The 143,433-nt window shown below is 41.8% G+C and overlaps 6 protein-coding genes and 7 non-coding genes across 14 annotated transcripts; 5 read left to right on the top strand and 8 right to left on the bottom strand.

The window, feature by feature from the left end:
* Nucleotides 1-24,189: 24,189 nt before the first annotated feature.
* On the bottom strand, nucleotides 24,190-35,478 carry ahcy (adenosylhomocysteinase). Its single transcript, XM_061041333.1, has 11 exons — nucleotides 35,326-35,478; nucleotides 32,010-32,200; nucleotides 30,132-30,207; nucleotides 29,517-29,669; nucleotides 28,562-28,674; nucleotides 27,928-28,135; nucleotides 27,563-27,650; nucleotides 27,285-27,402; nucleotides 27,047-27,169; nucleotides 26,254-26,325; nucleotides 24,190-24,822 (listed from the first exon to the last, which is right to left on the bottom strand). The coding sequence occupies exons 1-11, from the start codon at nucleotides 35,351-35,353 to the stop codon at nucleotides 24,691-24,693; spliced, it is 1,302 nt and encodes a 433-aa protein (XP_060897316.1). The 5' UTR covers nucleotides 35,354-35,478; the 3' UTR covers nucleotides 24,190-24,690.
* Nucleotides 28,999-29,130, bottom strand: LOC132978276 (small nucleolar RNA SNORA17). The gene has a single exon (XR_009673890.1). It is a non-coding gene; the product is annotated as a small nucleolar RNA SNORA17 (small nucleolar RNA).
* On the bottom strand, nucleotides 29,766-29,900 carry LOC132978277 (small nucleolar RNA SNORA17). The gene has a single exon (XR_009673891.1). It is a non-coding gene; the product is annotated as a small nucleolar RNA SNORA17 (small nucleolar RNA).
* A 3,305-nt stretch (nucleotides 35,479-38,783) lies between the features above and the next one.
* chmp4ba (charged multivesicular body protein 4Ba) lies at nucleotides 38,784-52,328 on the bottom strand. The gene is made up of 5 exons (XM_061041335.1): nucleotides 51,964-52,328; nucleotides 43,452-43,629; nucleotides 43,226-43,340; nucleotides 42,613-42,739; nucleotides 38,784-41,690 (listed from the first exon to the last, which is right to left on the bottom strand). Exons 1-5 carry the CDS (start codon nucleotides 52,154-52,156, stop codon nucleotides 41,626-41,628), a joined length of 678 nt encoding a protein of 225 aa, XP_060897318.1. The 5' UTR covers nucleotides 52,157-52,328; the 3' UTR covers nucleotides 38,784-41,625.
* Nucleotides 52,329-53,710: 1,382 nt separating this feature from the next.
* On the bottom strand, nucleotides 53,711-56,517 carry LOC132977345 (ciliary microtubule inner protein 1-like). Its single transcript, XM_061041872.1, has 4 exons — nucleotides 56,184-56,517; nucleotides 54,937-55,018; nucleotides 54,643-54,738; nucleotides 53,711-54,322 (listed from the first exon to the last, which is right to left on the bottom strand). The coding sequence occupies exons 1-4, from the start codon at nucleotides 56,423-56,425 to the stop codon at nucleotides 54,167-54,169; spliced, it is 576 nt and encodes a 191-aa protein (XP_060897855.1). The 5' UTR covers nucleotides 56,426-56,517; the 3' UTR covers nucleotides 53,711-54,166.
* Nucleotides 56,518-58,083: 1,566 nt separating this feature from the next.
* trnav-aac (transfer RNA valine (anticodon AAC)) lies at nucleotides 58,084-58,156 on the top strand. Its single transcript has one exon. It is a non-coding gene; the product is annotated as a tRNA-Val (tRNA).
* Nucleotides 58,157-58,809: 653 nt separating this feature from the next.
* trnad-guc (transfer RNA aspartic acid (anticodon GUC)) lies at nucleotides 58,810-58,881 on the top strand. The gene has a single exon. It is a non-coding gene; the product is annotated as a tRNA-Asp (tRNA).
* A 450-nt stretch (nucleotides 58,882-59,331) lies between these two features.
* trnav-cac (transfer RNA valine (anticodon CAC)) lies at nucleotides 59,332-59,404 on the top strand. The gene has a single exon. It is a non-coding gene; the product is annotated as a tRNA-Val (tRNA).
* Nucleotides 59,405-63,763: 4,359 nt separating this feature from the next.
* trnav-cac (transfer RNA valine (anticodon CAC)) lies at nucleotides 63,764-63,836 on the bottom strand. Its single transcript has one exon. It is a non-coding gene; the product is annotated as a tRNA-Val (tRNA).
* A 441-nt stretch (nucleotides 63,837-64,277) lies between these two features.
* Nucleotides 64,278-64,349, bottom strand: trnad-guc (transfer RNA aspartic acid (anticodon GUC)). Its single transcript has one exon. It is a non-coding gene; the product is annotated as a tRNA-Asp (tRNA).
* Nucleotides 64,350-67,134: 2,785 nt separating this feature from the next.
* Nucleotides 67,135-89,396, top strand: ergic3 (ERGIC and golgi 3). Of its 2 annotated transcripts, XM_061041808.1 has the most exons (14): nucleotides 67,135-67,311; nucleotides 69,603-69,673; nucleotides 71,335-71,422; nucleotides 71,577-71,696; nucleotides 72,482-72,578; nucleotides 72,672-72,837; nucleotides 72,955-73,012; nucleotides 75,348-75,362; nucleotides 77,803-77,834; nucleotides 78,015-78,111; nucleotides 83,649-83,713; nucleotides 84,064-84,200; nucleotides 85,091-85,146; nucleotides 85,268-89,396. In XM_061041808.1, exons 1-14 carry the CDS (start codon nucleotides 67,224-67,226, stop codon nucleotides 85,345-85,347), a joined length of 1,170 nt encoding a protein of 389 aa, XP_060897791.1. In that variant the 5' UTR covers nucleotides 67,135-67,223; the 3' UTR covers nucleotides 85,348-89,396. The 2 variants fall into 2 exon arrangements, with proteins under 2 accessions (XP_060897791.1, XP_060897792.1); XM_061041809.1 differs by lacking the exon at nucleotides 75,348-75,362.
* romo1 (reactive oxygen species modulator 1) lies at nucleotides 79,311-82,582 on the bottom strand. Its single transcript, XM_061041840.1, has 3 exons — nucleotides 82,428-82,582; nucleotides 81,083-81,213; nucleotides 79,311-79,568 (listed from the first exon to the last, which is right to left on the bottom strand). Exons 2-3 carry the CDS (start codon nucleotides 81,211-81,213, stop codon nucleotides 79,460-79,462), a joined length of 240 nt encoding a protein of 79 aa, XP_060897823.1. The 5' UTR covers nucleotides 82,428-82,582; the 3' UTR covers nucleotides 79,311-79,459.
* Nucleotides 89,397-135,724: 46,328 nt separating the features above from the next.
* On the top strand, nucleotides 135,725-142,237 carry mych (myelocytomatosis oncogene homolog). Its single transcript, XM_061041332.1, has 3 exons — nucleotides 135,725-135,943; nucleotides 137,550-138,108; nucleotides 139,164-142,237. The coding sequence occupies exons 2-3, from the start codon at nucleotides 137,565-137,567 to the stop codon at nucleotides 139,760-139,762; spliced, it is 1,143 nt and encodes a 380-aa protein (XP_060897315.1). The 5' UTR covers nucleotides 135,725-135,943; nucleotides 137,550-137,564; the 3' UTR covers nucleotides 139,763-142,237.
* The last annotated feature ends 1,196 nt before the right edge of the window (nucleotides 142,238-143,433 follow it).

Raw genomic sequence — 143,433 nt, 5'->3', positions numbered from 1 at the left:
ATAAATTACTTTCAGCCCGCAGAGGTAAAACCCAAGACATCTTATTCAGAGAAGGATCAAAGAAACAGATGCAGGGCAACATGGAAAGCGAAATAGTTGTGAAAAGTTAGAAACACTCCAGTGTCGTAAGAATAAATGCAAACATTTTGTCTGAAGGTGCAGAAGAACATTCAGTTATTTCCACATCTCAAAATCAAGAACACCGTGTGAGTCAGGCTCTGTTTTAAGAGGTAAACTCTCCAGATGGGTCGATTTTTAAAAGCTTTCTTAGACTGCTTGACGACGTTGTAAGTAGCAGTTGACCCTTTGATTTAGGTTGCTGATCCTCGAAATTCTGCAGAAAAGCCTGTTCTGCCCCAGTTTTGTTTATCTTTTCTGCAGTTTTTAATGGGATCTAAAGTGATTTTATTCCATGATGCACCTCAAATGTATGCACTCATTTTATATACACGTTTATGTCACCTCAACTAATTGAATTGTTTTCCAACTTTGAAAAGTGATTCATATTAACTTAAAAATGGTGAGCTCTATTTTCAATTGAGAGGAGTATTTCTCTTACCTTGTTGCAGCAAGCGGGTTTCGGGGATGTGGATGTGGATGGAGATGTACCTGTGCTGGGCAGTGAGTCTGAACGTGCTCTTTTGTAATCTGGAGAGTGGCTGGATTTCCCGGTTTTCTTGGTGAGTGAAATTGCCGTGCTCATGATGCCGAGTCTTTTGGAACAGTGGTCGAAAAAGTCGTCGAGGTCGTCAAAACAATTCTCCAGGGGGTCCAGGTCGGTTGAAACTGTATTCTGATTTTAGAAAAAGGAAATGGAGTTTGTAGAGAGAATACAGATTAAAAAAACTGAAATAAAACATTTGGGTGTGTAACATTGTATTGAACTACAGTAGTATTTTTTGAAAGTCAGAGGGAAAGATGCCCCCATAGATTCTCGCTAAGTCATGTTAATGTTGACATGCATTACCTCAGTGGCAGTGAAATTTGGACACTAGTGTGTCCACCTGGTACAAGCCGCTCCCAGTCTCCTCCCTTGACACACCTCTGAGACCGCTGACCGCTCTGGTTGGTGAGAAGCTCGACGTCGCTCCACAGCGCCATTTCACGGAGCTAGATACATGGAAAGAAATGTCAATCTCAATGTTTTTAAAGTAGTTAGCACAAGTGTGTAGGAAGGTGGTAGAAAGGCAACTCAGCAGATTTTTTTCCAAGAGGTGAGTATTTATGTACAGTGATTAAACCAACATGTGTTAACTTAACAAAACAACAAAAGTTCAATGTACATAAGGCAACTTACTTCATGAATAAATCCAACTAGGCAGCACATTCTCACATCCCCTGATGCAAGAACAAATGTCTCCTGGCTTTATACGCGGCCCCATTAACAAAATGGCCGCAGCTGGGTGCAGCACAACTCAAACAGTGGGTTTACACTTTTCTCTCAAAGCAAAGAAATCTAAATAAACCCTTAAATTAACCTCAGATCATTTACTCAACTAAATGAACTTTAAATAATTAAATCACATTCTACCAGTGACTTAAACATGAAAGAAATTATTAGAAAGTGTAGCGTAATTAAATTATTAAGATGTTATATCTTTATTTAACCTCGTATTTAAGAAGGGGCACCACTTCCTGTTAAAGGAAGAAAATAGCTTTAATGGTATAAGTTAATTAATTAATCAGTCAGTTTCATATCTTGAAAGAAGTAAGTTCTGGAAATGTTAAACAAGAAAACACACAGACAAAGTCCTGAATTTTATGTGTAAAATTTAATATAAAAAGGGGGTAAACAATAATGTATAGATGAAACAGATAAAGAATATGATTAGGATAATGCAATTATAATGTATGGTGACATTATATATTTAGTAATGAGATAAGACACAGTATTGTTTGAATGACTTAATCAGAAAATGGTCAAAAAGATAAGGTTGATAAAGTAATTTTGGGATTCTATTTGGATTTAAAGGAGGGCTCTGAATAGACACGACTCAAGACTCAATCTTCCAACACCCCTTGCCACCAGCAGTCTTACTGTGAGATGTGTTCAATTGAACTCCGCCGGCTGGTCCCGCATTTCAGTCTCTGGCAAGCGGTTCTTTTCAGGCCCAGAGAGGTCCACGGGCCAGATTAGATGCCTTGACAACTTGGTCGGAGTGTGCAGCTGGGATGGAGATTGTACGTCAGAAGCTCCAAGAGGATCCAACAGGAAAAAATATTAAAGAGTCTTTTGATACGTCAATTTCCAATTCAGATTAACCTGATGGCCATCTCGATGAATCCAAATTAAGGAATTGGCGTTCAAAATTGAAGACTTTGGAGAAGAAAGTTCAAAAACCTTGCTTGAGCCAGAAAGAATTGATGTTCCAAAAATTGTGCGTGAAAAAGAAAGTTCGGCAGAGACTCGTCTCTACGGCACAAACTTAAAAGAACGGATTCGGACCGAAGTCCGAAGAGAAGCGAGCAAGAGCTGAAGCTCTAAACTTCAAGAAACCAAAACTAAGAAGAACCCAAAGATCTGAGCTCAGTGTGAACTCTTATCAGCTGGATGAGAAGAGAGGGGTCTGCAGGCAAAGAGGGGTGCCGCCCACGGGTGACTCCCATTCTGACTGGATTAAACCGAGTTTACTCAATAAGATTAAGAATAAGAATCTAAACATATATACGTCACCATACATTCATTTTGATATTATTTCTATCAGATCCACGTTGATGTAGGGTCATGTCATATATTTAGACAAACATTTCTATCAGATTCATGTTGAGAGGAAAATTGCACCACTTGGGAACATCCTCAGTTAATCCCAGCCTGTATGTGAACAAAAACATGTTATACAGTCAACATTCTTAATAAGACATATTAATAAAGTAGGAAAAGAAATTGGTGTCTTTAAATAACACCTTCTATAGCTAATATCGAAGAGTATGCTTTATAACACGTCTAAATGTATAATTATGAAGGTTACGTATTCATGGGTATCCTAACACTAGATGGCAATAGCGCTCCACGTCAAATTCCTATTAAACATAATATAACTCTTATTCCTATTCTGAAGATCAGATTTTGAGTTTAAAAAGATGATTATAATACATTCAATGTGACAATTACAAATATCTAGATGAAGAAAGACATAAATGTTCATTTGATGCAGAATTGAAAGCTGTGGTTTAATTCAGCTCTTCAGCAGTCCGTCAACAGATGGTCAATTTTACGACTTTGCAGAGACTGGTTTCGGTCACAGTTCATGTCTTTGGGGTCAATTCGTAGATAGCGTGTGTTCTGTTTCCGCTCGATTGTTTATTCCAGGTGTTGTAAAAGTTCATAACATCCTGTCTGAGAGGGAGACTTAAATCATTGATCAGTTCCTTTGTTTCTTGGTAAAATAAACCCAGATGTTAATCCACAGTCCTGAGTCCTGCAGGAAGAGAGGTTGTAAACGTGACTGCTGATAACGGCTACAAAAGAAAACATTTCTCAGAAATAAAACCCCTTCAGATGATCCGCCCCAGTGAGGTCAGCAATGACATCATCAATCTGATAAATACCCAGGAAGTGCCACATGGGAAACCGAGGTAAGTATAGATAAGAGACAAACAATGATATTTTGCAATTCCAGAAACTAAATAAAAATGACTAAATCAAGACTGTGTGTTTGCTTTAAGTTAATTTACCCAAACAAACCCGGGATAGTAAGTGCTGCAATGTTACACAAGCAAATAAATAACTGTAATTAATAATGTGATTTGATATCAAATGAAGATTTATGTGATGAATAAGAGAAGAGCTTCTCACCCACTTGTTATGTTAAGTTTACTACACGCTGATTCAGCTGACTGTAAACTCCCCTCAGTGTTACCAGAGGGCTGATAATGCACACCCTTTAGAGCAATGTTTCCCAAACTTTATTTCTGGTGACCCACTTCTTTCGGAGGTACAAGCCATGGCGACCCAATCCAAAATATGTGTAATCTATAAATCATTAGACATAATGGCCCCATTAGACAAATGTTCCTGCATCATCTTACATTTTTCTTACAAGCTAATATGTCTATGAGACATGTTTTTGCACACGTTTTTGATAGGCTTACACCTTGAATTTTATTTTAAATAATTGAATAAATGTATGTAACAGGTCACCTGATTTGATTTCATACCATCACCAAAACAATTTAAACATTTTAAAGTGTAGCCTACTTTAAAACTCAACAATCACAAAACAAAGTGCATATACGCAGGGGATTTAACAAATGAGCTTTCTTGCTTCATTTCATCAAGAGGAATACAAACATTCACTGATCTGAAAAACAATATTTTTGTCATAACTATGTATTAGCTTGTGAATAAATTCAGCTAAATTCAGGATTCAGCTTTTGATAAAGTTTTTTTTTTTATTTCAAGTCAAAAGAAATTGAAAGACCATTTTGCCTCAACTAGATAATTTCACAGGAAGTGAATTGTGATGTTTTGTTAACTTAAAGATTTAAGTACAACTGACTTGATGTCGAGTTTATTTGACTAGGAAATTGTATCTCTTTGGAATAATCACAAGTTTATGTCAACTTACCTTTATTAGTTCAGTTAACTTAAAATTTTAAGACAGCCCTGACACTAACTTTTTTAAGTTATAACAACTAGGTTTTTTTTTACAGTTTAGGGGGCCCCTGATGGCTGTGTGCAAACTGAAGGAGATCCCAGAGGGACCTGGTCCAGGACGAGTCTATCCAGTGTCTTTATAATGTGTGACATTAGTGCCTCCTGTCCCAAAGGATAACCTGCGACCACAACATCATGAGGTGTTGAGAGGTCAGACTGACGGTTAACAAACTGCCATGAGACTGTGTGAGCAGAGCGAAGGGAGAAAAAAGTGTTAAGGAGGCAATGAGCATGTCAAATCTGGGAATGGGCCGAAAGACAGAGACATTTCAAGGACTGTATTTTTACTGCTCATTGATGGGAATTCTTTTCAATGAACTGTTTGCTCTATAAAATACCATGAAATAATAGGTCACCCATAATAATTTACCAAGCTGATGACTGCACAAAACAGCCCCAAAACCCATTGATATACAACTGACTGTCATATGAAATATAAATACCAGCAGATTGTGACATTTAAGAGGCCAAAACTCAAACTTTTGATGATAACTCATAACTTCAGCCCCTAAAGCAGAAAGAGTTCCAATAACAAGTGGGGGGGGGGAATAAATTCAAAATAGTTGCATATGAGTCTGACTGATGGTCGCTGAAGTTGAATATGAAGTTTAGTGTCACACCACATTGCAGCCTCAAGGCTAAAAAGCGAATAAAGCGGATTTATTGATATCGAATCCAACATATGACAAAGATAACTGCTCAGATGAAGATCATTAATGTATATGGGCTTTCAGCAAAATGTTTGACACAGATACGTCTCTGTTTTTGGTTTCCACTGATGAATTATCTGGCCGAGGAGTTTCCCAACATGAGCATGTGTTAGCCACAGGAAGGGCCGATCTGACAGAGCTCCTACAGTATGTGTCATGTTGGAGTTCACTGACCTGTTTTGGAGTTTCAATTTGAGAATTTCATATCGTATAAAATCGAGCCGTATAAAATTCCTCATAAACAATATGGGAGTCATCCAGATGGTAGGCGCACCAATCAGCTCATGGAACAAATGACGATAAAAGTAAAGAAAATTCGATTTTCAGTGTCTTGCTTTTCAAACACAGCTCGTTGGATTTCTGCCCTTCTCGTAATTGCACCCATGAGCCAAGACGTGTTCCAAGGCCTGCCTTCAATCTTCATTTTGAGAGATTGTTTCTTTTGTTACCAGATATAAGAAAAAGGGCTCCGCGCTCTAACAGTTGTTCTTGGGCAGAGCGGGTCAAAAGGACGGCCAAGGCATGAGGATGGATGTCAGTATAGCTGCAGATGTAGATCTGGTGGGACTCCAGCCTCGGAGGGGGGGAATAATAAGGCTGTCTGAGGACACTGACCAGACCCGGGTGGCTCATTAAAGCCCCATCAAACCGTGCAGCTTGAATTCCGTGACACATTGCTCGTCCTCTAAGGATGAGCGATGAAGCGTCACAGAGGAACAAGTCAGATGGTATACTTTTGGGCTTTTCAGAAAGTCATAAAGCATCATTTCCAGTAGAACTGGCAAGCTGTTCTTTTTCACTTTCACACACGATTGTCAGTTTACAAAACATATTGTGGATTAAAGATAAAATCCATTAAAGGGTTGAATCCATCTGTCATAGATCAGAAACAGACAGAACAGACTCTCTCTCATTGTTTACTTCACAGGTAATGGTTTTTCCATTTGTTTTATTGGACACCTGGAAACAAACATCTGGTCAATAAGATGAGAGGTTGTGTTTCTTGAATTTGTGATTTGTCTAATGTCAAGGCTGTAGGTAGCAAAGTTCAAAATATCCTGTTATTGTACTTTAGAGTTTTTAGGTTTTTATTTGTACTTTATTTGAGCTTTATTTCCTAACCTATTTCAACTACTTTATAATCCCAGTTTTTAATCCAAGCATCTGTACTTTCTACTACCTCAATTGTCGTGTCAGACTTGATACTTCTAGGGAGTTTTTGTTGTGCATCATCGAGCCTGACCTTACCAACATTAAGACAATTTTCAACCCAAACAGATGTGGCAATAACACAAGGAAAATATTGATTTTGGTTGTATCCATGGACCAAGATGATGATGAAGCAAGACAAAACAGACACCTCTAGCAGAACCAGACTCATGTTGAACAGCCATCTGCTGGGACTGCTGGGCTGAGAAAGTCGGATGGAAGGAGATGCAGAAAGAAAGAGATGGACAAAGACGTGTGGCTACAGTGCCAATTATGGTAAAAGTATGTGTAATAGTAAAGGGAGGGTAAAGTAATGATAAATGACTGATCATGATATTTAAACTAGGGGTGTGCACGTGTACACATGTAACCGTTTAGTAAATCATAACCGTTCAGAAAAAAATCAGTAAACGAAAACCGTTTTGTTTTTTTTGTTTTTTTTTATTTAATTTAATTTTTCAAATGATTTAGAGACACTATTTATTTAGAGATGAATAAAGCTACAAATGTTCCACTTTGACAACGTTACTGCGCTCACAAATGCACCTGATAAATGTTGGATTGCGCAGTCCCGAGTGTTAACCTTCCTGCTTCGCGTTCCAACCGTGGTCAGGGCGCACAGGACTGTACATACACTTAACATCATGACTCTGATTTCTCCTGCTTATTCTGCTCCGGTCCCCGGCATCATAACGTGCCTCTCGCACACACCTGCCGAACACACACACTCGCCTTGTTCTCTCTCTCTCTCTCCTCACTCGCTCCCCCCACACACATTCACAGTCAGACATACCCTGCTCGTATAACTTCTATGGCAAGTTTTCTGTGTTACTTATATAGCCTACTTTATAAAGCACAGTTGTATCTGTCTGACAACTTTGAGTGGCGGCAGTGATGCGGAGGAATCTTTCTGAAAAGCGGCCGCACCCTCCATTGGTTGTATAGTGCGATTGCGGTCCACATTTTTTTTTTTTTTATTAATTAAAAAAAAAACGGTTAACCGTGTATACGAAAAAAGTGACGTCGTGTAACCGTTTACAATTTTTTGTAACCGTTCACACCCCTAATTTAAACAAGTCAAAGTCGCTGGTTTTAATAAACCATTTTGGTGTTTGTACAAAGTGATGACGTATTTTGTGGGCAGATCCCAATTGGTGGCAGAAAGTAAGCTGGCCGTTGAAGGCAGTCAATTCAAAACAGAGCGTTATGGACCATCAGGACACCTTCTCTAACAATTTTAATTAGCAGAAGACCTTTTTTCAGTAACAAGCTAACCCTTAGCAGTGGGGTCAGGTGAGGTGAGGGGAACAACTGAAATTAAAGGAGCAATATGTAACTCTGACACCCAGAGGTTAAAATGGGTACTGCAGTCCAAATTCAAAACATTGTAGATTTCTGTCTCCCCCCGCCCCCTCCTCTCTAGAGTCAATGCTCACACAGGTTGCCATGTGGTGGACACTGAAGCTTCAGTGTTTAGCCAGCTCTGCATCGGTCTGTAAACCTTTCTGCGTTCTAACCTCTCTCCATTTTTCAAAAGCATCTCCAATATTGATCCTAGTTTGAGCACGCTGTGATTATTAGAAACATGGATGCTTGTTGCTTCTATGGCTGTTACACCTGTTGGTTTGCTGTTTCCCTGGCAAACCAAGGGGCGTCCAAAACGGCCGTGTGGGGGGGGGGGCCTTAAAACCGCCAACCTTCTCTGGTCCAAACAAATCCAGACTTGTGTGGTTTGTTAATTTTTGCACCTAAAAGCTCTTAGTAATGTCTTTTGGAGGCAACTTTTACTGTTATACTGTGATTTCATTGTGAAGCCTGTACTTTTTCTCTTTTAGGTAAGTAAATCACTACTTCTAGTTTTACCAGAGGCCTTATCTACGCAAGTACCAAGAGTGAGTGTGTTGATAGTGTGTCATTTTGCCACCTTTGCCTGAATGCACCATTAAAAACATGACAAATAAATGTATCCTTCTAACCCTTTTCTCAACCCTTTCTTAGCCTCCTTCAAAGGACTCAGTTGACTTTGGAAGGACCTCTCCAGACCATTAATTATTCACTCGAGCTGGAATTCAGTCCAGCATCCAGCTCCTGAACTGGGACTCTGCTTGGGTCGTCACTGGAGGTTTTCCCGGAAAAAAAGGAAACGTTCACACCAGCTGCCCCTCAGCTCTATGACTGATGGTCCTTCGATTTCCTGGACAAATCCTGCTTTCATATTGGATCAAGCGCCTCATCATTCAGGCCTCATTTACTGACTCTCCATGGTGTTGACAGGAGGAAACTTGTTAAATCTCAACATCCACAGTCAGCTGGATGTGCCTTGAGTGTGGGAGATCTGTCACAATTCAAACGACTTTATATTTTCCAAGATAAATCGTGTCTTCACAGTTTAGCGGTTTGTCTCGGCACTCACACAGGTAGAGCTGGATTCTGACTCTCAGGAAATTTATGTCATTGTGAACCCTGTTTGGCAGTGTTGGCAGGAGTGCGGTTTCCAACAGACTGCTTGGATTGGCTGTTTGGGTTTGTTCGTTTATTATATTACACTGAATGGAACAAAGCTCTCCAAGCCATCATATTATTCAACTCACCAAATGTCTCGTAAAACATTAATAGAATTACAGAAACACTTTCAAATGGAACTCCAAAGGACTCTCATGGTGATATAAAGTAACACTTTGATGAAAACCTACAAAGTGAAGACAAATTTATTATCTAAATATTCATTACTCACTTCTGACATGTATTTCAAATAAACTCAAACTAATAAGACTCAATTAGTCATAAATACTCACGTCTCGAAAAAAATCACATTTCTTTTTGTTCTCCACTGGAGCTGCCGTGTCATTATAGTAGAGGCCTATAGGCATAATAAATGGAGGTGTACTCGGCCTATAAAAACATGCAGACCTGTTTGTGAGTCCACCTCCGACTGGTGTTTAAATTGTTGCGGCTCCACTTTCATTAAGAGAGACATGCGTCCCTTCTGGGAGCAGTATTAGTCTGAAAGGGTTAAGTGATTCGAGTAAACCTTTAGGGTTCATTATTACTTCAGCCAAGGAGCTTGTGCTCTCTGTGCCGTCTGACTGTCAACAGGATCCCAGAATAACTACTGGAAACTTGGTTGAGTTGTAGTAGCTTGGGCCAATGAAAAGTCCAACTGAGTTATGAGCAGATGCAGTTGGAATTCACAAACATGCATTTATCATTTATAACACAAAATGAATCGTATGAGACTGGAGTGTGGGCCTTGGCAGAGGTGTCTTCCATTCTCTTCCAATGCACAGGATGATATACGGGATTTAAGTCAGTGTAATACATTTATTGGGTTTTATGGGTAGTGTTGGCCGAACTGGATCTCATCTTGAGCACGGGCCTAACAGGGGAGTTCTATAACCTTTAAATCTGAGTTGTGTCTGAATTATCATGACCTGGATTACTGAGAAGGTAACTGGACTTGGTAAATGGTAAATTATAAATGGACTTGTATATTTATTTTCTAGTCTTCTGACTCCTCAAAGTGCTTTTACACCGCAGGTCGCAGGTAGAGGCTGCTGTGTAAAGTGTCCACCAGGAGTAACTATTCCTATTCATAAACATGCATGAAGCACTGACGATGCAGCGGGTGCAATTCGGGGTTAAGTGTCTTGCCCAAGGACACATCGGACATGTGGCTGCAGGGGCTGGGGATCGTACCCACAACCTTCCGGTTGAGAGGCGACCGACTACAAACTGAGCCACAGCCGCCCAGAAATGGTTATAAATGCTTCTTTAGTTCTAAATTTACGAGTGGACGGAGCTCCAAATAAAAAGTCAATGGAAAGCAAAATCAGAAGCATACTATACAAGTTGGAAAAATTTATTTGTAAACACAGTTAAAAGTTTTCCATTTGTAGGTTCAGGTTTTTCGGGTGGGGAAAAATTGGGGACTGGATGACGCACATGGGTTTCTTGGCATCATCCAGCCCAATATAAAAGCACTTACAGCTTTAGCATCTTGTGTTCTTCCAGTTGATTGCAAATTATAGTTTTTACATGACATCACACACTAATGGGAATGCCCATTTGGAGGACAGGAAAGGCTGCAACCATTAAGACGTTGCCATTAAGTTCACACCTAAAAGTTTTAACCAGTTTGATTTTCTATGTTTGAAACCAAAGACAGTTGTTGTTTAATTGGATGCACAGACCGATGAGGAGACAAATCTGGGTTGTACTTCCAGAGAATCTCATCTGAGAAATAAAAAACAGAGAGGAGGAGATTGTGAAGATTTTCAATTGGCCTATTGGTTAAAGAACTATCATAGTTATCAAAACATGTGGATCTAAACTAAGATTAAAAGCTGTGTCTTTGTGTTGCTTTTGTTGTATTTTCTCTGCACATGTTTTTTTTTTATCTTGATTTGGTTACAGACACCCTGATCTGAAATGAAGTCCTCTCTGATCATCTGATTAAGCTGCTGTGATTAGTCAGAATCCAAACAACAGCAAAAACTCTGGGCCTGTTCTTTCCTGCAGACATGGTGTGTCCTGTGTGCACCGTCACTACGTTGGTCTAATCAGAATAAGTGAAAACACCTGTATGTGACTGTAGGCAGGAGATCTGGTCCTGTGAAGCACGTACCATTATGTAACCATGAATCATGCACATGTTCTTAGATTCACTCTGAAACCCCAAAAAGACCAAAGAAGGGTCTGAATGTAAGCGTTTGATTGTGGAGGGGCTCTTTGTTGAACCTCTTAAAGGTCTAATATCTGACATTTTGAATATAAATAGAGCGAAATCAAATACATTGAATGTAAATATATTGTTATGAGAGGGTGAAGACAAACTCCCTCTGGGTTTGTTGTTCTCAGCACTGTGTTCAGATTTAAGGTAAGGTAAGGTTTTGCTGGTTTATGTTTCATTTAGAGGCTCAAACATTTTTCACACGTTTTTTTTTTTCTTCATGTGAACGACTCCCTCTCTAAACGTTAGTCCTGCCACCACATGGGGGAAGAGAGATGACCCCGCCCACTCAGGGATGCTGTTTCTAGGGGCATAATGACGGAGTGTCATCAAAGCTAAGGAAAAGGAGTGCCAACAGACTTTCCAAATCAAAGAGATAAGTTGACAATTAACATTAATCGCAGAATCTTGTTTTTGAGATGTCTTTGGTAATTAAAAGGGGTTCCTGGTTCTAACCTTGATAGATTGTTGTAGGTTTAAACCATTGTGTCACGTTCTAGGCAGGACCAGGATCAGAAATGGCCATGACAAAACTTCAGTTTTGGACGACTTAAGAATGAAAATGGACGGCTCATTCTTATGATAGCATCATAAAGCAGACTCTATTGCTGCATCTGCTACTGCAACGTACGTTGTTTTTTTACATCACGTCTTACCTCAGGAGACCCCCCCTCCTGTCTGACAGGGATCGTCTCCAGCTGTGAGGTTCATATGAGAACGGCCAAGTCGGGAAAATATCCAGAGCAGTCCTCATGAAATGATCTAGATATTTTCAGGAGTGCAACAGCTTTTGAAATCTTTCTGCAAGAAGAGAGCAATAACATGCTTCCACAGATTAAAACCTTGGTCTCCTTTTAGCATGCTAGGACCAGAACAAAATGTATTTTTATCCATACGACTGAGCTTCAAAGATTCACAGAATATCTTTTAGTGTGAGATTTCAAAACAGATCTGAAACACTGACTGGTTCAGCCGGACTCAGACCTAAACACAGAACTCTATACCTGTGAAACACTGCTGAAGCTTGATTGAAACCATGCTGCAGGGCTGTTGTTGTTTTTATTAAACCGAATAAGCCCTTTTCCACTAGGAGTTATTTCCATACACATGTTGTTAACCCTACAATATCTTAAATCAAAACAGAACACATCCGCCTTCACAGGGCTTCGGGTTATTTTTGTGACTTTTAATAGTTTACACAGAAACAGAACCCCTGAATTTAATATCTAAAACCCTTCAATCCGTTAGGATTAAGGCATATTTGAGGTTTAAGTCTTAAAGGCATGTGAGGTAAATCCAGATATTAAATGGGTCATGGGTTTTTATTGTATGGCGTCTGTGAAATTTACGAGGCAATTTAGTTTTAATTTAATTTGTTTGGAAGTTTTTTGAAAGCATGTTTGGTGGGTAGGTACATGTTTGATTTTTTATCCTAAAGGAAAGGTTGTATACAGTGCATTTCAATTATTATTTTTCCTCATCAATCAACACTCAATACTTCGTCAAATGTATTAAAAAGAAAAACTTTATCACACTTATAAATTACACTGACATAAGTATTCAGACCCTGTCCTCAGTATTTAGTTGAAGCACCTATGTCAGCAATTACAGCATAAAGTCTTCTTGGGTATGATGCAGCAAGTTTTGCACAACTGGATTTGGGGATTTTTTTTGCTTTTCTTCTCTGCAGATTCTTTAAACTATGTCAGGTTGGATGGGGACCGTCGGTGGACAGCCACTTTCAGATCTCTCCAGACATGTTCGATTGGGTTGAAGTCAGGGTTCTGGCTGGGCAACTCAAGGACATTCACAAAGTTGGCCCTAAGCCACTCCTGTGTTGTCTTGGCTGTGAGCTTAAGGTCATTGTCCTGTTGGAAGGTGAACCTTCGGCCCAGTCTGGACCAGGTTTCCATTAAGGATACCTCTGTATTTTGCTCCTTTCCCTGAAACCCTGACCAGTCACCCAGTCCCTGCTGCTGAAAAATACCCACAAAGAATTATTCTGCCACCACTGTGCCTCACTGTTGAAATGGTATTGGGCAGGTGATGAGCGGCACCTTGTTTCCTCCACACATGACGCCTAGAATGGCGGCCCAACATTTCAATTTTGGTTTAATCACAGGATCTCTGGAGTTCAGCTGATTGCAGACCTTGGACGGGCGACCAGCTCTAGTAGGAGTCCTCTTTTGGTGAGCCATGGCAGAAGCTATGCAAAGCACTCCCACATACTCATTACCCCCAAGACTGGTTCAACATTTTTTGCCTGGAAAACTCTGGGGCTTTGCACAACGACTTTGTCTTGGACCGGGAGTGGTGTCCAGCCTCCCTGCACTTCAGACTCCTAATGTCTGCCCATTGAAAGCCAACTATTAGTTAATAGTCAAACTGCCTATCTTCACTGGTCACTTGTTGTCTTGAATTAAAGTTTCTATTCAAACAAACTCCACAAAGTTAATATTCCAAACAGTAAATCCCCTTTTTAATTGCACATGAAATGAAAAATGATGATTTTGACAAAGCTCTTAAATAAGCAGACGATTGCAATACATACATACCATATTAAAACTTTTCAGGTTTCTAAGAAAGGGGCTGATTGCCTAAGACTCCCAAATTAAAGAGAGGACAGGTTGCAGTTTGAAGGATTTATTTTCCATCCAAAGCCATGATTTCTGTGTAACAAACATATTTCAAATTAGTAATATAATCTAATCACCAAACTATGAACAAACAATGATTATAATTATTAACTTAGTTAACTTAGTCAACTCAAAACAGATTTAGGAAACAGTAGATCAATTACATTACACATCACAACAACATGTCTTACATGTTCAGGAACGCAGAGGTAGTGGATGGAGATCTGAAGAGATCTAAAAGTTTGTGTTGGGGGCTTAAATAGTGGCTGCAGGCACACCTGACTGCAATGATATTTCCAGATGGACAGTGGTTATGACATCTCTTACCACCAGAGGTCGCCATTGAGACCTCCATGGAGAGAAGTCACATCACAATGAGTGGGTGTGAATTGTGTGACATATGTCAATCAAACATTAAGCTGCCATGCCCACACAGTCTTCAGACATTATCTTAACTAGTTGTTCTTGACGAGGATTTCTGATAATTATGGATGTTTATTTTCACTTAGATTTATGTGATGCTTAACCAAACATTAAATATCACATGTGGATTTTTAATACTTCATGTCAAGTTGCCAGAGGCTTTAAACCCCGTGTATTTCCTCTATCTGTTGATTGTTTATTACAGGAGCACATGACGTCACTGGTTGGCTTGGATGTTAGTGTTGTGTCATTCATAAACTGTGTTTGAAATCTTTGTCTTTAGAGCGTTCAGTGTCACTGATTCATTCTGATGTGAGTCAAACACAATTTTTCTTTTGGAATCTATTTTCTGTTTCTCATTTTGACTGTTGTCTGCTGTTTATTTGGCAGCGCGTTCAGTCTCCGATGGATGGCTTAATCTCTCACTGACTGTATTTCAATGTTTTGACTCCTCACTTCCTGTTTGAAGAAGATTTCCCACCAGAGCGATCATACGGCTGCTGGAAAATTACTCTGTTGGCCCTGGTCAAAGATCAGGACATCTGCTGGTTGCATAAGCAGAACCTGGGAGGTAAGAGAGGGCCTGGACTAAGATGAGTCTCCAGGGGGCTTTATACCCATCAAAAGTGTTGATATGATACTCTGACTCGACGATTATATGCTCATGACCATGCCAGCGCCCAATCAAGCCACCCATCACGACTTATGATAGGATTCATTGCTGTAGAACGACCGAGTGTTGTTCCTGGACCGTAGCGCAGCATGCTAAACAAGCCATCAGATGTTTTGTCTTTGTGTAACCTTGATGTGAAGTCAAACTAGATTGTGAAGTAAAACGTTAAAGGCTCTGGCTTTGTTCCCTCAGAGGTCAATCGTGAGGACAATTTGCTCAAGTTGCTCAACAACTGGCACGACTTGCATGTCAGAATTTAACAAAGTTCAACCTGTCATTGGTGCAGATGTACTTGGCTTCAAAGACTCCTTGGACTGCTGCAGTTTTGATGAAATTAACTGTTTTTTATTCAACAACTGGGCCTTTGGAAATGCTACTTTGATCAAGCCAAGAGCATTTTATCACTGTGACCAAAGAATTTTCTGGTTTTGCAGAAAAACGCGACATGATCAAAAACTTCTGAACCGTCATTACGAGGTCAAGGTACTGGCATCAAGAAAACAGTCCAACAGAGGTTGACATGACGTAGGAAAGAGAGCAATCCTGAAACCCACTAGATACCATCTTAGCACTCTTTAAACTCTGAGGATAAAGGCAAACTTTCAGCCTCTTCCAGTTACAGCAGCTTTTATTGAATTACAGATCTCCAGTCCAAGACTTTCTTTTCTGTGTAATAGTGATGCTAACTTTAGACACATGAATGGCATTGGAGTGGGCCAACAACATCTACAGTACATCAGAATGTACCCCATTTTCTGTTTGCATGTAGTGTTTCTTCTTTTTTTATTATGTGGCTATTTCAAATTTGATGCCAGCGTTTCAAAAAAAAACCTTGGGACAGGGTCATGGTTACCACTCTGTTGCATCACTTTTCCTTTAACAACACTTTGGGAAATGAGGAGATCGGTTTGCAGTGCAGCTGTTGAATAGTTCAGAGTCTCCTTTGTCATATTTAACCTTTCATGATGCACCAAATATTTTAAGTGGGTGACCAATCATGACTGCAAGAAGGCCAGTTTATCACCCCGGGCTCTTTCACTAACGGACCCATGCTGTTGTATTACATCCAGAATGTGGTTTGGTATCATCTTGGTGACAAGAGAGGCCGTCTCTGAAAAAACTTGGACTTGCTCCAACACCTGTATTTATGGTTCAGCATTAATGGAGCCTTTACAAATGTGTAGGTTTCCCAAGCCATGAGCACCAAAGCTCTGCCATACCATCACGGATGCTGACTTTATTTGTTGCCTTTATTGGATAGGACAGCTGAAGAGAGACAGGAAATGCTGAGAGAGCGGGGGATGACATGCAGCAAAGGGCCGAGGTCAGACTGATGCTGACTTTGAACTATGCACTAAAAACAAGCTGGTCTTGTCTTCTCATCGTTCAAATGTTTCACCAAAGTTTGACCTGTCACTGGTCCAGATGTTCTTGGTTTCAGCAAGCAAATCCATGGATGGCAACAGTTTCAATTAAATTATCTGATTTTGTTCCATTACTGTACTGTTAGAAATTTGAAAACGAGCCAACAGCCTATGTTATAGGGACCAAGGAATTCTCAGGTTTTGCAGGAAAAAAACCGCAATGATCAAAGCTTTAAACCATCATTACATGGTACTGGCACAGAATGAGCAGGTCCAATGGAAAGTCAAGGATCATTTATTCACGGTGGAAAACAAACCCTTAAGAAGGGGATGTAGTATAAAAAGCAATCTTGAAACCCTCCAAATATCTCGGGGTAATGGCAGATTTTCTGTGGCGTCCAGTATTAGCAGCTGTTCTTGAATTACACACCTCCAGGCCAAGACTTTGTTTTCAGTGTAACAGTCATTTATCTACCGAATACAAGCAACAACCACATTTTAAATCTGCAATTACACATTGAAGTTTGCAGAGTGTGTTGAGAGTTTGTGGAGTGTAATGAAATGTTTTCAGCTCAGGTCATCTTTGTTGGCTGATAGCCGATGGTTTTCAGGATTTTATGGTATTGTTCCTGGTGATATCCCTGTTCCTATACACAACAACGGCCTGCTGAAACATGATTAGAGAAAGCTGCTCTAACTGGAAATGGAAACCACAATGCTTCCAACACCAAAAATCTTTTCCCTTGCTTTTCTTACGCTCTATTCAGAAGTGATTGGGGAACTCTGGTAATAAGGAAATTACCCCCAACGTCATTGTTTGTCTGAACTGGATAAGCAAGTCTGTGATTTTCTCTAATTCAGAGACATTTCTGATTGAGAATGTCAAGGATCTGCAATGACTTCCTTTATTTTTACACTCTCAGTCGGATAAGTGAATTTCATTGACAAACTTGAGTTCCCACAGGAATGATGCATGAAACATTTAGCAGCCCAATGAGAGTGGGTGCTGTCAGATGGGACCCCTTAGGGAGGTCTCTTACTGTCATTGCAAACTTTTGCACATTTGCACAACTGTGGTTTTAAGTTTGTCAGCCCTCAGGGCCCCCAACACAGGTATTTGACTCTGCACACCAGAGTCCTATTTGAGACACAAACAATATATAATAATTAAATCAATACATATATGTGGTCAGTCATTGAGAGATAGGACGGTGGATAGAGTCAGAAATCGGGGAGAGAGAGAGAGTGGGAAAAGAGCCACAGGTTGGACCAAAGTCTCTGTACATGGGGCACGGGAACCGACCACTTCAGCTATTTCACTTCAAGTTATAAAGACGTTTTTCTCCTCCATTTAACCTTGCATTGGCGTTCTTCTCTGAAGTGCTGGCACATTATTTTTATACAATCACGCCTCCTCCACACTGTGTTCAACGGGACAGCTTCCAAAGCAGCAGTTCAGTCACCTGAGGATGTATGGTCAAGCTGCATTAATCACTAAGCGATCCGTTTGTGTATTCATGTTTAGGTTTTTACAGAAAATTACAAAGAATTAGACACGGATATCAGGCTGCATGCTGCCCACCTTGTTTGAGTTAAGTGGTGGTTATTTTTTGGAAGTTGGACAGCAGAGGTCTGTGCTGGTTTTAATGTTTCATGATGCAGCTCAGGACTGATTTTTGATTCATGAAAAATTTGCATTAGAGACAGTTCACACCGGGGTCCATGCAGGGTACTCAACAAAACGTGATATATAATCCAGCTTTTCCAGAATAAAGGACCTCATCATGACAGTTTCCCGTTGTGGAAAGCATTTCAGTCAAACAACTCACCGTTGTGTCGCTCCAGTTGGAGCCTACAGGTGGATGCTGAGGTGGAGGAGGTGGAGGTGGTGATGGAGCTGAGTGAGAGTGCAGTACTGCTGCAGGTCAGAGCTGGTGATGAAACAGCAGAGAGGGAGAGAGCGGACATCTTGCAGCTTAAATAGACCGCTAACTGGAAGGAGGTGTTGGCAGGTGATTGTTGAGCATGAGGCGTGTAAAGTGTGAAATCTGTGCAGCCTGAACGAGCTCGCAGGCGTCGCTCCTCACTTATTTCCTCCTCTGGTCGAAACATTGTGATTGTGATGAATTCAAACTTTTTGTGGCATTTGAGCGAGTGTGCGGACCCCTCTTCTTCCTCTTCCTTCTTCTGTTTTTGCACAGCCCTGCTCCTTTGAGTCCTCCTTCTAATAAGAGAGATGCACAGCTGCACACAAACTGCACCTTGTAGAATTTGCTGAACACAATGGAAATCATCACACAGGAAGACAGTTTAAACATTTTCCCCTCTGAGAAACCCCAAAAAACAGACTCTATTTTATAAACTGCTGGGACTCTCATTCAAGATTTATTGGTAGTCGAGAAACCGGTCGCTGTCGGACCAAACCAATAAAGAAAATACTTTGCATTTTGTAACCTCAAACCTTTCAGGAGCTAAGCTTCTCACACACAAAAACTCAGGGAAGCCCACTGAGTCAAGCAGTAATAATTTGCACGATTACATCATGTTTATTAAACATACTGATGTCAAGACTCCAGGAATAAAATGCTTCACTATGTTTTTTAGACTTCACTGATTTGGTATTTGAAAAACATTTAAATTACATTTGTTCCTTTTCATATTTCAGGACTTTATTTGACTCTTGAGCGAGATGTTTCTGTTTTCATACAGCGACTCTCTCACTGTGTCTGACAGAAATCTGCTGACTGCTGCTGGAAACACCCAAAGGCTATGTTTGAGCTGAAGGAGGCTAAAAGTCTCAGAAAGCGCTACACACTCTGTAATAGGCTTATTCACTTTGATTAAATACCATTGCTGACCTCTTTCACATGTGTGTGTTCTTCTGTGCTGCGGGTTTTAAGAGTTTCCTGACACATAAGTGGTTTCAACAAATGTGCTCTTGAAAATATCTTGATCATTTCAGGAGGAGGTTAAGATTAAGATTAACCTTTATTGATCCCCGCAAGGGGAAATTTCAGTTTTTACACTCTGTAGTCATGCAACACACACATAGGCTGAAGTATATACACACATGCACACAAACAGGATCCTATGGACATGCACCAAGGGAGAGATGTCAGAGTGACGGAGCGGCCCACAGTGGGCGCTCCTGGGCTGATGGTGGGGTGGGGGTTTGGTGCCTTGCTCAAGGGCACCTCGGCAGTGCTCAGGAGGTGATCTGGCACCTCTCCAGCTACCAGACCAACTTCCATATTTGGTCCGCACCGGGACTCGAGCCGGCGACTCTCCGGTTCCCAACCCAAGTCCCTACAGACTGAGCTACTGCCGCCCCCCACATGCAGCTCACTCTGAGCATTTCAGGAGTTTTGTGCATATGTGAAAACACTAAACTACGTCTGCTCACAGTTTGGTGTTGACCAGATAGTGTGCTGCTGTGCGCTGGAAATGGAAATCTCTGAAATGGGACAAGATATGACATTTTCTACCAATCACAGGAGCTGAAAGAGGCTGAGGATCGTCTCAGAAGCCTCAGCCTTCAGAAGCTGCAAAGATTTCCTTCAGATAATAAGACCATGGCTCACCATCGGTCCTAGTTGGATCGTCAGTGAGCGTCAGTGTCACTACCCGTCTGCCTTTTTTTTGGCTGATGTTGGCCGATGTTGAATCGGCATTCGGTGAGAGGAATCTCTCTGATTGGTTGTTGGGAGGTTTCATTTCTCTCCAGCTCTCGACTCAGGTTCAGTAAAGCCCCTTGAGCATGCCGCTGTAGTATCCATGCTTTCACCCATTATTGCGGTTTCTCCTTATTTGTCGCCTCCGCCTCTTCTTTTCTTTTTCCACTAAAAGACCAAGGGCCGACAACGCCAGCGCCTTTTTAAACTTTTTATCAGACATTATTCTCCATTAGTAGAGTGGTGAGCGACAGCCGTGTGAAAATGGTATTCTCTTATCATAACAACGGCCTACTGCCCCCTGCTGGCATGGAGAGTTATTTCCTCTCACACACGTGGTGGTTGGTCGTCGGCTGTAGTCTTTGCGGTGTGTTCAAGTGCACTTTTTGGCCAAGACGTGAGGCGACGCCACAGTCGGCCTTCTTCGCCACTAGTTCTTTACCGTCTGCTTGGTGAGTCAGGGTCTTAAGACATGCACTCTTTTCCATGATGTTGTACAGCCATTCTTTTTCTCCCTCTCTTTGTTGTGTTGTAGCGGTGTAGAGAGCTGCTTCACTCATTACAGGCTGTGAAAAGTCAAACATCTCAAGTTCGTTGGCTCTGGCACTGGAACCCCAAAAACAGGTCTGTGTTTTGAACATTTAGAGTAGGAAGGAAGGAAGGAAGGGAGCATTCAAAAAGCGGAGAAGAAACACGATAATGGGTGCAAGCCAAGAATGCCTTGGATGTTCTCCATCATCTGATCTGATATTTTTCACTTTATTTAAAGCTGTTCAAACGCTTTGTAAACTGTACTCTGTATAATTTCTCAAAGTGACAAGCTGAGGTGTCTTAAAAGACCCTGAAGGGTTCGAACACATCTCAAAGCTTCGATGGATTACGTTTCATATGAAGGTCAGCTGAAGAGAAAATGGAGCTTTAAAATAAAGTTCCTCCGCTGGTCACGTTTGGATAAAAAAATAAGTTTTTGGGAAGTCAAGGATGAATGTTCATTCCTCCGAGAACCGCAGTGTTCCTCTCTTGTTACATGACACATATTCAGTCTTATCAGTGCGTCCTGTCCATGTGTGTCCTGTCGCTATGACAACAGTCTGTTGATAATGGTCGCTGTATGACCGATACTGCTCCGTTAGGCCCCGTGTCCATCTAGCATTTTTTTCTGATCTCCAGCTTCTTTTTTCGATGAGACAGCGTTCTCAGCAGAAAGCGGCCGCCTGGAGAAAAAGCGCAGCGTCCAGCGTCTTTTCTTCCGAGCGCTCAAGTTGAAAATCTTGCAACTTTTCAGAAAGGCGCTGTTGAAGTCACCGGCGCTCTTTTCCAAATGTTTGATATTCCCTGTAGTTTTGCCGCCTTCAGATCGTGTCTCATACCCACATCCTCTTTGCTCCGTCTCTGATCGGGAAATTTAAACTTGTTACTGAATGTTTTATATTTGAGTATTCCCGATCAGCGAGGAGGATGTGGGTACGAGACACAATCCGTAGGCACCAAAAGCATCTCCAATATTGATCCTAGTTTGAGCACGTTTCTGCTCGTGGAGCTTATTAGAAACATGCAGAGGCTTTTTAGGTCGGGTACAATCACTTCTATCTGAACCAGTTCTCTTGCCCGCTTCCATCGCTGCAACACCTGTTGACCTGATAACTGCTCTCATATCTGACAAACTGAGGGGCGTCCAAAAAGGCCATGTGGGAGTGCCTTAAAACCGCCTACCTTCTCTGGTACCAAACAAATCCAGATCATTCAGGACCAGAATCTAAACGTCTTTACTGGACCCTCTTGAAAAAGAGATTTTTTTTTTTTTTTTTTATCAGTAAGAGACTCTTCTCTTAATAAAGGTGGAATTAAAATGTAAAAAATAAACATTTTTAAATGGGTAACAGAGACAGAAAGGAAGCGTAGAGGTCTAACCCCAGCTGCACACTGACATTAGGAATTATGCACCGCCATCTGCTGGTCAAAGAGAGTAATGAAACAGAAGGAAAAAGAGTGTTTGAGCTGCATTCACCTGAAGATGGGTTTAATGAAGATTTTAAAACTGGAAGTTAGGCTGAGAGAGGATTTCCAGCATGGAGACTGCCATCGATGGGACTCCAAAGCCCCCCGCAGGAACAGACGGCTGACATCACTCTGGCTTCATTTTTCAAAATTTTGAAATACTTTATTAATCCCTGAGGGGAAATTCTGGTTTACACTGTGTTATTGAACAACATACTACTCACACACATAGGCCTGAATCACAAACATGCACAAACAGGACGTGTGGACCTGCATCGGAGGAGAGATGTCAGAGTGAGTCTGCTACACAGGGAGCAAACAAGAGCTGTTGGGGGTTCAGTGCCTTGCTTAAGGGGCACGCAGTACTCCAGCTACCAGATCAACTTCCATATTTTGGTCCGCACCGGGACTTGAACCAGCGACCCCCAACCCAAGTCCCTACAGACTGAATGACTTAACACTTTCAGTCTATGGTGTGTGCACAAGAGATTTAATGTGTCTGTTTCTAGTCTTTACATTTGAGTTATGTTGGATCGTACTGGCTGAGCTTTATTCCTTTGTTCCTCTGAGAAGTGTCGCCTTATCTTAATCAGGTTTTAAGACGTCCTCTCGGAGTTTTGATGCAATCAGCGGACTTTTGAGTGCGGCTCTGCAAAAAAGGATTACATCTGTGTCAGATCGGCTGCTCTCACATCTGGTCTGTGTTTAGTCAACTAACTCGATTTTTATGATAAAGTAGAAGCTCTGACCGACGCCTGGAGGACTTGTGAAGGAGTCGATCTTATCTCAGTGTTCAGGTGGTGGGGATCCCCGGCCTGTTTGGATTCTAAATCCACACAGCAGCTTCCTCTACTAAAGTAGCCTACAGTCTCTCTACAGGCTTCACGCTCTGATCCAACAAGGGCTTTTTCTTACGTTTCTTTCAAAATATTTTTCAAACAGAACTGGATCTTTACCTTTGTTGCTTTAGCCATCAGGCCTCCTGCTTTTATTTCCATCAAGGCTTTTCTGAAACTCAATCAGTGTTTGAATAACCTGAAAAGTTTCTATAGTAGTGCCCGTAGTAAAGTGTCTGCACACATGTTCAAGGACGTTTCAGCAGCTTCACAGGAGATCACTCATCACTGGATGCTTTTAGACCTGAGAGAATTTGTTCTGCTGTGCTGCCCAGAATAAAATGTATCGTTAGAAACACACAAGAATCCTTTAAAAAAAACATTGCTTGATGATGCACCATAATAAATATATTTATGTCTTAAGGATGCACCGCTGCATCGGTTTAACATCAGGGTCGACTGATGTATCCGCACATGGGCAAATAATGTGGCATGAAGCAACGTCGGTGTGCGATTTTTATTTGTTTGTAAGATCAATTAACGCATAACCAGGCCCCTTCCAAGTTCTTTATGGACTGTGTGTGCAAATGCCTTTAGTCTCCAACTTGTGTGTCTCCATGTTTCCTGCTCACAGAGGTTGTGTTCATGAGTACAAAGATGTTACAGGCTACTTGATAAAAAGTGAGAGCCAGAGCTAACTTATTTTACCACAGGACAAAATGAGCAGAAACCACCCAGACTCAACTTGTTTTTCTTTATTTTATTTTTGTCAGTTTCAACATTTATCCATCTTTTCACAAACAGCTGAACTCTGAAACCGTTGAGAACCGTCTCCACCTCTCGTACTGCGCCCTGAATGGCTGCAGAGAGGTTAAAGGAACTTTCGGGGGGTAGATGGAGGGGGAAGGGAGAGAACGGGGCGTTGCACATATTTTGGCCCTTTTCAGTCAAATGAAATAATCACAGAAAAAAAAGAAAGAAAATGCTTCAACAGAAAGGATAAGACTTTTTGTAATTCAGGCAGAAACATGATGTGCTTTGGTTTCTTTTTGGCAGCATGTTGAGCGTTTTCTCGCACAGTTCAAGTACACTTTAGTTTAAGTGCTAACGGAGACACTGGAATAAGGCTGCTCAACACTTAACCGTTGGCCTCGATTCATCGACGTACTGATCCACTCGCGATAGAAGAGCTCAAAGAGATAGAAAAACATCATGAGGGTTTTATTTGATTCCATAAACTGGAGAGGGAATGACAGATGACAAGAGAAACTCTCTTTTTAAAAAAATACAGCCGCGGTAGCACTTGATGGTGTTCCAGAGGACGAGAAAGAAAGACAAGAGAAGGTGGAGAACTGAAGATATCGATGTTGGAGGGAGGCGACTCGACCTACGAGGAGCTTCAGGGTTGGATAATACACAGGAGTTTGTTTCTGAACCTTTAACAACTCTTTTGCAGCTTCCTGAAAATCCACAAACAAAAAGCTGCTATAAAACGGAAGCTATGGGTCAGAACTGGTTTTTATGGCCTGCTCCAGCTGTGTGGCAGATTTCTGTTTGATCTCAGGTTAGTTAAGCAGAACAAGGTGTCGGATTTTAACTCGTAAAACACATTTTCAGAGTCTTCTCCGCAGAAAGCTTGTAAAAAGTCCACAATCATTTCTCTGTATCCCTGAAATTACAGTATTTGGTAGCAAAGCAAGCTAAACTCCCCAAAACACAACACCCTCTGATCCACACCTTCTCTCTTCTTCTCCTCCTCCTCTTCCTCAGCTGGGCGGGGGCGCTCAGTAGCGATAGTGGTCCGGTTTGAAGGGCCCTTCGGTGGGCAGACCCAGATACTTGGCCTGCTTGTCTGACAGTTTGGTGAGCTTCACCCCGAGTTTGTCCAGGTGAGCGGCTGCTACCTGCTCATCCAACTGTTGAGACGAAGAATGGAAAGAGAGAAGGAAGAGTTTTGTGTTAGAGGTGAGAAAAAAAACAAACGGCTGTTTCACCTGCCAACCACTTTAACTTCTTTATGCACATCATCAGGACTGTGACAGCGATGAACACATTTCAATAACTGTTTCCCCTCCGTTACATCGTGTTCTTAAATCTCTTTGTGATGTTCAGTTACATGTTTTGATTGTTTTTTTCTGCTCTCCAATTAAAAGCACTAAATCCAAACACTCTTAATCTCCTCTCCTAAATAAAGAGAAGTGGTTCAACCTCACATTTTTAATCCACTTATCAATGGATCAAGCAAGAAGAACGTGAAGAAAAAACTAAATATTTTCTTACTCGTCGTGCGTTACAGTTCCACATGAGAATATAGAGTCACTTTTTGCAGCGAGTTTTATTTGCATAGAAACGGGGACACTTATTCCTCAAATGACTGACGCCATAACTGTTTATAAATGCACACGAACAGCACCGTGCACATCGACACCATCTGCTCTGGAATGCAGTTACACAAAATGTCCTCATAGTCACGTTCTGACCGGACGCTCTGTGCGTTTCCTTGTCTGTCTTCCTATTCTGTTCAGCTTGACGTGTGCTTGCTGAGCGCTTTGTCAAAAATGAACCCGTGTTAATGTGCACGGGTTTAGCGGGGGCAAAAGCTGCACAATCGGCCCGAGTTCTCTTCAAAACTTCCCAGTTTCAATACATGACAGTACGTTCAGGCCATAGAAGGAATGAGGGACTCAGAGGATATAAAAAAAATAAAAAAGACGCTCTGCTCCTCTGTGAGAGTAACCCCGCTCTTCAAAGCTTCACATAATCTCTCCGATTTGTAAGTCTGCTGTCTTTTTAAGCATTCTAAGTTCAAAACAAACGTTGGGTCCATCTCAGTCACCAGCAGCTCGCTCTCACTGTTTTTGTTTTGCATCTTAGCTCAGGTACGAGAAGTTTAAAATCCCTGCCCTCCTCGTGAACCCTTTCTCCTCTGATATTAGATTCTGTGGTTAAGCCGGTACATTCAGCCATCTGAGGTCAGGTCATCTGAGGTTTCCTTTCTCCCGTTTCTTCTCAGTGGCTTTCAAGGTTAAAAGGAAGGCATTTCAACATCTCAGAGAGGGAGCAAACAGAGTGTCGGCCTCATACTAAAGAAAAACCTCTTTAAAATATGTCATCTGGAGTGTTGGACTTCAAGTATTGAGTTAAGTACTTGTTATGTTTCTCTGTGCTGTTGTGTCTTTTCTCCGTTCGTCTGTCCACTCCAGCTCTGCCCAGGTGAAGCTACTGATCACCTGACAAAGTGCATATGCTGCATTCATGTGCTCATCGGAGTGTCCCAGTTTCCGAGTTGGGACGTCGTAACAGCCCCAGAACTGCAGTAAACACTTTATCATACTGAGGTTTCTCACCTTCTTGGGCAGGAAGTGGACTCCGAGGGGGTATTTTTCTGTGTTTTTCCACAACTCGATCTGAGCCAGAACCTGCAGAGAAGAAAAGACCATGAAGGTTTTACAGAAACTGTTGAATAAAGCAAACTGGAAGAAGCTCTGAAGTTATTCTGTTCATAAATGAAGACCTGTAAATCCTCCGTTTCTACCAAGTGGTCTGGTTTGGTTCAGTACAGTCTGGTACAGTAAACCCTGATCTTTTTTACATTTCCACAGCCAACCGTACCCTTAGTTTGTAGGAGAGGTGTTAGCCGGATGACGAAAGCAGCGTGACACAGTTCAGCTTGCCAATAAATCCAGGAAAGAAGATCGTGACACAGAAAACAAAGGGCAACAATGGAGGACATCCAGCAGAGGTCTTCACCTCATCCATGGGGCGTTGCTACGCACTGACATTAATCTCAAAAACAAAAAAAGTCTAGAAATTACTCGCATTTTGGGTTTGTCCTTCATTAGCGATGTTGCGGGGGAAGTGACTCTTTCGACCAATCAAGGGTCTGCAGTGTGTGCAGCTGAAGTCCTGAGGTACAGATCGGTACGCTTAGCACCCCGACAGAAGGGGAGCAAAAATGCACAACGGTACAGATCCGTTATTTTTGGCACCATTCCCAAACTTTTGTCGGTGAAAAAGCCAATACATATGTATCGTACTGAACTAAACGGGACCGTTTGGTGGAAACGGGGCTTTAGTTTACATCCTCTCTCTCCTGACTAGAATCATTTATTTTCTCTGGCTCACAGACATTCACGGTACCTGGTTGGTGAAGGAGTTGCTCATGACGAAGGAGGGATGTCCCATGGCACAGCCGAGGTTCACCAGTCTGCCTTCAGCCAGGACGATGATGTGACGACCATTTTTCAACAGAAAGCGATCGACCTGCCGAGAAGGAATAAAGAAAAGGAAAACTTCAGAGAACAAGATCCCAAACTGAAAACGACAAAATATCTCGGCTGTATAATTAAATTATTTCTATTTGGTTTTATTTTCCCACCTGAGGTTTGATGTTGATTTTTTCGGCGGCATTCTTGGTCAGCCAGTTCATGTCGATCTCACAGTCAAAGTGTCCAATGTTACAGACGATGGCGTCGTCCTTCATGTTCTCAAAGTGACTGAGAGTAAATAAATAACATGTCGTTGTTGTGCAGGCAAACACATTTTCAGAAAGTATTCACATAAAAAAATACTTTTATAATACGCAGACGAAACTTCAGTTTGAACCACCCTCTTAATTTACGTTCTAGTACAACTTTAAATATTTGTTAAACTCACTGTCCCAGGATGATGTCCTCGCAGCCGGTGGTGGTGACGAAGATGTTTCCTTCCTTGGAAGCCTCGTCCATGGTGGTGACCTCGTAACCTGCAGACACAGAAACAGACAGGGTTAAAAAATAAGAGTCAACAAATCATGTCTCAAAATCTTGGACAATTTAACCACAATTATGCAGATAACCCTTATAACTTCAATCACACGTTTGGTCAAATCTCATCGGCTCCCAGGCTTGATTTCGAGCGGACGCATCATGAGCCTCAAAGTTCTTCTCTCAATTTAATTTTTCCTTTAAATTGTTTCTGAGACAATGAGTCTTTTAATCCGTTTTTTTTAATAATCCCTTGTTTGGGTTAGGGTTACCTACCCTCCATGGCGGCCTGCAGGGCGTTGATGGGGTCGATCTCTGTGACGATGACGCGAGCTCCGAACCCACGCAGAGCCTGAACGCAGCCTTTGCCCACATCACCGTATCCAGCAACCACAGCGACTTTACCGGCGATCATCACATCGGTGGCACGCTTGATGCCGTCAATCAGACTCTCCCTGCAGCCGTACAGGTTGTCGAACTTGCTCTGCACCAAGCAGAGAGAAGAAGACAGATTAATACAAATTCTACGTTTATGCACAGAGTGAGACACAAGATTTCAGAACGATACCCGAGTGTCAAGATTCTTAAGATTTACCGGTACATCAATTTCCAGAAGTTAGTAGCGCGATAGAAGTGATAAGTGAATCTAGTTTCAGCTGTTCAATGTCAAAGAAGAATTATTGTAATTTGAGCACTCAATGACAAGGACGGAGATGATGTCATAAAGGCCAACAGGAAGTCTGCTTACAGTTAGTTAACTAGAACATACATTTCATATCATTAAAAACTGGAACAGTCTGTGTTCAAGAAAAAAAAAAATAGTATTCTGTCCACCTTCATCTACAGTCCCCCCCCTCAAAGGTGACTTTTAGAAAGGTAAAAGTGTTTTACTTTTAGGAAGGTGTTTTACCTTTGTGACAGAGTCGTTGACGTTGATAGCAGGCATTTTCAGCTCGCCTTTCTTAAACATCTTGTACAGGTTGTGGACGCCTGTGGTGGTCTCCTCTGACACTCCACGGATACCTGGAAGATACAAGAATTAAAATTTCAGGAGCACATTCTCACATAGACAAATATTAAACTCTACGTTATGACAGACATTATTCCGTTACCGTAGTTTTAACGTATAAATTCGACCCCTTGGAGACTTTTCCTCAGACCATTATAAGTAGAATAGAAGTTTAACTATCCCGTTCTAAGTTAATATTTCCCCAAAACACTTTTTAACAAGACAATAAAGTTAGACTCAGCAAATTCATATTCAAAATACTCAAAGGAAAAAGTTCAGGTGATCAAATCTTAGAAACTCTGGCTGTATGAATATTTATTAAAACATGTTTTTTTAGGAGTAGGTGGAAAGTATGACTCAGAGTTCTCCATGTGTGTTAGAGTCTAAGTGCAGACCTCCACAGCTCTCTCTGCCACCTTATGACACAGCTGCAACACTGACGCTGGGGTTGCAAGGCCTCAAGGGGCAAAAAATCCATCAAAATATTCCTAGAAAAAATGTAAAGTAATGATGTAATATTTGAATCCACTTCCTTTCATAAATGTCTGCAATACTAGAAGTTGACAACAGCCTAGCAGGTGCAGTATAGCTCAGTCTGTCAGACCTCCGCTGCCATCTAGTGGCCAAGCTAGTTTCCTGAAGCTGCCTCATCAAATTGTTGATGATTTAGAAACCAAGCTGAGCTGACTTTAAGGTTAAATTTACCAAACACTATTGTGTAAATCTATTAGCAGCTTCTTTTCAACAACAAACTGCTCCAGGCAAAGCATTGAAAAACCTCCAGCATCATGTCAGTGATTTAACAGTGAGCTCCACCAAATGTCGACCATCAGCACCTGGTGAAATTAAAACCCACCTGCCAGCAGTTTGGGGTACTTCTGGTGGACCAGGTTGGTGAGGTCTCCTCCGTCGTCCAGGATCATGTTGAGGGGCTGTTTGTCTTTGAAGTACAGAGTCTGCTCGATGCACCACACGTACTCCTCATCGGTCTCACCTTTCCATGCAAACACTACAGAGAGAAAGGAAATAAAAAGTATTACATTTCCCTTTGAGGGTCTCATGAAAATACTTACTGTACTACTACAATTAAAATAAGTGAATCTAGTTTGTCAGTGGAAAGTATGACTCCGAGTCCTCCATGTGTGTTAGAGTCTCAGTGCAGACCTCCACCATTCTCTCTCTGCCACCTTTTGACACAGCTGCAACACTGACGGTTGCGCTGCAACGCCTCAGGGGCAAAATAACATCTAATTTATATTTCTAAAAAAAAGGCAGAGCATGCACACGCTGCAACATGACAATGTATGCTTGAGGCAGTTTAACATGTGCCATTACCATCAGTACCATCTCAAGCCCTCGCAGACTCACTCACTGCAGACCTAATGCCAATAAAGTCCCTGAGGGTTCAGCGCTTAGGCTTTAGGGAGGAGGCTGAGATTGGGCCAGTGTACACAGAGTTATCGTGCGTTACCTGGAACACCAGACTTGGCGATGGCGGCAGCAGCGTGGTCCTGAGTGGAGAAGATGTTGCAGCTGGACCACTGAACCTGAGGAGAGACAGAACATCGAGACATGTTGAGCATCTAAATTTGCTTTCATCATTTCACTTTAACAAGAATATTTTTTATCAACATAGATAAACATAAATGGGTCTTAATGATGCCAAACTGGCGCCTGAAGAGAATCAGGTTGAAAGTCAACTTCTGTTGGTTTTTGTCTCGTCGCCTCGAACTTCAGCAGTGACCCTGTTGTCTCCAAGCGTCCTGCTAAAGACTAACCGTAAGCTAAGTTGTGTCATCGTTCAAGTCTCTTTTTGCTCTTTGGATGAGTGCTAATAGTTGTGTGATTAACTGTAGGTGGAACGCATGACTCTGAGTCCTCCATGTGTGCTCCTCTCTCCCCTCCTCTCTGCCACCTCATGACACTGCTGCAACACTGACAGCTTGGCTGCGACACCTCAAGGGGCATGAAGTCGATTATGAAGTAAGGCTGAACGATGTTGGAGGAAAAAAGCATTGCAATATCTTTTCTGATATAATAAAAATACAGGGAGTTACCCAAATGGATGAGTTTAATGTACTTTAATCATTATGTTTCACTTCATTCTAACAGGACCCAGCATCTGGTGACAGACTTATGGATCCTCTACAAGACACAAGTGAAGGAGCATTCATGCATTCAGTCTCCTACTAGAGTACTGAAAGTATCACAGTAAAACATTTCCCAGGCAGAGAAACCGAGTTATTTATTCTCCGGGTTCAGGTCTCTGCAGGAGTAAGCCGGTCCTGGTCAGACAGATAAAAACCTGCATGATAACACAACACACGGCCTTGAGGCAGACAGAGGGAGAGGGAAAATCCTGGGCACAGTTTGTTCTAATAAACAGAAACATAACCTTGTCTGTCTCAGAAAGAACTGCTGTAGGACGGTTAAGTAAAGCAGAAGATGAAGAAAACAGAAGTAAGACTGTGAAACACATGACAAGACAAAGGTTTCTGTCTAGAAACAATCAAGAATAACTACTTATCAGTTCAGAGGTAATGAATGCTAAATACTTTTCTTTCCATACAGACACTGATTCTGAATCGGATTCCAGTGTGTGCACATACTGGGACAGTATTTTCCAATAAAAAAGGCCTCATCGAGCTGTAACCGAAGCTCTACTTAACTGTTCATGATAACATACTGAGTGTATAGACTACAGTAGCAGGAACCTGATCACTTATTTTAGGCCCTAAAGAAAGCATTTGTAGTACAGATACCATCACCAGAGCAGCATGTCAAGAGTACTGTAGCATTTTTAGTAACGACACGTTTACTTTACTTACTGCTTAAACGCAGACTCTACATATGAAACCAAAGAAGATACAGACTAATTCAGACAAATAAGTCAGCTGTTGTTTTGTCTCTTAGAAAAGATTAACCAGACTTGAAAATGTATAACCCAAAGATGTTATTGGACTTGAGTCAACTCTCACGGCTGTGTGAGACGGAGTATGATGAGCAGTCTGTTGAAAAAATGAAGTTCAGTTTTTGTTTTGTGCGTTTGTAGAGTGTATTTTACGAAATGTGTTAAGTGCTTCTGGTGGCCCTTTGATATTTTACATGTAAATCATGCCATTAAACCAGCTTCTAGTACATCTCATAAAGTATGTCAGGTTCTGCGTCATTTTATCAAATTCAGCTTAAAATCTGCAGGTTAAAATCTTTAACTAACACTCCTCCGGTGGTTGCAGTTGGAAAATTAAATGACATTCTGGTGTTTTCTTTTTATTCTAAAAGCCATAAATGATCAGCAATAGCTCTCCTGTAAACTAAATTTTATTAACAAGCTGATGGTAAAGGTCACCTCAGCTCCGAGGGCGGTGAGGGTCTCGATGAGCACGGCGGTCTGCAGGGTCATGTGGAGGCAGCCGGCGATACGGGCGCCCTTCAGGGGCTTAGACTGACCGTACATCTCCCTCATCTTCATCAGACCGGGCATCTCGTTCTCAGCGATATCGATGGCCTTGCGTCCCCATTCAGCCAGGCTGATGTCAGCTATGAGACAAAGAAAGCAGCAGAGACAGCAGGATGTTAAAGAAAATATGAATGACAAACGTCTTCCTGCAGAGCTTCTCGATCCAGAACGGTCTCCTTTTCTGTGACGTAACAATCCGACCTGTCTTTACATGAACTCCCTGCAGCTAAATTAGTACATAATCCTTAACAATATGACGCAACTCCTGCTGCATACGTATCATCACCATGAATTAACCCAAAAGTAATCCAATGTTATGACGACATCAATTTACAGAAATCTTGATGTGAAAAATGAGGCCTCTGCTTTCGTTGCAAATAGAATTAAGCTATACATCAATTTAAGAAATGTAGATGAAACAAAAACAGCTCATTATGTTGTTTCTTTAAAAGAGAAAAGTCAATCACAGCTGTCTGCAGAGTAACTGTTTATTTCCAGACAGCTTCTGTTGAACATCTGTAGTATATTGTAAAGGACTTTATTCTGAATAGATATAATAGGAATTAGTTGTGCTTATAGAGCATGCAAGTGTAAAACAGGCTAGACTAGAAATTTCTATTGTTGTTGACTTGTGCAAAAGAAACAATTTTTATATCTCAAAACAAATGAATAATTGTTGTGTGAATTTCCAGCAGAGACAATATATTTGAAGAAAATGTCAAAATTGTTAGTGTTAATATCACTTTTCACGCTGATCTCTTCCTTACAGATATGAAACTACAGACAGCACCATTTTACAAGAGGTGAGGCGCTCTGTGATCTGGGTTGAATGCTCCCCAATGCAGCAGGTTAACCTCCATCATCCCCAAACATTAACACTGCAGAACCTGCAGCCTGTGCAAACACACGTCAGTCTGGATAAACTGCTCTGAACCAGCCCTGAGCTGAATGAACCTGCCACAGAGAGGATTAGGACATTCAAACAGAGGTCAGTAATAGTGACTCAATCAGTGAGTGAATCTCTTTGGGGATTCAAGTGAGAGCAGTGCTCCAATTCTGGCGGGTTTTTGGGTTAAAACCAATCAGTAACCACCTTTAATAAACAAATCAGTCTAAGCATGTGAAGTGCTATCATAGACCAACAAATTGAAGTTACTTTTTAGATAAGGCCAGAAGTCCAGGGTTTTTTGATTTTCAAATCTGCCAGAACAATCTGTGTATGCATGTGTGTACGCAATATATTTCCATTTTGGTCACTAATATCTGTAGTTTGTGATCTGAATCCAGAATGCCCAAAATAAAATGGTTTATTTCCTGGCTTAGCATCAAAGATTTACAAAAGGTTCATGAAATTCAAGCAAGACGTTACATAATCAGGCTGATGAACAAACCGAGACAGATTAAGATCAAACAAATCTATATAGTTCATTTTGTTTATTTATCGCATTACAGGTTGTTTTTTTTTAAACTTATAAATAGTGTAATGGATCATCGAGTATTTCCCTTATCAACGAGGCCTGAATGCATCCGAAGTGTTTTGGTCTCCTCTTGTAGAGTAGTGTTGATAAGTCATGTTTAGTATTTTATTAATCTCTAACCAGATATCTTCATACGAGAGCAGATAACAGTATGGTCATGAACGTAGTCTCAACTCTAACTTAATTCCCTCTTCATAAATTGCTACTTGGTTTTAATAATTGACAAGCAGCAGAGGGGAAGTTTTACATAGCTCAGATTTCCCTCATTAGTTCTATAGAAAGCACCAATTTGTGCCACCAGAGACCCTAAAATATTGACTGACTGACCCCCCGAGTTTGAACTGTCATCTGAAAATAGCCAGTTGGCTCTAAGGTTGTGGCAGAGTTAAGAAAAGATACCGCAAGTCAATGTTAGGAGGACTGCTGCTTACAATCGTCACCATTATCAATTAGTCTGCAAAATACATGATTCAGTTAGTCGGGGTACAAATCTGCAAACCTTTCAGAAATTCAATAAAGTTAATGAATGAGATTTTAATTTTCTGTAGATTCATTTATGAGCTATAAAGGAAAATGTACATTTAAATAGCTTAAGCAGTGTTTACAGACAATAAGTTGATTTAATTGACAGTCTTTAGAAAACGTGTGACATTGCATCACTGGACATGACCTCACCTGGTCTTGACCAAGGCGGTCTCAGACCTGAACTCTAAACAACTCAATGGAGAGTGTGTGGACTTTGACCAAGGGTTATCTGTTATGAGGACAAGTTATTTGCAAGTTATTCTGCTTTAAACCAGAAGCTCCGCACCACAGAGCAGCATGTGAATATTCAGAGGATAATCACAATATTTTGTATTTGCAGTTACACCTATGGAAAGTACCCCCAAAAAGTGATATTTTGCAAGCATTTCGTGACTTTTTGTGTTCCAAAAATAAGTGCATTTAAACATTTCCAATGCAAAGTAGCATATGTTTTGTCTTAACATTTTAAAGTTTTAAGGTGCGCCTGGATTTATTGAGCCCTTTCTGTTATTTATAAACTTAAGACAACATTTAAATCAAATGATTAGATGTAAAAGCTGTCGCAGGCAGACACCACGTGTAGTCACAGGATTACTACGTTATTCAAGCTGCATACAGTGCAGATCTGTCTGCCTGCTCCTGTCACTCAAGCCTAACTTAGCTGCGAGGTACGTTGCATCATGGGAGTAGTAGTTTACAAACACGGGCCATGTCGCGGAAAACACTGCCTCCTGCTCCGCTAAAAAACTACAACACCCACAGGCTGTGGATGTAGTCTCTGTTCGGGAAGAAGTCCATGCTCGGCGCTAGTGTGGCTGTGATACATGTCGATTCATTCTCAGATTTGAGCAAACTACGAACAATAAGTGTAGAGAAGTTGACGTTTTTTTAGCCCAACAGGTTACAAACACTGATGAGAATAACAAAGATACCTTTTACCAAAAACGGCTGCATGAAATTTACCATTACGCTAAGCTAGCAACTTTCCCTAAACAATAACGAAGTAAAGAAACAGACTTTAAAGCATAAAGTTATTTTCAAACCTGTGTTTAACACTTATCTAAATGCTGTATGGTTAGCTTTTACCCAACACTGTATGTAACAATATACTTAGCTACAAGCTATTTAGCTATCAAAGCGCCGACGGTCGCTACGCAACCTCTCTTCAGAGCTCGGTTAATATGAAATGTGTTGACACTGACCGACTTTGAAGTTAAGTTTCTCAGACATGGTTGTTTTCTTGTGTTTTGTTCCGGGGACGTTGAGTTCTGCAGCAGCCTAGCCGACGGACAGAAGGGAAGAGGGAGGGACCGACACATGACGGCTCGGTTTTTATCGGCCTAACTCATTCAAACCAGTTCACACGACGGGGGCGGGTCCAACAGGGTTCGACGCCGAATTGTAATTGGCCTTGAGAGCTAACCGCCCCGCAAGAGAGCGATCTGATTGGGCCACGGTTGATGGCGAGCAGCTGGCCAATGATAGCTTGAGGTTCAGTGTGGATGGGGCTTGAGTGTTCGGGACAAGTCTGGACTCAGTGTAAATAAGCGTTTCTCTTTCATAACACTGAGTTAAACTGATTTATTGGTGACGCGATCACTTATAGATTTTATGTAGAAATTTCACTTTTATTTATTCATTTGTTCATTTAATTTTACTGTGTCCAGTATTAAACATAAATAGATAAACTTTGTCTTGCCCAACAGTGACAAAAATCCCATTTGACAAGGCTCATAAAATGAACATAACAATAAAAACACATCACAAAGTACAGACGTTAAAAGCGGGACTGTTAAAAACAACAGCTGTTCAAGGTAATTATTGCAGAGAGAATTAATTATTTTTTTGTAGATATTTTTCCACACCAGGCCCCAAGCCAATTTGTATTGAAGTGTCTGAAATGTCTGAAATTCCAGAGACATTAACCCCTTAAGGGTGTGGAGACCACATCTGGACAAGTGATTGTATCTGGGACATGTTGTCCGTTGAGTTTATGACATACATACACCTAAGACAGAAACCCCCGCAGCTGTATGGAGAGAGGTTGTCCTGAAAAAACAGATTTCCATATGTTGTTCTCCTGTGGGGTGTGTCCATAAATACCAGAGTTTCTGTGGGTTCGAGAGAGATCACTTTTGGCTTTGTGTCTCTCCCAGGTCGAACCATGGCAAGCCTGGAGATGCTGTATATTGTTAATAAATAATCCTTTTTGAACGCAAGTCAGTGTCAACGGCGAATTTCTTCATCATCAAACATATCATCAACAACAAGGGGAATCCACGTCAGTATATATATTAATAAATGTGAAGCTTATTAGATGGTGAAGTATTAATGAAGAGGGGGTGTGATTTAATACGTTTTTACTTCCTCTCACTCCTTCTCGGACATGTTGATCAAATGTATCCTGTCATGTCTGGCAGTTTCTTCTGCATTACTTTCCACTACAATACAGTAATTATTACTTATTTTCTGTCTGTTTGAATGATCACCCTTTTGTAATTTGTTGCATGTCAGAAATAAATAGACACATATTCAAATGTCGGCAGTTGGTGCGTTGAAATGTGAGTCTCTGTCTTTATGTTTTTATTCATAATGTTGGCCTATAGCAACAAGCAGGAATATGGATAGAAATCCGACATTAAAAAGAAGCAGTAAACTGTCTAATAAAAATGTGAGTAGGTGTAATATGAAGAGCGGTTACACAATCTCACCTCTGACCCCGGCCTTCACCTTTGCTCCAGCATTTTCTTCTCTCTGGACTTCGTCTGCGGTCTCACTGTGGGTGAAGGTCCTCACACATGTTTGTTCAGCAGATATGAAAGCCAAAGTGTCTTTTGGTTAACTGCTGTCATTTTTAACATTTGGGGCAATAAAATCCAGAATTTTCCCCGTTAGCAAATAATAATAATAATGAAAAGAATTCCCCTCACATGCAGGCCGGCTTCTCATTTAAAATTTCTGCACCCTCGTTTTTTTTTTCACAGTAAGAAATCAAGGCTTTTAAATGACAATAGTGACTCTATCGACAACTATGATCTGATGGTCATGACAGGTGCAGGTGACCTGTCTGTTCACCAGGCACCACATGAGGGACCAATAACACAGACACTATGTTTCATTGCTGTAGCCGGTCACTGTAGCTGAATCCTCTTTTAATCTCAGCTGCACACTACTAGGGCTTTCGCACTTGCAGAAATCTCCTGAAAAAATCCTGATATTTACAGGAGGAGCTGTATGTGTGAATGCAAACAGCTGAATGTTTCGCTCGGACTTCACCGGGAGTTTCTCCTGCCAGACCCCTAGTATTTTTTCCGCAGCAAGGCCGAGTGAGCTGATGTGAGAACGCAGCGGGATATTTTCCAGAGAATTCACCTCGAGCCAATAGGAGGGGGGAGTGACGTTTATATACTCTGATACGTCGTTTAGTCAAGTGTGGACTCTGTACAACCCTAGACTGCAAATATTGATGGACGCAGCCTGAGTGACGTCACCTGTCTGTTCCTGCAGGGGGCGCTGGAGTCCCATCGATGGTGGTCTCCATGCTGGAAATGCTGTCTCAGCCTAACTTTCAGCTCACCTAACGACAGGCTGAGAGCTGGATCAGGTTTTTAACCTCCTGACAAACCGTTACATTGCGCATAACCATGCATAACTCGTATAATTCATAAAGGAATAATTTATCATCAGGATGCGTCTGAAAGTTGAACAATGACTTCATACTATAATATTAAATGACCTTTTCTGTAGTTTTTATTTCATTTTGGTCAGGGAGAGGATCACTAATGTTAGTTAACAGCCTGTGGGAGACCATATACTTTTTCTGTGTTGTATGCAAAGTGATATTAAAATGCTAATGAATGTTATTTTACAGGGACAGCTAACATCAGAACTTTGTGAAAATTGCCACATGGCTGTTGGATATATCATTGGGGTTGAAACCCAAGGAGGGGAAGTCTTACAGCCTCGAGGAGAAGAAGCTCATCTCAGGCTACTGGAATAGAAATGTTATCCTAGAGCTAAATTAAGAGTGGAGCGACACCCCTTAAACTTGAGTCTGGTATGAATTTAGACTGCACAAATATACACAAATAGACGTGCAAGTCTAAAATCCAGTGAAAGAGTCTGAAAGGAGGTGAACTCAGGTATGTACACAACACTCAACTGTCACTAAATCAATGCAACCCTTATTTAACATCTTACCTTTTGGCTATTTCAAGTCACTGGCGGTGACGTTCTTGAGGGGGAGGCAGCAGAGAGAGCCTCTTGCTGGCTTTGGTTCAGGCGGGATGAGACGAGCTGTAAACAAGGAGGAGATGGGCAGTGACTGGCCATCACTGCAGACCCGCCAAGCGGGGGATATTGTGGTTCAGGGTAGAAAACATCCGGAGAAAGGTGGACACCACCTGACCACATTTTCTCCTGGTCGAGAGCTGCAGTCACAAGTGATTGAAGGTGCAGCCATTTCGATGTACCCAGCGGTGAGTCCAAAGGGGTGGCATGCATGGGCCCCCCTTCAAATCTGATTGGCCACCCCAGGCGCCACAGTCACCGAGCTACATGTCCGACCTCTCAGCGAGGTAAACTCCGCTAGCATTCACAAGTCTCATTTCAACATGGTGTCTTTGATATCAGGGCTGGGATCCAAACAGACACAAACACGTTCTTTATTCATCTGTTTCCTTTATTTAAAGACTTGGATCATGTTTAAATACAATCTCAACCATCCTTCCGTTCAGACGTGTCCCCTGACAGACGGGGAGGGTAGTGTGGATCAAACCAAAGGGGGAGGGGTGCAGCGAGCAGAAGATATATTATTATCATCGTAAAATGAAGACTAACATTAGTTATGTAAGTGTCTCCATGTTCAAATCAGATGATTCAAGAGCAGAATGGAGAAAAAAAAAAAGACTAAATATTCACAAGAGGTCACCGTGTCCATAGGCTGAAAAAACATCACACACACTCTCTCACACACACACACACACACACACTCACACATCATCAACTCAAACCATGAAGGACGTCCTCAGATTACACGTCAGTGTTAAACTACAGACTGACAACAGCAGGAGGTTTCACACGTGTTCAAAGTAAAGGTGGTGTTATACGTCCTCTGGCAGCCATGACGGAGGTCCAACAACGCTGAAGATCTAAGAACGCTACAGCGCGATCATGCTAACAGCTTATTACAGAGCGACTTTAGCTAACACAGTGGTCCCATTGTTTGGAAAACTGAAGGAAAAAGAAGGCCGCTCCTCACACCTCAGTAAACGTCTTTGTAACGCCTTTATGGTCTCAGTCGGAGGTTTTTAGTTTTTGTCAATGCAGCAGGTTAATTTTTATCAAACGAGGCGCCGAAAACCGAAAACCACACTGCAAAAACTCACATTGTATCGCAGCGTTTGCGTGTCTAAAATATCTCCTTACACTTAATATAAGAACATTCAGCTGCCGCATTTTAAGAAACGTAGCACGTACTTTCTGCTTTGTCGTTTGTTTGGCAGCTATTCTTACTCACTACAAGCAGTTCAGGCCTTTTTGTACATCTTAAATAAGGTGTGTACCTGGACTGTCAGGTGAAGGGGGCTTATATTAAAGTGTAATCAGATGTTTTCGACTAGAAGTGAGAGAATTATACTCGTTAAGATGTCAGTTTTTTGAGTCAAAGGCACAGAAATATTATAGCATCCGGTCGGGACATGGTCACATCTGGCTCAAAAAAAAAAAAAGAGGGGCGATGTGAGGCGGGGTGCCCAGAAGGCCACACTTGAGTACACAATTCACACTGAATTGAAATCCATAAACAGTTTTAGCAGTTGCTCCCAGCTAACCCACCAGGATAGATTCAGGTTACTGGGAGGAACTTTTTGGGTTTTACCGAATTTAGTGTCGACTCCTGTGGACAAACGGGTTGATAGTCTCTTTTCTGTACATGTTCAAGACGTGTTTTCTCACAAACGAAAAAGAAACCCTCTTTTAATTAACACGTCTAACATGCACTTTGTTGTAGGACAAGAAAGCTGCTTTGATGGCGTGTTGGTAATCGCCTCGTCTGACGCCTTAACCCTCCGGCAACAGTTTCAGAAAATAAAAATAACAAAATGGGAAAAGGTCAACCTTGTCTTGTTTGCTTGTACAGATTGTTTTCATAGACATCGATACGAGTCTCAGACAGTTTCATTACCAGCCAAAAAGTCCTCAGAGGAGCTTTAAAGACAATTTGAAGAGACTTCGAAGAATCGAGAATTTATCAAACAAAATTATATTTGTTAATTCAGCAGTTTTTCTTTTTATGTGAATTATCACACGCTTCCAAAATCTGTGAGAATAATCCAAAAGAGGTCAAAGGATTTCACGCTTCTGTCTGTCACACAGGAGGCCAAGATGGTTTTTTAATTAAATGATTACAAACATGAAGTTGTTAATGTCTGGGAGGCTAGAAAAAGCGTGTAAGGTCGTCTGAATGTTTGATGCTTTTTGATACCAAATCTTTTAAAACGATACGTCTGTAACCGATAATACAAAAAGCATCAGAGCGCTGTGTAAATTAGCCAAATCCGCTAGCAACGTTTCGATACCAAAAAATGTATTTGTGCATTCAGACTGTGTGCCGGAGTTGGAGTGTCCAAGACTTGTGTTTTTGTTGCCATGGTATCAAACAGGTATGAGTATCGCTTGATTTTTACCAGTACAGGTTATTAAATGAAGCAGCTGCTGCGTATTATGATGTTAAAAATCTCGTTCTATTACCAGTATTCTTCCTCCAATAGTTGTTGTCTTTCCTCCGTTGGCTGACAGACAGATAAAACATATGAACCTCCCGTTACAGAATGTTTTCATAGCTTTCAACGCGTAATCAGCCTGTAGTTTAACTGTGACATTTCAATGAGAAAAATCCTCAAGCTTTTCATTCCCCTTCGTTTGCTGCTGCCAAGGTTTGGCAGAGAAGCTGTGGATGGTTGGATGTTGTCGTCGTCATCGCAGAAGAGCAGAGAGATGAAGACGCAGGAAGCAGAAAAATGGCTGAGTCATGTTGTCTTTCTGTTTAGTTTTTCCCCCCCAAACATTTGTTGATTCTTCACATTCCTCTTAGAAACAAGCCTTTCCCCTGTTCCTCCGCACACCCTGCCCTAGAAGTATGCACTTGTACCCTCCTGACTTAAGTGCTCACTTGTGCGCTCTTAAAGAGACCTTCAATATAGAGAACCACAGGCTGCTAAGGGCACGACTTTTACTCAGTGCCCTTTAGAAAGAAAGGAGTGTGCAGCCGGAGCAAGAGAGATTCTAACATTAATCAGAGGAGAACAGCCTGGGTGCATTTCATTTGGTGTCAGTGAATTTGTGCACAAGTGCATACTTCAGGATGAGGGTGAGGTTAGATGTTGGGACGTCGGCTTTAAGACAGAGCAGCATGCCAGCAGCCCAGAGTCCCTGTCTCTCTTCCAGATGTCTGAGAGCAGCCTGGTAGCGCAGAGACAGACAGGAGAGGGGCGCTGGTTAGCTTAGTTAGCGGCCCAGGCCTCCAGGTCAGCCATGTCATCCTCGTCTTCTTCCTGCTTCTTCTTGGCTAAAAAAGAAACGAGCAGAAAAGAACAAACACTAAATTCAACTGTCCTATAGTGTATTGTTCAGTGATGTTGATGGTATGCTCTAGGCTTGGGCGGTTTTAAGGTAAAATGGCAAAGGTATCAGTTTCATTTCCATCAAAAAATAAAATAAAATAGGCGCAGCTTTTCTTGACTTTATGGTAGAGGTTTCAGAGGCATAATATTTTGGGCCGGGGGGGTCACAGACCAAAACATTTGTCTGAAATCGTCACATGTGAAGCTACTCAAACAATCAAATCTTTTTGTCAGAGTCAACACGCCTTTTGAGATAAAACAGGAACACAGAAGCGGAGGAACTTAGCATCATCCACAGCAAGCAGCTGCAGAACAATATTCAAATGAAGGCACACAAAGCTTCTGTTTTACGACGTAGCAGTGGACTTCTCTCTCTCTCTGTCTCTCTCTCTTAACTATATGGATAGAAAAGGTCGACAAAGGGGCGCAGATAGCTGAACGGGTTATGTTGTGTGACCCATGTACGGGGGCTGAACTCCTCATCGCAGCGGCTCTGGGTTTGAATCCGACCGTTCCCCTTTGTATCATGTCATCCCCCACTCTCTCTCCTCTCAACACTTCCTGTCTCTCTTCAGCTGTCCTTCATAATATAGGCAAAAAAAACGCCCAAAAAATACCTTTTAAAAATAGTAAAAGGTGGGAAAATAGCTATAAAATAATATACTTGGGCGTCAGTAAATATGTTGACAGCATGACGTCTATAAACATGAATGATTTAGCCGGCTCCTCTGAAGTCTTACAACGTGGTCTTCACTGTAATACCGTTTACCCCGGGACCATGTGGGGGAGGTTTAACAAAACTCCAGTGCGCTGCATACTTTTCCTGCTTTAGTTAAATAGAAGTGTTATTTTAGTGGCATGTAATACCTGGTTTAGCAGGTAGTGATGTAGACGGTACGCTGGGTAGAGGAACGTCCGCTGCTCCTTCGATCTCCAGAAGATTCTGGTCGAGCTCTTCCTGTTCCAGCTCCTCCAGCTCAGCCATAAGCTCATCCTGAAACCAACAGACACAAATGTTTGAATTCAAGCAGTCGAGTTTGAGCAAAGTGTAACCGCTACCTGGTACCACTGGATTGATAGATTGATATTCTATACAGGAAGCATCGAAATAAACAAACCTCACACCTTTACTACCTTCAGGAAAGGTGCCAGGTATTATTTTGATGCAGCCAAGGTACACACACAACCGCATCCTGCCCCACAACAATGCACACTTGCACAAAATGTTTGTAGGAGAAAAAACCTTCACAGTATCATCAAATCTATTAACATTTCTGCACGTGTTGGGATTTGTTTTTTGATTCTCTGCAGCAGCACCTTCTGTCAATAATAAATAAAGGAAACTATCATATTTTGTGTGTTGTTGTATCAAAAGATGTGGTGTTGCTTCAATCTTTAAAATGTACTTGTAATGAAATAACTGGTTTAAAGACAGGTAAGGTTCCTGAGAGGAGGAAAGGGTTCTCGTGTTTGTCCTTACCTCGTCAAACTCTTCCCCGAAACCAACCGGTCTGGAAATAACGTCCGAGATTTCTTGAGCCACTTCTTGTTGTTCTGTGATTTCAGCCATTAGATCGTCTACTTTGTCTATGTCCCTGTGAGAGAGAGAGAGAGAGAGAGAGAGAGAAGAAATTATTAAATATATTCATTCATGCAAATATGCTTCAAAATGAACTAATAATCTTCCTCCTTAAAGATTCTCTTACATGTTCTCATGTGCGGCCTTCATGGCCTTGGCTGCGTAGCCCATATTCTTGAGCACTTCTGTGTTGGTGTTTGCGTTCTCTAGCGCCTCCCTCTGGAACTCGATGGTAGACAACGTGCCGTCGATCTGAGCCAGCTGCTTCTCGTAGCGCTTTTTTCTCTTCAAGGCCTGCAGGGCCGCTGAAACACAGAAGAAAGGTCAAAGTAAGTTCAGGAGACAAGAGGAGACAAGAGGAGGCTGAGGGTCCTTTCTGGACGAGCTGTGGAGTCTTAAGTCTGGTTTAAGCGAAATGACTATTGTTATAGTTTCTAATTCTGCCACATTCTCCGCTTTTTTATACAGGAAACCATTGTGACTGAAACTGAGCGCATCGTGTTGGAGTAGAAGCTGATAAATATTGAGCAGCAGTTGATTACGCCGGCTTGTAGCGTTCTTCCTTCTACAATTCACTGAGCAGACGCTTTTATCCAAAGCGACGTACATCAGAGAGTAAGAACAACACTACAACAACTCTAATCAGTATAGAAACCATCTTATAAGTCATCGTTATCAAACAAAATCCTTCAGCAACAGATTCATGAAAACGGCGGCAAAATTGTAAATGTTGTAAACCCAGAAATACGATGATACCCAGCGGCCCAATCACAAGTTTTACGGTTGCATGCATCATTTCAACGCATTGTAAAGGCCCTGACACACGGCAAAGAGCTAGTGGCAACGAAGGCAAAAAAGTTGGCAAAGACTCCAGCCGACGACCAACCACCACATACGCTCTGCACATGCATGAGAGGAAATAACTCTCCATGCCAGCAGGGGGCGGTAGTCTGTTTTAACACACCGCTGTCGCTCACCACTCGTATTATAGGTGGTCTACTAATGGAGAATAATGTCTGATAAAAAGTTGAAAATGGCGCTGGCATTGTCAGCCCTTGGTTTTTTAGTGGAAAAAGAGAAGAAGAGGCGGAGGAGACAAATAAGGAGAAACCTCACTAATGGGTGAAAGCATGGATACTACAGCGGCATGCTCAAGGGGCGTTACTGAACCTGAGTCGAGAGAAATGAAACCTCCCAACAGCCAATCAGAGAGATTCCTTTCACCGACGCCGATTCAACATGTCGAATCGGCCAAAAAAAGGCATACCGAAAAAGGGCGACGACCGCTCACCGACGGTCCAACCAGGACCGACGGCCGTCAATCTCCTTGGTGTGTCAGGGCCTTAAGACTTTTGAGGAGGTGCACGACAGGCTTCGCCGTAGGTACAGAACTATGGGAGGTATAAATGAAGCTTTAGGCAGTTTACAGTCCTGCATGTTCTCTCAGTATAAAAACAAACTAGTAGGTGTTAAGGACTTTTTTAGGGATTAAAACGTGTAGTCTTCATTTACAGTTGTTCTACAACACTTCCAGTGAACATGGGAGAGTGCAACACAGACGCATCCCAGGCAGTGAGTGATGATTCCATGTTCTGCGTGACAATGCAGCAGAAGCACTTTGCTTTTTTTTGGTGAGTGATGGAGGACAGATTAGCGGCAGGAGCATCAGGCCGACATCTTAGCACGCTCACTGAAGCCTCGTCCAAAATGACCACGATCAATATATTTAAGAGTGTGACATGACAGTGGGATGTTTTGGGATTTGGGGATAGTGTGGTGGTCAGATTTTATATGGGTTATAAAAGGGATGATAAACGACTGTTATTACCCGTGCTGGTGTTTCAGTGATGTTTCATTATCTTATAACCAGAACTCAGATGACCATGATGTATGTTTATAGAAACATCTGATAGAAGTTCATGTAAACTGGGCACATTTATCAGCACTGAAGAAATTAAAGCTGTCACCCACCCAATCCCCACATACTCCGTCAAACAGCCCCACTGGATCTGTTTCTGTAACATGAGTGAAGCAGACCGCAGCCATGATCAGCTGTACACACATCACAGGAGAACTACAAGATCTCAGGAGAACTACAAGATCACAGGAGAACTACAAGATCACAGGAGAACTACAAGATCTCAGGAGAACTACAAGATCATGCAAGAGAAAAACATGCAGACAACATGTTGCTTTGTCTTTCTGAGGATGATTTGTTGTTTCTTCAGCGCCTATTTGGATGTAATGTTAATAAAGTGATGAAAAATATGATCCTGAGTGTGTATATTGTGTTTTATTTTGAAATTGACCAGATGCTCTGTGAGTTTCCTTGTCTGACTTCCTGTCCAGGTCGTTCTATTCTGTCCAGCTTGATGTGTGCCTGCGGCGTACTCCGTCGAAAATAGACTCGCAGCGTATTTGAAACAGGGCAGAGCGTAGTGACGCTGCTGGAGACGGACCGCGGCGCCCGCTGTGGAAACACAATGATTGACTAGAGTGGCAGCAAACTACAGCGTAGTGCGTCGTGCTGACAGCCCGCGGCGGGCATGGAGTATGTGGAAATTGGGTATTAGCCCATCAATGTATTTAATACTGAAGTGGGAAAAGCGATGTCTGTACACTCTGTGTGCTGAAACCATAGCAACAATCATCTAAACTACAACGAGGGATTCCCCTGTGATGTGGCGTTGGGAAACACGTCACCAAGGGAGCCGGTGATACAAATCTGCTGAGTCATACTTGAGGAGGAAGGGAGGCGATGAATTCACCAGAGATGTGAAGTGTGTGTGTGTTGGATTAAAGCTTCAGTTAAGAATCAAGGTTAGAGGATAAGAGATACGACGAGTTCCACAAGGTTTAGCTTTTTAAAAAGTTAACTGGTTAAGATTTGGGTTGTTCTTGTTGTCGCCCTCATGTGCAGCAGCGGGGAACTGGAACTATTTGTGAACTTCAGTAAAGGTGACGTGATCGAGTGATCGAGTGTTCGAGTGTAAAGTTCAGTCCTGATGTTATCTGGTTCACACACAACAAGACATCGCCGTTAACACAGTTCAAACTCCTGCAGACATCAAGAGAATTAAAATATTACTTTAATTCAGAACTTTGCTGATTTCTTTGGTTAGAAGCCGCTGAATAAGCAAACAGTGGGCACAGTGAGAGGGTTTTAGAGCAGACAAAAAACCCAGACAGGGCCCTGATTACAAGCCCATAACATCGCTTGGAAGTATCTCTGAGGCCCTGTGTCTGCCTAGTGTTTGTTTCTGAGCGCCAGTGACTTTTAAAAAATGTTTTTAATGAGAGAGAGCTCGCAGTAGAAAGCGGCCGCCTGGAGAAAAAGTGCAGCACCCAGCGTCTTTTTTCCAGGCGCTATGCCTTTATTGTGCGCCCGCTCCAAGCACTCAAGTTTTAAATCTTTCAACTTTTCAGAAAGGCACTGTTGACCTCATCAGCACACTTTTCCAATTGTATAATATTCCCCGTAGTTTTGCCGCCCACAGATCGTGTCTTGTACCAACATCATCCTCGCTCCACGTCTGATCGGGAAATAAACGATCCCAAATATAAAACATGCATTAAAAAGTGACGACGCAGTGTCGGTCACACAGCGGTCATTGTCAACACACACACAAACACTTCGTGCAAACGCTCCCGAGCACACAGCCAGCGCTTTTCTGCCCGGAAATAAACGCTGGATGGACACAGGGCCTATCTTACCATGTAGCTCTGCCTAACAGCCGGTGTACTCTGTTCAATTCCGGGCTGATTTAGATCCGATTTCTTCAATCGATTTAAAATCGTGATGAATTTCATCTGAAAAGAGCGCTTTACAGTGGTGCACCACCGCAGTTCACAGCCCGATCGGCTGCTCCCCAAGATGATTTTCTGGCATGTTTTCAATTTTGGTCGTACGACTGCAAACACTCGCACAGTGAGAGCAGAGACACGAGCTGATTCCTGATCGTGTCTGCACAAACAGAAAGCGTCTGAAACCAAACCTCTAACCTTAACCTCCATCCCGACTCCACTCAGAGTGTGAGCCGTCATTCCACCGCACCTTTTCTACAGTCCTACATGCCGGGCTTTAGTGAAGCCCCACAAACCAACCCACTAACAGAACTCTAAACACGGGCAAAAATAAACAAATGAAGACAAACTCTTGAAATGTTACGGGCAGCATCCGAAGCTTTTCAAAAATTATGGTCTGCAAGAAAAACTTCAGAGACATCTATGTACAGCTAATCATGCATCTAACAAACAATGGTTAGAATAAATAAATACATAACTGGGTTTTATTTTTTCACAAACACCTTCATCAGCCTCCTGCATGTTGTCTTTCTGGTCCACAGGAGCCAGACAGCCGCTGACTGATCCACCTCATCTGATTAAATCAGCACTCAGGTCTATTCCTGGACTGATAACATCATAACCAAACCTCATACAAATATAATCCGAGTACTGTACAGCTGTGTTCAGACTGTACCCTGTTTCACAAGGTCGCTGTATTTCTATGATCTTGTTTTTATCAAACGTTCCTGCTCTTTTCTTTTACAAACACCATGAGCATTTCACAGGTAACATGAGTGTTACTAAGTTATTAATATATCTGGAGGAAGCCTAACCATTGTTAAGGATGATTGGGAGAAATTATCCATTAAAGGCAGGGTTGGTAATTTTCTCCAGATCCACTTTTTCAGATTTTAGATAAAATTGTGCTGACAGAAATGAATAACTCATGTGCTCCGAAAAAGGAACAAAGAAAATCTGTCATCTGTAGTTGTTTCCCATTTCAGGTAAGCAAGGGCAAATCAGGAGTTGAGAGCATGTGCAGCAGCAGGTGGCCACCCAGAGAAAAAGCGCAGCATCATACATCCTTTATCCGAGCGCTTCGCCTTTTTTGTGCAACCGTTTCGAGCGCTCCTAGTTAAAAAAAAGTCATCCTCCTTGTTGCGACAGGTTACGGCATAATTTTGATTTTTTTCTTGAATCAAATCAAGTTGTTGCAAAACCACGATGATGACATTGTCTAGGTTTTCTTCCACATCGTTCCACCTTTTTTTATAACTTTAAGGAAGGAACTCATTTTTGAGCCTTAGTGACAGGATGAAATATGTTGAAAATCAGGTTTCATTGTGAGAAGCTGGTGTCCCATGTAATGAGGAAAGAGACGTTTAGATGAGCTGACAGTGGCAGTGGTCTGTGAGTATTCATGGTTACATAACAGATCTCTCAGAAACCACAGCTGGCAGTCTGACTTTACGTAAGTAGTTTTTGTGGTGTGCCAAACCTTCGTGCAGCAATGATCAGCATCCTTCCACACAATCTTACTATAACAATAGTTTGGATTCTGTCCTGAAAAACTTCCATCAGAGACATATAATCGTACAATGACATGGCATTTTTCTGTTTTTATTACTTTTATTTCTTAGTTCAACTAATGAGCTTCGACTTAAAAGTAAAAAATCTGACGATAGTGAAACCTGTTTGGATTTGACGGCAACAAAATAATAGAAGTCCTCCTTGTCAACCAATACAAGGATAGTTTTTAGTTTCTAAACACACCTAAAATTCCTGCACAATGTCTGAATTGCACAACGACATCTGCGAATGTTTCTGTACATATTTGTGAAATTTAAACAGTGTCATCTCCCCCGCTCTGTGAGTTTGTAAGAGACATAAACTTGACTTTTGCAGCTTTATCATACTACAACAGGACTTGAGGAAGATCATTATTTGCCAACCCATGAATTTGAATGGACCTCCCCTCAGCAGATCTGGGTTAAAAAAATGATTATTAGGTTGTTTTTTTAAAAGTCTCTGGCTGTTCGATACTATGGATAATTTAAAACACATAAACTGTAACATTTTAAAACATGTGGTATCGAAAGGCTTCAAAGGGCATCTGTTTCCTCTTTGTCAGTCACAAGATATACTTTCTAGTTTTGCTCCAGAAAGTTGACTATGAAACATTTAAGGCTCACAGTTTGAATTTAATCAGTTTGTTTAAACTTTATAGTGACACTCCCATGAAGCCAAATGTTGTTATGTCAATAGAAGATATTTGCTGTTTTCACAGCTCTCTAAAAAGTACAGCAGACCTTTTCACAACGACCATTTCATTTTCAAAGTCGTCCAATCAGGCATCTCTGCTCGTCAACATAGTGGGAGAGTAACTGTGTATGTGTGAGTGTGTAAAAGGTCCAGTTAGCAACGTTAGCACCAGCCAGTTTGGTTCTTGATTTTCCTCATCTACAATTCTACAATTCACTTAGCAGACACTTTTATCCAAAGCGAAGTACATCAGAGAGTAAGTACAACACGAGCAAGGATCTAGAAAAAAGGAAACAATGTCAGTAAGTGCAAGGCATTGCACAGAGGCAAAGAACAACATTGACGGTAGTTCTTGAGAGCTCTAATCAGTATAGAAACAATCTTACAAGTCTTTGTCAAGTGAGGTCTTGCATGAAATTTTGCGACTTGTGGTATGCAGTGGAGCCGCACCGGTAGATGACTTTTAATCACGTCTTGTCTTTTAGCTCTAAAACACGAGCAGATTCATCCTCAGTTAAGCTCAACAAACAGATAGGTAGTACTACACGCTTCTGCAGAAACACAGCTGCTCAGGTTTACAGAAAGCTGCATTTCTTCCCCCACATATTGTATCATTTTGTGCTCAGCATCCATCCCTTAGTCAGACCTGATTATCTTGTTGACAGTTATAAGGGGCCTGTCGCTGCATGCGTTGGCAGGGAGTTGGTGTGTTACATGAACTGCTTCCCATAAATCATCACAAAGCAAACAGGTGTGTGTAGTACGAGTAGGATCTGAATTTGATCTGGATCCAGCAGTTACTATTTTTGGCTTGTTTGATGTCTTGGCATTTTCCCTTTCCCCTCCCAACCTATAAAATGACAGTTTGTTAAGGCCTAAATCTGCTGAGAATAAAATTGTTTTCTTCCTTGCAGAAGGTTTTTGTGTTTATAATCATCAGCCATAAGTGTGGCATGTTTATGCTGCAATAAAAGTCCGCTGCGGTGCTCAATGCTCCAGCACGCATTGGAAGAAGAACGACAAGAATCCCATAAAAGAATTTGAGAGTCTGGTCGTCTGCTGTGCTGAGCTGCAGTGAGCTCATCAACTGTGGACCTTTACAGCATTATACTTGTGGCAAAGGCTTCACAAACACAATATAAACCTGTTTACACTTCTACCCTACTTATCTACTTATCAGTCACAAACCTGTCCGTAGTCCTACTCACTCCCTGTCAACAGTGGTGGCCTAAAAGATAACCTGAAATGACCTCGTTTTGATCATTTAAAGATTTAGAAAACATACTAAAAATCTTAGGTTGTTGAAGAGTCATTAAATGCTGATTTGAGTGAATGTATCTATGGTTGAAAACATGCTCTGGCTGTGATAGTTACAGAGTTAGATGGCTATTTACTTGATAAGTCAAGACAATCACATAAACACCTACAAGGACACGTTCAGGAAACTGTTTCATGACCTGGATCCGTCGTTACACAGCGCACACACTCATATCTCAGCAAGTTAACAGTATTTGTAATTTGGGCAGTTTCTAGGCAAAACCTCTAACACCACTTATTTCAAACTATATTCACCTGACAAGTCCAGGTAAACATATTTTATCAAGATATTAAAGCAAAAAATACGGCCTTGTGTGAAGTGTCTTGAAATTCGATGTAAGGCATGTTAATTTAATGTAGCACCCCTCGGACACCAGGCAGTTCAGAGTGATTCACACAGGCACAAAAAGCATTTCAAACATGTACAATCTGTGTGTGATTGTGCTGCTTGTCCTCAAAATGTGGGGTTCATATTTAGCTGTTTATATGACCTGCTGTGTGTACTGTTGCAAAGTTTGTTAGTTTGTTCTCAAATTCTACAATTCACTTAGCAGACGCTTTTATCCAAAGCGACGTACATCAGATTGATCAAATTGTTGTCTTAGTCTTTCTATTTTTCACTTTTTTAACGTACAGTGTCTTTGAGTCCTTGAAAAGTGCTTTATACATAAAATGTATTATTTTGATTGATCTAAAGTAGTTAGTATGACTCATTTTTAAGACTTCAGTCAATAATGCCTGCTACGTTTACACATATTCTTACTCATTACAAGCCTTCATGGCCTCATTTGTTGCTTTGTATACCTTGAAATAAGATGTTTTATCTGCACTTGTCAGGTGAATTTGTGTAATTTGACATTTTTTACATGAAATTTGACAAATATACTTGCTAAGATTGTAGATTTAGCCGTGTGAGTTACTTTGGGTTGGGTTTTATTGTCACGGATCTCAAGGTTGACAGCTTCCCTTGACGATTTCAGCCAAGCTGTCAGTACAGACTAAGACGACTTTTATAACTTTATCTGAGACATTTTTAGCTATACTTTGTCCCGATAAATTCTCCCTGGTTAATTTATTTAAAAGCATTCGTGCTAACATTGTTCTGCACTTAAAATAGCTTTTAAAGAGTCAGGCGGTCGTGAGGACAGCCGCTGTGTTCAGGTCCAACCTGCCAACTTTCCTCTTCCTCATTGGTTAGCCTGCGGGCTAACTAACTAACTATCCAACTAACTCGCTAGCGCTCTTTAAAACTAGTTCAGGATCTTTTTTCTCACCTCGTTTATTTTTTGTGCCGTTCTTCTTCGCCGTCATGAGCTCCTGGTCGATCTTCTTCTCTAGGAAATCCTGTTTTTTGGCCAACATCTCCTCGGTCTCTCGGAGTTTCTGGATAGCCTCCTGGGGTGTCGCCGATTTCCCACCCTTTCCCCCGCCACCGAATAACTTCCCGAATAAACCTCCACCGGACATTTTGCCACTAATTGTAAACAATTAGCACTGGATTAACCGTAACCAAACAGCGCCGGTACTGTTACTCCGAGCGGGTATTCGTTAAATTGTCGTTTCTCTCGGTAACTCCCGTCGCCGAGCTGCGGTTCGGCTGCTGTTGTTGTTTTTGTCTCTTCTTCCGCTTTTCCAGACAGGCCTCGTGATGTCATTACGTCAGCGCTGTTAGGAGGCCTCGTGATGTCATTACGTCAGCGCTGTTACGTGACTCATACTTGAGGGGAATTTCGCCTGACAAAATATTTCCACACTCAGGTTCTTCGTTGAATTTAAGTCACTTCATAACACGTTCAATGAATTATATGTTTTTAATATTTATCACATTATATTACTGATATTATATATTTGTACAATCATAGCGGTATTTATTTTTTTATTTTTTTGAGTGTATTTCGATGTTTTTATAAATATTTTACCATTAATATCCTATTTCATCCGTCATGTTGTGAAGTTGTATTTTAATTGGTTGAGCAGCTCTCAGGTATTGTTGTATTATTGTTTGTTTGACATAATGTATAAATAGTGCATTGTTAAATAAATAAAAAATACAATTGTTATTTTTTTTTAATATTTCCAAACATAGGAATTTAATTTTAATTCCACTTTTAACAGATTTATAATTCTAGAATTATAGAAATATAATTTTGATTAATTGAACCCATTTCAAGGCCATGGTGATTGTGTGATCATGTGATGGTGATTACTATAATAATAACAATAATAATAATAGCTTTATTTATATAGCACCTTTAAAAACAAATGTTTACAAAGTGCTGTGACAGACAGAGCAAATACAGCAACACGACAACAGAACAGAGATCAACAGAGGGGCCAAACAGATAGGGCAAAATTGTAAAAATGTAAATAACAGGAATAATATAGATTCAACAGGCAGGTATGGAGAGGCAGTTCAGTACAATGAATGAAAATTAGTTTAAAATCTACCAGGAGAGAACAAAATTAAAATTGAGGGAGAGTGGGACGACATCACATCACAGGCTGTAAACACAGAATGAAGATAAATAGAAGGGATAAACAGGACATTGGTTAAATGAATAAAGGAACAGAGAGCTGAAGAGTTAAACAGTAAAAGGAGTAGGAATTTAAAAAGACTAAGAGCAGTAAAATGAATACAGGAAGGGATACACTTAAAGGTTAAAACATTTAAAGATGAGAAAGATAAAAAGGTTAAAATCAATAAAATTAATAAAAGGAAGGGATTATTATTATTAGTAGTAGAAGTAGTAAGGCAGGGTTTTTTTCTTTAATTTATAGAGCACATTTCAGCAACAAGGCGATTCTACGGAGTCCCTGAAGTTTCTTTTTTTTACTTTTTTGGACTTCAGGGGACTTGAATAAAAACAAGAAGCTTAAGTACCAAATATAAAACTATAACCTCCTCTCAGTGTTATAGTGCTCTGAAGTCCCTAACTTGAACCCCCCCCCCCCCCCCCCCCCCTCTCAGAGAGCAGAACAAACACCTAGCTGTGGGAGTGTCACCCACCTGGGAGAGGGGTTACTGCCCTTTGTGATGTCATGAATGTCTTTTCTGTAAAGTGGAGCAGGATTGACTTTTCCTCTTAACAGACAAGGGAAAGAGAAACACAGTATTTGGCAAGTTTTAGTTCATTTCAATTTTTACAACTTTATCAATCTAGCCAATTGGTGTGAGGCAGCTTGCACATAAAGGAAAACTAACAGCAAAAGGAACATGGGAAATTTAGTTTTTAATAAACAAAAATGTCATCACAACTTTATTAAACTGATTTGATAAAGGTCAAACATAAGAATTAATCCACATTTGAAATCTCCCATAGTTATTGAAAATCTGTTATTAATAAAGTGATAAATGCTGGTTACCAAATATACGATTCACTATAATGCAGCTATAAAATCATAGTGAAGTATAGGTGTTAAGTCAGATAAACACGAAGAATGTATGTTCGGCAAACCACAAAGATTTGTGGCTTCCTGTCAGATGCAAGCGTTGAGCGGCCAGCCAAGCTCCTTCAGAAAACTACGCCTCCCATGATGCACCACGCCAAACTTTTCGAGTTGAAGATCTGGGTGAGCCGAACGCCAGCCAATCAGAGCCTGAGTCGTCCGAGGGACGGTAGGAGACGGGCCAACCTGGAGGCAAGAAACAATGTGGACAGTCAGTCAGTCAGTCAGGTACGTAGAAAGGTGAGAGGTAGGTAGGTAGCTTGTCAGGGTGGGAAGGAAGGAAGGTAAGTAAGTAGGCAGACAGGCAGGAAGGTAGGAAGGTAGGAAAGAAGGATGAGAGGAAGGAAGGATTGTAGGATGGAAGGATTGAAGGAAGGAAGAGAGGAAGGAAGTTAATTAGGGGAGGTGAGAGATAGGTAAGTAAAAAGGCAGGCAGGAAGAAAGCAAGGATGGTAGGGAGGGAGGGAGGGAGGGAGGGAGGTCGGTAGGTAGCCCAGCTAGTGTACCTTGTTGTCTTTTTCTTGAGTGGTCACAGGTGGTTTCAGGTGATGTGGAAGCTCCTCTCTTCCCCCCTCCTTCAGTTTCACACTCTCACTCTCGTACTAAAAGGAGAAAGACAAAAACTTGGAGTAATTTTGTGTTCTTTGCATTTCAAAACAGGAACACAAAGGGGCTATTTTTGTTGTTGTTATTGGTGCCACATGCTGTGGTACCAATTCAACACTAGAGGGCGCTCATCACCATGATACTAACGTGAATAGAAAATATGTCTCAGACGTGTGTGTGTGTGTGCGCGTTACCTCTTTGTAGGTCTCGGTCAAGAATCCCCACTTGTTGGGCCAGACATTTGCAGCATCCTTCTCCATTTTCACATGTGCTTTCCTAATGACACACACACACACACACACACACACACACACACACACACACACACAGCTTGAGCTTCAACAACCGGCTTAATAGTTCACGGAGAGGATGTGAAACCCCTTCTTTTAACTTCTCTAACAAGTTCTTGCTCAATATAATCTTCTTTCCGCGTCCTTATTCTCAAAGAAAGCCGAAGGAATCCAAATACCTAATCCATAATCAAATCCAGAAAGATTATTGGGAGATAAAAGCATTTCATGTTAACATTTAATGGCTATGATTTATGATTTTCCTCAAGTCTTGATATTGATATAAAAAGTTGGTCTTAATCAAATTAGTATGAAAGGGTTACTCTTAAAAGAAACTCTTGACTAAGGGTAGTTCAAAAAGTGATTCACAACATTTAACACACACAAAAGAGCATTAAATATTCAAAAAATTAAATAAATATACCCCTGGAAAGAAAACTTCTGTAACACTGGTGAAGGAACAATAACACTTATGTGGGCTTTTCATACTCTTTACTTCAAGGTAAAGGCACATTTTTAGACGTGCACAGTCTGATTTGTTTGTATATATTTACTCAGTATGGCTTTTATTTTGAAATGTAAACATGCAGAACATTTTGGCCTACAGAAATAAAGTGAAGTTGACTGATGATTTTGGAAAATAAAAGTAGGATGTATACAAGAACTTAAAAATAAACTTCCAATATGAGGCAGGTTAAGGAATCTCTCGCGCTTCAGCCGCTCCACAAACGGAGGTCAGTGCTCTCAGACCTGAGACGTTCAAAGTATGATTCAGTGAACTCCTTCTCTCAGATAGACTATAGAAAGAAAGTACAGGAGCACTCGAATCACTTTTATTATACCAAATACATTTTTCCTTAAGTGATTCGTGTGCTCCAGAATTTTAATTTGGATTCTGTCAGAGAAAAGGAGTCCACTGAATCATATCAGATATGAGGCATTCAGTCATTCACAAAAGCATGCAGGAATACTCTTCAATCAACACGGATGCATTACTCCGTCTTTATGTTAGAAATGATCCACACTTAATCATCCTTCTTCCAATTCAAGGTGAGAACACTTTTCAAATCATGTATCCCTTTTTTTATAAAAAGATAAAAATAAAAACAACTAAACAAAGTTGTGAGAGAAGTAAGAGTCAGCAGTTTTACCAGATTTCATCCTGATGGACAAAGTTAAGAGGTTCAGATGTTCTCTGTGAGTCCGCCATCTGTCCCGACCACTGAGATGTATGTGTGTGTGTGTGTGCGTGTGTGTGTGAGTGAGAGAGAGAGAGAGAGAGATTGTGTATGTGGCTTCTCTTTCTCTCCCTGGCTAATGTTTCACCTGTGTGTAAGTCACACTGACAGACCTGTTTACCGTCGCCATGGAGACGTGGAGTTCCCTGACACATATATCACCTCTCTCTGTCCTGTGTGTGTAACCGTGGTGATGCTGGGATGGACCACCAGCAGAGGGTAACAGGGGGGTCAGACAACTTTGTGTGTTTTTATGTGACTCTTGTGGTATACACTGTTCTGGTCATGACGGCAAAATCTTGATAACTATACAACTGATCCTATAAACTTTGGTACGATGTTTGATGGTCTTCTCGTGACACTTAATCTTGCACCATCATTAGACAGTGGCTGCTGGTGCATTGTTCTCCAGGGTGGGCCTGGTGGATGTATCTAAGTTTGTTAGCTTGATGCTAACACATGACTAGCTAATAGAGACAAATAAACAAACAATAAACACACAACAAAACACAGCAATGCTACAGGCTGGTCCATGTAATGTCTTTATTAACAAAGTGAGATAAGGGACTTCACTTAGTAACACGTGTTAGGGAATGATATAACATAAGTAAGTATGATATTAGGCCCATTGCTCCCAATCCAAAAGTGTCACAATTGTCCATCTTATCATCTATTTAAATCCAGATTATAGTAATTGTGAACTCCAGAAGGTTCCAGTGACTTCCTCCTTTTATGTTGGAAAAGCCAAGTCCTTCCATTGACATAGTGTCTGAGTTTATCCAGAGTCTCAACCTCTGAGATTTCAACACATAAATAGAAGGAGGGCCCTTACATCCACTTCATCATTATGCCTTTCCTTGCTAGCACTAAACTGGATCTCATCCTCATGTTTTTATTCAGAGATACAGTGACCTTTCCAAGCAGACAAAGAAGTGGGTTTCCTGGCACCAAGCTGACCTGTTGCTGTGCTAACACTTGTGCATACAGCCTTTCAAAACATAAAAGTTTTTTTGCATTCCCACAAACAATGCAGCCTGATGTGTAGCCTACATGACGTTTACATTTAGGATAGTTTGGTGAAGTCCCTGTTTTATAGATAAAGTCTACGGAGATATGATTGAAAATATCATAGCCTATTGTAAATCTGTATATTGAAATTCTGGGAGGTAATGGCAAAATCGCATCCCTCATATTATTAGCGAATCTATTAGGCCTACACATACAGGGAAAGTACACCTGTCTTTAAAGTTAACACAAAGTTCAGGCTTTACATCTGAGAATAGAATTTGGATATAAAATGTTTGTTTTTGTTGCTGTTTATAGATGAGAATATATATACAACGTAGGATTAGGGCCATGTTAATTTTTTATTTTTTTTTATTTCGAGATTAAACTCGAGTTCGAGACCAGCCTGCGCAAAATGATGAAAGTAGAACTCTTAAAGTATTTTCCTCTGTAGACAACTTCATCCAAGTCAGTGTGGTTCTTTATTCAGAAAAGCCACAGTTTCCTGCAGTATCTTTTCAGGATGCTGATATGTTATTTTCCCATTCATTCTCTATGGTAGTCCTCATCACTACGGATGTAATGTTTCACCCTTTTGGTAAAGGTAAGGAGACCACGTTTCTTAACATTTCAATGTTAGTCATTGCAGCAGCAGCAGAAGGATAGACCACTCTGATAAAAATCTTAATTTTATCGCATGACTATGTCAAACAGTCCGACTTTAGATCCAAACAATTGTTATTAAATGCGGTCCATCTTAATGAAGACTGCGTATTTATACTATGACGTCACACACGTAAGACAGGTAGTTTCCGTAGTGTAGTGGTTATCACGTTCGCCTAACACGCGAAAGGTCCCCGGTTCGAGACCGGGCGGAAACATGTTTTCGTTTTCTCTTTTCTAAAACATGTTCTATATCTCCCTGTCTCGTGGGACTTCAGTTACTGTGGTCCTTCTCTCTGGAACAAGCTACCTGCTGACCTGAGGTCCATCAGTGTCTACTTTTAAAGCAAAACTCAAAGGTGTTCTCCAAAGCATATGGATAGTTACTTTTTGTAATGTGTTTTGTGTTATCAATGAGGAAGGATTGATTCCTGGCTCTTTCAATGCACCGCTGCTCAATAATAATAAAATGAAAAAAGGCCTACAGCAAAGGTAATGTAGACTATTATACTTTTTATTTACAGTCTTTATAGTTTGTATAGGTAAAAAATGTACCTAAACAATACATGTATGGATGATAATGTTTATACAGACTAGTCTACTCTATGAACTATTATTTGAACATCCACATTCATAATATTGTAGCCTTTTATTATTATCACTCCACAGTGCACACATATTAATTTCCAGGTGTTGTAATCTAGATCATTAATTTAATCTTTCCTGCTGCACTCAGAGAAAATCCACGCAGATGCAGGAAAACGTTCAAACTCCACACACTAAATGTAAATGTTGTTTATATTGTTTCATAGTTTAAATTCTGGCATTGAGTCAGGAATAAAGTCACGTGACAGGAGCATTGTGGCAGCTATCCTCGTTAGTATAGTGGACAGTATCTCCGCCTGTCACGCGGAAGACCGGGGTTCGATTCCCCGACGGGGAGGTTACCTTTTTTTCTAACCCCAAAAAACAACGACCTCTTTCTTCTTTCCTCCGTGCAACCATATTAAAGATTTGATCATATTCACAACACTGGGAACAGTAACAACCTCTAGGGCAAATTGGCAATTTACACCAGTACCTCATTATCAAGTGCAATACTCCAGAACTTTATTAATCCGTCACTTTACATCCCGTAGCAGACAATTCAATCACTTTAACTATGAAAGTCACTTTATCCTGGTTTGTTCTGAACATCCAACAGACACTTTTTATGCTTGTTTTTTTTTTATGTTCGAAATTAAATCAAACACAGTACCTCCTTATACTTCCATGTGTGCATGGACAAAGATTTCCAGATAGTTCTTATAAATCTTCACTATTATTGCTTGTTTTTGGTTATTGGTTTTCTGGCGTACTTATAAACAGGGAATGATGGCACACGTTGTCATCAGTTTCCGTAGTGTAGTGGTTATCACGTTCGCCTCACACGCGAAAGGTCCCCGGTTCGAAACCGGGCGGAAACATGTTTTCTGTTTTTCACTGTGATTATGTGATGTGTAAACATAAAGAAAGAACGAATCGTGACCCAAATAATTGCAATTTAATTGAATTGTGAGTTTGTGGACAGTACCCAGCTCTAATAACAACAATCAACTAAAAGACTAAACAATAAAGATACATTTAATACAGGTTCAATGTTGTCAATCATTTTAGGAAGATGACCTGATAAATCATTTCATCCAGTGCCTTTTAAATAAACTGGTGGTGAAAACTGTGGTCTTGATGGTGTGAAAACAACAAACTTTTTTTTGACTTTCTGATGCCAATGTTGAGCTGAACCGGGGTCCTTACCTTTACCAAAAGGGGGAAACAGCGCCATCAAAATCTCCATAGTGGCCAAAATTATATTAAAAAGAGGATTTTCTGGCACAAACTTCACCAACTGACAAGGTGCATGAAGAGTGAATGGCTTAGAAGAGGTCAAAATGCTCCAGCAACACTTGTAGTAAGAAGATCAACTTTTTTAAAAATTTAGACCGACGCGTTTCCGTTCGTGGCCTTCATCAGGGTCATCAAGAAACAGATTTACAAACATCATTTAAATAGGGTGGGTACACAATTGAAGGAAAGGTAAAAAAAAAAAAAAAAATCAAAAAGGTGGGGACAACCAATCAGATGCCTCCACATATGTGTTTATCAGCCAATAGGGCACATGCAAGGTGGGCTGGTTTGTTGGCCAGGTAACATGGAGGTGAAGGGCGTGTTCTAACAAGGCTGACATCACAACTGGTGAACAGGTAGGGATCAAGGAGAAGGTTAAGGGGGGGGGGGGGGGGGGGGGGTTAAAAGCCGAGTGAGAAAAGGTGAAGAACACTAAGGAGGCTTTTGACACAAAACAAATACAACAAGGGATTTAAAAATAAATTAAAAGAATCTTACAATATGTCTAAAAATGTATATACTAAACAATGCAAAATATTGGAAGAGCATAAAAACATTATAAGAACTCATTGATTGAAAACTCCTCATTCATCCCACCTGGAAATAAACTTTTAAAATCAAAAATCCCAAAATGTTTCCTGATAAAATGAATGTTACCACCTCTTGGGTTAAGTTTGATGGCTTCTATGCCTAGGAAAAAAAGAGAGGAGATGGGGTGTTTTGCTTCGTTAAAATGTCTTGCAGCAGGGCTGTTGATGTCGTTCCTTCTGATAGCACTCCTGTGTTCAGTGATCCGTTCTTTTAGACAACGGGAAGTTTCACCTATACATATGTCTTATTACAAGGACATTGAATCATATACACCACATTTTTTGATTTGCATGTAATACAATCCTTAATATTAATAGTTTTTCCATTGGTAGGGTGAGTAAAATATTTGAGGTTTTTGGTATATTGGCACTTAAAATTACCTTGGAGGGGACTTAACAGAAGTTTATCATTACGGTTTTCAGAGGGTTCAAATGCCCAAATCACTGTGTGGCTTGGGAGCTGCACTGCTGCCAACCGCAAGACCCTGCAGCGCACAGTGAAGGCCACTCCCCTCTCTTCTGGACCTCTACGGTACCCGCCTCACCCGCAAAGCAACCAGCATTGTGCGTGACCCCACCCACCCCTCACACAGCCTCTTCAGCCTCCTGCCATCGGGGAGACGGTACCGCAGCCTGCGGGCCGGCTCCACCAGACTGGGAAACAGCTTCTTCCACCAAGCTGTCAGGAAGCTTAACGCTCTCCCCTCTCTTCCTTCCCTCCCCTCTGCCCCCACGAACACTGGATGTTGAAACCCCCTCCCGTTTGCCACCAAGAACTCTGGAATAATAACTAATTATCAATCAGTTAATGCACACTGCACATATTGCACAAGTTTACTTTTTCTTAAAATTGTATTTTATTTACCATTTTGCACAATTTAGAATTTATTACTGTAAATATTATTTATCTTATTTTTACCTCATTTTATTTTATCTATTTTACCTCATTTTATTTTATCTATTTTACCTTATCTTTTTACCTCATTTTGGTTGTATTGCACCGCGGGTCGGAGACAAACGCAATTTCGATTCCACTGTATGTCTGGCATATTTTGAAATTGACAATAAAGTTGACTTTGACTTTGACTTTGATTTTGTCCCTTATATTTCTGCCTCTTTTAAAGGTCACCATAGGTGGGTCGTTAAAAACACTTTGTAATTGTGGATCATTTTGAAGAATGTGCCAGTGTTTTAAAATGATATCTTTGATGTTTTTGGTTTTAGGGGTAAATGTAGTGCAGTAGACAAGGTGTGGCTTGGATTTAAAAGATTTGTTAGTGGGCATATATGCCTCTCTGCTCTTTGAATCCACCTTGTTCTCTGCATTTACAAGCCAATGTTCTTGGTAATTTCATTCCCTAAATTTGGTCAACATCTCTGCTTTGCAATTTTCATATTGTTCAGGGACAGCACAGATTCTTTTCAGTCTAACAAGTTGGCTTACTGGTAGACTTTTTTTTAAAGAGGAATTGGATGAAAACTTGCTGCATGGAGAAGTGTGTTACGGTCTGTAGGTTTAGGGTACAGAGGCGAGGAGAGGACATTATCTTTTTTAGTTACATTTATGTAAAGGAAATTGATTTCTTCAAGGCTGTAGTTAAGTGTACATCATTGAAAAAGAAGAAGTTCCTCTTCAGAACAAAGGAGGCCAAATTGACTAAAAAGGTGATAGAAGGAGTTCTTACTGGTCCGGTGTTAACAAAATATTCAAGTGTGTCTAGGCCTTGCTGATGATCAATATTTGTATATAAGGATTCAATATCAAGGGTGCACATGATTACAGTTCTGGATCAATTGAGACAATAGTTCTGCCAGGTGGTTGTTGTGGGTTTTTGTGAATTTTAGGTAAAGTATATAAAAAAGCTTTTTAGCAGAAACTCATTCAACAAGAATTTTGACTCTTTTTGTGAAATATCGTCATCAGGGAAACCCTCTTCAAGTAGAAAACGTAGCTCTTTAAGATATTGTTTGGTTGGGTCACATTTTAGTTGTTTATAAAAGGCTGTATTTGAAAGTTGACTAAGAACTTCATTATCATAGTTACATTTGTCCATGATGACAATAGCGCCTCCTTTGTCTGCCGCTTTTATTTTATTATTTAATAAAACTTTTCTTTTTAAGATGGTTTTCGAATTCTAGTTCTACAAGTCTGCAATATGTTTCTATAGAATGATTTCTATTCTTAGGTGGATAAAAATTGCTATTTAGTAGAACATCTTCAGGACCAGAATTCTGAGATAAATCTTTTTTCATGAAAAATTCTTTACGTCTGACATCTCTCAGAAATTTCTGCAGATCTAAGAAGCGTTCAAATTGACTTACAGATGAAGCAGGAACAAAGGACAGGCCAAGTTCAAGTACAGAGAGCTGTGTGGATGTCCGTTCAGTTTTGCTTAAGTTGACAACAGCAGATTTATTTCCTGGACTAGGGATCTGGTCCATGGACGCAGGCCTTGGTCTCTTCCTCTTCCCCCGCCGTGTGCGTTTTGCTTTGGACGTCTGTTGTTCTGTGGTTTCAGAGGGGGGGAAATGGCTTTGGTCCAAAAAAAGGGGACGGGCAGGATTGCTTGGGGGGTTGTGTTGGGCCTTCTTAGAATTTATACTTTATTTTAAAGTATATATTAGTATATATATATAAAGTATATATATATTTCTTCTTGTTGGGGGTGGTGGGTGGAAGTCTTCTCCTTGTGTGTGTATCCTTAGATGAGGTTTTCTGATTCTGTGTTGGATGTTGCTCAGGTGCGGTGGGGACTTTTCTTGTAGAGATTTGGTTATGTTGGCACCGGGGATATACATATCCCTTCTTCGTCCTTCTCATCTCTTATGAATTTGTCTTTCTTAAGATCTTTGATTTCATTCTCATAATCAGTTAGTTTCATGTCAATGTCCTACATTTGTTTAAGCACATCACTGTTATCTCTTGCAAGAGTTTCAAGATGCTGTTCATTCTTTCGTACCTCATTTTGAAGTTTGTTTTCTTCCTCATTAAGGTACTGTATGGTGACGGCCATCACATCCGTAGTGATAAGGTCTACCGTACAGAATGAATGGGAAAAGTTAAGTTAAGGACTACTACGTGCTGACTAGGGTTCAAATGACGAGGAGAGCAACCTTTTCCCAAAAACATGGACCTCTTTCTTCTTTTTATAGCGATTATGATCAAACCTTTAACTTGGTTGCACAAAGGAAAGAAGAAAGTAGCGTAAAAAGAGATCACACCACTGTGAGGTAAGGAAGTATTATCAGGACAAAGTGTATATCCTTTGTCTGCTACCTCAGTGGAAACGTTGAATAATTATGTTTACTTTGTTTGGACATTTTATTAATCACACTTAAAAACCGAAAACATGTTTCCGCCCGGTTTCGAACCGGGGACCTTTCGCGTGTGAGGCGAACGTGATAACCACTACACTACGAAAACTGGTGACAACGTGTGACATTATTCCCTTTTTATAAGTACGCCAGAAAAACATAATAAGCAATAATAGTGAAGATTTATAAGAACTATCTGGAAATCTTTGTCCATGCACACATGGAAGTATAAGGAGGTACTGTGTTTGATTTAATTTCGAACATGTAAAAAAACAAGCATAAAAAGTGTCTGTTGGATGTTCAGAACAAACCAGGATAAAGTGACTTTCATAGTTAAAGTGATTGAATTGTCTGCTACGGGATGTAAAGTGACGGATTAATAAAGTTCTGGAGTATTGCACTTGATAATGAGGTACTGGTGTAAATTGCCAATTTGCCCTAGAGGTTGTTACTGTTCCCAGTGTTGTGAATATGATCAAATCTTTAATATGGTTGCACGGAGGAAAGAAGAAAGAGGTCGTTGTTTTTTGGGGTTAGAAAAAAAGGTAACCTCCCCGTCGGGGAATCGAACCCCGGTCTTCCGCGTGACAGGCGGAGATACTGTCCACTATACTAACGAGGATAGCTGCCACAATGCTCCTGTCACGTGAGTTTATTCCTGACTCAATGCCAGAATTTAAACTATGAAACAATATAAACAACATTTACATTTAGTGTGTGGAGTTTGAACGTTTTCCTGCATCTGCGTGGATTTTCTCTGAGTGCAGCAGGAAAGATTAAATCGATGATCTAGATTACAATACATGGAAATGAATATGTGTGCACTGTGGAGTGATAATAATAAAAGGCTACAATATTATGAATGTGGATGTTCAAATAGTAGTTCAGAGTAGACTAGTCTGTATAAACATTATCATCCATATATGTATTGTTTAGGTACATTTGTCCTGCATGTGACAAAGCCATTAGGCTACCTATACAAACTATAAAGACTGTAAATAAAAAGGATAATAGTCTACATTACCTTTGCTGTAGGCCTTTTTTCATCTTATTATTATTGAGCAGCGGTTCATTAAAAGAGCAGGAATCAATCCTTCCTCATTTTCTAAAGTTTCTGCTGAAGTCTCCTTGTTTTAAGGAGCAGATCTTTGAAGAAACCAAAAGAACAGACCAGAATAACATCAATCTTATTCACAAATCCTGGTTCTGGACTTAAGTCCAAAAATGTCTTAGATGTAGATGCATCCTTTAAAAAAATTACAACTTTAGATTTAAAAGCTTTTTTTTCAATGATTGTTAGATTTTCTGTTATTTGATATTGATAGGCTATTTGTTGCAAACATGTTATTATCAGTGCCTACTTGTTCTTAGTTTGATACAATAGCAATTGTATTTATATAGCACATTTCATTACAGATAAGCTCAATGTGCTTTACATTGAGATTAAAAACTAAATCAAAACACAGCATACAAAAAAACCCAGTGTTTCCACATCAGTGCTTTATAAATAAACTTCTATCCTATCATTAATAACATTCAGAAATGTCATCAATTAAGTCAAAGACACCACAAAGCAAGAATCAGTTCCCACAAAAGTGATCATACACACATTCATAAATAACTATTCATATGCTTTGGAGAACCGATTTTGAGGTTTTGAGTTTTGCTTTAAAAGTAGACACTGATGGACCTAAGGTCAGGAAGCTTGTTCAGGAGAGGACCACAGTAACTAAAGGCCGCTGAGACACGGTTTTTAAATGTAATTGAAATTGATGTTTGCACGATCGAGTTTTTGTTCTCAAGAGAGTTAAAAAAAGAGAAGTTCGTTGTTATGAAGTCATTATAGTTATTAGAGCTGGGTACTGTCCACAAACTCACAATTCAATTCAAATTATTTAGGGTCACAATTCGATTCGATTAGGGCGCTACCAATATGAGATTTCTGGGGCTGATGCTAATATCGATATTGGGGGGGAAAAAATCAGATACCGATATATCAGCCGATATCTTTCTTAGATCGATGTTCAATCTGTCGAGAAAGATAGATGGATAATGATGCACTTTTATTGCGCTGATCCGTCAATTGCAGTTATCAAAAACTTGTGGAAAAGATTCATTATGAAGACAAGATGGTCACTCAACTGGAAAGTAACTCAGCATGTATGTGCTTCACCGCCTGACACTCTGGAGAGTGTTAATGTTTGTTGTAATCCATATAGCGCCCTCTGCTGGTGGCAGATAACTGCTAGTGAAATACATTGAAACTCAAATGAAATGCTTTTTGACTGGTGAATAAATCGAGTAATATCGGTGGATATCTGTGATAAAATAAGACGATATTGATAATCATCGGATAAGCTGATATCGGCAGATATTATGGCCGATTAATCGGTCGGGCTCTAGATTCAATTTCAATCAATGTGCTTCGATATCGGTTTAATAATACAAACAGATAACAGGAATACCCAGATAACTCATTACAGCACATAATTATATTTGTTAAATATTTATGTGTGCATTGTTTGTTTAGGTTTAGAACAAACTGACTCAAAAACTTATTTTATTGCACAGCAAAATCGTAATAAACATAACAGTGCTTTAATGGCATGACAAAAACTACTGGTATATGCAAAGTGCACAATTGTGGCTGATCTGAATTCACAGCACCCACAGTGCCCCCTAGTGGAGAGGGACGTCATTACAACTGAAAAAATAAATCTCAGTATTTCACTGAATCGATATTGAATTGGGAAAATAATAATTGCGATGCATCGATGATCGATTTTTTTGTGAGAATTGTTACGTGACTTTGTTATTAGGACTCCATATTTAATCAATTATTCGCATGAAGAAGAAAAAAATACAGATTGTAAATGAATAGATCACATAAAAGGCTAGGTCATTGTGCAACCAATTATCTGAACCAGTCTTTTGTGTTCATCAAATTGTTACTAGCCCAAATAAGAGAAGTTCATTTCAACGTTAAAACACTTTAAATCCAAGCTGATAAGAAGACTACAAATATGGTGTCCTTTGTGAAAGCAAAGTTTCTGTAAGCAGCACAACATATTACGGATCCCCTGAAGTCCCACAAAGTAACAAGACTTTTTTTGTCAACTTTTTGGGACTTCAGGGGCTCCGTACCATAATTAATTAGGAATATATGAATGAAAAAAATATAAATTTATTGAATTTACGGCTCTTTGTTGTTCTTTATTGTTCAGTCATTTAGTTCATTATTAGTACACATGGAATAGGTTTAATTCTAGACAACGGGCGGTCAGTAATTCGGCCGGTTTGTAAAAATATAAATACATATTTACAGTCTCTGAATTAAACCAATAAAAGGGCAAATTCACGCGGCCTGCTCTGATTGGTTGAGCCGTGCCTCGTTCTGTGCGTGTCCCGGAAGTGAAAGCGGAGGGCTGATGAGTAGCTGTAGTGCTGGAATCTGTCGGCAACATTTGCGCTCAGCGGCGGATTTCAGGTGTACAAAATGGACACGTTAAATAAATTGAAGCAGTTTGACGCCTATCCCAAAACTCTGGAGGATTTCCGAGTGAAGACATGGGGAGGAGCGACCGGTAAGAGGCTTTAATTTCATCACAGAGGAAGCTGCCATTCAGACACACAGGCTGTTAGCTGCTGCGGCTAACAACAAGGCTAACTCAATCATCTGTCTTTTATACCAAAGATCATATTAAACCCAACATGTTGAGGTACAAAAAGGATCCCTTAGACACTTTGTAAGCCTGAACGGCAGCAGAATAGTCTTATCTAACATTTAGTATATGTTTAAAAAGAAACACAACGACAGAGATATTCATTAGATGACTACATGTATACATGGAGATGTATTTCTTTAAGATGTGTCTGTAATTATGTCAAACTGTGAGGCATTTTAAAAGGACAACACGTTTTAGCCCATTTTAGCCCATTTTCCTCAAATGAACGTTTCACTGTAAGTTTGCAAACCTTGGTGGCAATGCAAGTTTATTTCTGTAGCACTTTTCAGCAACATGACAATTCAAAGCATCAAGACAAAGAAACTTAACTTAGGACATTCAAAAATATCCTTAAAACAAAACATTAATAATCACAGAGAAGATTACATTTCAAAATAGTCGACCGATTAATCGACCAGCCGATAATCACGGCCGATTTCATCTTATCTGGTGACTATCGGCTCATTTTATGACAGATATGCGCCGGTGTTACTCGATTTATTCACCTGTAAAATAGCTTTTAATTGAAGTTTCGTTGTTTTACACGAGCAGTTATCTGTCACCAGCAGAGTGTGCTACATTACATCAAGTATCATCACTCTCTCAAGTGTTGACGCTTGAACATCAGGGTTTGAAGTTAACGTTTTCACCTACCTGCTGGTTTCTTTAGAGATGCTAGTCCATGCGGCGCTCGATTAAAGAGACACTGAGTAAAACAATTTTGAGCGCATAGCCTATCACTGTGTAGGTTCTCAGTCTCGTAGCCTATCATTGTATACACTGACATGAGGAGGGGCGGAGCCATGTGGGCCTCGTTTAGGACTGGCTGGCCCTCTCCGAATAGCCACAGTTCAGTAGGCTGTACATACTTTTCAGTAGGGAGTTTCAGTATACTGAACTTTCGTGGTCATTCAGTATGCATTTTCTGGGTCCACCTCAGTTTACTGAACATTTCAGTATGGATACTAACTTCTGGGTTTCATGCAGTATGGATCGGATGCATCCTTTCAGGAAGTGAATTGTATTTTACCACCCACAATGCAGTGCGAAATTAAACGTAAATATTCACGTCACGTCCGCCTCCAAATCAAAACAAACAAACGTGGATTAATTGAATCAATTTTTAATCTAGAGTTAAAGTCCCGACTGAAATCACTACTTTTAATTAACAACCGAAAATATAACAAATATCTGCATTATTATAAAACCTTTTCCCCTCTATTTAAATAATGATTTCACTATTTAAATGTGTCTTTATTGGTATATTTTACTTTATATTTCTGTCTTTCATTTGTTCTTTTCTTTATGTACTGTATGTTATTTAGTTATTTAATCTGCCTTTTACTTGATTTACATTGTGATATTGTTTTTTGTTTACCTGACTGTATATGTGCATTACTCTTCTTGAATAAAGCTAAACAAAGAAAAACGGGTGGATGCGGCCGGTTCGGGTAACGTAAATGACGCCACTTCCATACTGAATGAATCAGAAGAAGTAGGAACAAATATCTGCCTACTGTGCGCGCCTACTGAATAGTAGGTACTAAACAGTATACAGCACGGATAGTAGGTACTGCCTGTTGACAGATTGAGTAGGTACTTGGCAATTTGGATACAGCCGCTGACTCTGCTGATGAAGTCAGAAAGGACAAGCAGGAGACTGTTGTCACAAACCACTCTGTTACTTTCCTTTTATATACCCACCACTGTGACTGGTAGGTGGAGCAAAATTCACCTGTCACTGCAAAAAAAACAAAAAAAACAGCCGTATTTGGCGGGTGCTAAATTCCAACCCTGATGTACATGCAAAGTTACTTTCCAGTTGAGTGACCATCTTGTCTTCAGAAATATTTTCCACAAATGTTTGATAACTGCATTTGAGGGATCGATGCAATAAAAGTGCATCTATATACAGATGTAAGAACATAGCTGCAACATTGATCTAAGAAAAATATCGGCCGATATATGGTATTGGATTTTTTTTCTACCCAATATATCGATATCATATCGGCCGTAGAAATAATGTTAAATTCAAACAAGACCCAAAAGAAATACAGAAATATCATTTTTGTAGAAATGTAAGTTTTATTACAGAGGTTAGAATCCCGTCTCCTGATGTCTAACAAACACACTTCCTCTTTGCTCCGCAGTGACCATCATCAGCGGCGTCATCATGTTAATCCTGTTTGTCTCCGAGCTGCAGTACTATCTCACTAAAGAGGTGAGTTCATCCACATGACCCCATTGTTTGATATCCTTCTGAAGGTGAGGTGAAAGCTGCAGCGGAAATTAGATTGAACACACAGGAAGATAAAAAATGTGCGGACTGGGCCTGCATCAAATAAGTCAGAAACATACATCGAGTGATTAACTTAAAGTATCTGCAGGTCCTTAAACGTCTTCCTCTACTGGGCGGCCGTAGCTCAGTCTGTAGGGACTTGGGTTTGGAGGCGGAGCGTCTCCGGTTCAAGTCCTGGTGCGGACCAAGTCTGGAAAACGGTCTGGTAGCTGGAGAGGTGCCAGCTCATCTCCTGAGCAGTAGTGAGCAAGATATAATAAAGCAGGCGGTCTGAGGTTAACATGAAACTTTCAGGAAACAGTTCCTGTCAGACCGGTCTGATTCTGCTTACACAAACAGTGACTCGCTGTTTTATTTACAGTTTGTCATCCTGATTCCTGCTTTTAACTCAGGATGTTCTGCTGGAGCGTTACTGATCTCGACTCTCGTGTTCTTTGTTTCTGCACCAAAAAAAACCACACCAAAAGAATTTCTTCAGTATGTGGAAACCATCTTCATGTCGGCGGTGTGAAAGTCTTACACCATCTCTGATAAAGATCAGTGACCTGCAGTTTGTAAAATGTGTTCCAACCTCATTTCAAGAGAAAGGAGGAACTATTAAAACTGTTTAAATACATCCAGGGCCGTTTTCACAAAGCTTACTTTGGCTCCTTGTGACGACATCCTGAGAAAATTCTTACTATCACAAGAATTTCCACTTAAAGTCAGCGTTGGTTCCTCCAGATCCACTTTTTAAAGATTGTGGTTGAAATTGTCTTTAGGTCCTGACAGAAATTAATAACTCATGTGATCTGAAAAAGGAACAAAGAAAATCCGTCATCTGTATCAGTTGTACGTCTGTAAAAACTTCGACCAATGTCTGCCACGAGGTACCAATCTGATGAACCAATCAGACGCCTCCCTGTCTCTCTGCTCGCTCTCTAACCCTTGCGTGCACGAGCCCACACTCAAAGCACGAGCTGAGGTCCGCTTCTGGACTAATGGCGCTCGTGCATGTAAGTGAGGGGGCGTGGCTTTAGAGAGAGCACAGAGGGGAGGGGGTGCAGACGGTGCACTGAGGGAATGCTACTTTCAAAATCATGCTAGTTTTTAGAAAATTACCAACCCTGCCTTTAAAGACTTAATCCTTGTAAAGATTGAAAGTTATTCTTGAAGCATCTTAGATGTATTCTTCTTTAAACACACACATTTAATGTTAGGATGTTTGATGGCCATACATCACCACGGCAACATCTTTTTAAAAACAAGATACACAGATGTTGGTGTAATCCTCTTCCTTGCTCTGACTTACTCTGAGATTGTTCCTAGTGGACGACAGTAGCTCAGGCTGTATGGACTTGGGTTGGCAAGGGGAGGGTTGGACCAAATCTGGAAGTTGGTCTGGTAGATGGAGACGTGCCAGTTCACTTCCTGAGTACTGCTGAGACCTATTACACGTCCAGCGGATCCGTTTTTCCTTTGGTTTATAGCTGCCTGTATCCATCTTCAAAGAGCACCTTAAACCTGTTGAGTCCAGGTAGCGCTCCTTTCTGTGTAACTGTTGTGATTCCTACACTTTCACATGTGCTGTTGTTTCCCTGCAGGTTCACCCTGAGCTGTACGTGGACACATCGAGGGGAGACAAACTTCAAATAAACATCGATGTCATCTTCCCCCACATGCCCTGCGCCTGTAAGAACCTCTGCTTTTACAAGAACATGTTTGTCAATTACCATTAAAGAAGGGACCACATGTCTGTGTCCAGCAGTTTTAATATGTCTTTAGTTTCCAGGACTGACATTTATACCTCCCCCCCCTCCCCCTCCTTCTCTTTATTTGTCCTCAGATCTGAGTATCGATGCGATGGACGTGGCGGGTGAGCAGCAGCTGGACGTTGAACACAATCTGTTCAAGCAGCGGCTGGACAAAGACTTCAAACCTGTCACAGACGAGGCAGAGAAACACGGTACACAAAAAACTTCACGTTGACATTTCACCTCCTGACACCGACCCACAACTTATGGTTCCACTGAAGCACTTAGCGAGCTGCAGGTATCTGATAGAAACACGTCAGCAAAGAAGGGAAAATGATCCAGTGAGACCGATTTCAGTGACTAATCCACGAGGGAAAAACACAACTAAGCATTTTAGTGTGCCACCAGAAAGGACAGCAAATGTTTTATGTCCGTTCTATTTGCTTGAGAAAAATGTTTAAACATCATGTTGCTTTGTTTCTCTGAGGGAGATTTGTCGTTCATTCAGTGCCTGTTGATAAAGTGATAAAAAAATAAGATCGTGAGTCCATATCTTGTGTTTCATTTTGAAATTGGCCGGACGCTCTGTGCGTTTCCTTGTCTGACTTCCTGTCCGGGTTGTCATGTTCTGTCCAGCTCTTCTGTTGAAAATATCCTCGCAGCATATTTGAAACGGAGCAGAGTGTATACCCACTGGCTGCCCTCTCCAGAGACAGACCGCTGCGCTCGCTGTGGAAACAGGAGCATTGAGTGGCAGCAAACAACGCTTACGGACTGTAGCGTGCATAGATTATGTGGAAATTGGCAGTTAGCAGAATCGTTAAAGCTGCAAAAACTAAGGCCAAGTTTGGTTTCACATTCTTGATTAATCTTGTAACTGAGGTCGGTTTGTGTTCTTTAGGGAGTTTAAGACTTCAGGGTCAAACATCTTGTTAGCTGAGGAAGATTTTTTTGAGTCCTACATCTTTCATTAATTTAATTTGTGTTAAATGTGTAGAGCTGGGTAAGGCTGACGATGGTGAAGTGTTTGACCCCAGCACGCTGGATCCAAACAGATGTGAGAGCTGCTACGGAGCCGAGACCGAAGACCTCAAGTAAGAGACCCAACAACACTCTTTTTTAAATTTTTAAAATGTATTTATGTCCCCTTGTGTTGATCTCTGTCTACTTGCCTTGTGCGTGTGCAGATGCTGTAACACTTGCGATGACGTGCGAGAGGCGTACCGGCGGCGAGGCTGGGCGTTTAAGAACGCAGACACCATCGAGCAGTGTAAGAGGGAGGGCTTCTCGCAGAAGATGCAGGAGCAGAAGAACGAAGGCTGCCAGGTTTACGGTGTCCTGGAGGTCAACAAGGTACTACCTAAACTACTATCAAACATCTTGATTTTGGTGATCTGCAGAGAAAATTAAAAAAAAGTCTTATCCTGTGTAAAAAAACTTTTTTCATTTGATCCTGTCTTCGGATGTCAGGTCGCTGGAAATTTCCACTTTGCTCCAGGAAAGAGTTTCCAGCAGTCTCATGTTCATGGTAAGACCTTCTGTTTACCCCCGTCATGAAGCTCATAAACACGACTGCTGCAAGGTTCCTGAACACCTCGTTGAAGTCTCTTAAACACTGGACATGTTTTCAGCGATTAAACACAAGCACCTTTACATTTTCCTAACTTATACCGGATGAGTCTTTTAACCAATCCCTCAAAGATCCTGCAGTCCTCTGGATCTTAAAAACTGTGAGGTAGTGTCATAAGATTTGCCTTGTCTCTGCCTTTATCGATGCTCTTTGTAGAGGTGTTCAGAAATGTTTGTTTCTGAGTCTCTGTTCCTTCATTGTCACTAACCACACATCTCACTTCATTCACATAATGCATCGAAACATTCTCCGATCGCATGCTGAGAATTTTAAGGAAACAACAATTAATCCTTCAGATTTCGTCTGAATCAAATTCGTAAAGCAAAATTAGATATTTTTGAATATCTGAAAGTCAAAGTTCTGTGAGAATTCAGTTCAACGGGAAAAAAGCCAAAAAAAAAAGTCCTGGATGAGTATTTCTCGGTTTCTCTCATTTATTTTGAAATGGCAGTCTTGAACGTTACAGATCTTTTCAACTAGTATTGTTTAGAACGGCCTGTGATCGTAGGGACATCCTGTAGTGTATTAAACAGGAACAAAAGATCAAAATAAAGAGAAAATGAATAAATATGTCTATGAAATAAAAGACAACACACAAACAAATTCAGAGACGAAGGTTGACAAATTGGGTTTTTTAAGGTTAATGTCTGGGCTTTTTATGCCTTTGTTAGGTGATAGGACAGAGGTCGGATTTGAACCCCGGCCCCTTAAAGGACTATAGCCTCCGTACATGGGGTGCACGTGCACTAACCACTAGTCCAACAGCACTCTGACAAATTGGGTTTTTGAGTGAAAAAAAACAAAACTTTTTCCTCTATTTTTGTTGCCTTTTGTCTGCGTTTGTCTCTGCTTGTTTGTCTGTCATGTCCTCGCTGTTGCTGCCATTTCTATAATCTTCAGTCCAGTTTCGCCTGCCTGCTCAAAGTATCCCTCATTTGCACATTAGACCAGAGATGGATGTTTACACTTATACATGCCATTAAACCTACTTACCGTTAATAAGCTGCTTCTAACTTAAATAAAACACTGGCTACTTAACCTGGTCAGTAGGTTTGTTTCCTCATCAGGTTAAAGGTCCCATATTCTCCTCCTCTTCAACCAGTTTAAATAAATCTCAGAGCTCCTCAAAACATGTGTGAGAAGTTTCTTGTTTTAAATCCACTCTGATCCTGTATTTGATCATGTCTATGAACTCCTCTATTTCAGCCCTGCTCAGAACAGGCTGTTTCTGTGTCTGTAGCTTTAAATATGTAAATGAGCTGTGTTTGACCACACCACCTCTCTGGAAGGACTTGGGTGTACTCGGTCTTTCTCGCTCCATGTCCTATAGTTTACGGTGAGAAGGCAGACTCAGAGGGCAGAACAATCACCTAGCTGTGGGAGTGTCACCCACCTGGGGGAGGGGCTACTGCCCTTTGTGATGTCATGAAGGGAAAATCTCCAAACGGCCTGTTTGAACACACATTCTCTGAAAAGTGGAGCAGGCAGAAGACGGAGAGGATGGACTTTTCTCATCATTGGGTAGACAGACTAAGGACATATATTAGTTTTAGTAAACAAATGTTAGGTGTTCTGAATAATATATGACCTTTAAATTAAAAATTGTCTGCTTTGATGCAAACCTGTAAGCTTGTCAGAATAGTCAGAGTTGCCGCACTTTGAGCTGTACTTTCTTCTTCTACTCTTCCATCCTCTCGTCTCCATCTCTGCGATGTGAGCTTCATCAAGATGACTTCACTGAGTTTGACGTTTTATTCCAAAGCTCAGCGACAGAAACAAGAGACAAGAATCACTAACGCTGAGGATTAGACTGTGAAGGTCGTCGTTCAAAAAATGGGCCTCACCCTCATTGTTGTCCAGAACTCCATTTTCATCTGGACTAACCATCGAGCGCTAAACATCGTGCCTCATGTTCGGGGCTGCATGACGAACCCTGACAGACGCTGTGAAGCCTCTTTTTAAAGCTCCAAAAGATAATCCTCCGCGACGAGATATTCGGCTTCAAAATCAATCACAGCGGAGCTTTTAAATACTGAAAAACAAACCAAATGATGAGCACAAAAACATGAAGCCGTGCCCTTGTGCTTCACTGTTTAAATCCTTCATAGAATATTTTAAATGTTTGTCAGTGTCGTGCAGCCCCTCCCCCCTCCCCCTTCACACACACATGAACATAACCTGGTTTGTTGTCTACCTGCATCATGATAGTGACTCTTCTCTCTTCTTTCTGCAGTGCACGCTGTGGAAAGTAAGTCCATCTTTATTTGCAGTATATTTCTGTTTATATTAAAAACCTTTAAACAACAGTTTAAACGGGGACAGAAACCTGTTTATGGATAATGTGGGTACATTTTTACTGTTTACGATCCCGGCTGCAACTCAGAAGACGATTCATGTCGATTTTAATACAAGTTACGGCGCTCAAATTTAGACCGATACCATCAGATACTGTTGGTGTGTTTCTATTGACCTCTGATGATTAGTGTCTAAACACTTCATATCAATTTTCTATGGCGAGCCAGAGAGGCAGTCGTGCAGTGCATGTTGGGATCGTTGGTCGTTTCGAGAGGGGCTCCGGCACGCTCGCTGGACAAGACTAGACTAGAGCTCTATTCTATGCAAATGAGTCCAGGGGACGGCCCGGACTAGCCGCTCATTTATCCAATCGGGTGCGTAACCTACAGCGAATAAATTGGCTATCAAGAGTGGGTGGAAGAAAATTGGGACACGCCCCCCTTTTCAGTGGGTATACTCCCATCAAGCGACGAGTTGAGTGCTCTGTCACAATCCCGAGCCTTCTCGCTTGAAGGAGTGAAGCCATACGTTGAGGCTCTTTGTCCACTGAGGGTTTTTTTTTCTGACCACAGGTGTCTTTTTATAAATTGCTTTCAATGAGTAGAGAGCGTTAGCAACAGAAAGCGGCCAGCTGGACAAAAAGTGCAGCGTCTTTTGTTTCGAGCGCTCTGCATTTTTTGTGCAGCAGCTCCGAGCGCTCTAGTTGAAAATCTTACAACTTTTCAGAAAGGCGGCGTTTACGTCACCGGCGCTCTTTTCCAAATGTTTGATATTCTCTGTATTTTAGACTCCTACAGATCGTGTCCTGTACCCACAATCCTCCTCGCTCCGTGTCTGATCGGGAAATAAACGATCTAAAATATGAAACATGCAGTAAAAAGTAACGGAGCAGTGTCGGTCATACAGCGAGCGTTGTCAACAGACTGTTGTCATGGAGACAGGACGGACGTGCAGTGCTTTTCTTTCTCAGCCCACAAATAAACTCTTCATGCGAGCTCTACAGAGAGACCAGCCAGCGCTTTTCTGCCCAAAAAAAGGGTCTCATTGTGTCGGCATGTTTTTTCTCTCCCAAACTCAGAAACTGTCTTTTAAATGTGTATCTGCAAAACTTTCCGACCGGTGGAGGATACAGGCATTGAAGCTGCGGGCTGGTGAAGTGTTTCAAAACCTCCTCAACTCTGTTGACTGTATTTATCTGCAGCTTCGACCTTCTCTCTGTCGAGTCCTTTTTAAAATGAAGTTTCACATTGGAAAGAAAAAATCCAGCACATCACTCATGCTCCGGTTTTTTTCTAATGAATCGGTGAAGCCGAGTCCGAGTAACAGTTTGATGTCCTTACACACCTGCGTCATGAGAAGCTGGATGTAAGAACGCCTCCTTTAATGTTTGATTTCAGAGGTGAACGCTCACGTTTGCAGCTCATTGGACGTTTTTTTTTATATACAGAGTGAAGCTGCAGCCAATCAGAATTAAAAGAAAAAACATTTAGTTGACTTGCTGAGGAAAATCAGTAAAGTTCCTGACCCACCAGCCACTAGTTCTTTGGCGTCTGCTCGGCGTGTACGGGCCTTTAGAGGACGTGAGAAATAAATCATGAGAGGAGGAATAGTTTTTATCAGGATGCACTTGGATAATAAAGTCAAGATGTAGGGAATTCAATTTGAATGCAATTTTGTGAATAAAGTCGGAATTTCACAAAATTTGCATTTCATGTTAATTCTCAACATTTAACCTTTTTTTTCTTGATAGAACTTTTTTCTCGACATTTCTTCAACTCTATTCTCAGCATTTCTGCTGTATTTTAAACATTTTCTTGATAGTTTGAGGGTTTTTTTCTGGATATTTTGACCTCTTTCTCTGCCATTTGACTTTTTTCTTTTAAATTTCGACTTTATTTTGAACATTGTGAAAAAAAAATTCCGTCATTTCGGGATTTTATTTTCAACATTTCTATTTTTCTCAATTTATTCTAAACATTTTCACTTTTGGTCCAGGCATTAAAACAATTTTCTTGACATTTCGAGACTCCTCGGAGTGCATGAATTAAAAAAACTTCCTATCATAATTTATTTCTCATGTCTGGCCCTGATCCTCTGCCTCGTTCGTGCCTCGTTCTCAGGTCATTTTGAGCTTTAATTGATAGTTAAATTGAAATCAGACCAAATACTTCCTTTGTTTGAAACATGAGATAAAAGTGACTCGCTTATGAACTCTAGTCGTCTTCAGCTTCATGTGCTTCCTTTCAAACCTTTAAGCTGAAGTAAACCCGCACATACTGACCAATAACTCGCTTTGCTTTAACTTCTCTTCCTTTAACGTGTATTTACAGTTTAACCCTGAAGCTCCTGTGAGGAACAAATGAATCACGTTGTGTCTTTTTGTGTGTTTACAGTTCACGACCTGCAGAGCTTCGGTTTAGACAACGTGAGTAACTCTGAACCCGTGCTCCTCTCCCATCCCTATTCATATATTTAACATGTTAAATAAGCTGTTTAACTAACATGATGTTCGCAGATGACTGTCTTGATAAATTGAAGATCTGCCTCTTGGTGACTCCTGTGAGTTCTTGAAAATCCCGTTTTAATCCGCTGTGTCGTCCTGCAGATAAACATGACTCACCTGATAAAACACCTGTCGTTTGGGAGAGACTACCCGGGCATCGTTAACCCTCTGGACGGGACCGACGTCACAGCGCAACAAGGTCAGTAATAATGACGCTTGTACTTTTTTTTTTTTTTAAATGATGCTGGTAGAAATCAAACGATAAGCTTTTCAGTAACACGGCTCATTTTTCATCTATTCTTCTGTTTCATCACGCTTTGAATTCTCTCTATGAAGTTTATGATGTGAAGTGTTTCCCTCAGAATGACGTTGTGTCCGGGTGGTGGAGTTAGCATGAGGGGCTGAAACCTTTTTATTTTGTAATAGCATAGGCTTTATTTGAATTAGTGTTGGAGTCAAGACCACACTAACAGAGACCGAGTCAAGACCAAGGATAAAAATCAAACAACAAATCAATTGAAGTTATTTCTTCTTTTAGAAAGAGGCGTTTTCCTTCTAATCATAGTAATGACGAGGAAAAATAATCGGTGGTGGTCTTTTACCACAATTTCCAAGTTTGGGATCAATAAAGTGAATCTATTTATTGAGCTATCTTGATTTAAAATCCAGAGTCCGCCCAGTCTGAGACCGAGACAAGACCGATTTAGAGTACTACATCACAAATTTTAATATTCCGTTTGTATATTTATCAATTCTCTTACTTATTTTCTGTAACAAACAACTTCTTACTCTGTTCTCCTTAAACTCTCTGACAAACAGCGACTCGTCGTATTCTGAAGCTTCGTTTTTTTTGTCTTTCTGCTCTTTCGACTATTTTCCTTGGCACTACGATGAAGATGTTCAAATGAGATCTCTCACGTTTTGAAAAGTTAGTCATCACATCAGGTGATGCGCGTGTGTGGAGACTTATTGATGATGTCACAACAGGCATCCACTGCATGACAGCATCATCACATTCAAATGAAGGCATGAGATGCTTCAGTTATGATATGAGCGTTGCACCTCAACTGGCTTACAGACAGAAGACCCCCCCCCCCCCCTTCTCTCTCTCATGCACGTATTAATTAATATTTAGGTTGGAATAATACTTGGGCAGTCATAAATATACCCGGGCTGATCGCCTGAATATCATCTAAGTGGGAAACAGTGATGTGTTAAAATCATTATAATGTTGGAGATCCATGTACCGCCCCTAAATCTTGATCACGACATTTCACCTGCACGAGTGAGGAACACAGAAATGTCTAAGTTTTCTCTTTGCAGATTAAGTACAGTCTTAGATTTAAAGAGCGGGGTAAAGGCGTGCCGAGAGCAACAGATCCACTCTGAAAACAGTCGGACAGAACAGAACTTTTATTGACAAAACGAGACGAGCCGGTTGAAGTTGTGACAGCGTCGAGCAGACAGAGAGCCGTGGACAGAATAACAGGAAGAGTCCCATAGCTGTACAGGTGTGTGGAGGCGGGGGAGGTTGTCCCTCGTCTTCCTCAGCAGCGGATTCCCATACCGATTGACATGAACGTGCCAAACGTCCCCCCGCTCTGCATCATGGTCTTCCCCACGCCTCCCATCAGCTCCCTGCCTCGCATGCCGATCCTGGAGACAGAAGAGAAAGTCTTTATTAAATGCAGTGTCACCTGAAGTGAGCAGCCTACAGGCTCACATGTCGTACTTTAAAACAAGCTGACTGAAAGTCTCCAGTTTGAGACGCAGTCTTTGAATCTTTTTACCAAGCAAACGACTGAATCAGTGACGTTTGAGGATTTGCAAAACAAAGACTTTAAGAATCATGTCAGAGTTCAGTCTTTAACAAACTTAATATCTACATGAGAAGCTGCTTATGAAATATTTTGTAAAATGAGGCAGAGTTGCTGGCGGGTTAAAGCATCTCTTTAAATCACTCCCATCTTCATCACTGAAACAGGCGACTATGTGAGCATGTTAAAATCTATTCAAAGCAGCGATATAAACATAATATAATCAAAAATAACAAATCTATTATTGAATCAGTAGATTTTCAAACAAGAGAATCAGAGGAGTCGATGATATGTCTGGAAAGCGAGACAGAATTCTGGTACCAGACGAATATCAACCTGCAGGGTTTAGACAAAAACACAACAAGCGGAGTTTTACAACTTGCCTCCCTTTTTTTAAATTCTCTACAGTAGGTAACTTAAGTCAAGTATCTGCTGATTTCACAACATCATTATAAGAAAGAATGACACCTTTGTTATTCCCAATGGAGAAGGTTTAACTTCAACAACTTCTTTACTTTTTCAGATCGTTTACAGACATTATACCGATCACACACATTATATTATACTGTGCTCAGCTCAAACAAAAACATAGACCAACTCCTGGAACTCCTCTTACAACTTATACATCATAAACATCAAAGTATTACTCAACCACACCTAGATCTTCAGACGAGTCTCTGGGAGACAAAAACAAAGGTGTACCTGATTTTTTTATTTTGCTTAAAAATGGAAGATGATTGAACCGCCACCTCAAAGTGATCCGACGGTGTGAAGAATAAGCCTCCTGAATGTGAAAAATTCTGACATAATGTTTGGAATTGCAGACTTTATGACCCTCCAGGTAAAACAAATAGTATGTCCAGGCTGTCTCTCTGGGCCCTAAAGCTAGAGAGTAGCTATGTGCAGTAATATAGAAAATTGAGGATGCAACCGATCATGATGCATCGATATCAAATCGTTATAAAAAAATCATCGTCAACTCAATTCATACTGCCGCTTCAAGCCGCAATATTTACTCCCCTGTGACGTTTTGCCTTCAATCTGAATGAGGCTGAGGCGTAATGGGGGGGACGAAGTGATCCCCCCTTTGTTCCGTCTTCAGAGGTAGTAACATAGGGCGAGAGTTTCAGCGCTGTCTGTGTGTATGTGGAGTACCCGCTGTGCCGCGCTTCTGCAGCGCCGGAACGCAATGTGAATTCACAGACTGTGGAATCGATATGAATGTACAAAGAAGTGACAAACTTTGAACTTAATAACTGGATTTTTGCAGGACATAAACGACTGTAATCTAATGAAATTGTTAGACTACTAGTGAAGATGCACGGCCGTAGTTCACACCAAGTGCAGACTAACCTTAGACAGGAGAAAGTGCCGAACATGGCGCCAGCAGCCATGCCTACTGCAAACCCCATCATGAAGCCCATTTTGACCCGGTCAAAACAGCTGGGCTGGGTCTGACCATAAGGACCGACAGCCACCGGCATCTGGAGAGAAAGACAACAAGAGGAACGTTTATAAGAAGGCAGTTACATGTTTACACGGTGACACCGCTTATATTAGAGCTTACATATAGTATGTTTGTGTTACTCCAATACCCATAGATTTACTCCTCAACACACACACACACACACACACACACACACACACAGGGTTGTCATGAGACCAGAATTTCTCCTTTGCACTTTTATTAAATTTGCCTTCAGTGATTCTTGTGCTCCAGTAACCTCTTGAAGTTTTCCACTTAATTATTTTTTTTTGCAACCGGATTTCAGCTTCAAATTAAATACATTCCTAGAAATAACCAAACGATATCAATACCACAGCAACAAAATTTAAGTCCTAGGGACCAAATATCTGGTCGTCTCTTGTTTTAAATCACCAAAAATTGCTGCAAACTGTGAAAATTGCACAAATGGTTGGCAACGTATTTAAACAATTGCGTGCAGCCAGTAATTCACTCCTCTCATCTGCACATTTCTTATAAAAAAAAAAAACAGAGATGGCGTCATTTTAAAACACCTGGTATGGAAAAGTATTTAATATAATGAAAACCTCAAAGTTTGTTTGTGTGTGAAAACACAATCCTGTTTCTTTATCACAATGTGTGAAGAAGTTATAATTTAACTTTAATTAAGTAAAACACAAAAACAACAGTATGAGTATGTTGTGAAGATTAAAACACACTTTGTAAAGCATTAACCAGACACCTGTTGAACAGGTAAATATTTACATTTAAACTTAACATTTAATGTAAACTGAAACTAAACCAACATTTGACCTTTATATTCACCTTTCTTTATTTTATCAGGTGATAAGACAGTCAGCTGACACTCCAGTAGAAGTTAATTAAAACATCTTTGTTTACAAACAGTTCTGAGTTAATTCAGTCGGTTATTTAAAATGATGAAATATTAATTAAGTTGTGCGACATAAACTAAAGAGTCATATTTTTATATATTAATTCACTATTTAAACTTCACTCATAACCTAATTCAGCAATTTCAACTGATTTAAAAGCAAACTATTTAAATTTAAAGTCTTTATCTGTTCAGGTGTTTTTAGTTTGTTGTGTTAGCGTAGCATGCTAAGCTATCAGGCTAACGTCACCTGTGGCCTTGACAGACAGAGAAACACGATCACGATAAAAGCGGGTTTTTAATAAACAAAATCATCAATCCTCTTCTGATTCCGATCTTACCTTGATGTATGTGTTTGAATAAATCTGTTTAGATATTTCCTAAGGTGACGATTGTCGTGGTTTTCTTTGAGCTCAGCAGCGTTTAAATGTCTTCTGGTCAGACCTCCATAACCGGAAACAGGAAAAGACAGAGGAGTGCAATAAAGAGGGGAAATAACAACCGGGAGGCGGAAACAAACAGCGCCACCTGTGGTCATTTCTATTTAAGGATAATATTAGATAGATTGTGTGCTTCAGGGATGGGCAACTTTGGTCATGGCAAGGGCCACATTCAATTAATTCTCCCTGCCAAAGGGCCAAAATTGTAGTATACAAAAACGATCAATTATAAAAAAAAATCAATTATGTCTCAAATTTAACTCAACATATATCAGTGATCAAATATTATTATGGACGTATTTCTGGTTTTCATGATTTCATGGCAGATTTTGTCACATTTTCTTCATGTTTCCAATTAATTGATATGTAAAAATTTACCTGAGGGCCACATTGAGGGTTGATGGGGGCTGCATGTGGTGTACTTTAATTAAATAAACCTTTGTTTCTACCACGGTGGAGACATTTGTAATGTTACAGCAGCAAAGAGCAAGGACAAACAAACAGATTGAAAGAGATAAATGCTGTTATGGATCAGATTGCTGTATATTCAAGTGGTAGATATTTAGCTAAATGTTGCTTAGTGCTCATGATGGAGTAGTATTAGGTCTTTGTAGATGATATAAATTCTGGTTTTCACTCTGTTATTGAAAGACATGCTTCTCACACACATTGGCCCGAATTGCACGGGATCTGTGGACCTGCATTAGTGGAGAGATGTCAGAGTGGGGCTGCTGCACAGGGTGGTCATGATGGTCTGCACCGGCGGTGACCCTCCGGTTCCCAAACCCAAGTGCCTACAGACTGAGCTACTGCCGCTACAATACATTTAAGTTATACCCATTACTCCACATTGGCTGTCCTGTTTCAGGCTTGTTTTCTTCGCATTCTGCTTTATTTTTGAGGCTATGATGCCTTTATTGTAGAGACAGAGAGAGAGACTTGGACAACAGCCTCTGTTCACTAAGCGCTCTAACTAACCACTAGGCCACTGTCGCCCCAGATACTGCATTTTATAGATGGTTGTTAATTTAAAGTGTGTTCTGTGTGTGTGTGTGCGCGTTCAAAGTCGTATATTCGTCGTCATACTTCAGCTCAACAAAGGTTTCTCTTCTCTCCCCACAGCATCAATGATGTACCAGTATTTTGTGAAGATTGTTCCGACCATCTACATGAAAACCGACGGAGAGGTGAGTCAAACGATAAAAAATATACTCTTACTTTTACTTCCTGAATTCTTCTTTAAACTCCAGGACTTTAAAACCAACTAGAGATGCCGACGTGTTAGAGAGACAATTTGAGACTGAAGAAATGTTCCATTTAAGTTTTAAAATTTGGCTTCATGAGAAGACAGACTTTCTAATTAGTGCACATTTTTCTGTTTGTAGCACAATCATCAGTCACTCCTTTTTAGAACAAATATGCATGCACCTACAGCAAGCGTTCCTTTCTGCTGACTGAGCTCATTTTGATCTAACCGCGTTCTTCTGTCAACCTTTAACCTGCAGTCCCTCTCCTCTTGTCTTGTTTGTTTCTGCAGGTGGTAAAAACAAACCAGTTCTCAGTCACCCGACATGAGAAAGTGGCCAACGGGTTAATAGGCGACCAGGGGCTGCCCGGCGTGTTTGTTTTATACGAGCTGTCACCCATGATGGTGAAATTCACAGAGAAACACAGGTAGGAGACAACGGAGGGGTTCACGATGTCAAAGCGGCTCCAGGACAGTTTACACTTTACTGTCCTCTCATTGGGCCGCTGATTTTACAAATTCAAAAGATTATTTGAAGTGGAAAAAACGGTTTAAATGGCTTTAAAAGGCAACATCAAAGAGAGGGAAGAATGTTTGAAATGCAAATCCCTAATATGCCAGGTGTTTGTTGATAACAGATTAAAATCTTCAAAGGTCCAATCAGTGAGATGTGTAGTGAGTGAAATGATAAAGTGATCTTACTATATGATCAGACATTAAGGAAACATGCTATGTTGAAGTGCTGGCTTCTCTGACAACAATGCAGCAGCCAGTATGTCCTCCTTCTAACTTTAGATTCTGGTCCTGAATGCTCTGGATTTGATTGGACCAGAGAAGGTAGGCGGTTTTAAGGCCCCCCCACATGGCCGTTTTGGACACCCCTCGGTTTGTCAGATATGAGAGCAGTTATCAGGTCAACAGGTGTTGCAGCGATGGAAGCGGGCAAGAGAACTGGTTCAGAAGTGATTGTAGCCGACCTAAAAAGCCTCTGCATGTTTCTAATAAGCTCCACGAGCAGAAACGTGCTCAAACTAGGATCAATATTGGAGATGCTTTTGAAAAATGGAGAGAGGTTAGAACGCAGAAAGGTTTGCAGACCGATGCAGAGCTGGCTAAACACTGAAGCTTCAGTGTCCACCAGCATCGACTCTAGAGAGGAGGGGGAGACAGCTCTCTACAATGTTTAGAATTTGGACTTCAGTACCCATTTTAAACACTAGGGGTCAGAGTTACATATTGCTCCTTTAAGTTTTTTGCTGAATAATATATTCCCACACTTTAATATTGTTTTCTTTCTCTTCTATATCTTTGTGTTTAGATCATTCACACACTTCTTGACAGGAGTTTGTGCCATTATCGGAGGTGTTTTTACAGGTCAGTCTTTTCATTTCGACTTTCTGTGTTACCTGGTAGAAGTACACTACATATTCCAAAATGTATGTTAAAGAAATGACTTTGAATTTGATGTTCTTTTTCGTTTGTCTTTTTCCTGCAGTGGCCGGTCTAATCGACTCGCTCATCTACCACTCGGCTCGGGTCATCCAGAAGAAGATAGAGCTGGGAAAGGCGTCCTAACAGCACCCCCTGCTGGCTCCCAAGGTGCAACACAGACCAAGACACGGACACAGAGACACAAAGACAGAGAGAAGAGGGACAAGGCTGGAATCAGAGGCAGCAGTTTGTATATCTGTCACTCAATCTGACAGACAAACGACAAAACTGAATGAAAACAAAGAAACAGAGAGGTTTTACATCAGTAAACTTTTTTTTTAATGCCTCTTTTGTGTTTTTGCACCCTCACGGGGACTTATGATTTTTTTGCTTTCCGCTGAGGAAATCGATGCCAACAGGTCGGAGTGAAATTAAGACATTACAGAGAAACTTTTGGAGATTCAATTTGAGCAGAGAAGAAGATTTTTACATCGACTCAGACCCGGCCTCGATGCTTTTCATGGAAGGACGATTTATTTTTCCTCGCTCATGTTTCTCATCCCGCATCATCGCTGCTCAGTTTGCTTCTGTGAATGTTTGGTGAGAGGACGGGTGGTCGACCCGTCAGGTGAGGATGCTCGGGCACAATGGAGACCCTTTTAAAGGAGTACGTCACTTAAATTAGGCCTTTTGAGATATGTAAAAAAAAAAAAAAATCAATACCGATAAACTTTGCTGAATTGATAAATAAATATTTTTTACATAATATGAATTGATCATGGTGCCAGTTTGGAAAGTATTCTACTGAATAAATGACACAATGGTGTGTTTTTAAGAAGCCAGAAAGCGAGAGTTGATCTGCATACTAAACTAGCAGACGATGGTTCGATTTCTTTCGTCCAGTCAGCCTTTCCTCCCCGCCTCGTTAAGCTTTCTTCACCAGCAGCTTCTAGTAATTCAAAGCCAATTAAAAGCTCCTCCTCCAAAATTATGAAGCCACTTTCCAACGCCCGTTTTTTTTTTTTTTTTTTTAAATGGATGCCCCCACTGAAAAAGATTCAGACAGGAAGTGACCTCTAAAGCTGTTTTCACACACGCACTCCTGAAAAATTCCAAGAAAATGTCAGCACAGTCAAACTGTTTTCACATAATGCACTCCTGAAATCACAACATCAGCAAAAGAGTGGAGAAGAACATACTGGAGAACAGAAAACATAATGCAGCCGTTTAATTAGAGCACGGAAATCGTAGTGGCCGCGTGCAGACACTTTATTCACCGTGCAGCAGTCACAGTATATAAACGTCACTCCCCCCCTCCTATTGGCTCGAGGTGAATTCTCCAGAGAATATCCTGCTGCGTTCTCACATAGGCTCACTCGGACTTGCTGCAGGAAAAATACTGGGAGTCTGGCAGGAGAAAATCTAAGTAACGTCCGGCTGTTTGCGTTCACACATGCAGCTCCTCCTCCGAGTTTTTCAGGAGTTTTCTGAAAGTGTGAAAGCTCTATCAGCTTCTGAGATCTTCCTTTGATGCGTATTCACACCTGTCCCTTGTAGTGTGAAGTTTTCCCTGTCAGATGGGGAGAGAGGAGCTCTCAGGAGGCAGGGCATGACTATTAAAAGGACGCCACAGAAATCCAAGATGGCCGACGAAACGCAGAATCCGAAAAGTAGTATGATATATGTATATATATATTCACAGTAAGGATGAGAGATAAAGAGCATCTGGTGAGAGTACGAAGAAACTTCACTACGTTCAAACCGGCCGTCTAACGTTTGCAGGATATAAACGTCATCAGCTCGCTCGCTCACGGTGAATTTAACTGAATATGCTGCGCTCACAAGTTAACAGGGACCTCCTGTTAGTGTTCACACACGCAGCTGATCCTGAACATTTCTGGACGTTTTCAGGAGTTTTGTGCGCGAGTGTGAAAACAAAGTGATGCTTGTTTTCACTTTTTCCTGGATGTGACGATGCAGAGACTCGGTCATGTGACTCCTCATATGACTCTTCCTCTCCGTGTTGTGCATTCATGAGTGTAAATGTGACACAGAAACGTCTGCCACTGCCTCAGAGAGAACCTGAAACAACCAGAGTCTGTGTAAAAAAAAAACAAAAAAAAAAACTGCTTTTTGTTAATGTAGGTCAAAGGGCTTCTTCTGTTCTTCTTCTTCTTCTGTCTCTTTGTGTGTGTGCCGGGATCACAGCACTAACCCTGTAGGACTGCGCTGAAGCCATGTGCTTCTGTTTAGTATTTTTATGATTCCGTCTGTGGATGTGGGGAATCTTTTAAAAAAAAAGGATCATAACACAACCGGCTCCTTTCACGTTGCTCCTCCTCGACGTTCAAAGCGTCATCAGCATCCGAAAGTAAATGAGAGGGAGCTCGGCAGGAAGCCTCAAAAAACCACAAAAAAGACGGCCGTGTGAATGTCGTCTTGCCTCTGGATTTATTCCTGACTCATGTGTCGAGTCACCAGATGAGAGCCAGATGTTTTCTCTACAGTTTGATGTCGACCACTTTGTGTGTATTTTAAACCTCCCCAGGTGTGAGGCGGACAGAAACAGACTCAGGCGGACGACGTCAGTGGTTAAGAAGATTATTCTTTTGGTGGTTTTGCATGTTTTTGGTTGGCTGTTAATTACAAATCAGACACAGTGAATACCCTGAACCACTTTTATAATTTAAAACAGATTTAAAAAAAAAAACACATTTACAGGTTTGAACTTGCTTCAAATTGGGGTCAAGAGTCGGTGAGTCATTGGAATTTGTGCTCACTCGTACATCAAGGACTAAAAATGATGGTTGAATAAAAATCTTATCTTCACAGAAAGCAGCCGAACGTGGATTAGTACGACTACAAAATAAGGAATACATTTATTTATAGAGCAGCTTTTAAAACGGGTGTTTACAAAGCAAAGGCAGGAAGTCAGGACAGTAACTGAATAAACATTGACAGTCAGGCCGAACAAAGTAAAGTCTACAAAAATAAAAAAATAATGCAAATAAAAGGAAGAATAAAGATCCAACAGGCAGCTCTCAAAGACACTTAAAGCGACACAACTAACGTCCCGTATCTCCAGCTGAAACGGGATAGGACCAATCAAACAAGTAAGGAGGTGGGGCTTAACGTTGGGAGGAATTTGATTGGATCTTTAGCTTCAACAAAGCTTTTTAATTTAATCTCATGTCGGTCTCAGACTGGGCAGGCAAGAATGCCACCCCCTGACCACGCCCCCTGACCACGCCCCTGCCGTCACAAGGTGTCCTTTCTTTGCTTACTGTGTATCTTTGTGTTTTATGTATGCAGTTTCACTATTCTTGAATGCAGTACTCGGAAAATATGTTTGATAAGAGGAAAATAATCCAATGTAGATTTAGTTTAACCACCTGAGAATCAAACTAACACCAGAAAATTAAACACACATTGATTTTCAGAGTTCAGAGGTCATTTAAAAAGTAATATTTCACAAAGAAAAATCTGCAAAACCACCATTTGCATGATCAGAGATGATGCAAATCTCTTGTCAATCAATCCAAGTCGACAGGACTCCATGTTTGGATGTTTCCCCGCTCGTCTGTCTCTCTGTTCGCAGCTTAAGAAAACCAGAACCATGAGACGGATCACTTCCTGTCCACTTCCTGTCCACTTCCTGCGAGGTTTTTGTGCCACATTTATTCAGATGTCACAGTTTGGTGCTGAAAGTGCAAAATCTGAAGAGACGTTTGATTTGAGCGTCTTCATCATGGGAGGTTTTTTAAAGATTACTGCCAGGAAGTGATAGAAGCTCATGCTGTTTTGCAGATTCAACGTTTTCTTCATTATTTTTGGGGAGTGTTCCGGCTGTAAAGAGACTCGCTAAATGATCTGATATTTCTTCTCTGTGTGTTTAAAACGCTTCTGCTATCCGAATGATGACGATGCAGTTTCTGATTATGAACGTTTCTGATGATTCAGTCGATGTTGGAGGTTGATTGTTGCACCTTTTGACCTCGAAATCAGGGGCAGGGGTTGTGAGTGTGTGTGAGTGTGTGTGTGTGTGTGTGTGTGTGTGTGTGTGTGTGGGTGTGTGCGAGGGGTTGTGTGGACGAGTGAGTGAGAGAGAGAGAGAGAGAGAGAGATGTATTTATATTTTGATTGTCCTCGAATCGTTTTTAAAATGACAGAAAATAAATGTTGAATACACCAGCTTCAACTCTCCGTCTCCTTATTTCAGAATTTAAAAAATACAAAGTCTGTGGCTCTTTTCCCGCATGTCGACGTGCAAATGATCAAAATATTTGCGTTTAAAACACTTCTGAAATCAGAATGATGACGATGCATTTTTTAATTATGATCGTTTCTGCATGCGCCTCATGTACGGAGGCTGAGGTCCTCCAGGCGGGCGCCACAGGTTTGGATCCTGTCCCCACATGTCGTTCCACCCTCTCTCTCTCTGGTTTCTGAATCTGTCTGCTGTCCTGTCTCTAAAATGAAGACAAAAAGCCCCAAAATTAACCTTTAAATAAAATAACAATCTGATCTCCGCTCATTAAATCAGATCAACAGTGAGGTGTATGAAGGAGATCTTGGATGATTAAACTTGTTGTGTTTGTTGAGGTTTCTGTTTGATGAAGATGAGACATCAGGAACAGTCAGAGTTTGAGTCAGAGCGTCGTCACCCTCTCAGCCAGCTGTGACTCAGGAGAACAGATGTGTGTGATGTTGTGAGTTTGTTCATAACAAGGAAATTCTCAGTAATTACAGACGGGCTTCCTGGTTTTGATTGAAAACATTAAGAAAAGTGACACAAAATCAAATGAGACATGCAAAGGAAGCACAAAATAAAAGACCTTTAAACAAACCCATAAAGAGTCCATGGGGAGGAAGCATCGAGAACAGCTGTCCAAACCGTAAATTAGCTGAGATTAAACTCTTATTTAGGTATCACAGGCTGAAAGAAGGGGGCGTGGCGTCTGTGACATCACACATTGGTTTGTGACCTCAACTTTTGAAGCCTTAAAATGTATATTTTGGACAACGGCATCTTTGAAATTCATGTTTGTATGTTTTTGTTTTGGTCTGATTGTACCCCAACACTTGGAAAAAAAAAAGGAGCATTAGTTACATCTGTCGGCCTCTAGAGGGCGATAGCACTCTTCATACAACTGTGAGTGGTTTTCATTGTCCGTGTACACACACACACACACACACGCACACACACGCACACACACACACACGCACGCACGCACGCACACACACGCACGCACGCACTCACTCACACTGAATAGAGCTAGAAGTCGAACAAAGCATCTGAATGAAATTACAGCCGGCTTGAGTAACTTCCTGTGTGTGTGTCGTTCAGCATCACAGTCCACAGAGAGTACTGTGATACTGGAAATATAATTATCCGTCTGGGGCGTAATGCTTTAGTTTCTTTGTTTGTGTGTGTGTGTGTGTGTGTGTGTGTGTGTGTGTGTGTGTGTGTGTGTGTGTGTGTGTGTGTGTGTGTGTGTGTGTGTGTGTGTGTGTGCGTGTGCGCGTGTGTGTGTGTGTATCATATTAAACTCATCCTGTGTGTGTCTTGTGATCTCAAAGGAGCACAAAAGCATCATCAGGTTCATGACGGAGCGTGCTGTCACTTCATTTGCAGACGGTGGCGTGGAAAACTTGACGCACTGAGATCTGCTTTGAACACTTTCCCTCGTAATGGAAGATGTTATCAAGTTCAATTATTCTGGAAAAATCAAGACTGTGACACACTGAAGTATTTACAGTCTGGTCAGATTTGTCTTTTTAATAAGAAGCTTTGATCATTCAGCTCACACCATACTCCTTTATCAGACTATGAGTCTCATGTTTTAACTGTAAGACGCACAGTTATCATCATCATTATACACAATATAGAGGAGGGAAATATAGCAACATACATAGAAATATTACTTAAAGAGGACATATTATCCCCCTTCTCCACCTTTTCAAACAGTCCCCTGTGCTCTAAATGAAACATCTGTGCTGTGCTTTGGTCAAAATATAACATGAATCAAGCACCAGAGGAGGTTTGTGACCCTGTATAAACCAGCTCTCTCAGAACGCTCCGTTGTGGTGTGTGTGTCTCTTTAAATGCAATCCCCCCTGAATTTTCCCCGTAGACATCGCTCCTTCGCAAGTGAGAATAAAAATGGCGGACCTGCATTAAAGTTTGGTTCTAAGTTTGGGGTGGAGTCCATGGGTGGAGATACCAGAAGAGGGGAGGGGATTTTTTTTTTTTACCAGAATCCCACTGTGACATCACAAGGAGAGCACATTTAAAACTCAGCTTTTTTCTCTGTGTTGTAAGACTTATGCAGACCACAAACAAAGGACTGGATGGGTTTATTTCACATTTTGTGGGTCAGTAGACACTCAGGTTACCCAAATATATGTTCAAAAACACTGTACAAGTTTTCATAATATGTCCCCTTTAAGAATGAAACATAAACAAGAAATATGTGGCTCAGTTGATAGAGTCGATCGTCTCTCAACCTGAAGGTCAGGGGTTCAATCCCCAGCTCCTGCAGCCACATTTCTGATGTGTCCTTGGGGAAGATACTTACTTAGGTGCTCGGTTACAGGCACCCTTCCATGGCAGAAGTACCGCTCAAACTAAACTTCAAGGATACAAACATGGCGCCGTCTAGTGACGTCGCTCTCCTAGTAACATAGCAACACGATATCTCTTAAAGGTACATTCCACAATATCACTCTGAAATATAGTGGATTAGAAGAACAAAATAGAAATACTCAAAGTAAAATACCTCATCATTGAATTTACTTTACATTGCTGCATGATCCCCCCCTGCATGCCAAGCCCTGCCCCCCCTCACATAAACCCTCACCTTGCATGATCCCCTACCCTGCATGTACGCCAACTTTGCATAAACCCACACCCAAAATGACCCCCCCCCCCACACACACACACACACACACACACACATAAACCCCCACCCTGCATGGACCTCCACCCTGCACTTTATCAGTGATTAATTTCCTCTAAAATCTCTTCAGAGACTTCCGTGAAATGTGATGATAATTCAGCCAAGAGCCAAAGGAACAAGTTATGAGTTTTGGTGCAGATCCAGGAACATCTTAATGTTGTGAAACACGACATTTTACCGTCTTCTCATGAGTTACTGTAATAACTGGAGTGTAAATCTCCCACATCATTCAAAACTACATTTCACAACTTTATATCTACGTCTTCCTGTGTGACGCCCCTGGACTGTGTCAGTGCTCCTCCTGTTGCCTCCTCTCTTTCTCCCCCCTCAGGTAGAGAGGAGCGGAGCCAGTTCTTTTGATTTCATGCACCTGGGCAGGCGGGGCCGGGGTATTTAAGCAGTCTTCTCAGGACTTGTCCACACAAAGGCCTTTTGTAAGCAAACTGCATTTTAGGTCTCTGAAAAACTTTCCTTTAGTAAAACTCCTTCCAGGGTGAAGATGTTCAGAAACTCAGTTTAAGGTGTTTCTGTGCAGACGGGAAAACCGAGTTTTGTGCTTGTGGCGTCACGCTGTGCGCCGGTTTCTCCTCCGTGTGACGTCATCGTGCGACGCTGTCACTTTAGTTTACATGAGATTACAGAACAGCGACAAAAACGGCTCCTCCTTACTTTAACTCTCTCGTCCAGGTCTACACTCCCTCCCGCCCACTACGCTCTGCCAATGAAAGGCGTCTGATCCAACCTTCACAACAGGGTCCTAAGTCTCTGACTAGACTCTTCTCCTCTGTCGCCCCCCGGTGGTGGAATGAACTTCCAAACTCCATTCGATCTGCAGAGTCCCTCTGCACCTTTAAGAAAAAGCTAAAGACCCAGCTCTTTCATGAATACCTACTAACTTAATGATGATGGTCTCCATATTATTGATGATGATGGTTGTCACGATTGTTTTTGTTTGATAACGATGACTTATAAGATGGTTTCTATACTGATTAGAGCTCTCAAGAACTGACGTCAATGTTGTGCTTTGCCTCTGGTCACTTCCTGTCAGCACCTGTGTGTCCAATCGGACTTAAAGCTGATCGTTTGCTCTTACTGACATTGTTCCCTTTTTTCTAGATCCTTGCTTGTGTTGTACTTACTCTCTGATGTACGTCACTTTGGATAAAAGCGTCTGCTCAGTGAATTGCAGAATTGTTGAATTGTAGAGATTAGTGCGATGGCAGACTTAACCAAACTAGCGCTGCTGCTAACGTTGCTAACTGGACTTTTTACACACTCACACACACATACACAGTTACTCTCCCACTATGTTGACGAGCAGAGACGCCTGAATGGACGACTTTGAAAATGAAACGGTCGTTGAAGAGGACATCGTTTTTGACTTTGCACGGTCATGACAGCCGTAACAAAGATAAAGATAAAAAATACACCACTACGTGTGTTTTCTGACCTTTATTGTCAAAGTGTGTGATTAAAGATGCTTTCTGTCCACATATCATCTTACACATGTGCATTCCTGCAGCAGGGCGGGAGGTCAGGATGAACCACAGGGCTCCTGCTGGGGGGGGTTTAGCGCCTTGCTAAAGAACTTCTGTCACAGCGGATGAAGGCTTACGTTGTAATTTGAAGAATCAAAGAGCGAAGGGTTAATGGTTTTTTGGGTCAGGATTTCAGCGCCATAGTCTGGAGTTAGGGTTAGACTAGAGAGGTTTTGGGTGTTTAAAGTGAGGGTTCAGATTTAATTGAACGTGTCAGGTTTATTTTTGGTTGTTTAAAGGGTGTCAGATTGAAACTTTGGGTTTTGGTTGGACTAAAGATTTAAGCTGAGGTTCAGGTTTGAGGTTTGCTCTGCGCTCAGGAGCAGGTACACGTTTCATCAGATCAGGTAATCTTTAGAGGCTTAACAAAACAACACTGAGAACACATTCACATGGGAAGAGTGTCATTAATGAAACACACACACACACACACACACACACACACACACACAATTCTACTACAATTCTACAATTCACTGAGCAGACGCTTTTATCCAAAGCGACGTACATCAGAGAGTAAGTACAACACGAGCAAGGATCTAGAAAAAAGGGAACAATGTCAGTAAGAGCAAACGATCAGCTTTGAGTCCGATTGGACACACAGGTGCTGACAGGAAGTGACCAGAGGCAAAGCACAACATTGACGGCAGTTCTTGAGAGCTCTAATCAGTATAGAAACCATCTTATAAGTCATCGTTATCAAACAAAAACAATCGTCACAACCATCATCATCATCAATAATATGGAGACCATCATCATTAAGTTAGTAGGTATTCATGAAAGAGCTGGGTCTTTAGCTTTTTCTTAAAGGTGCAGAGGGACTCTGCAGATCGAATGGAGTTTGGAAGTTCATTCCACCACCGGGGGGCAACAGAGGAGAAGAGTCTAGTCAGAGACTTAGGACCCTGTTGTGAAGGTTGGATCAGACGCCTGTGATTGGCAGAGCGTAGTGGGCGGGAGGGAGCACACACACACACACACACACACACACACACACACACACACACACACACACACACACACACACACACACACACACACACACACACACACACACACACACACACACTAGAACTGTAATCTTCACCAAACACTATCATTAATACATTTCCACAGAAGTTCTGGAGAATATCTGAGCCTTCCTAATGTTGTAACAGTTTGAACACACACACACACACACACACACACACACACAAACACACACTCTCACTCTCACACACACACACACACACACACACACACACACACACACACACACACACACAAACACACACAAACACACACTCACTCTCTCACACACACACACACACACACACGCACACAAACACACACTCACTCTCTCACACACACACACACACACACACACACACACACACACACACACACACACACACACAAACACACACAAACACACACACACACACACACACACACACACACACACACAAACACACACTCACTCTCTCACTCTCAAACAAACACACACACACACACACACACACTCTCTCACACACACACACTCACTCTCACACACACACAGACATACACACTCTCACACACACACACACACACACACACACAGACATACACAAACACACACTCAAACACACACACACACACACACATGTAAAGCGCTAACTCACAATTCAAGTGTTATCTCGAGACGTTTTACAAAAGAGCAGGTTGAAGACTAGTTAGGAAAAATGGGATAGGGGGAGATGGGATGCAGGACGGCAGTGGTTGTGGTGACGACACAGTCTGATGGTGGAGGCTGGGCGTCAGGGACATCGGGTGGTAGTAGTGTCTGATCACCTCGCTGAAGGTTGTGGGAGCTTCATCTACTCGCGAGCCTTGCTTCTGCTCATGGGACAAGACCTCCTGATTTCTAACCCACTAACACATTATTGTGGGGTGGGGGGTCCAAAGCAGCAGTCCGTCCCTACCAACAAACCAGAGGAACCTACAAGACTTGAGATCTCAGGAGCTCCCAGGAAAATGAAAACCCTGAAGTAAACGCGAAATCCTCCCATTCTTATTGCCAAAAACAAGCTCCTAATGCAGGTTTCATTTCCCATTGAGCTTACATTACTTCCATCAGGTATTAACTGTATAGAAAACGATGCGATAGGTCCAGATATGAAGAAACACAAACACACAAATGAGTCTTAAATGTCCTGCACATAAATTCATTACCTAAACAAGTGAGGATTTAAAATTCCTCCATGTCTTCGGATTCTCCCTGAACATTGAAGTAATCCTGGAAACACCCCGTCTCCGACTTCCAGCGAGCTGACGTGCACACTGTGTGAGTGTATAAACACATGAGATAAGATGTTGCAGTAGAATCACTCCCTCCTCTGATCACACTGACCCTCAAATTGTCTGTGATTTTCTCCCCATCATCCGTCTTCATTAAGCAGCTCACAGGGAGGTCCGTCTGAAAGTCTCTGGAGGAGTTTAATTTGTGGTGAGCCGACGAAACAAAAACACAATCTTTGCATTCTCTGCTCAGTTTAAAGCAGCACTTACTGTTCTTACTGAGATGAAACACATCCAAAACCATCCACAGTAGACGATGTAGACACTGAGTGTGTCCAACAGCTTAAATACTTAGCTATCAGGATTCGTCTTTTAGGCCTCAACTTGGTTTTCTTCATAGGAATAAATCCTGCCTAACGGTGCAAAACAGAAAAAAAGAGTGTCTACAATACTGCTTGTTTTGGAATATGTTGACACACACAGGTGCATCTGCTTCTGTCTTGAAGCCTTTAGACGCCTTACATCGCAGCGCTCTTCGCTTTATCACAGGCGACAGATTTCAAACACATCATTGTGACCTCCATCGATCTGTAGGCGGGCCCTCGTTGGGTCAACTAAGAAAGAAAAGGACCTCAGTCTCAATGGGTCCTCCCTGCTAAAGTACAGGATAAAGAAAAAATAAAATTAATTTAAAAAACTACAAGCTGAAAGAGGCTAAAGATCCTGACACACCAAGCAGACGGTAAAGAACTAGTGGAGACGAAGGCCGCCTGGGTGTTGCCTCACGTCTTGTCAAGTTGCACTTGAACACACCGCAAAGATTACAACTGACGGCCAACCACCACCCTGCACATGTGTGAGATGAAATAACTCTCCATGCCAGCAGGGGGCGGTAGTCCGTTGTTATGATACGAGAAGACCATTTTCACACAACTGTCGCTCACCACTCGTATTATAGGTAGTCTACTAATGGAGAATAATGTCTGATAAAAAGTTTAAAAAGGCGCTGGCGTTGTCGGCCCTTGGTCTTTTAGTGGAAAAAGAAAAGAAGAGGCGGAGGAGACAAATAAGGAGAAACCTCACTAATGGGTGAAAGCATGGATACTACAGCAGCATGCTCAAGGGGCTTTACTGAACCTGAGTCGAGAGCTGGAGAGAAATGAAACCTCCCAACAGCCAATCAGAGAGATTCCTCTCACCAACCGTAGATGCTGATTCATGTAGAATCAACGAAAAAAAGGAAGACAGGGGGCGACGGGTAGCAACGGAGCCGGATACACCGCAAAAACTAGGACCACGATCTCACACCATCGGTCCAACCAGGACCGACGGCCGACGATCTCCTTGGTGTGTCAGGACCTCAAAGGACTCTGCAGAGTTTGGTTTGAGAGAACTAACTCTTTAAAATCAACACCAGTCATCTGCCTGTTTGTAATATTTAGTTAAAGAAACTTTATAGTTACTTTCTATGGGCAAAAAATCTGTATTTTAAAGTTTAAAAATGCTTCTTTGATTTGTGATACAAACAATCTGGAAAAAACTACCCTTTCTGTCTTTTAAACTGCCAACTTCTGCATACTTTCCTTCTATGTCATTGTCAGCTGTGTGTGTGTGTACGTGCGTCCCTGAGTGTGTGTGTGTGTGTGTGTGTGTGTGTGTGGAGTTTGTCACTGTATCAACACACTTATCCACTTACTTCCTGTCTCTGGATTATGATGCCATAAGTGTGAGCTGCTGCTCTATCAGCTGGGATCTACCAGCTACGGATGTTAGCTTTGGGATTTACACACACACACACACACACACACACACACACACAGAGACGCACACACACACACACACACACACACACACACACACACACACACACACACACACACAGAGACGCACACACACACACACACACACACACACACACACACACACTGGTTTGTGGGTATAAGAAAGAAAAGGCGTAGTCAGTGGTTCTGCTGACCAGATGTTTTAGTTTGTGAGGTGGAATCAGCTCAGCGTTTGTTACTCCGAGATAAAACAGACAAAAAGTTCAGGACCAGAGGCGGGAACAGTTCTTCAAAATGAATCTTCCTAAACCGTTAATGTTTTAACAAGGAAGTTAAATCTGTTAATGATCAACTGAATTAGCACAACAATTTTTCTATAATTTACAAACAGTCTGTATTTGGCAATCATCATGTTAAAACCCATACGAAGTGAAAAACAAAACAAAAACAAACAAATAACACCAAAAATTGTCACCATGTGTACAACCTATCCCACCAGTTTTATTTGACATCATTTTGTTACTATACTGTCCCCATGTTTCTCTTTGTCCTGTTTGCTCATTTACTTATTTTGTCCCTCTTTCTAATTAATTCATTTTATTTACTGACCCTTTTCCTTTTGTTTTGTTTTGTTTTGTTTTGTTTTGTTTGTTTGTTTTTGTCTAAATCTGCTTGCAAAACCACAGCTCCCCTCTTGTTTGTATCTCTTTTTTTTATTGTGTGAGTGTGTGTATGCACGTTTTGGTGAATAAAAGTAAAAAAAAAAAAAAAAAGGAACAACTGAAGATGACAGGTTATTATACAAAAACAACAAAATCATCAGCTGAAAGGTTTTCACTTTATTCAATGTGTGTGCTTCCACTAGCTCCACTGCATCAGTCTGGAGTCCTCTGCTGCAGATAAGCACGGCTTCATTTTTTGCCAGATACTGGAACGCGGCGCATCAGTTTACCACAGAGCAGATTGAGGGGGACAGGAAGTCTGACACTGAGACAACAATAAAACATCAGGTTTATTTTTCAGAATAAAACACTCAGTTTTGACGGTTCAGAACGATGACCTTAGGTGTGTTTGTTGATGTGTTTATCGTATTATCTCGCCCTGGCGCAATGGATTCTATAATTACCGCGGGAACTCCTTGGTCTCTGGACTCCAGCTGCCCGGCGATACTTCTTGGTGCTGCACTTTGAGAACGCAGCCTGTGGGTGTTGATGGACAAGGGAGCCCAGAGCTGGTGGACGTTCGGGGATACATAGTCTCTGTTTAAATAGCACTGGAGAGCAGCCCTCCCCTGGCAGCCCTGCAGTGTTCTGCCCCCCCCCCCCCCCCAGGAAAGCCTCCAGAGAGCTGGCCAATCAGAAGAAAGTGGGCATGTGGGGAGGGGGGCCTTAAAGAGACAGCAGCTGATAAACGTTTCAGGCAGAGGCCGGTATCAGATAAATAAGGAGCTGCTAATCATGCTAAGCTACTCTATAGGTTGAACATGAGGCGAATATGGGAGCTTTAACCAACAGTTAGTTTAAATGTCTGTTTTTTCTGTTATAGCACATTTTGAGCTTATTGACCTAAAATGCTTCTGTTGTTCTCAGAATAAACAACGTGCGGGTGCCAGAAAGTCAGAGTTTATGCCCAGTTCATCACACAAGAGCTGGGAGGGTGAGCACCAGTAATGGCAGCTAAACACCAAAATGGAAAAGTTTGAAATTTACTGCCTCAATATGTCTCATGAGATTTGAATTGTTGGCAACCATGGCCTCCATCCAACAACACAGAAGAGATATAATGGTGAATTTCTGTGAGCGTTCAATGGGCAGAAGGATTCAATTCAGCCTTGTCTCTATTTTTGTGTCCCATTGTGTTCTTCCATTTGATATCGTCATTAATCAGACACACAGGGCAACATTTGAACAGATGGTGGGGAACAGGAGTGGGCTGAATTGATTCTGGACAGGGTGACTGAGTTATGAACTTCCTGTAATGATTTCGTCGGCCAACCAGATGCGGCAGACAGTTTTAGAAAGAGCGTCAACTTCCCTCACGGCCTTGACGGTTTGATTTGACTCATGGTGTCGTCTGAAGCTCGTTCACTTCCTCCTCAGCAAAATGGAAAATATCAAACATGAAGCAAAATGCACCAAAAAAAAAGAGCGGACAGACAGTTACTGAGAGATCTTTTCAGGCCCTCTGATCCACACTGACTCACTCTGAGGTTGTTCTATGTGTTATATAAATGACTTATTGAGAGTCAGATGAATCAGGAGGAACGTTCAGAACTTGGAATGGGCCGTAGAGGTGGTTTGGCAAAGTCAGTTTAGCACATGTTATAACTTTTCTTCAGATTGAATCTCTCTCTTCCAGGATGCAGTTTTATGAAGTTTTTGACGACTACTGAAAAAATACTTTTGACAATGAGGGTCATTAGGAAACCAAATTTAGACGTCAAGGTGTTGGATTGTTTTGATGCTCGCTGCAGAGATTCATGCTAAATATAAGGGGATGACATTACTTTAGAAAGATTTGTGTTGCTCCAGATCATAGTGGTTAAAACACAGCTGAACCTGAAGGCAAACCATTTAAATTTACAACCAATGCGTCCGTTGACTTAAGTATTATTAATAACCAGTTTTGATCAGGTTTTTGAAGTATCCTAGAAACCCGAATTTGCTACCTGGAGAACTAGAAGGCCTTACCCCGGTTTCTGACAGCGGCTGAATACCTGCGCAAATTTAGCCAAAGTGACATATCAGCAAAACAAACATTTCAGCGGCAAAGAGAGAGAGGAACGAGATGCAGGTCCGACCCGAACCTGGGCTGCCCGCTTGGTGGTTGGTCTGACTTTATTAAGCAGGAAGCTAGTGGTGGGCGATATAACGATATTAGATCGTGATGGATTTTAACGTGCTGATGATCTGCCAAAGCAGGGAGATCGTAGAACCGGGCTAATGTGTTTATTCTATCATGCTGCAGTTTATGCTCTGACACAGACGCGTCTCCCTCCCTCCTTTTTGTTGCTCTGCAGCGATGAAAACGAAAACGAAACTTAGGAGTAAAGTCCGCAAAAACAACTCCATCCAGATTATATGCAGTGGCGGTTCTAGACCACTTTTACTGAGGGGGCCAAACTGGGGCCAGTTGTTTTGTCAGAGGGAACATTAAACCCAGGTGAAAAATAGACAAAGATGATCGCCTTAAAAATATATATTTATGCCAAATGATAGCGCACATCATTAAATACCACAACATAAAATACCATGATTTATATTTTTTCACTAACAGTATTTAACACTACATTGTGAGTCCGGTTGTTGAGTCAAATATTAGGGGGGTTCTTCCTTTTGGAGGGGTGGCCGCAGGGGGGACCAAGCTCGGTGTTACAGGGGCACTGGCCCCTGTTGGCCCCTGCCTAGAACCGCCCATGATTATATGCAACTGTGATATTTTTCCAAACCGACACACCGTGAGCAACAGTTAACTTATCTGTATAGTTTGCACAGTTAAGATTACATCTCGGATAGCGACACAAGAAACCGTTTAACGAGCCAGAGAGACGTTAACAGTCTGCAGAGAGTCAGACAGAGCGGAGCTCAGACAGACAGTGATGGGAGATATAACCCCGGTGTTTAAAATGCTTTGCTGTCGGTCTTTTCTGCTCTCTCTCAGTTTTTAAAAGTTACAATCAAGCCTCTCCACCCGAAGCTCACCTGTTGTGATAACAGCAGCCAGGTGAGAGTGAGTAACCATGGTGACTGTCTGTCAATAAACCATGTCCCGCCCCCTCTATGAATTAAATTTCAGTAAAACTTACTTTGATCATGTGTCACAGAATGAACACATTCTGTATTATGTTTGATTATATATAAACTAAAGTTAGTCCAATGATATCATAAAAAACAACAAAGGCTGCAGAGCCTGTATGAAGCTTCAGCTGTAGGAACTCTGCTGGGCTAAATAGAACAGAAACACAAGAACTCGAAGTCTACATGATTTTAAATGAATTCATCACTGTGTGAAAATGTTCCTGATGAACATAAAAAGAGGACACATAACTAAATCATAATTTCAAAGTGGTGCAGGAAACCTTCAAATTGTGCATAAATATTGATCAAATCGAGGGAAAGACGTTTCTGGTGCTAAAAATGCTCTGAGCGAAAACCTCCAGACCCCCTACAAAGATGTTTTTCAAATAGACTAAACTTTTCAGTACAGTTTTTGTGCATTATAAACATTATACTGGGAAATAAGTTTGGTTGAACTGGTCAGTAACTTGCAAATTAGTCTTAAGATCAGTATGAAAAAAATCGTGATCAAATCGTTATCCTGATTTTGCCCCAAAAAAAATTGTGATATGATATTTTTTCCATATCGCCCACCTCTACAGGAAGCACAACAAACGACCTCAGAAACCCCAGGAACATCTGTCAAGATCATCTTTGGAACCATCTGATCATCAGGCCTTTGTTGACTTTGGTCGGAAGAGAGGAATCGACCCAAAATTGTCTGGATTATCATCATTAAGTCCCTGCACAGCACAAACTTCAATCTACACCTCTGAATCAAACAGGTCTAAAAGGAGTTTCAGCGTTATTGCATAATACCTCTAAAGCCTGTTTTATATTTACAGATGAGGAATTGAGAGTCACTCCTGACGCCTAAATTCCCCCATTTCTGTTGTTGTTTAGGAGGAAGTGAAGGCAGCAGACGGCTCTGCAGTGAGTCAGTCAAACATCTACAGCTCCGAAGAGGGGAATTCAGGATTTTCCAAAACTTTAGTTCTTCATTTAATGATCCTTAAATATCAAAGAATCAGTCTGCACATGTCTGTGTGGTCAGACTGCTGACGGGTCTGTTAGTATATTTACGTGTTTCAAGAAGAAAAATAAATATCCATGTGTCACCTTTCACCTCTTTTCAACTCATCATGAATCCAGATCTAGACTTGGAGGTCCTGTAGTTCATCCCAGCTTCTTCACACCTTACTGCAAACTGTCCCGGTCCAAACTGGACATCATGGTTACATGATGAAGCCACCAAAACTTCCAACATCCAAAAAAAAAGAAAGATACAATTTAAAGGCCACCGTAGACAACACTGCAGCTAACACTGAGATCCCAAGGTTTGGACATCGTCAACTTTTACCACAAGCAAATTCATCAAGAAATTCTGGAGCTCTAATCATTTCAGTGCTAAATGTTATGAACAATGAGGTATCATCTTCGTTAAGACTCACCAAGCAGACGGCAAAGAACTAGTGGTGATGAAGGCCGACTGGGTGGGAAAAACAGAATTGATGAAAGCAAGTAAACGACTATTTCGGGTTTTTTTGTACCAGGCTGTAAACGTTAATTTCTGCTGTAAAAACGGTGGGAGTGTATTTGACTTCCTGTGCTTCTGCAGCCAGCCTCCAGTGGGCACTCAATGAACTGCAGGATTTTAACACTTCAACATTGGCTTCATTTTTTTTTTTCACCGGAGGTTGCCGCTTGGTTTGGGACCAACAGAAAAGAAAAAAGTGACACAGGAATGACCCCAAACAATCTGTTTAACTTCCTGTGTATCATGTGGGAGGATATAGACTAAAAATGTTCCCTTCAATCCCCAGGGCTCGATGATTTATTATTTTGTCATGATTTCAGAGAAATGAGTAGCTTTGATTTCATGGGATCTTTACTTGCCACACAGCTGTCCCATTCTATATTAGATATAGATAGTTGAAAGTGGAGCAAGGAATTCCCTTCACAGCTGATGGCTGACTTTGGGTTTTTGGTTTCCCCGTGTGACGCTGCAAAGCCGAGGGGGGCTGGGCCATTCTGCACAGAGGATATAATCCTCGAAGGTTTTGACTTCTGCACTTTGCCACACGCCATGTCCCCCTCTTTCATCCTGGTTTATTTTTCTATCCTCTGTACTATCCTCTGCAAAAAAAAATCTTCCCTGGATTTCAGACTGTCCATCAAACTTAACATAAACGCTGACAAAGCACAAATAACCCATTGAGAACATGATTTACTCCCTGCTTAGAATGTGTACAAAGTTACTGTTAAAAGGACAGCACACAGATAACACTTGTTATAAACTTGTGCTATACAAATAAAAAAAAGACTCCTGGTGACGTTCAAGAGTACAAAAATCTATCTGCCTGCACCTCTAATGCTCGACCCTTAGCCCATTTTTTGTTCATATCATTTGTGAAAAAAGTTTTAACACTGCAAATTGCAATTTTCTATTTTTTCCACCTCTGGAAATGTGTGAGTTTCATCCTTTGCAGGCACCCCTACCCACCAGAAGAGTGACTTCACCATGACAACGATAAGGTCCCCCCTCTACCGACAACTGAACTCTGTATTTAACCTGCCCCCTCTGCGTCCTGATGCTAACAGATGTGCATAACCAGTATGCATGTGAACCCGGTGACACAGACGAGAGTTTATTTTACGTGTTTAAAACTTTAGCCTACAGAGAAACAGCTGCAGAAGCCCTGAGCTTGATTCAGCATTTTTGCAGAGAACAAGACGTGAAATGGCTCGTTGCCAAGTGTACATTTTATTCCGTCTCCATGCATGTGCTCGGGGGAAATTAACATGTGTGAGAGGGAGAGTCGGAAACTTCAAAAAGGGACCTCCTCTTTTAAAGCCCTTCAGCTGAAAAATCCTCAGCATTTTTTTCACCACACATCATCCCACGTGCCGTGTGGACGCCACGTCAGCGGTGTCAGCCTGAATCTGCACTGTGTGTGTGTGTGTGTGTGTGTGTGTGTGTGTGTGTGTGTGTGTGTGTGTTTAAAGAGCTACGTCTGAGGCCGTCTACAGCAGCAGGGAGCAGTCACAGTCCATATTTCATCGTCAGACTCTGGAGTTAAATATTTCTGTAAAGCTGCTAAAGCTGAGTGTTTCAGTCTCCTGCAGTGAATACCTCCTCTTTATTCACCGACAGAAAGACATTACTCTTTGGGGGTCTCTCTTTTCTGCAAGTATTTCTATTTTAAACCACGATGTGAAATGTGAGCTAAAGATTCCATCGAATATAAAAAAAACCCACTACTGGACATAGTTTGTGTGAGTAAAAGCAGGCGATCTGTTCCCAGCAGTGTACGGAGAGGAGGAGTTATGTCTGTAGCTGTGGTTTTATGAATTCTGGTTGAATGCTGGAAAGGCACATGCGAGGAATTCAGTTCTTGCAAACTTTCTCTGGAGAGTAAGGAACACTTTGAATAGAAACTCAGGACGATTGCAAAACTCGAAGACAACATGCATTCATACATTTTATTCACTGTGTTTCCTCCTGATGATGAGTCAGTTTGAGTTATCGATCATGTATCAAAGAGTTTTAAGAATAGTCATTACTCACCTCACTTATGGAGGCAATGGCAGCATGTCATGTCATGGTTTGGCCTATCGCAATGAGCAATCTATTTGTTGTTTTCTCGATCCTGTTATCACAAGCAAACAAGCTCTGTTGTTATCTTTCGTCACACTGACCCACATGAGTGAACCCAAACGCTCGACAACAGAAGCCAGATTCAAAGTCTGTTTAGTGGAGAACAGGTCGGTACACAAAACAATCCTATACTCAAGGCAGAGGCGTCCAAATCAAAAAGGCTTAAAGCTAGGTCAAAAAAACAAGAAATGTTTGTCAGTTTGAAACTGATGTTTCAGTGGAGCCAGCAGGGGGAGCACAGCGCTGTGTGTGTGTGTGTGTGTGTGCATATCTGACTGTGAGTATATGTGGAGGTCCCGATGAAACCCAGTGCGAATTCACAGACTGGGACACCAATATAACACCGTCATGGAATCAATATAAATGTGACGGCTGAGCTGAGTTACGGCACCTTTGAGCAAGAAGCGGTCTGAAAAGCTAGTGAGAATATTTGTCTTTATAGAAATGCTGTGTAGCTCGACAGATTCACAATATCAACAAAAGAGTGGAGAAGAACAAAATGTTTTTTTACAAGTGTGAAAGCATGATCAGTTATTTAATAAGGTGGCGTTTTGAAGCCTGATGATGGCGGCCCCACTACTGGAAACGCTGACTCTACCAAACTTCAGATCAATCTAGAAACAGCCAACAGAGGTGGAGCTGAGACAGGGACTCAAACATCTACAATGTCCTCACCTGTCAGTCAACTCGGCCACGCCCCTAATTATGCAAATGCATGAATAACACTCGTCCTAAATATAATCCAAAAAAGAAGAGTTTTTTTTAATGAAATCCTCCTTCTCCTGCACACGATGCTAACAGGCTCCCTCTCACACAAACCAAACGCGGTGTTTCAAGTTGTATGAGGACGTCTGACAGGGAGAATCTCCGGCTGTGACGTGCATGTGCAGGAAATGTCAGCGACTGGATGTTCTGAAATTGTGAGTTCATGCATGAAACCGGTCTTAGATGTGTTTGATTTAAAGTTTTTGGGATCTGTGTTGAACATCTTGATTCTCTTCTTACTTCTGCACGATTAAAGATGTCTGTTTTATCTCTGAAAACATGACAAACCTTTGATGACAGGTTAAATATCGCTCTGCGTTTTGAGAAGTCAGGAGGGAAGCAAAGATTAGAATTTGAATCTTTTATGTAACCTACAAGGTGATAAATGCCATTAGAGGCTGAAACCTGTAGAGCAGGAGTCAGGTGTTAAACCTGTGACGAAGCCTGACGGGTCTGTTTTAATGTATTTTAGTCTGCAGGGTGTCGAGGCAGCGAGCTGCGTCCAATACATTCCTGCCTGAAATAGACCGAGTGTGGGATTTCAGCGGCCTGACCCGCGCGGCTGCATTACACAGATCGAGTACTCGCTGATGACATAGTAGCACATTTATTCTCGGAAACCGACCGCGCAATCTGAGAGAGGCGCTCAGCGGCTGAATGCACATGGGCGGGGCCAGCTGCTGAAGGGGCCTTCATGGCACAGAAATAAAAACCGATGACTCATTTTGGAAATGTTATCAGAAATTATTTAAATTATTTATGGATTTATTTAATAATTCTTTAAATATTTCTCACAGGAGTCGACATTCTTCTGAGGTGGATACGATGTTCAAGGTTACGCCCGATAAATATAGTTTGACTCTGCAGCAAAAGTTCAGTCACTCTCGAAGCGGCTTGCAGCCCGGTGAGAAAAAAACTCCCGCCAACCAGCTGTCCAAAAAGAGTGTTGCTGCTTTTTTGATTCCCAGAAGCTCCAACCTGGAGCGGGAGGAGGAGGAGGAGGAGGGAGCACAGGGTCTTCAGGTTCTTCAGTTCAATCTCGGTCATGGAGAGAGGGAGAGAAAGAAAGAGAGAGAGAGAGGGAAGAGCAAGGGAATGTGTGTGTGTGTGTGTGTGTGTGTGTGTGTGTGTGTGTGTGTGTGTGTGTGTGTGTGTGTGTGTGTGTGTGTGTGAGTTGAGGCAACAGGTTGCCAAATATGGTCCGGGGAAGACGAGTATGTGTTAGAGAGCGAGAGAGAGAGAGAGAGAGAGAGAGAGTGTGGCCTGGAAAACGTTGTTCTTGTACTTTATTGGTATCAGCTGATGTTGGACATGTTTAATGCTTCCATTCAAAAAGATTACGTTTATTTTTGGCTGTTGGACATGTGAACTTTAAGATTTTTTTGTGTGCAGGTTTTGCATGAACAAGTCGCTGAAGCCTTTTTTTTTTTAGTGGTGACCTAATCAGTCGTAGTTTTAGTGCAAAAATACATTCAAACTTCCACTGATGCTACATGAAGGATTTATTTCCCCCCCAAAGTTTAACACTACCTGCATATTGGCACCCTGGTGGCCTTGTGGTTGGTGCGCCGCCTCATGCAGAGGCTGTCGTCCTCCAGGTTCAAGTCCTTCCACTCGCTCTGTCTTCCAGATTTCTGACTCCTTCCACTGTCCTCTCTCTAAATAGAGGCTTAAAAATCCCCCTGAAATAAACCTTTAAACATGACTTGTATATGTAAAGGACAATATCAGCAAAGAGACGAGACGTACCGCTTTGTCCACAGGGGGCGCCAACATCGACCGAAGTGAAAGTTTGAGAGCAGTCCAACGCTGTGTCTTTTCCACCAAATGTCCCCAGAACTAAAAGGTTCAGGAACTTCTCTCCAAGGAACTAAATGGTTCCTGTGGCTCATTAACATGAAATCCTGGCCTCCCGGGTGTGAGATGTCCAACCTTTTACGACCAATCAAATCACTCAGAGCACCGGCCAAGGTGAAGAAGAAGTTGGGAATCATTGGATCAAATTTGACAAATTGAGAGCAAAAATTAACTCTGTGTGTGTGTGTGTGTGTGTGTGTGTGTGTGTGTGTGCGTGTGTGTGTGTGTGTGAGAGAGAGAGAGAGGGAGAGAGCGTACAGGCTCACTACAGAAAACAGAAACAAACAGAAACAGAGATGGCGGGCTGAGGATTTGAGGGTTCACACCTTTAATAACTTTATAAACACGTGCACCCTGACACACCGAGGAGATCGCCGGCCGTCTGTCCTAGTTGGACCGTCGGTGAGCGATCGCCGCCCTTGCTTCCGCGATGTGTCCGGCTCCGTCGCTACCCGTCATTACCCTTTTTTTCAGCGGATTCAAGATGTTGGTGAGAGGAGTCTCTCTGACTGGCTGTTCAGCTAAACAAATCAGTGCACGAGAAGAAAAACTAAAGTGACTAAAGCAAGTGAACGACTTCAACTTTTTATCAGACATTATTCTCGATTAGTAGGCTACCTATGATACGAGTGGTGAGCGACAGCGGTGTGAAAATGGTTTATACTGTTGCCTTCATATAACTGTCCTGAAGTCTCCGTCTCTCTCTCTCTCTTTGGTTTAACGGCTTTACTAACACTGATAATGACGTCACCTTTCCTCGCTCAGGGGTTTCCAGTAGGCAGAAGAGGTGTTAGCCGCTGTGTTTAAAGCAGGTAATAAGAACCACACATGAAGTATTGAGATATAAAAGATGCACGTGACCCACAACAGCTCCCTAACCATCCCCCCTCCAAACTCTGAGTGAGCATTTCATGACTTTAAATACTCAAATGTCTTCCTCTCTCTCTTCTGCTAGTAGTCCTAAAAATAAATTCCTCTGGTAACACCGCTCCACCGCACTGACCCTGATCTCCCGCCCTGTTTCCATCCGCCCCCCTCTTCCCCCTCCTCCTCCTCCTCCTCCTCCCCCTCCTGCTTCGTTCCTAAAGTTCCTAGAATCTTCCACAGTTGCAGCTTCAGGGAACGTCCAGAAGCTGCGGGCTCCAAAAACTGCGGTTGGCCTCAGATGGCCTGTTGTTCTGTCTGTCTGTCCACATGTAGATCACATGTGAGATGATCCCACGTCTGTCTGTTTGCTCAGCTGAACGTCTGATTGGTTCGCTGCTCGCATGTCAAGCCACCTTACCGGCTGACAACTGGCCTGTCTGTAAACACTCAACATCACTAAGCCTCAATTTTAGAAAAGTTTATCAAAAGTAGAAAAACTAAAATCCACTGTGAGATCTTTTTTCTGTGCTTTTTTTCTGCCCTCAGTTAAAAATAACACATTTAGGGCCTGCGTCCTTTGACGGCGCTTTTTGTGCTGCCAGCGGCAATAGACAACATAAAACCGATGCAGTTCAGCATTTTCAGCGCTCAGCATCCTGAGCTCAAAAACACCCTCAGCGTCAGCTGGTTTTTGCTGCTGCACTCTAAAGCCGTTTTCACATATGCATTCCGGATAATATCTAATATCTCCAAAGCCTTTCAAATGTTTTGTACCGCAGCCAGCCGCCACTAGTTGGGGCTGTGGGTCAGCGGCTGCTGCCATCCGGCAGGTTAACAGGACAGCGGAATAATGGCGCCCCGTAGCGTGACGCAGTTGGCCAGAATTTTGAATTATAAAATGGAGATACAGTTATATGTCTGCTGTTTCAGGTTAAACTTGCAGATCGATCGGAGCGATATGTAACCACACTTAGCACAAGCATCAGCACGTTAACCTGCAAGGAGGACTGAAGGCTGGTGTTGTTAGCAATGCTAACGTTAGCCACACTCAGAAAAAAACTATTTGACAACGTTCACAGGCAAACCCACAATGCACTGCTTTTTGGTTCACTTCCCTGTTTGGTCACCTACAGCAAACTGAACTCTGTTGCATTTGGAAGTGACACCTTTCTGCATGCGCCCACACACACACACACACACACACACACACTATCTTACACTACTGACTCTACTGACATCCAAACCTCATCTCTTTGTCAATTGAGAGAGAGAGAGAGAGAGGGAGAGAGAGAGAGAGGGGAGAAAGAGATAGAGAGAGAGAGAGAGAGAGAGAGAGAGAGAGAGAGGGGGGAGAAAGAGAGAGAGAGAGACTGTGGAAAAACAAAAATCACGTCTGACTGATGTAACACTGTTTAATACTTTTACGTACTTGAACTCTTGAAGGCTGATAGTTAGTCAGCAGATCCTCAATTATAAATCTGTTTTTATTGGTTCTTTGAATGGCTGCAGTCATTCTCTGAAGCAGTGTTTCATAACTGGTCTAGCCAGTCTAACTGGACGCCCCACCAACTCCTTTAAATCAAATGGACCTCAGGCGGTACAAAAGAAATGTGACAGAACAAAGAGATTTAAAAACTTCATAGACTTTTTCACATGTTTTTTTTCCCCATGCAGGCACACATCTGCGACCCACTGGAAACAGTCCTGCGACCCACTTTTGGGTCTCGACCCACCAGTTGAGAAACACTGCTCTAAATTACCCAAATGACATCTCCGACATGCGTCGTTGCAGTATCCATCGTAACCGAAGGACTCGTCACAGAAAAAACATCAAATCAAGTTTATCAATTAGTGGATCTGAGACTGAATGTTCCCAAACTGAGCTCAGGAGGCGTGACATTAAAATGAGCAGACATGTGATGAGACTCTGAGGGACACGGGGAAGAAATGAGTGTTTGACGGCACAAAGGACCATCTGTGTGTGTGTGTGTGTGTGTGTGTGTGTGTTCAGAGACCTGCAGGGGATTCAACTCATCACACATTCTGTTTTGTTTTGTTTGTGGCTCAGTGACAGAAGTGTGTGTGACTGAATGGTCGTCACACAAGAGGGGCCGGCCGGTGGCCCAGCGGGCGGGATCTCGATCCGAGCTGGCGGCGGCGGTTTGATGCTCTCTCTCTCTCAGTCGACTTCTGTCCGCTGCTTCATTTCTGCGAAATTACCCGTGAAATGTCATGAAAATGATCTCGGTTTGATTACGCAACGAGCATTTGTAAGTGTGATAAGACACACGCTGAAATGTCAACATAATTATTCCATGAAAAGGTTTTGATTTGTTGTGTTTGGCCGTGCCTTATTTGTCAGATTATTTCTTCTTCTGTGGTGCTAAATTCTGCGGTGTTTCACTGATAAAAATTAAGGGTTAAATGTATCTCTAAAGGCTAATAATGCAGTTATCCTATTTTCATACAGGTATGTATGTATGTTTAAAAGGGGGGAGGGGGGTTTAACTTCTTAAGAATCTGGGCTGGTGGGTCAGTGGTTAGTGTGCGCGCCCCATGTATGGAGGCTGTAGTCCTCCAAGCAGGCGGCCCAGGTTCGAGTCCCACCTGTGGCTCCTTTCCCACATGTCATTCCCCACTCTCTCGCTCCCTGATTTCTAACTCTATCTACTGTCCTATCCCTCCATTAAATGAAGAAAAAAAAAAAAAAAAAAATCTTTCTTAAAAAGAATCTAGAATCAGATTCATTTTTTATTTTTATTTTAATTCAGTGTTGGTCTGGTAGAATTTAGGCTTTACCCTCACTTTGAATAAAATATATAATGATCTTACTGTATAGTCAGAGCCTTCCTGATCTGGAATCACAAATATGAAAAGTGTTTGATATTAACGATTCTATATCGGGCTGCTGCCTCCAACTTAAAACCTGAGATAGCCAATGAGAGAGCGAGCAGACAGAGAAGCATCACCAACCACATTTTTACAGCTCAAGAATTCGGCAAGAATTCACACATGAACACAACTGAGCCCAGAGCCAAGTGGATCATTGAAAAAGAATAGGAGAGTGGAATTATGGAGACAACACGAGTGTCTTTAAAAACGTCTCATGCAAGACTCAGACAGACGAGGACATCGATCTGCAACAGGAGGAACATATACAGTGGGTACGGAAAGTATTCAGACCCCTTTACATTTTTCACTCTTTGTTTCATTGCAGCCATTTGCTAAAATCAAAAAAGTTCATTTTATTTCTCATTAATGTACACTCAGCACCCCATCTTGACAGAAAAAAAACAGAAATGTAGAGATTTTCGCAAATTTATTAAAAAAGAAAAACTGAAATATCACATGGTCATAAGTATTCAGACCCTTTACTCAGTATTGAGTAGAAGTATCCTTTTGAGCTAGTACAGCCATGAGTCTTCTTGGGAATGATGCAACAAGTTTTTCACACCTGGATTTGGGGATCCTCTGCCATTCTTCCTTGCAGATCCTCTCCAGTTCTGTCAGGTTGGATGATGAACGTTGGTGGACAGCCATTTTCAGGTCTCTCCAGAGATGCTCAATTGGGTTTAGGTCAGGGCTCTGGCTGGGCCAGTCAAGAATGGTCACAGAGTTGTTCCGAAGCCACTCCTTTGTTATTTTAGCTGTGTGCTTAGGGTCATTGTCTTGTTGGAAGGTGAACCTTCGGCCCAGTCTGAGGTCCTGAGCACTCTGGAAGAGGTATTCTTCCACGATATCGCTGTACTTGGCCGCATTCATCTTTCCTTCAATTGCAACCAGTCGTCCTGTCCCTGCAGCTGAAAAACACCCCCATAGCATGATGCTGCCACCACCATGTTTCACTGTTGGGATTGTATTGGGCAGGTGATGAGCAGTGCCTGGTTTTCTCCACGCATACCACTTAGAATTAAAGCCAAAAAGTTCAATCTTGGTCTCATCAGACCAGAGAATCTTCTTTCTCATAGTCTGGGAGTCCTTCATGTGTTTTTTGGCAAACTCTATGCGGGCTTTCATATGTCTTGCACTGAGGAGAGGCTTCCGTCGGGCCACTCTGCCTTAAAGCCCCGACTGGTGGAGGGCTGCAGTGATAGTTGACTTTGTGGAACTTTCTCCCATCTCCCTACTGCATCTATGGAGCTCAGCCACAGTGATCTTTGGGTTCTTCTTTACCTCTCTCACCAAGGCTCTTCTCCCACGATTGCTCAGTTTGGCTGGACGGCCAGGTCTAGGAAGAGTTCTGGTCGTCCCAAACTTCTTCCATTTAAGGATTATGGAGGCCACTGTGCTCTTAGGAACCTTGAGTGCTGCAGAAATTATTTTGTAACCTTGGCCAGATCTGTGCCTTGCCACAATTCTGTCTCTGAGCTCCTTGGGCAGTTCCTTCGACCTCATGATTCTCATTTGCTCTGACATGCACTGTGAGCTGTAAGGTCTTATATAGACAGGTGTGTGCCTTTCCTAATCAAGTCCAATCAGTTTAATTAAACACAGCTGGACTCCAATGAAGGAGCAGAACCATCTCAAGGAGGATCAGAAGAAATGGACAGCATGTGAGTTAAATATGAGTGTCACAGCAAAGGGTCTGAATACTTATGACCATGTGATATTTCAGTTTTTCTTTTTTAATAAATTTGCAAAAATCTCTACATTTCTGTTTTTTTTCTGTCAAGATGGGGTGCTGAGTGTACATTAATGAGAAATAAAATGAACTTTTTTGATTTTAGCAAATGGCTGCAATGAAACAAAGAGTGAAAAATGTAAAGGGGTCTGAATACTTCCCGTACCCACTGTATATGTTCCTCCTGTTGCAGATCGATGTCCTCGTCTGTCTGAGTCTTGCATGAGACGTTTTTAAAGACACTCGTGTTGTCTCCATAATTCCACTCTCCTATTCTTTTTCAATGATCCACTTGGCTCTGGGCTCAGTTGTGTTCATGTGTGAATTCTTGCCGAATTCTTGAGCTGTAAAAATGTGGTTGGTGATGCTTCTCTGTCTGCTCGCTCTCTCATTGGCTATCTCAGGTTTTAAGTTGGAGGCAGCAGCCCGATATAGAATCGTTAATATCAAACACTTTTCATATTTGTGATTCCAGATCAGGAAGGCTCTGACTATACAGTAAGATCATTATCATTATGATTTTAGCAAATGGCTGCAATGAAACAAAGAGTGAAAAATGTAAAGGGGTCTGAATACTTTCCTTACCCACTGTATATTTATTTGTTTCTGTGAGATCTCGTGTCTGTGGAATCATTACTACAAACACAGGTGTGTGATCTCAAGGTCTGGCAGAAACGTCTAGTTGGTGCATTTGGAGGATTGTAATGTTAAAAATTGTTTTAAACTGTCATCATGTCTTTGGTCTCCCTCTTCTGTAAAATTGTCTAGAAGTGTGTAACCGCATGCAGCCTTAGTTTGTAGTCTGAACAAAGATGCATCAAGACTGCAGAGTTTCTGCGGAAGTTGTTCAAAGTTTAAAATTTCTCTCATGACAAAATGCAGCTTTAATGTTTGGTATATTATTATGAAATAGCAGATATGTAGACAATCTGCACATGAAAGATTTCTGAGGGCTTTTCTCCCGCCCCCCTGTGCGGCGAGGCGGGCGAGGCGGGCGAGGCGGGCGAGGCGGGCTTCTTGGCTGCATCTGAACACAGAAAAGGTATATCTTTTTTTTAAAAACAGAAGATGATGTGTGTTTTATCAGGCTGACACAGAAATCAGAGGAAGACATGTTTGTTTGCAGATTGTTCCTTCTAACTGCTCTCTCTCTCTCTCTCTCTCTCTCTCTCTCTCTCTCTGCTGACTTGAATTTTTTTTTTCTTCTTTACAGCGTGTCTGGTGTGTTTGACCTGCAGTCTGCATGCAACACGTTCGCCACACTTGTGACACTTGGAGTCCAGAACGTTCTAAACTTTCTATTATTAAGCAGAAAGAGGAAGAGAGAGCGGGCAGTTGGTGGCTTCCGCTTCCTCCCGCTCGTTCTGTTGCAGTCATGAATGAGCCGGTTTCTGACACACTGAATGGAGAAGTGGTGCGATCCCTCGTTATCCATTCATTAAATGAATGAAGTAGAAAGTCAAAAAAGCTGCCGTCTTCTCCTTCTCTTGGTGACATTAAACACAAATGAAACCCAAGATCCTTGTCAAAGTTTCTTGCAAAAGTTTGCACAAGACTAAACTTTAACCCCTCACACTAATAACAACATTACCTTTTGTTCCCCGTCAATTTATTCATCTCTTCCAACTATCTGGGCCCGCGAGTCAAGGTGGCAGCAGGCTGAGCGAAGCAGCCAAACATCCTTCACTTTGGCCGTGTTCTTCAAGTCTTCCTGGGTGATCCGAGTCGTCCTACAGCAGATGGGACATGTAATCCTTCCAGCATGATCTGGGTCTGTCTCGTGCTTTTCTTTCCAGGAGAGTGCACGTTGAATACCTCCACAGGACAGCAGGCATCTGATCAGATATTGAACCGCCTAAACAGACTGTGCCGAGGGTGAGGCCAGCAACACATCAAAAACAAAAGAGTCATTTTGGCGGCTTGTGTTTGGATCCTTTTCCATGTCTAGTCTTCCTGCGTCTGGATCCAGTGTTTGATATGATACGTTTCTAAATGTTCTTCAGCGCTGCAACGCTACATGGTGAACATATTTGTCCACTACTTTAATATCAAAACTTCTCCACCATCTTAAATTATTTTATGAGATTGTAGGTCACCACTCAATAATTCAGTCTGTCCCAAAAATAACATAGGTTTTAAATCTTAGATGTTAAAGGAAGAATGTGCGACTTTTTGACTTCAGTAGATGTCGCCCTTGAGCTCCAGCATGAAACCAAAACAAACTGCTGTTTGGCCACGCCTCCTCCATACTGAAGCCTCCGCTCTCCTCCAGAGACACACCTCCAACACCCCCTACACTCACGTTCACACAAAGAAGTTATCAGTTAGAAGGCACCATAATCAAGCACCATGAAGCACAAGCGGTGGACAAACTTGTCCTTTGCTTGAGCTGCAATCCCCTGTGTCCTGCATTGTTGTGTTAGCATGCTAATGTTAGCGCTCGTAGCTTCACATTGCATGTTTATAACACAGAATGAGCGTGATCTAAAAACTCTTACTAACATCCAAATAATCAGTGAGTATGTTCTTCTTCTCTCTAGTTCTTGACTAAAACAGCTTTTATACACAAGGGGAGGAGCCGGCCGTCCCATCCATGTAAACACGGCTCTGACAACAACACAGCCAGCGGGACTCAAGCTTCTCCCTCATTGTAGACAGTCATGACTCAGAGACACATTTACACAGGATAGACTTGATCTCTGATATATTTATGTGGAAAACGTCGCACATGAAGACAAATAATGATAGATTAAACTGTTTTGTTCCTAAGGTGTGGAGAGCAACAACTTCAATGAAACAGGACACCACATATTAACAGTTTCATTCCGTCCTGACTTGAACTGGAACCGTCACAAAATCTCTCGCCCTGACATGTGACCTTCGAGTTAGGATACTGAAACCGAGGCTCCTCAGCCTCATGCAGCTCTTCTGTGAGTAGTTGTGGCTCTTGTAAGTCACATCAATGAGTTAGTTTCCCACACATAGATGATACCACTGGGATTGTGAAATCGTTACTGCATACCGCAGATGTCTGATGGAATCGTCTAGTCTAGTGTGCGTGTGTGTTCAGAGGATTATGTCTGTTATCTTCCACGTTTTAAAAAAATGTGTTAACATTTGAAAATCGTGGTGTGACACTAAGCATGGGAAAGTTAGTAATTCTCACGATTTATTCATAAAGGTCTCATATTCTCCTCCTCTTCAACCAGTGTAAATAAGTCTCAGAGCTCCCCAAAACATGTGTGTGAAGTTTCTTGTTCCACTCTGATCCTGTATTTGATCATATATAAACCCCTCTATTTCAGCCCTGCTCAAAACAGGCTGTTTCTGTGTCTGTACCTTTAAATGTAAACGCATGTGCAGACCGTACGTGGTGATTGGCCGTCATCGGTCTGCGGTGCGTTCAAGTGCAACTATTGTCCACATCACTCCTGTTTTAGCGTCTCAACACCACGACTCCCTGTGCGTTTTGCGCAATCGTCGCCATTGTTTTAGCGGTGTGTCTAGCTTCGTCATCACGAGTCGGCCGTCTGCCTTTGTTCGGCCGATTCGACATGTGGAATCGGCGCTGCGGCGGTGGGCGGCATCTGCGCGGTTGGTTAGAGGAGTCACTCTGATCGAATCAGTGCACAAGAACAAAAACGGAAGTGAAGAAAGTAAGTAATTTGAAGTACCTTTACAAGTGCAAGAGAGCGACAGCGGTTTCCGTCCTCGTAGAAGGAAAATACATTTTACTCTTAATTTAAAAACAAAAGAAGAAAAATCATCAAGTTAATATGAATATTTTTGTAACAGCTTTGGGGGAATTTCTTGTATTGAACGCAGCTGCTGTTAATCTTTATCGACACATGGGGTACGAACAGTCGATTAAACGTAACCTGGCAACATCAGGAGTGCCAAAAATGCATCAGTGTGACGGGAGCTCAGAGCTGCAAGGAGGCTTTGTGTTTGTGCGTCGATTTCTTAACGTGTGTGTTCATGTGTGAGTTGTGTGTGTGTGTTTATGTGTGTGTTCGTGTGTGTGTTCATGTGTGTGTTCGTGTGTGTGTGTGTGTGTGTGTCTGTGTGTGTGTGTGTGTGTGTGTGTGTGTGTGTGTGTGTGTGTGTCTGTGTTCATGTTGGGGTCTGTTTCTGAGGAAAAAACACTCTAACGTTTCTTCACTTAAAGTGAACCAAGAGTTTCAGTAAAACCCTGTGTGTGTGTGTGTGTGTGTGTGTGTGTGTGTGTGTGTGTGTGTGTGCGTGGTGGGTATGCGTAAGAGGAAGTGGGATGTGTGTGTGGAGTCAATTGATAATGTGTCTTTTTGTGTGATACAATCCTGTGTTGCATAACCAGCTTGCTTATCAGTGTGTGTGTGTGTGTGTGTGTGTGTGTGTGTGTGTGTGTGTGTGTGTGTGTGTGTTCATATGCATGTGTGTATGTGTGTGTGTGTGTGTGTGTGTGTGTGTGTGTGTGTGTGTGTGTGTGTGTCAGGACAGCAGTATGTTGTCGCTGATAGCACTCTGGGGATGAACAGTGTGTTTTTGTTATTCATTGATTGCAGCTCAGGATTCACTTATCTTTCCTGACACAGGAGGCAACTGATTACACACACACACACACACACACACACACACACACACACACACACACACATACACACACACACACACAAATTCAACTTTTTCCTTCAGCGGGAGGTTAAAAATCCTCCAACCAGCTAATACAGGATGTGATCAAAACTTTAGATTGAGATTTTGACATATTGATGTGCGCTAATAACTCTTTGTGCATCATTGCCTCCAGCTTTCTGCTCCATCTTCATCTCATGTTCTAATTCACAGAGCATGTAGCGGTCCTGCTCCTCCGTGCAGTTTGCTCTTGTATGAGTCTGGATTGAATCTCGTGCTGACTAAGCACAATTTCATCCATCCATACACATGTCCTACGATGAGCTAGGAGCAAGCTTTCTCCCTAAAAGTGGCAAGCACAACTCGAAGAAAACTGGGCATACAATCGTCTAGTGCACTGGTCGAACCTCAGGACCCAACCGCTGCCTTCATGAAAAAATTTGAATGTTTTTCAATCAGCTTTATTTAAAGGTCCCATATTCTGCTTTTTCTGGTTTTATATGCTCTTAAGTGTGTTTTCCAAGTGTCCTGTGCATGTTTAGACACATCTATTTGCAAAAATTCAAAGTAAACGCGGCTTCTCCTACGTCCTCCTGTTAGCTGTAGTATTAGCTGCATGTAACGCTCGGTTCTAGCCCCCCTTGATAAAAATGTGTCAGTCCGACATCATTGTCAGTGTGATATCACTGATCTAAGTCCATTGGCTCATTGTGGCAAGCCCAGCAGCTCATGTTGCACGCCCGTTAACTTCTGTAGCACGCCCACGATATGCCGTAGCCTGCGGTAGCACAGTAGTGCTAAGGTGCTAATGTTTATGCTCCCCTCGGACGGAGCCAGTGGCTGCATTCCCAATATGGTAAAAGAGGCGGGACATTTCCGAGAACCGTGCTGAGCAACTGACCAATTATGGCAGAGCCGACAGGCCGACCAATCAGATCAGACTTGACACACGTGGGGACTCTGAACGTGGGCACTTCAGAGCCTTAGAGAGAGAGTCAGAAGCGAGCCGGTGCATGGAGCGGCAGTACATGAAAACAGACACTTTTTTCGAAGTTTAGCTATTGTGAACATACTTCAGTAGGTACATAGATTAAATATATGAACCCCAAAAATGGCATAATATGGGCTCTTTAAAGAAAAATTGTGCAGTTTGGACCTCAGACAGTACAAATTGTGATAGAACAAAGAAACAATCTTGTTAAAAAAGCGCTTCACAGACTTTTTGCCACAATTCTTCTTCCAGACAGACCTTTGCGACCCACTGAAAACAGCTCCGAGACTCACTTTTGGGTTCTCAACCCACCAGTTGAGAACCACTGGTCTAGTGTGTAGCCAGCTTAAGAAATACTGCACGTTATCTTGCCACCTAGTTTAACAACCTTGTCTAGTTTGAGCTTATTTTGTCAGTGCTCCCCAACCCCAACACTGAACAGAAAAGGTCAGAACACTCTCAATATCAAACAAGTTCAGCACAGAGCTGGGAACATTAAAACGTCTCAGTTCCCTTGAATAAAGACGCTGCTGAGCCTTTGCAAACATTGCATTGGTGTTAGCCTTCCTTTTTCAGTTTGTTTGAAAAATTCCTCAGAGGGAATGTCGGAGCAGGCTGAAAGGTGGTGCAGTGATAAGCGCTTTCCCCTCACAGGACCTTTGGACTGGGCCTTTCTGTGAGGAACTCACACTCCGGCTTCCTCTCACAGTCCAAAGACATGCTCAGTAGGTTAATTGCTGATTCTAAATTGTCCTTATGTGTGAGTATGAGTGAAGGGTTGACCAAGTTTAGGTAAACAAAGCGTTTTCTGCCCTCTCTCTTTTTCTTAGTCCTGCTCCGTCACAGTTTTAGATCTTCAATCCTGGTTTCTGTTTCGGAAGTTTGAACTCTAAGAGTGATCGAAGTTGTCTTCCCTGAGCGGTAGCGAGATCTATCCCCCCCAGCCCTTGGTGTCCAGACTCTGATGATGCCATCTGAAGCTAAAGGGATGAAGACACTGATTCAACTGTGAAGACTGGGGTTGATGGGGAAGATGGTTCTTGATGTCATCTGTAGCTGATGACCGAAACAGCTGAAGGTGTCGTCTGAGGATTTATTTATTTTTATTTGTTTGTTTATTTAACATGGACATACAGTAACATTGGTGCTGTAACATTTAACCGTGCACAAGTTCCAGATGCACTGCTCTTAGTGTTTATAGCAAAATGCTAATTTGCAACACCTGTCCATGGGAGGCTTTTAGAAACAACAGAGCTAAAGATAAAAAGGGTAAGAAAAAGAAAACAGTTCAGTTATAAATACAGTGCAGTTATGAATGCAACAGAGATTAAAATACAGTTACAAAGAGAGAAATATATACGAGCTCATGTGCGTTTAGATGTGAGAACAATATTGTTTCTCCTTCAGCCATGATTTAATACCTTTGTTAAAAACATTCAAACTGTGTAGCATTTTCAGTTCAGTGGGTAGACAATTTCATAGATTAGCTCCAATAACCGAGAAGGCCGATTGTCCAAATGAGGTTTTTCGCATTGGAATGCAACAGTTACCGCTTACTGAAGCGCGTGTGTTGATTCGACTTGAATCCTGACGTCTTGTTACAAATTCATCAAACAGAGAAGGTGCCAGACCATGCAGACATTTAAACATTCAATTTGAGGTTGCAATAGCTGATGAAGCTTTCAAAGCTAAACATATTGTGTACCTCTAATATGCAACAATGGTGTCATCTTATCGTTTTTTTTGTCCATGATTTTTAATGATTGGTTATATAGGGATATGATTGGCTTTAAAGTTGTTTGTGAGGCTTGAGACCAAGAACTGATGCAGTATGATAGATGTGATAATATCATAGCATGCATATATAGCTGAGCTGAACTAAATGAGAGGTATTTTTTTAATGATTCTGAAGCAGTTTAGATTAGATCTAGCCTTTTTGCAGATGTAATCTACGTGTTTTTCGAATCGTAGGTGTGAGTCTAGAATTATCCCTAAGTACTTTACATCTTCAACTACATTGATGGTCTCATTATTTATTTTAACTAAGAATGTTTCTTTATCCCTTAGTTTGTGCATAGGAAAGCATATTGAAACCATTTTTTAAATATTTAATGTTAAGTGAGAAGACTCAAGCCATTTTGCAATACAGTGCAAGGAGTCATGAAGGTGGGCAGCAGATTGCCTGGCAGAACTTGCAGGTGTGTATATAACCGTATCGTTAGCGTACATTTGGAAGCCAACTGCAGGACAGATCTCAGGTAGGTCATTGATGTACATGCTGAATAGCAGCGGACCTAGAACTGACCCCTGGGGTATCCCCATGCTGTTGTTACGGAAGATGGACTTTTGCCCACTGACTCTGACACATTGCACTCTTCCACTTAGGTATGAGTCAAACCATTGCGAAGCCTGATTAGAGAATTTAAATTTAGAAAGTTTGGATAGCAACACATTGTGGTTAACAGTGTCGAAGCCTTTTTTTCAAGTCAAGGAAAACTGCTCCCACAACATGTCCCTTATCCAGAAAGCTTTTATTTTCTCAATAAGATAACAGTTTGCAGTCCCAGTAGAATGTTTGGGTCTAAACTTGAATTGTTGTTGATGTAGCAAGTGGTTTGTCTCAAGATGTAGTATGAGTTGCTCTGCAACAACTTTTTCTAATATCTTGGACACAACTGGGAGAATGGCAATGGGTCAATAATTACATGTCAAGTCTGGCTCACCACTTTTATAAATTGGACTGATAATGGCTTTTTTCCAGCTCTCAGGGAAAGTTTTTGTTTGAATTGACATATTCACCAGATGTGTTATTGGCTTAAGTAGTGGAGTTCTATGATATTTTATCAGTTCACCGTCCAAATCATGAATATCCCTAGTCTTTGAGTTGTTCAGGTTATTCATGATCTTACTGACTTTTTCCAAAGTTACTTCTTTGATGCAAAATCCATTTTGACTGAATTTTCATTTTCTGACTGAATGTGTCTGGTCTTAATTCGACAGGTTTGAAGTTTTTGGATAGTTCCTGAACTGATTCTATAAAGAAAGCATTAAGCTCACTTGCAACTGATGCGTTATCAGAAATAAATTTGTTGTTTATCTTTAAACCCTTAATTCTATGATGTTTTGAGGCATTGGAGTTGGTTAAAGTGTTAATGTGCTTCCACAGTGTAGAGCTATTGCCTTTGGACTCTTCAATAAGCTTTGAAAAATAATTCATTTTAGCCCTGCGTAGTTCAGCTACAACTTTGTTTCTTAAGCCAGTATAAATTAAATGATCAGTGTTAGTTTTAGAGATAAGACATTTTTTAAGGGCAAAGTCACGTCTTTTCATTAATTGCCAAAGGTCTTGACTAAACCATGGGAGCGAGTTTCTTCTTGGTCTGCTGTTCCATGTTTTAGTGTGTTTGTCAATTAATCCAGTGATAACTGTTGTAAAATTATCACAGCATTTGTCCACGTTATGTGTTTCTGTTACTGTGGACCAGTCCATTTGCATCAAGTCCCTTTCAAATTCTGCCCTTTCATGTTTTGGAATGCCTGATTTAATGGATTTAGTGTCCGTTTTTGTATGATGAACCATTCTTTTCTTAGTCAGCTTCCTAAATACTAGTGTCATATTATGGTCTGATAGGCCTGTGATCAGATTGTAAATTCTAGTTATTCTTTCTGTCCTGTTTGTGAAAACAAGGTCAATTAGAGTTTTACTTGTCTTCGTTATTCTAGTAGGTTTATCTATTATTTGGTTATAATTAAATTTTGTAGCCAGTGCTTTCAGTTTTCGTTTAGCAACTTTATCCATCCAGTTTATATTATAGTCCCCAAGCAGAATTGATTCAGAGGAGCAATTCGATATTATGAGCAGTTTTTTCAGTTCATTCACTTACATCATGTGACGGTGGGTTATACAAAACAATTACATTACAATTCATTTTTGGTGAGAGAATAATATTCACCCCCAGGCATTCAAGATTACAGTCCAGCTGTATTTCTGTACATCTAAAATGATCTCGAATGTATATCAGAACCCCCCCCCATCTCTCCCCGTTAATCTGTCTTTCCTAAAGCAAGTGTATCCTGGAATGTTTACGAGGTTGGATGGTATGTCACTTCGAAGCCAGCTCTCAGTGAGACATAAAAAGTCCAAGTTTGAGTCCACAAGCATGTTCTGTATTTGGTCTATTTTGGGCAGTAAGCTTCTAATATTAAGGTGACCACCAAAAATATCTTTAGGTTTACATACACTGTCCCAGACCACCTTAGCATGATTCACAGTTTGAAAATACAGATGCTAACGTTGTTTTATCACGGTGCAGTTCAATTGAGTTCCATTATGGACTCTAACAGATCTCAGAGCAGTTTGTGACTGTTCCAGCGTTGGTCCAGCGTTAACAAGAAGTGAGTTTGTGTTATCAGCAGACACGGTGGCCTCTCGCCCTCTGTCTCTGTGTTTACAGGTGTTAGAACTCACCCCATGCCCATCTGTATTGATCCGCGCGCTGGGCCGCTCCGCGTCGGCCACCTCAGAGCCGAACCCTGCGTCCGACATCCCTGGAGCAAGGCCGTCAGGAGCCGAATCCTCAGCCCCCCCGAGGCCAGTGTTAGCAGGTGTATTTATGTTGTTGCTCACGGAGGGCGGTTTGAGAAGTGAATTCACAATAGGTACGATTGAAATTTCCCCCGGTGGATCAGCTACCAGGGGTGAGAAAGACTCCACTGGTCTGGTGGCTGTGTGGCTCGCCCCGAACTCGCTGCTGCATGTCGGCCGCCGTGGTGGAAAAAGGAGGCGATAGCGATGACCATAGAAGTTAATCCGTGGTTTGATGGATAATAATCCCATTGGATCTATGATGCAACTTCGGCCACAGTAGGCCACAGACCAGGTATGTGCAAACTTTACCGCCTTTGTGTTTATACACGCTGGGTTGTTTTGGAGCAGGCTTGGAATTATTGCTTAGCTGATAGAGATGCTTGATCAGTTGGTAAATTAAAGGAGGAAAGAAAAAAGTCAGGAAGGCTAAAGTTAGGAGATGAGTGGAGCCTACCACATCGCTCACTCCTGTCGCCATCTTCCTGTCCCATATGTAAAAGAATGAAAAAGATGAATGGAGGAAGACGCTGACCAAACTGTGAAGACAGGGGTCGACCGGACGATGACCGACGTTGTGATCTGACGCTGATGGGATGAAGAATGTGATGAAACTGCGGAGGCTTGGTGTTGACAGGAAGGTGGAGGGTCGCACAAAACGAAGGCATGAATGAACTAGTGGAAGAGAAAGCAATATGATAGGCTAACGATGAGGGAGTGGAGTCGTGCTATTGGATAGATGTGACCAGGTGATGATTACGAGAAAAAGGAGTGAGCATGCCTGGAGGAGTGATGTGACATATAGTGCTTTCATATTTGCAGAAATCTCCTGAAAAACTCCTGATATTCCCCAGAGGAGCTGTATGTGTGAACGCAAACAGCTGAATTTTTCACTCGGACTTCACCCGAGCAGTTTCTCCTGCCAGACCCCGAGTATTTTTTCCGCAGCAAGGTCGAGTGAGCTGATGTGAGAACGCAGCAGGATATTATCAGGAGAATTCACCTCCAGCCAATAGGAGGGAGAGTGATGTTTCTCTACTGTGACTGCTGCACGGTGCATAGAGTGTACCACTACGATCTCGTGTGAAAGCGGCTACAGTAAGAGAATGAACAATAAAGCCAGCGTGCAGAATATACTCTCCCTGACTGGACTTCAGCTGGAGCAACTTTTAAAAACCTTAAACATGTATTTATTCCGTTAACTTAAAGCCAAACAAGAGTGTTGACTTCACATTGACCTCTCGTGTCTGTCTGTGGTCTCTTTGTCAGAAACAAACACACTTTGTCCTCCCATGCAGATCAATCTGCCTTTGTCTGGTAATGCATGCCATCCCTGCACACACACACACATACACGCACGGGAATCTGTGCTGTAAAGTGTGTGTTTGGATGTATATCTCTCTAAATATGTTACAGATGATTTCCGGTCTTAGGTCAGATGATGCAGCCCGAGGATCTGAACAGCAGTTTTAAATGTTCTGACCGTCCATTTAGGGAAAAAGAAGATCTGAATGTACTGTTCTGTTCTCAGCTATACAATAACACTGACTGCATCCTGTGCATTTCATTTATAGGACAGAGGAAAAGTTGTTCTGTGTGGGGGGTGGGGGGACGGACCTTAATTGAATTGGATACGGTTGGTGTGATTCCGTTATTTAATTACTGTCCAAAACAGACACAAACCAACATTCCCAAACACACAGCTTCCTGCTGAAGCTCCCGAATATTATAAACAGTGTAAACATCTGCACTGTGTCACCGGAACAGGAGACAATAGAGCAGGCATGGGCAAACTACGGCCTGGGCCATATACGGCCCGTTGGGCTTTTCAATCCGGCCCGCCGAACTTGTCCAAATTATATTATTATTAAATTAAATTTTATTATAATTAAACCTCGTTCGTTTCCCCCTGTAATGCCTGCGTTTCCCCAATAGATGGCGCACTTCAGGCTGTATGCCTGATATGCCAAGAAACTGTCGCAGTTTTCAAAGAGTACAATATCAGCCGTCACTTTGCTACGAAGCATGCTAACTACGCTAGCAAGCAGTCCACGCAAGAACGGGCGGCTCCGGCTCAGAGGTTGAAGGCTAATTTACAGACTCAGCAACATTTTTTTCACCAACAAACTGCGATTCAAGAGTCAACTACCAAGGCAAGTTTTTTACTGGCATTCAAATTAGCAAAGGCTAGCAAGCCTTTCTCCGAAGGCGAGTTTTTAAAAGAATGCATGGTAGAGACAGCAGGTCTCTTGTCCGGAGAGCCAAGGCCAGTTTGAAAAAATCAGTTTATCACGCAGGACTGTGACTCGCCGTGTGGAACTGATTGACGAAGATATAGCCAGCGAATTAAACAAAAAGGCTGAGTCCTTGAAGTTATATTCACTAGCGCTGGATGAAAGTAATGACGTAAAAGATACTGCTCAGCTCCTCATTTTTATCCGAGGGATTAATGACTGTTTTGAGATAACGGAGGAGTTTTTGACCATGGAGTCCCTGAAAGGAAAAACGCGAGGAGAGGACTTGTATAACCAGGTGTCTGCTGTCATAGAGAGAATGAAGCTACCTTGGAGTAAACTTGCCAATGTCACAACGGATGGATCGCCAAATTTAACTGGAAAACATGTTGGGCTGCTGAAAAGAATCCAGGATAACGTGAAAGAGGAAAACCCTGACCAGGATGTTATTTTCCTTCACTGCATCATCCATCAGGAATCTCTGTGTAAGTCTGTATTGCAGCTTAATCATGTCGTGAATCCAGTTGTAAAACTTGTTAACTTTATACGAGCAAGGGGACTTCAGCATCGTCAGTTTATTACGTTCCTGGAGGAAACTGATGTGGATCATCAGGACTTACTGTACCACTCTCGTGTCCGCTGGTTAAGTTTGGGCAAAGTGTTTCAACAAGTGTGGGAGCTGAAAGAGGAGATCAGCGCATTTTTGGAGTTAATGGGGAAATCCGACGAATTCCCTGAGCTAAGCGACAAGAACTGGCTTTGTGACTTTGCATTTGCTGTGGACATATTTTCACACATGAATGAGCTGAATGTGAAACTACAGGGGAAAGATCAGTTTGTGCACGACATGTACAAAAATGTTAGAGCCTTCAAATCCAAGCTCACTTTATTCTCCAGACAAATTGCAAACAAATATTTCGCTCATTTCCCCACACTTGCCATGCAGAAAGAGGCGACGCGAAACGCAAAGAAATACAGCAAATCCCTTGACGACCTGCAGGGAGAATTCTGCCGTCGGTTTTCTGATTTTGAAAACGTTGAAAAGTCACTTCAGCTGGTGTCCTGTCCCCTGTCAGAAGACCCTGAAACAGCACCACAGGAGCTGCAATTGGAACTGATCGATCTTCAGTCTGACTCTGTCTGAAAGGAGAAGTTCAACTCTCTTAAACTGAATGACTTTTATGCTTCACTTAACGAAGCCACGTTTCCAAACCTCCAGAGGACGTCACAGAAGATGCTGACTTTGTTTGGCTCGACCTACGTATGTGAGCAGACATTCAGCGTCATGAACATCAACAAAGCCCCTCACAGATCCAAGTTGACTGACCAACACCTCGGATCTATCCTGAGAATTGCCACTACAAAACTAACTCCAGACTTTAATGCACTGGCAAAAAAGGGAGATCAACAACACTGTTGCCACTGAAACTGAACGTGAGTTTCTCTACTGTTTATTAAAATGTAATTTAATTAAATGAATGCATTTGGAAATCAATTTGTACAATGAGCCTTGCATATTCATGCTTTGCTACCTGTTAAAAGCCAAATCCTTTCATGTAATGGCTTTTACATGTCATTTATATTAGTTCACACAAACACTCCATCCATCTGTTCCTGGCCCGGCCCCTCTGTCAAATTTTAGAACCCATTGTGGCCCGCGAGTCAAAAAGTTTGCCCACCCCTGCAATAGAGCATCTGTTGGGACTATTCTCAGCAGTGTTTAGATTCTGGTCCTAATGGTCTGTATTTAAGAGGACGAGAGAAGGAAGTCGGTTTTAAGGCACCCCCACACGGCCGTTTTGGACACCCCTCGGTTTGCCAGATATGAGAGCAGTTATCAGGTCAAACCAACAGGTGTTGCAGCGATGGAAGCGGGCAAGAGAACTGGTTCAGATAGAAGTGATTGTACCCGACCTAAAAAGCCTCTGCATGTTTCTAATAAGCTCCACGAGCAGAAACGTGCTCGAACTAGGATCAATATTGGAGATGCTTTTGAAAAATGGAGAGAGGTTAGAATGCAGAAAGGTTTACAGACAGATGCAGAGCTGGATAAACACTGAAGCTTCAGAGTCCACCACATGGCAACCTGTGTGAGCATCCACTCTAGAGAGGAGGGGGCGGGGGGAGACAGCTCTCTACCATGTTTTCACCAAGAGTCAACCCTAGAGACCTTCCTGTAGGCCGTCAAGGAGGAGGGACTTAACAATTTAAAAAAGTGACCAGTGGTGAGTCATCAACTTCTTTTTTAAAAGTTTCCAAGGAAATGTTTTTCTCCGGACCCATCCTCTGATCCACAGCTATTCAGTAGACCTTGTTGGCCCTTCTAGCGAGATACACCACCGCCCACACATACGCTCAGCCCCGGAGAAAGTGCAGCAGGAAGCATTCTTCCATGTTCCTGGCAAAGCTGTGGTTACTCCCTTTGATGATTACCACCAAGCGTGGCATACCACACACACACACACACACGCACACACACACACACACACGCACACACACACACACACACACACACACACACACACACACACACACACACGCAAACACACACACACACACACACACACACACACACTCAGACCACATGAAGGCTTTTCCCAGAAGGAATGCTCTTCCTCCTCCCCTACTGCAGCTGACTGAGGGGCAGACGGACGCTCGCACCCGTTAAACTCCCAGAAGGAAAGACTCCACCCGACACAACTCAGACCTGTAAAAACCAGCTGCTGGTGGTCTGCCTGACATGTTTGGCATTGTTTGGTGTTTTTTTTTTTTGCTGTATTGTTCTTCATCCTGGTTCTGATGCCAAGTTCAGAGATTTCCAGTATGTTAGTGGCAATGTTCCTGAGTCTGAAACAATAGTGATTGTCAGGATTTGGTGCCAGTTGTATTAAAAGGAACAAATATCCTAACTTGTCATTAAAGATTTCTTGAACCTATTAAACCTACTGGGTGTTATTGTCCTTCTATATTGTCCTTTTCACCCCTTCGTCATGGCACTGACATAGAGAGCCATGAAATACATTTCTCAAGAAGGCAAACTTGTTGCACTTTTATCACCATCTTCAACAATTGAAGCTTGCTGAAGGATGTTTTTTACAAAGTTGACTTAACTCTACATCTCATTTATTAGATTATAAATGTAGTTCCTTATTCCTGGCTTCCAAACGTCCACGCTGCTGTGCCTGTTAAGTTGGTAGAGTCGGCTGTCTCTCTGTAACGATGAGTTAATACCGATGGACCCTTTACTCAGCAGCCTCTACCATCAGTGTGTGAATGTGTAGGTGTGACCTACGGTGTAAAAGCGCTTTGAGTAGTCAGTAGATTTAGATAGATAATAAACATACAAGCTCAAATCCATTTACCATTTATCAATTTTAGGGGGATTCAAGGGGACTTGAAATAAACTTACAAAACTGATGTAAAGGGAACTTCTTTGCTGTCATATTTGTTGAAATCTGAAAAAATTAATTAAGGATCAACATGCAGAGACTTGTTCTCTCCTTCCAGCTTTGGAGAAAAATCAAAATGCAGACTTGTGTTTCTTTTTTCCGTCTGTAAAGAGAATGATTACCACCTGGTGTGACTCCTACATAATATATAACCTTGTGTGTCTCTCTTGGCTTTTCTTTGATTGTATTAAAACATCACCACTTCACATGTTCCTCTCAGACATCACCGAGGTTTCTATGAGACTCGCTGTACATGTTTTCATTTGGTTGATTGTATCTTTTCTACATCTCAAACTAAATATTTCTCCCAAAGTGGCGGCTCGTGTGTGTGGTCTTTCCTCTCTGTTCTCTGCAGGAGCCGGGTTGGGACGATCGCTCAGTACTTACAGTCACAGAGGAGATGTAGGTGGCACTCTTCTCTTTATTTTTTTCAGCCATGATGGCAACAAGTGGTGTCGTCTGCTTCTGTTTATTCGACCTGGAAACATAAAACGCATCACTGGCTGTGGACATGTGTGTGATTTTTCTCAGGACAGATTTAAATACAGCTCTTCAAAACTTCAACACTAACATTCAGAGATTGTGTGTGTGTGTGTGTGTGTGTGTGTGTGTGTGTGTGTGTGTGTGTGTGTGTAGGTCTGTCATTACACACTTTGGTGAGATCCTGTGGTGATGCTGTGAGCTGTAATTTCAGAGGAATGAAGAGAAGACAAATCTCTTTCTCTGTGACCTTGCTCACCTTTGATAATGACAGAAAAATAAATCTCCTATAGTTTAATTTTGTCCCTTTTCCTCGTCTGTACCTGCAATTCAGGAGTGAGGACAAGATGTGTAACATTTGTGCAGTTCCAAAAACAAATGGTCTGACTCAAGAGGAGTCAGAGAACAAAGATACAGTGCTAGAGCGTGAGATCAACATACCCAGGGTACCTTCTGGTTATCTGGCTTTACTAATCTGGTTTGGAAAGTCTGATGGTTCGCCTTCAGTTGTACTTGTGTGTTTTTATGACCCTACATCGACTTCACTGAGTGGGCGATCCAACCCTAAAGACTGAAGCTAGACACACCGCAGTCCTTTGATTGGTCAAAAGAATCTTCACTTCCCGTGTGACAGCAGTAATAAAGGACGAACATAAAACGCACCATGTTTAGTGTGGATTTGGAGAGAGTCATTTCAAGGCCATTTTTGTTTTTGGCAACTATTGTCAGCGCGCAGCACGGCCCCATGGACGACCTCAGATGCAGTACTTCCTAGGAATCATTGATCTTTGTTGACTGTGTCACGTTCTTCTTCTTTGTTGGATTTATTGGCTGTCTACTGTGTTGCTGCCGCTGTAATGTAGTGATGTGTAAGGGTACAGCTGGCTGTAGAAACGCAAGCAAGATCAGGGTTTACCATGCCAAACTGTCCTGAACCAAACCGGACCGCTTGGTGGAAACGGGGCTCTAAGACGGGGGTGTCAGAGAGGAGGATGCTGTCTAAGTTGCGTTGCATCTTGGACATTATCTCACACCCACTCCACTCCAAGACCCATCCCCCCACGATGCACCAGAGAACGCCACAGAAGGCGTGCCTGCCTGAGGCCATCAGCGTCTTTAACTCCTCTGCTTGAGAGTCAGACACTGAGCCTGAAAATATCCTGGATTATTAACCTGGATTTATGTAACCTTGAAATTGTGTAATCTGTCTCACCGTGCAATCTGCCCGCAAACTGGTCAACAATTTGGTTCATATTGAGCCTTATATACATACACACCCTACAATATCAATACTGTTTAAGTCCCAGCGCTTAGTACATATCTTTTTATTCTAGTCCCACTTGGTACTTATTGCTTATTTTATTATCTCGATTCTACTCTATTTGTACATTCTTAAATTTATTTAGATAATTCCTACTGCTAGATTGTGTTCAAGAGCAACTGTAACAACCGCATTTCCCCTGATGATAATAAAGTATTTCCGATTCTGATTCTGAAACTCCTGAAGGAGACAGAGAGAGTCGTCAATGTATTAGAAAAAAAAACTTCTACACAAGCCTGTAACACAAAGTTGGTCCATCAACGCCTGGACCACAACCGGCCCTCTAACCAGAGTTTGAGAAACTCTTGGCTCAGTAAGTGTGTGTGTGTGTGTGTGTGTTTGTGTGTGTGTGTGTGTGTGTGTGTGTGTGTGTGTGTGTGTGTGTGTGTGTGTGTGTGTGTGTGTGTGTGAGCTCATCTGCTAATGTCTAATTAAAGCAGGCAGAGAGACGGGTAGCAGCAGCAGCCTGTCTGTCTGCACAGAGACACACTGCTGGATGAAGAGTCCTAATAAGGAGGAGATCACAGCGGTCGGCACACACACACACACACACACACACTCACACACACACTCACAGAGCGGTAATCCCATTCCCAGGCTGCCCCCCCTGGTGTCTGCTGTGTGTGTGTTCCCATTAGCTTTCTAATGCCATCAAGTTCACTGGGCCAGTCAGTGACCCGGTCAGTCGTTTTGTTGGTCAGTCGGTTAATTAACCTTTGACCTCGTCGCTCAGTAATTGAACTGTGTACACAGGAGAGACACAGGAAAGAATGAAGCTCCTAACTTATATCTACAGTGACAAATTCAACGAACCACACCACCTCGTCCATACTTTGATGTCTATGTCAGTTCAAGCCTCACAATACGTCTAATATAAAGTCTTTACAGCAAAGAACGAGAATGGACTTAAATATTTGACCCCATTTTAAGATATCTGACATGATACGACACCTTTGTAATAAAATATATTTTATCTTGTTCTAAGATCTCAGCTGTGATTCGACCCAGTTTAGAAACAAAGGTTACTTCAAGGTGGGGTCAAAAATGAGTTGACCCACTTTGAAAAACCCCCACTCTAAAATAGCTCAAATAATTTGACCTCACTTAACAATAAACCACTTTTATATGAAAACTTAATTTGACCCCATTAAAAAAAAAAATTAACCTTTGACCCTGTTTAAAAATAAACAACATGATCTTACTCTGCTCTAAAATAAAAATATGTTTACACCCTGCCTCAAAATCAAAAACAATATTTACGTCACTTTATGGATCTAAAGGCACTGAACTTAGGGGCGCTGGTGGCGCAGTGGTTAGTGCGCGCCCCATGTATGGAGGCTGTGGTCCTCAAGCGGGTGGCCCGGGCTCAAATCTCACCTGTGGCTCCTTTCCTGCATGTCATTCCCCTCTCTCTCTCTATCCACTGTCCTATCTCTCCATTAAAGGCACAAAAAGCCCAAAAATAAATCTTTAAAAAAAAAACGGACTTGAAGATTTTGCAGATGTCTCACCTTTCCTCTGAAATGAACTGAAGGAGAGGTGAGACGTCTTCAAGATCTTTAACCAAGTCCAGTATTTTTTAAATTAGCTTCAGATTATCTTTACAATATTAAGCATGTTCTGTTCAGCTAGATGTTTTTTTTACTGCAGCTGTCACACACTATTTACTCCGCTGTAAAATATCAAATATTGTTTGACCCCTCTTCAAAGATCCCATAGTCTCCTCATGTTCACATTTCATGTTGTCAGTCTGTGAAACCTACAGAGAAGCTTTGCATGATTTTCAGCTCAAAAACCTCCTCATTCATCTGATTCTGGCGTCTGTAAAAACCCTCGTTTCAGCCTCTACCTGACACGGTTCAAGTTTTAAAAAACGGGCCAAAATGTATTCCTGATGAAGCACAATTACTGACTTAATTTTGACGGAGATGAGGAATAATCTTGAGTCAACTTAAAGCTGGTTGTAGTGGAGATTTGTTTCTGAAAAGAATGTAAATATAACTCATTACAAACATAATCAAAAGGCCACTGATGCATGCAAAAGGTTTGTGTTTCTGATGGTTTAGTTTGCAAAAAAATAAGAAAATCTTGTCTCCTGCTGCCTCTCTTGCACTAGTAAAAAAAAACAACAACCACAGGCCCAGGTGCATGCTGGTCCTCAACCTGCCTTCTTACCTTGATACCCTCGTGTGTGAAAAATATGAATCATGCAAATCTGAATTTACTAAAAGGGGCGCTTGTAGCCTAGTGGTTGGTGTGTGCACCCCATGTTTGGAGGCTAAAGTCTTCCTAGAGGGCAGCCCAGGATTTAAAATCCAACCTGTGGCGCCTTTCCCACATGATGTCCTGATTTCTGACTCTATCCACTATCCTGACAAACATTTTCACTCGGCTGATGACTGAAGGTCATTTTGAAATCAAATTAAAGTCTGCTGTGTGTTCAACAAAAGTTTAAAAATAATTAAAAATGGAAGTGATGTTTTAATGCGGAGCTTTTGGGGGGGCTGAATTTATGTGAAATAATTAAGAAATCCCAGAATTAGCCGGTTAGTCACAAATTAAACAAGTGAGTCAGTCAGCCTGGAGGTTTTAGTATTCAGAGCAGAAACCAGGCCAGTCTGCCAGTCGGCCTGTAGGTGGCACATTAACCCACTTACTCGCTGCCAGACCCCCCTGTCCTCTCTTTGTGTCTGCTGCTGAGAGAGCAAGATGTTCTGTTCTGCTGCCGTGATCCGCCCTACATCAGCTGCTACGCACAACAAACAAAAAAAAAACATACCACAATCCAAATGTGGAGCAGAACACTTTTTTTAAATAAACTGCAGAGGTTTATTTTTTTAGTCTTACTGAGATCATTCTGCATTTTAACTCCCATTTGTGGACATTGGGAGTGTATTTACACTCGGTGAGAATTATTTCCATATGACAGACTTCCAACAAAGCTGCGATTATCCTGAAAAGTGCACAATGCATCAGGAAAAAAAGGCATGCACACATGACAATAAAAACACGCAGGGGCTTTTTTATTTACATGTATGAAGACAGGCAGGGGAGTCATGGAGCTTAATACCAGCCCTTTGTTGTGTGTGAACCAAACCCCATGCATATTTAAGACATTTTTAACATAATTAGCAAAGATTATTGTTGCAAGAAATGACAATAAACTCGTTCTGAATATTTAGGGTAGTGTGTCTTTTTTCTTTTATGTAGCCTACATTTGTTGATGAGGACACCAGATGACACAGCTGCACATGTGTAGGCTGAATATCAAAAAGGCGTGTGAGCACATTTAAAGGGCTGGATATAAATCAATGTATATTGGTCGGTAGTCGGTAGGAGACGGTGGGCTCCGGTTACAAGATTCCTTGCCGAGAACTCACGTGAACCGAGGCTGACTCGCGTTCTGATTGGCCGGTGCCCCTGCACGTGTCCGGCGAATCCTTGTCCGTTATGTAACGTGCAGAGCACACAAGAGGAGCGACAAGAGGCTGAGGAGGAGAAGGTGGAGGAAGAGGGAGGGCTGCGGTATCTATCTGCGACGGGCTCTTTGGAGTTCATTCATCTTAATGCGCACTCCTTTCCACTATAATTACTTTTATTAATCAGTTAATTAGCATTTTTTTCTGTTTAATTTCCCTGCAAACTGCCTATTCAAGTTTTACATTTATGTTCTAATAGATAGTACAAATAATGTGCAAAACTTCCCCCATAAAATTGCAGAAAACAAATCAAAAATAAATTAAAACAAATGTTTGCACACAATGCTGACCTCTAAATATGCAAATTGCATGACAAACATTTACTGCAAATATATTTACATATCAGGCTTACCATGTTGCAATAGTAATCTTTGCAATAAAACGGTAATAAACTTGCATAAACCGTCCAAAAGTTCAAACTGAGACAAGAGCCTAAAACTTCATTAAAGCCGGTTTTGTTTCGCGGCTGGCTCAGAAAGTTTATGGTTGTAGTAGTAGTAAGAGCCTAGTAAGGAGAGGAGGTGGAGCCGGGGTTAAATGGATGGATGGTGAAACGCCCCTGCAAGAGTTTGAACTGGAGGACAACGTGGCTTTGAAAGCATGCAGCCTGTCTTTCTGCCCGCCTGTCTGTCTCTCTGCTGTACTACTAAACACACTGCAGCCTCCAATGTCTTTAAACATGCCGTAAAAATACCAAACCCCCTTTTACTGTACCAGCTGCATTCCCAACTAATGATTGTGAAAGTTAGTATTTTTCTGAATATTGGCAAATGACCCTGAACGCAACGTTTACAAACTCGTTTTTTTAAATCTCGTTAAAATAAAATAAAACAACAAAATAGGTCGGTAAATGAAGCTGTATGTCTATGTTGTTCTCCGTAACTCTCATTAACACCCTGAAGCAGGACGGACAGACAGTCAGACAGTCAGACAGACGAGCAGACAGACAGGCAGTGAGACACCCGGCATCTCCGCACAATCCACGTGTGTTCTGTCCCAACTTTTACCCGCCACCATTTTCCTGGAATCCCTGCCTTCCGCGGTATCACTCCGCCGAGAAGACAACATAGACCCTAACTTCGACGCGAAATTACTAAAATTTGCCGTCAGGCCAGTTTTTTCCGCCTTGACTCGTTCGAAACGGGGACTCACGAAGAATATAAAAACTATACAATTGAATGCCATACTCCAAATATTGTGCGTTTTAATGTTTTGGCGCGATTTCGGTGGTGGCGGAAGGACATCGGCGAGTGGCAGACTTATAAACCAAGCGACCCCCGACAGCCACACCTACTCTGTCTGCTCGTAGCAGGAGGAGAAGAAGAAGAAGAAGGAGGGAGACTGGAGATAAACACCATGCTGCCGTGCTCTAACTTTAATTTCACACGTAGAAAATTTCCCGTACGCAGACAGTGCTAGTGTGTTGCCTCTCCCTGTGGACTTTATTGGATATTTCCGGACTCTTCTTCTTCATATTGAAAATCCCAGCTTCTATAAGGACAACTGAAGGTAACTTGGTGCATGATGCGGGTGAAATGTTTTTTTTTTTTTTTTTTACCTTATGTTATCTAATTTACACATATGAGACGTTTACGTGCCCTCAATGCTGCTCGTAAAATAGAGCTTTCGTCAATTTCATGAATTGACTCGTGCGTTAATGTTGTATTAACTGTTATAAAGAGAAGGGTGTTGGTGTTCACGTGGAGACTCTGCTTTGCTCAACCCATGCGGGGTTTAAATGACCCTAACAGTGGGTCAACCATTGAAACCATACGGACTTTAAGCTTTTCTATTACACTGAATGACCTTCTTCTTCCTCGTGCAGCTCTAAACTAAAGGAGACACCTGTCTTTTTTCGCATTCTGTGTTTTTTTTAATAAATATTTCACACTTGTCCAAAATGTGTTTAAAATCAGGATACATTGCGTTCCTTTTCAACATATTTAAGACACATTAACACGCACTTGGTGGTAAAATCTCCACTCGGCACCTCATTTGGAGAAAAGTGACATTTTTTTAAGAATCGTCACTCGGAGCTGTCATGTGCACGCGCTGTCCCCACGCTGCAGGTAGAAGGTGTCCATTCATGCGTTATAAACAGTGCGTAGGTGTTAAAGCCTTGAGTTGGGGGGGGGGGGGGGGGAACGTCAAAATAAACACTATTTAATGACTTAATTTGAGTGTCTTGTCACATGCGCAGACTGGTTTGTGTTTTAAGTTATTTGAAAGGTTCGCCAGGCTGAGTCTGGGTCTGTCTGCACCACACACACTGCTGCTTTGTTCTCACACACAGGCTTGCTATACATACCCATATATAAGCATGAGAGCCCGTTTAGTATAGGATTTCCCCCCCCCCCTCACAGAACACGACTTCCTCTCTGTCTGTTGACTTGTGGTCGTGGTTGTGTGTTATTGTGACGCATTTTTGCAGTTTATTAATTATAAGGTTTTACGACTTGAGTGAGAGATTTGCTTGAGCAGCACTGGTTGATATTCCTCGAGGGCTGTTTAAATGACATCCACCCTACCCCCGACTCGGTGTTGGGTACACTAGGTTGTGTGTCTTGAATTTCCTGCATGTGAGTGTGAAACAGCAGCCGATGTGTCAAGAGTTGCCTGACAAAGAAAAGAAGACAAACAAACTTTCTCTGAAGGTTTTGTCTTCTGTGTCAGCAGGCAGCCGGGCTCCACCTGAGTCTGTTTTTTTTATTATCTTTCTGAGAGAGAAAGAGGGGGGAAAAATGTAAAGCGTGGAAAGAGGTGTAAAATGTCTTGCCCCGGTCTCTCCCAGCTGTTCCCGTGATGTCATGGGGGAGGGAGGGTGTTAAATCTTTTGGGGGTGATTTGCGCCCCTGGGGAGCGGGGTGGGCGGGGCTTGAGTGATGTAAACACAGATAAAAGGTGGCACACTGCCTTTTGGGCTCCCAGAGTGGAGAAACTGGTTTAAACTTTCACTACTACGCGTGTGGCTGCTGCTGCTGGGATTTACGCCACTGACACGCTGCTTCAACACACTACAGCCTCAGCTTCTCTGGATTTACTTTTCTCTTCTTAATCTACCTCTGACATTTTTTTTAAACTTGGGGTGTTTTGCTGTTTGTTTTTTTTATCACAGATTCTACCATTCATCATGTTGCAAAGCTTCGCTCAGTCGCAGGACTGGCTTTACTCTGAGCCGCTGCTATTTGACGATGATTTCTGCCAGAGTTTGATGAAGGACCTCCAGTCTTTGCCGACACCTCCTCAGTCCCCCCCAATGAAGCCCGGAGTCGGCGGCAGTAAGCCCCTGTCCAAGGAGGACCAGCTGAGCTACGTGTCGGACATCCTGCTGGAGGATCACGACATGCAGCTCAACTGGAACTGCGACTTCTTCCACTCGGGCGCCACAGAGAAGGAGGGCGAGCCCAGCCAGCCGTGCTCCCCGTTGGAGGAGAGCGGGGAGGACTGTCTGTGGCAGTGCCTCGCGTCCGACAAGAGCCTGGAGGAGAAGCTGGTCTCCACCATGCTCGGCTCCAGCCCGCTGCTGTCTGAAATCAACACCAACATCTTTGAGGAGATCGCCGGCTCCACACTCGACTGCCAGAACCTGATGGCCACTCAGGAGACGAGCGAGTCCACGTCAGACTACGGCTCCACCGGAGGAGAGTTTTCTACGTATTCATCCAGTGACTCTGGTGAGTTCAGATTTGTACTTTTATTTACTTCTCATGCCCACCGCTCCTGTAAAAGTTAGCTCGACTGTTGAACATGTTTTGAGACTTCAACTAGTGAAATCTTTTGGCAACTTTTAAGTTTGAAAAACTTTCTTCTTCTTTTTTAGATTTTTTAGTGTTTATCTTTGTTTTTTGGCCTGCTTTAAAAATATCTCCTCGCCTTTATGGATGCTGTAGTTCTGATAATCATGTCCGACCCCGTCCTCCTAGTGCAGCTTATCAGTATAAACAGACCTCACCCTGAGCTCGTTCCCTGGTGTTTCATTGATAATTCCCTGTTAATGTTTACTGTCGCTGAGCCCAATCTCGTTCTTTGAACTCGTCCTTATCTGCACGCCGGCCGCCCACCTGTAATCGGCAGGAGCGTTTTTTTATGGCTCAAGGATGTAGTTTTGAGTGTGGGCGGGGCTTATCTGTTGACTGACAAGATGAGATGAGAGGCTTTAGTGGAGAGAATCCACTTTAAGTGTGTGTGTGAGTCATGTTCAGCGGCTCCATCTATTACCTCCTAATGAGTCATCTCAACCACTAAAGCCCTGTGGCATCCTGCACTTTATAAACCAGAGAAGAAGAAGCAATTGAATAATCTTTTAAGGGTTAGTCATTACTTAAAATGAGAAGAATACCACAGATTTTTTTTTGTTCGTTTTTGTGTGTGTATGTGTCTATTTTAACTCGCATCAGAGCAGTGACACTTCTGTTTACACATCAACCTGCTACTCATTAACAGAAGGAAGGTTTCAAACTGTTTATGGTTCTTTATAGTAGAAAACGTTTGTACTACTGTGTGTGTGTGTGTGTGTGTGTGTGTGTGTGTGTGTGTGTGTGTGTGTGTGTGTGAAAGGCGAGCTCTTGTGTACAGTGTCTACACTCTTGTTTTTGGTGTCAGCGCTCCTCTGGAATGTCAGTACGTCATCACACAGCAGATACAGTTTCCTTAAGTCGTTAGGTCAAAAAACAAGGTTGTGCCAGAAAACTCATCTGACCTCTTCTTCTTCTTCTCTTGTTTTCTCCAGAGGAGGAGATTGATGTGGTCACGGTGGTGCGCTGTCCCTCCAGCCCCTCCTCATTGGCCGCCCTGTCCGCCCGTCAGCAGAAGAAGGAAGAGGAGCAGAGGGCTCTTCAGCGCCACCACTTCGAGATCCAGCTGCAGCACAACTACGCCGCGCCGTGTCCCGCCTCGCCGCCACCTGCATCCTCGTCCACCAAGCGCACGAGAGGGAGCGAAAGCTCGTCGCGCTTCCACCACTCCTCTTCCCGCAGCTCGTCTTCCTCGTCCTCCTCGTCGCGGTACCATCACCACCACAGCCACCACCACCACCACTCCTCGTCCAAAAATTCAACAGAGACGGAGGACGAGGAGGAGCGGAGGAGGACGCACAACGTGATGGAGCGTCAGCGGCGGAACGAGCTGAAGAACTGCTTCATGCGCCTGCGAGATAACGTTCCCGAGCTGTCGCACAACGACAAGGCGTCCAAGGTCGTGATCCTGAAGAAGGCAAGGGACTGCATCTACGGCCTGGAAGACGAAGGCCACAGACTGCAATCCAAGAGGGACAGACTCAGAGCGAAACAGGAAGAGCTGAAAGCGCGACTGGAGCAGCTCCGCAGCTAATGGACCAATCACAGGCTGCGTTTTCGAGCTGTTGAGAGACTTTTCGGGGGGCGGGGCGGGGAAGGGAAAAGACTTTGTACAAAGAGGGTGGATAGGAAAGGTGGCGTTTCATGCTAAAAAGAGCGCACAAGTTTTCAAGACATTTCAAGGACTTAATGGTGACCATAACTTCTTCTGGACTGTATAGACTCAACAGTTGCCATAGAAACACACTCATTGCCTCAGATTTGATCATTCTCATGCCTTGACTGCTGACTGTTGTAGAGCGTAGGATTTAAAAAAAAAAAAAAAAAAAAAAAGTTGAAACGAGAATGAAGAGAGCAGATATTTTTTACTTTCGTCGGGCTGGACGCACTCTGAAGGGCTAATCCCCTCCCATTTTTCGCCAAATGGCAACGGGTGCAAGTAGAGTCAAATAACCGTCGGCCACATCAGCTCAGTAGTTGAATGAAACTTGAATAATGTGTTTTCAGGACGTCTTATAGCCATACTAACCAGTGATCCCTCCACTCTGACCCGCGTGTGATGATGGCCCTCGAGTTATTTCTTCAACTTCATCCTCATTTGATTCCAGTTTAATTCCAAATCTGATGTTTTTTTAATTTTATTTTCTACGATCAGGAAAAAGAGGTTTTCAGTGCGCGTCCAGCCCCGTTTGGCTTCAGGCGTACCTCGAGGCCCAACACCACTCTGTTATCAGGTTTAATGTGTGTTAAAGACATTACTGTATAGACCAGGTTCGATACTGTATGAATACCAATGCTCAGCCTCTGTTCAGTCCATCACCGGCTCACGCCTCAGTGTGTGTGTGTGTGTGTGTGTGTGTGTGTGTGTGTGTGTGTGTGTGTGTGTGAGAGAGTGTGTTCCCAAGTGGGGAAGTATAACTCACTGTGTGATTAAAGTGTGCGTCATGAATCAATGTCCCAAGCTCTAAAGTAGCCATATTAAAAAAACAGCATTCAGGTTCTGAGGAGGCTGAAACTGGACGGTGGACTGAACAGCGAGCTGCGCTAAAGTAGCAAAATCAGCCAAAGTCGGTGCGGATAAGAAAAAAAAAAACCTCTGGACAACGTTTTGCATGTTTTACAGAGTGACAGGCGGAGATTTTATTGAAAGGTGTCTGGTTTGGAGACGGCTGCAGCAGCCAGCAGAAGCAGCAAATACTGTGACATTTAGTTCCTTTGCTCCAAAATTTTAAAAAAAGAAGCAATTTTTCTAAGTGTAAAATTAACTTTTTCATGATGTGTGACTACAAACCCAGACGAGTTTCCTCCAGTGTAACAGTGATTGATTACTCAGTGGCCCTAGCTTCTCAAATGTTCTCGATTCTCTTTGGGATTGTCTCTAAACTTTTCTTTTTAAATGAACGACCTTTTCTTTGTGCACACCCGCAAATGAAACAGGTTGAATCTCCTGAATGTAAGGAGCGGTTTTATATGAACTCATGTTAAAAAAGATCTGAAAATGAAATCATGTGACTTGACATACCCGAGGGCCACTGACTAAATATTTCCCATTTGTAAAGATCGACGACCCCTCGCGTCGTGCCATTTTGTGCCCCGTTATTAAGCTGTTTGTATTGGTCACAGGGATGCAAAATAGGCGCCGGAGAACTCAGTTTAACCAAGTGATATTAAAGGTTGTTAATATTTAAAGTTGGTGGTATCTATTGAAATGTAAACTCGTACGCGTTCACCAGGAGCCTGTTGTGTCCTCGAGCTATCAGGTGTTTGGTTGAGCTTGTACTTTGGGCTGGATCTGAAGTGTGAAAATAACCAATATTGCCAATATTATCCATTTAATGTGCTGTTTGTAATGAAATGTGCAAATGGAAAAGAAATGTTTTCTCATTTGTGTCAAATGTCTTAAAAGTGCATCCTGAATATTATAACGTTTTATTTTGAAATCATAAGAGTTCTTCCTCTTCAGTCTGGCTGTACTTGAACAGACCCGCTTCGTTGGGAGTAAAGAGAGTGGAGGTGTTTTTTTTGGTGTTTTATGGTAAAAACCTGTTCTGCCTTGAAATGTGTTCTGTTCAGGACTCCTCGTTTCGTTCGGTCGGTCACGTCGGCGTCTTGTTAAAACCTCAATGTCTTCCAGCGAGAGCTAGATCCCGTTTTTGTAGCTTCTAGGCTTTTTTCTTCCAGATGTCTTCACCTTTTTTTTTTTGTAGTCCGATACCGCCATCTTTTTCTAAATGTCCGGAGGTTTTAACAAGACAGAAGGCGTGACTTAGTTGTATTTTTATTCTTAGCATGATAAAACCTACCTCCACCTGGCTGCAGTCTGGCCTGTAATGTTTTTTTTTTTGTATAGATTTATTTGTTATGAAAATGTAAATATTTTTGTTATTGTATCATAAATTATTTTTGACTTTTTTTTTTCTTTGTTCATTTGAATTTGAGGATTTTAAAGAAATCTTATTCTTTACCAAGCAGCACTTTTTTTATTGATGTAATTAAAGATTGAATGAGAGCTGAGAAGTCTGCGTTGCTTTGTTTGCATGCACCACACACTCAGAAACACAAACATCAGGAACATCAGGGGCCCGTTTCTGAAAGAAGTTTTTGTGGAAACTCTGGGTTGTCCATTTCAGAGGGGGAGGTCACTCAAACTCGAGAAAGAGGGGTAACTCCAGCCTATTCCAGAGGGAGAGGTAACTTTATCTCTGAGTCGGTTACTATGGTAACTGAGTGTGACCCTAACCTGGTCGGGAGCAGGTTTTCTTCAATGAACCCTGAGTTTCTCTTAAGTCTCCACCCTCTTTCAGAGCCAGAAACGCTGCTTCATTATCTCATTCTTTCATTCAGTCGTATCACGCCCGTGTTAGTGAAGATACACCGCTTGTCTGAATAAAAATCCTGGTTGTTTAATATGATATGTTAGGGTGGCATTACTACAGCGTATAAGACGATCTATTTTATCGAACATGGCATCTTTTAGTCGATCCTCGGTAAGAAGAGGCTGCATTACTCCGCAGGGAATTGGAGCCTAGGCTACATTAACGGTGGGAGATGTTCATTTAGGGTTAATTAATAAACTAAACGGGATAAAGGTGAGAGGACATTTAGCCTATGTGTGTGAATACAGCTTTATGTTGAGGATAAAGTTAATGCACATTCAAATAAACTCTGAATTAAGTTAACTATAAATCTATATGAGCCTATTATGTTATTATATTTCATTTTGAGCTGTTTAAAAGTCGATTTTCTTCTGCTGGATTACATCTTGAAAATAAATTGTAGGTTTAATAGGCCTACAATTCACCAGATTTGACCTGCAATAGGCCTATAATAATTCTGATTAAATAGTAAATTAATAGACTTTACGCGCTGACGCGAGCAGCTGTTTTCTCTTACACCACTCCTCGCTCCTTTGCCGCTGCAGCAGTGTTCCTTTTTTTTCCATCTTAAAACTTGTTCATATTCATATTCATATTCTCCATATTTTACTTATACTTTTCTAGTTTGACTAAATTTCTCCTTTTTTTGTTTGTTTTGACTTCTTGGCTAGCCAGCTAGGTAATGCTAAGTCTCACATTGGTGTCGTTGAGATGTGGAGGGTTTTGTTCACCTCATTATAGATCGCTTGTTGGATGAAGGGGTTAATGTTGAACACCAGCCAACAATGGTGGGATAAACTTTTCCAGTTGGACAAAATGTCTCTTTTTT

The sequence above is a fragment of the Labrus mixtus genome, chromosome 7 (assembly GCF_963584025.1).
Source record: "Labrus mixtus chromosome 7, fLabMix1.1, whole genome shotgun sequence".
Lineage (NCBI taxonomy): Eukaryota > Metazoa > Chordata > Actinopteri > Labriformes > Labridae > Labrus > Labrus mixtus.
This window is presented reverse-complemented; position numbering and strand designations above follow the sequence as displayed.

Coding starts and splice junctions, on each gene's coding strand:
- ahcy (XM_061041333.1), bottom strand. CDS start 35,353: ATGTCTGAGAAACTTAACTTCAAAGTCG. Junction 32,201..35,325: donor GAAACTTAACTTCAAAGTCG/GTCAGTGTCAAC, acceptor TTTGTCTCATAG/CTGACATCAGCCTGGCTGAA. Junction 27,651..27,927: donor CCTGCAGGCCGCCATGGAGG/GTAGGTAACCCT, acceptor CTGTGTCTGCAG/GTTACGAGGTCACCACCATG.
- chmp4ba (XM_061041335.1), bottom strand. CDS start 52,156: ATGTCCGGTGGAGGTTTATTCGGGAAGTTATTCGGTGGCGGGGGAAAG. Junction 43,630..51,963: donor CGGCACAAAAAATAAACGAG/GTGAGAAAAAAG, acceptor TCTGTGTTTCAG/CGGCCCTGCAGGCCTTGAAG. Junction 42,740..43,225: donor TCGGGGAAGAGTTTGACGAG/GTAAGGACAAAC, acceptor TGTTGGTTTCAG/GATGAGCTTATGGCTGAGCT.
- LOC132977345 (XM_061041872.1), bottom strand. CDS start 56,425: ATGTGTCAGGGAACTCCACGTCTCCATGGCGACGGTAAACAGGTCTGT. Junction 55,019..56,183: donor GTCCATCAGGATGAAATCTG/GTAAAACTGCTG, acceptor GTGTGTCATTAG/GAAAGCACATGTGAAAATGG. Junction 54,323..54,642: donor CTCAAGAAAAAGACAACAAG/GTACACTAGCTG, acceptor TCTTGCCTCCAG/GTTGGCCCGTCTCCTACCGT.
- ergic3 (XM_061041808.1), top strand. CDS start 67,224: ATGGACACGTTAAATAAATTGAAGCAGTTTGACGCCTATCCCAAAACT. Junction 71,423..71,576: donor CCCCCACATGCCCTGCGCCT/GTAAGAACCTCT, acceptor ATTTGTCCTCAG/ATCTGAGTATCGATGCGATG. Junction 72,838..72,954: donor GTGTCCTGGAGGTCAACAAG/GTACTACCTAAA, acceptor TTCGGATGTCAG/GTCGCTGGAAATTTCCACTT.
- romo1 (XM_061041840.1), bottom strand. CDS start 81,213: ATGCCGGTGGCTGTCGGTCCTTATGGTCAGACCCAGCCCAGCTGTTTT. Junction 79,569..81,082: donor GGCACTTTCTCCTGTCTAAG/GTTAGTCTGCAC, acceptor TTCTGTCTCCAG/GATCGGCATGCGAGGCAGGG.
- mych (XM_061041332.1), top strand. CDS start 137,565: ATGTTGCAAAGCTTCGCTCAGTCGCAGGACTGGCTTTACTCTGAGCCG. Junction 138,109..139,163: donor GTATTCATCCAGTGACTCTG/GTGAGTTCAGAT, acceptor TGTTTTCTCCAG/AGGAGGAGATTGATGTGGTC.